The sequence below is a fragment of the Lissotriton helveticus genome, chromosome 1_1, assembly GCF_964261635.1.
Source record: "Lissotriton helveticus chromosome 1_1, aLisHel1.1, whole genome shotgun sequence".
In the NCBI taxonomy this organism is placed as follows: Eukaryota; Metazoa; Chordata; class Amphibia; order Caudata; family Salamandridae; genus Lissotriton; species Lissotriton helveticus.
Window position 1 is genome coordinate 72,092,166 of NC_136057.1, and position 144,179 is coordinate 72,236,344.

At 45.4% G+C, this 144,179-nt stretch overlaps 1 protein-coding gene across 1 annotated transcript; it reads right to left on the minus strand.

The window, feature by feature from the left end:
- Nucleotides 1-46,743: 46,743 nt before the first annotated feature.
- LOC144758522 (uncharacterized) lies at nucleotides 46,744-47,934 on the minus strand. Its single transcript, XM_078646431.1, has one exon. It carries the CDS (start codon nucleotides 47,932-47,934, stop codon nucleotides 46,744-46,746), a length of 1,191 nt encoding a protein of 396 aa, XP_078502557.1.
- Between the last annotated feature and the right edge of the window lie 96,245 nt (nucleotides 47,935-144,179).

Below are 144,179 nucleotides of genomic sequence, written 5' to 3' on the forward strand. Positions count from 1 at the left end.
GGCGCAGAAATAGACTAAACAGAATACTTCACAGCAAATGTTTTCTAATGCAATGTGCAGTTACGTTTTTAATCGTTTTGATAACGTTGGTGGGTGGAATCATCTTTGGTGTGCATTTGATTTTCATGCCGGTAACTACAGTACCTCCCCTTGATCCTACTACTTCTACGGTTTCTTCTATGCATTCTTTTCACTCATTTCCTGAACACGAACAAGCTCGACGCTCAGAATTTATTAACAATACATTTGTACAGCTCTTGCATCAACACCAACTGGTAGTTAATACTACAGACTGCTGGGTGTGTGGCTTGATACCTCACACTATGGATAAAGGCATTCCCTATCTAGTCTTGCCTTTTAGCTATAATGGATCATTTCAGGCCTTTCAGACCATTTTTTCCTATGCCCTTGAGACCTATCCTCCGCGTCCACCACGGTCCACTAAATACAACTCAGCCAACAAAGCTTTAGTCCAGGGAATTATTGACATGATTAAAGACGTCAATAATACTCCATCTTACCCTAGAGATGAATTACGGGTGTATTTGAGTTGGAACTCTACCGAGTATCGCCTTAGTTTGGGAGAAAGCAAGCGTAAAAGCTCCACTTCAGTTTGGGTCGTGCCTCACCGAGGTCAGGTCTGTTTACAAGGAAATGGGAGAAATCTGAGAGCTCAGCTAGGGAGGAGTGAATGCGTTGAGACTTACGTATTTCCGTCTAACTCCTCCCCTGCCTTCCTGACTGCTAGGGGTACCTACTTCATCTGTCAGGACAGAGCATATACATGGCTGCCTGCTGACTTTTCAGGTTCATGTTATATTGCTCGATTGTTACCTCCGACATACACTGCTTCTTCAGATTATCACAAGACCAGAGTAGCAAGAGGTGTCTTCAGCAAGGAAGATACCGCTGGTCAGGAAGCTGGAGACTTCTTCAAAGGTTTCCTTCCGTTTTGGGGGCCTATGGCCAATAGTAGAAATCTACGTCAACTAACACGGGTAGTTGAATCTACTATCACAGAAACGGCCGGTGCCCTTAGTAACTTAACAGCTGAGCTTCAGGCGGATCGTCTCATGACGTTGCAGAACCGAATGGTTCTAGACGTAATACTTGCAGATCGAGGTGGGGTATGCAGAATGATCCAATCGAGCTGCTGTGTCTTTATTCCAAATAATGCTCCAACAGTCTATGAAGCGATCTCTAAGCTACACAAGATTTCCGACTCTATACACGTAGATAAGGGAAACTGGTCCTTCATGGAGTGGTTTTGGACTCTGGTATCAGCGTGGGGATGGAAGGTTCTGATGGTCATTGGTGCCATCCTAGTATTTCTGTTCTCGTGCTGCCTTATTATCCAATGTGGTCCCGCTTTGTGTAGTCTCTGTGCTGCAACCTGTTTCAGAAAACCACCTGCATTTGGAGAAAAGGTACGAGACAAGATGATGGTGCAACAACATGTCACTGACCTAATGAGCATAGAATTAGACTCTGACTCTGACATAGACTGAGTAATTGCCTATGTAAGGGCAGAAGGAGGGTCTGAGGTTCCGTGACGATTTTACTCGTGTTTGTAACATTGTCGTAAATACATAATTTTGGTATCAGTGAACCGCAAATGATCCATTTAGTATATCCTGGTGTTTTCGCTATGCTACGAGCAAGAGCACTCCTGTTACAAACACATTTCTGTTCTACCCGTGGCATCCATCTTAGAACACGGAAGCCATTTTGTATTCCTTGCCCTCACATAGTCAATGGACACGCAATGACCTCTTTTTATTAAAGGACACGTAGGCTTTAACCGGCGATTCACCTTGCTAGTGACACGTGCACCTTAGGCCAGCAACGCTGTGGCAGCATGACTCGGCAAGAGCTGCCTCCCCAGCCGGAGGCCAGTCCTGCTATACTGGTTCTTGTGTTCGTTGGCCTGATCATGATTAGGCGGCCGAAGCTGGTAACCGTGCCCATTTACGACCCACAAACATCTCTTATCCTGTCTTTCTATCTTCTGCACCTGGCTCTGCTCCTTTCCTTCTGGGCCTTTATTAGGGGGAGGTAACGAAATTTACGATGAGGCGGTCCGGGTCTTGAATGAGAAATTGACATGGGATTATGATGGAATAGTGGGAACCCCTCATTCGTAATGTTTTGACATCAGATACTGTTGACGATTCCTGTGCAACGCCAAATATTTATTGTTTAAGACACGAATGTTTAGAACTGTGGTAACATGTAAAGAATTTGCCCCGAGCAGAATATTTAGTATATAAGGAACAACCCTCTTTGTACAAATTGAACAGGCTCCTAGACACTGCCCCTGTGCAGTTTCTGTGACTTCTGTGTCCCTGCAGTAATAAACCTTTGGTCTTTGACGCCACCATCGAGAAGCCCGTGTTTCTGTTTGTTTGTGCACCGAGACAGGTTGAACTCCGGGGTCTTCGGGTGTTGTCCCTGACACCTCTGGACGGAATCAAAAAGTCCAGAACTCCACTTACGGGTGTCAAGGAGCTGGGGGCTGTCATGGAAATTAAGTGAGCTATTGCCCAGAGTCACAGTGTGCTAAGCTGATCTGTCGCTGGAGCCGGGGATCAAACCGTGAGCCATGTGCTCCGAAGTCAGCTGCTCTAGCCGCTGCACCACACTGCTCCACCCAGGCAAACTATTTTTCTGAACGACATTGTCCGGCAAACAACTTTTCTGGGGTTGGCAAAAATTAAATACTTGAGTACTTCCAATATTAAATCACAAAACCTCTTCCTGATTGGCAGTCTTACACATATTATACTGAAGACCAATTAAATGGTATTATACAAAACAGTACCTTTAATTCTTCAATCATGTCTCAAGGTGAGTGGTTATTATGGCCGATAGACACAAATGTTTGTCATCTTGCTTTTTTAAACACAACATCTGAATTCAAATTAAATAGACCTTCACAAGCCTTACACTCTAACACTGTAACAGCATATTCTGTATGTAAATTGTAACAATGGGAGTTAAAACATTACACTTTATCTGCAGTGAAACGACATCTTTCACTCAAGTCCGAAGAATTGGATCTATCTGATTCCCTTTTGGGTCAAAATTACCACGTTCTAAATGATTGGTTTATGCTGCTTAAAATGAACTCTAGAAATTGTTGCAACTGCAGCCAGCAGTACGTTTACATCAAATTGACCAAGATAATTTAGATATTGCTGTGGTGGACAACATTAATACATTTTCACCTCATATTTATACTTTCGCTAATATTGTATCATCTGTAATTGATATTGTGCAAAAATGAATCATCTTAGATCAATTATGCAATTTACCTGGACGTTACAAACACTTAAGAAAGGTGGCGTTCCTTGGCAATATCTTAACAGTACCGCTTTGATCTTACCCTTTTATTGACAGAAACACAGCAAACAATGACAATGAAAGAGGCTAGTTACACTATGTTACACACAGAGAAGCTTGAACAACTCCCCTTCACTGTAGCGGCAACACCATTAGCAGTGTTGTTAATACATGGGGTTATCTCATTGCCCATCTCAACCTTTCAGTTCAGTGACTGCATGAAACACTTTCCCATTGGTAGATACAAACCCCTTGGGAGCAGCTATATACATGAGATATGGTCCTTGCCCTTTACCTGTTGTTGTCAACATTCTGAAAGAGACATTTTCTTACAGGACAGGAGTGTGACTCGCGTGTCGGTCATTCCCTTGGATGTCAACATGTTAAATTCACTCCGCCTCTAATGTTTCAAACCCCAATGTGGCTTGTTATTTAAAAGGAACTCCAGTTCCTGTAATAATTGCCACTATAACTTTGCTTTCGAGCGGAAGCTATTTAGTCCTTAATAATTAGGACTGCTGCGGAATGCAGTTGGGTATTCCGTATGTGGTGTCTATTTCTCAGATAGTCACTAGCTGAAACAATGTCCTGTTTATACCCCCAGATGGGAATGTTGATAGCTCTCTATGGCCTTCAATTCCAACTTTGAAAAACAGATTTCAATAAGCTAATCAAACTCAAAGCGATATTGTTTCAGTAAGAAGTGGGTCTCACTTCGGCTCGCGATACCTTCGATTGGCAGGTGGGAAGAACTTCCAGTGAAATACAGCCATTGTTAAATCCAAATCTCTCCAGCGAACTGATACACCAAATATTTAACGTTTCTGATACCACCGGCCTGGCACACTTTCTAAAACTTGAGGGCGCCAAAACTATTTTGGAGTAACCCCGCTTTTATACATTCTATTTTTCCAGCATGTTCAGTGAGTTACCACTGCTCCTCATTGTACTTTGCAACATTTTTGTCCTGTTCCTGTTATGCCTCAATGAATGCTTCATTTGTGGTCCTGTCAGCACAGGCCTCACTGCAGCTGTACTGTGATCAAATGCTGCAACCTTTTGCAATGGTGCCCTTAGCCGCTTTGGATGCCGAGTTCTGCTTAACCTTCTGCCACGCCTATTTCACCTGTGAACAGCCTGTGTTTCATTGTATCAGGTGCCCCTTTCAATGGGTCATGGATATCTGCCTGGCTATGCCACCACAAGCTGTTGATGGATTCCTTAGTGACCCATTACAGGACTATTCCTTCGGTATGCAACTGATTTATAGCCCTGCATTATGGCTGATGACCAGAGGTGCTACCTATGCAACAGCACATCGTCTTCTGGATCTCAGCATCATCAAAACTAACACAAGTTGTCCTGTATTGGTCCTTCCGACGTCTGGCACTGAAGAGCATGTGTGTTTTTTTGACCTGCTCAATTGGATGGCTGATGTCCCTAAATCGCTGTCTTTCCATTTGGCATCCCAGTGCCTGGGCCCCAATGACACGCTATAACTGGGAACTTTCTTTAAACTATTTTTTTGCCTGGCTGACATGACAACTAAATGAGAAATGTGTCAAACGCATGTATTCGAACACTTTGCTTTTGCTTAGATGCTGAGTTCTGTCATGATCTTGGGTGCTTCTATCCTGATCCAAGGTGAGGGTTTCATATGTCCCATGCAGGCCCATTGCTGTTTTCCCTAAGGTAGCCTAAGCAGGCTGCACTCTGTGTTGCACACATTACTATACAAACGCTCTTTGATTTGTTGCACCCTGTACTTTCACACGGAATCTACCATTGTTTTTGTGTTCTGTCCTTTCCTGGGAACTCGTCTGAACACAGTGAACAGGGTCAAACAACAATACCCCTTGTTATTGTTTTCTGGTCAGGCACTAGCACCAAGACAAAACATACAGATGCAGCTTTCTTTTGGGAACACGTACTCTTTGTCATATAGGTATGTACAAACATGTGAAAGACACACTTGGAGGGAGATTTTCAGAGACTACAACTGTGATGTAGAACTTTCATCTGTGCATGATAAGGTACGGGTCTGCTGCAAACACCCAGAGATCTTCTGATGCATAATCATTTTTGCTTCAGTGGGAGGGTGGGGGTTATTTTAACCTGTCGGATATCATGACAGCTTCTTTTATGATTTATGGATTACTTGCTATACTGACCATATTTGTGTTAGGCTTTTTTCCTTGCTTATTTTGGCACCTGTACTGCATACTAGAGCACGATAGATAAAGTAAACATTTTAAACTTGTCTCGTGTCTCTGTCAGAATTTACTGTGGACAAGTACATGTGTGAGAGCAAAAGGGTGTGTCTTGTCACCACGATTGCTGAGAGTCGGGAGTGTTATGTTCTGGGTTGTCTAATCACTTGGGGCCATATGTGTGAAACTTACGTTTTGCGGTTCTCAAATAGCAATTTTTAGAGAATCGCTATTTGAGAATTGCAAAATGCTATGTATGTAGGATTTGCAAATAATGTTGCGAATCCTACATATTCCTTAATTGCGAATTACAAATTGTAATTCGAAATTAAGGAATACCTCCTCATTCATTCCTATGGGCCTAGAGGCCCATAGGAATGAATAGGAAGACATTCTCAATTTGCGATTCTCAATTAGAGAATCGCAAATTGAGAATGCAATTTCAAGGGTGTCAGGGTGTCAAAAGGACACCCTGTTGCACCCCAGAAATGTGCATGTGGGCCCATGTGGCACACATACATGACCTAAGGGCATGTATGTGCGCCACATGGCGCTTTGAAAAATGCAAAAAAGTGCATTTTTCAAAGGAATCGCAAATTACCAGAATTGTCCTAAAGAGATATAAAAACTTCGGGAGTACCAGCATTTTAAGGACACTGCAACGACCATATAAGGAGAGGTGTAGGTGATCTAATCGTAGCCTGGTAAAGGCTGATAGGATTTGTTATAGGTTTTCTTTGGGGCTACCGCTATTCCCGTAGAGCTGCTAAGTGGATGTGCCTCCCCCGCGATCGTGGTGGTTGGGCTGTACCCAATTTATTAATATATTACTGGGCCGCATTGGTTCAGTCCCTGGGAGTGCCTCTTTTGGGTTCAAGCATCGAGGTCAACCCATGTAATAGACCCACTGTGTGAGAAGTTGGCCTGATAGGTGATGTTTCCAATTCTGGAACCACCTATTATCAGACCAAACAATCCCTTATGGTGTCTGGTTGTAAGTCAACCTTATTAGACAAGCTATCCTAGGGGTAGCATGGACTAAGCAGCCTAAAGGCTTAACTTAAGAGGTCGTGTTAAGCGAGCTGTTTTACCACATACAATCCTGTAATATCAAATGAAAGGACACCACACAAGTATATATTATAAAAATATATGTGTTTATTACTAAAAACAATCCCCAGTATTCTTTATGAATAAAGGGGCACAAGCGTTAAATCAAAAGCACTGTTTAAACATACAAGTTGCACAATTATGGATGAGGGCGGGTGGCCACTCAAACCATATACTAAACAAGTGGTATAAGAGACGCCACTCGAGCAGTGGTTAGGCCTAGGGCCTAGGGAATCGCTGGGAGCAGTCAGGACAAGCAATGCTGAAGTCGGGAATGGCCCTCGGGATTCGGGAGATGTGCGGAAAGCGCACGCATGCACCAATGTTAACCAATGGTGCGTAAAAGTCATAAAGTTAAAGTTTAAGGACACTTCCGCTGGACCTAGAGGAACAAAACTTAACACACAGACCCTAGAGATGTGCACCAGTGTGGGAACACCGGCGGAGCAAAGTTACCTCACCCACAGGCAGTGGGTGCACAGGGTCAAAGTGGCGTCGGGTTTTGACACGCAGGCTCTTGGTACTTGAAGATGAAGTGTCCGGTGGAGTCCAAGGGTGGACTCAAGTCGAAGGGTACCTGAAAGCAGAGGGGACAGAGTCTGGGTCACTCAGCAGTGACCAGGGTGGAACCAGGACGGAACCAGGCAATGTCGGGCGCAATCAGGTGGTCGTCGAGGAGCTTCTCTCCGCTGTCACGTGGGCTCTGGGGCATCTGCGACGTCCAGGAGCAGGTCACGATCTGTCCCACGCAGGCTCTCACCGTCGGTGCAGTCGGCTTCAAGTTTGGAGCAAACAACACTTGGCAAGAGCAATCCATGCGGGATCGGAAGATTGCTTCTCACTCGGACCAGGAAGGTCAGAGTCAGGGCTCCTTTTCAGGGGAGCTGGTGTGGATCTGGAGCAACCAGATTCACGAGTCTTCTTTGTAGTTTCGTCAGCACAGGGACCACTAGCCGGCTGGCAAGTGACCGGGCCAACGCGTTGAGCCAACTGGAGCAGAAGGGCCCCATGCAGCACTCGTCGAGTGTGGAGGGCTGAACTTCGGCTCAGGAGTAGCTCAGGGTGGGGGCTTCTCAAACCCCGGTGCACAGCTTCGAGGGTCACTCGTGGGCTGCACGGTCAGCGTCTCGTGGTCAATTCAAGATGGCGTGCCCCACGCTTCCGGTCGCCTCCACGGGTCTCAGCTCTGCAGGGACTGTGGATCGGGCTGTTGGAAGGCAGGCAAGCTTGATCTCGTCGATCTCAGTCGCTCGAGTTCCGGCGGGAACTGCAACTAAGTAGACGTCGAGGGCTGGATGGTGCCTGCTGCTGCAGGGTGGTCACTCCTTGACCACAAGGGAGATTCTTCGGGCTTCCACGTTGAGATGGAGGTCCAAGGGTCCAGAGTTTCGTTTCTAATGTTTCTTCCAGGAAATCTGATGTGCATTGGCACTGCTCCCACTCTTATTCCAATCTGGGGGGCGTGATTACCTGCTAGGTCCCCCCCTATGGGTGGGACCCAGGAAGGGGGTGGATACACCCCTTTCCTTTGATCCAGGCCGCCCTGGCACGAGGGCTGGAGTGCCCCAGAACCGGTTTGGCCGGATTATGCAAGGGGCAGCCTTGTGCGCCCCAGGCAGTGTCTGGTTTCTTTCAGACCTCCGTGCTACAATCCACTATCTCCTGTCTGGAGGGCGGTGACACCCTCCTGTGACAGGAAACCCTTTGTCCAGGACCCATTTGGCCGAGTTTCGGTCAGCTGCAGGGGTCCAGACATTTGTCTGTGGCAGAGGCATCCATTTTGTGGATCTAAGGTCTTTGGAGAAATTAACCGCATTACAGTAAAGGAACATGTCTTACCCCTCTAGAGGGGTGGAATGCTATCCCCGTCACCAGAACTGGCGAGGGGATAGTATTCCAAATCGTATGACACCTTACACGACATGTTTTGATAAAGCCAAACCAAAGTTGCTATTTAACCGCGAGGATTATAAGGCACTTAAGAGTATATGGTATGGCATTATCCTGAAACAGCTTAGGGAGTTGTTCCCGACAGCTGCAGACAGGCTCAGCTCATGCCAGAGCTCCATCTCACATTAAACCACGCACTCTGCCTCCAGGATTGATGAGGCCTTCCATAGGAGTGGCTCACAGGTTTATATGTGTCCAGATATAGGGTTAGATATAGGTATACTATACCTAAGTAAGGGGTGATTACACCACCTTACCCCAGCTGAGTGATCAGCCAGTTGTGTCAATTTAAGAACCAGCCAGGGGTGGCAAAAGATATGCTGCAGCCCCTGGTAGGCCTTGGTGGCCCCTATGCCCTGGGCACCTATAGTGCATTATACAGGGGCTGACAAGGAGTCCATTTCCAATTGTGGTATGTACCTAGGGTACATGGAATCCATTTTACAGAGAGAGCAGATGGCCTGGGGCCCTGATTAGCAGGGAACTAGGTCAACTAAGTCAAAAAAACAGCTAAACACAGGCAAAAAATCTGGGGTAACCATAGTCAGGTAGCCACCTTCCTACATAACCCCCCCCCAAACGAAAGGAGATAAGGCTATCCTTGGCCAGGTAAGCCTATATTGCCTGAGTGGCCATATAAGGAAGTACCTGCACTAGCATGGGTACCCCCTGTCTCATGGTCCACTAAGCAGTCCCTCACCCTTTGGGTATTAGAGGGTCTCCACCATAGGGAATCACTACCTTGGGTGTGTTTATGCAAAGTTAAAGGCTGGTTTGGATATGGAGTATTGAAGTGAGGCTCTACTAAGTTAGGGCTTGGCTTCCTCCAATTATCTTCCACCATGTGTGCCTTTCTTTCTTTAACTGAGTTGCACTGTGCTCTCAGGGTCAACCTCTGGCTACCTAAAGCTGGAGGCTGGGTCCCTCTGTTTGGCTTGCTGGAGGGACAGTTCAGGTTTGGGCCCTTTGGGTCCCAGGTTTGGCTGTGCCCAACAGAATCCATCTGTGGGAGGTCCCTAACTGTTTTTAAGGGGGCTCCCTCAGGAGTTTTTAAAGTTTTCTCCTCACTAGGGCTACTAGTTTTGGTGCACCTAATCTGTTGATGGGGGTGCTTTATTTGACAGGGGTCCCTCTGGGTCTCACTGTCCTTCTTGTCCTCTGCAGCCCTGGGCTGGCTGAGGCAAGGGAGAGAGGGGCAGGTTACCTGCTCCAGACTGGGTCCCACCTGAGAAGGGTCCACCGCCATCAGAGGCTCTGTCAGGCCAGGCCTAACAACCTCTGGGGCAGTTCCTTCATCAGGGGTAATATCAGTTCCCTGAGGAGGCTGATCCTGTCCTAAAGTCTGGTGAGGGGGAGATTTCTCTTCCTCCTCCATGCTCTCAGTTTGTGTGGAGTTATCCATCATTTCAGGCTTCACAACACACATATCAGTTTGAGTTTGGGCTGTGGCCATCACAGCCCCACCAACCTTTTCAGGAGGAGACTCAGTTTGGGTTTCTGCTGTTATCATAACAGCTTTGCTATTCTGTTCAGGAAGAGCTTTTGCTAAAGATGGGGCAGAGAGTTTCTCAGCCCTACCAACCTTTTCAGGAAGGACATCTTGAATTGGGGCTGTAGCCATTACAGCCCCACTAACCTTTCCATTGGAATTTACCATTCTAGAATGGATTTCCTGTTCAACCTCAGCCCAGGCTGAGATTTCCAAATCATTACCAAGTAGGCAGTCTACAGGCAAGTTTGATGACACTGCCACTCTCTTTGGGCCAATGACACCTCCCCAGCTGAGACTTACTACTGCCATGGGATGATTTGTTTTGATGCCATCAATGTTTGTCACCTGGTATGTGGCACCAGGTAAAAGTTGTTTAGAGGGGACTATACAGTCAGCCACCATGGTGATGCTAGCCCCTGTGTCTCTAAAAGCTTCAACTTTCAAACCATTGATGATGGGTTCTTGTCTATATTTGCTCAAAGTATTTGGGCAATCAGAGAAGTTGGCAAACCCCCTGCCAGTCTCATAAACAAGATCATTTGGGGAGGGGGACCTGGATAGGCCAGGGTCCTCCTGGGCTCCAAAAGTAAACCCACCCAGATTCCTGGGTGTGCTCCCACTTCCTGGGGGATTACTGCTGACAGTAACAGGAGGTGTTGGAGCTGGCTTTAGAGGTATATTCTCTTTATTGTTATTCTTGGGACAACAGTTGTCTGTTTTGTAATGCCCAACCTGTTTACAGGCATAACAATAAGGCTTTTTCTCAGTTGAAGAAGTGTCTTGGGACCCACCCCCATTCTTGGAGTTTTGGGGCCCTGGGGAAGTCTTTTCTTTATTTGTATCCCCACCCTTATCTTGAGGCTTGGTAGACTCCTTCTTCTGGTTACTGTCCTGATTCTTAGGCCTAATCCTGGTTCTGACCCACTTGTCTGCCTTCTTTCCCAATTCTTGGGGAGAGGTCAGATCAGAGTCCACCAGGTGCTGGTGTAAGAGCTGGTTCTGACAATTACTTAGGATCTGCTCCCTCATAATCAAATTATACAATCCTGTAAAGTCATGTACTTTGCTGCCATGTAGCCAACCCTCCAGAGCCTTAGTTGCACAATCAACAAAATCAGTCCAGTCCTGAGTCTGTGTCTTCTGGGTGTCTCTGAACTTCAACCTGTACTGTTCAGTGGTTACGCCAAACCCATCTATTAGGACACTCTTCAGGACTTTGTAATTGTTTGCATCCTCATGTCTGACAGTGAGGAGCTTATCTCTCCCTTTCTCTGAAAAGGAGTACCATAAGATTGCTGCCCACTGTTCCTCAGGAACCTGCTGTACCATGCAGGCTCTCTCAAGAGCAGTTATCCACTTGTGGATGTCATCCCCTTCCTTGTAGGGGGGCACAATCTTTGTCAGGTTTCTACTATCATAGGACCTGGCTTTTTCTCTAGGAATATTGCTGCCACCAGTGGCATCTAAGCCACACAATTTCTGCTCTCTTGCCAAGGCAAGTTTAGCTTGAGCTAAGGTAAGTCTAGCTTGACTCAGGGCTACCTCCTCTCTCTCTATTTGGAGTTTGACAGCCCTCATTCTAGCCCTATGCTCAGCTTTCTGAGAAGCAGTCATGCCTCTCTCTGATTCTCTGGAGGCACTAGAAATATGAGAGTCCCCTGAGGGAGATCTCACTCTTCTGTTGCCTGGGAGAATCCCATTGTGGGTTCTGGGGAGGTGCTGGCCCTCTCCATTCCCCAGTAGGTCCAAGTTGGCCTGGCTAAGCCTGGCAACTGGAACCTGGCTACCCCTCTGATCCTGATCTTCTAAGTCCTCAACTTCTGAGTCCTCTTCCTCCTCTTCTTCTTCTTCCTCATCTTCCTCCTGAGGGGGATCAGTTACAGGGGGGTTCCCTCCATTTCCTGTTTCTAGGGAAGCTACCTTTGCCCTTTCTAAGTCATCCTGCTCTAGGATTTCTACCAGGATTTGGCAGGTGGGGCTTCTGCCCCTTTTTAACCCTCTTGCTTTGCACAAGGCAATCAAGTCTCTTCGGGTTAGTTTGTCATATCCAAAAGTTGCCTGGGTAAGGTCAACTTTCACAGGAGTAGACCCTGAGGCTTTTCCTGTGTCAGACATGGCTGCTAGTGAGGTGTAAGTGGTGCACTTACCTACACTAAGTGTTTTCCTACTGTACCTTGCTAGTGAGTTGTAGTCAGGGTGTGCTAATCCCTTTAATCTACAACTACTAAGTTCAGTAGAACTTAATATGCTAAGCTTTTGATTTATATGTACCTAGAGGTACTTGATGTGATCTTTCAATTTGATACAAAGATTGCAATGGTAAAACAACAGCAAGCTCAAATCCGCACCGCTGCTCACCAATGTGAGAAGTTGGCCTGATAGGTGATGTTTCCAATTCTGGAACCACCTATTATCAGACCAAACAATCCCTTATGGTGTCTGGTTGTAAGTCAACCTTATTAGACAAGCTATCCTAGGGGTAGCATGGACTAAGCAGCCTAAAGGCTTAACTTAAGAGGTCGTGTTAAGCGAGCTGTTTTACCACATACAATCCTGTAATATCAAATGAAAGGACACCACACAAGTATATATTATAAAAATATATGTGTTTATTACTAAAAACAATCCCCAGTATTCTTTATGAATAAAGGGGCACAAGCGTTAAATCAAAAGCACTGTTTAAACATACAAGTTGCACAATTATGGATGAGGGCGGGTGGCCACTCAAACCATATACTAAACAAGTGGTATAAGAGACGCCACTCGAGCAGTGGTTAGGCCTAGGGCCTAGGGAATCGCTGGGAGCAGTCAGGACAAGCAATGCTGAAGTCGGGAATGGCCCTCGGGATTCGGGAGATGTGCGGAAAGCGCACGCATGCACCAATGTTAACCAATGGTGCGTAAAAGTCATAAAGTTAAAGTTTAAGGACACTTCCGCTGGACCTAGAGGAACAAAACTTAACACACAGACCCTAGAGATGTGCACCAGTGTGGGAACACCGGCGGAGCAAAGTTACCTCACCCACAGGCAGTGGGTGCACAGGGTCGAAGTGGCGTCGGGTTTTGACACGCAAGCTCTTGGTGCTTGAAGCTGAAAGGGCTGCAGGCGGGTTGAAGATGAAGTGTCCGGTGGAGTCCAAGGGTGGACTCAAGTCGAAGGGTACCTGAAAGCAGAGGGGACAGAGTCTGGGTCACTCAGCAGTGACCAGGGCGGAACCAGGACGGAACCAGGCAATGTCGGGCGCAATCAGGTGGTCATCGAGGAGCTTCTCTCCGCTGTCACGTGGGCTCTGGGGCATCTGTGACGTCCAGGAGCAGGTCACGATCTGTCCCACGCAGGCTCTCACCGTCGGTGCAGTCGGCTTCAAGTTTGGAGCAAACAACACTTGGCAAGAGCAATCCACGCGGGATCGGAAGATTGCTTCTCACTCGGACCAGGAAGGTCAGAGTCAGGGCTCCTTTTCAGGGGAGCTGGTGTGGATCTGGAGCAACCAGATTCACGAGTCTTCTTTGTAGTTTCGTCGGCACAGGGACCACTAGCCGGCTGGCAAGTGACCGGGCCAACGCGTTGAGCCAACTGGAGCAGAAGGGCCCCACGCAGCACTCGTCGAGTGTGGAGGGCTGAACTTCGGCTCAGGAGTAGCTCAGGGTGGGGGCTTCTCAAACCCCGGTGCACAGCTTCGAGGGTCACTCGTGGGCTGCACGGTCAGCGTCTCGTGGTCAATTCAAGATGGCGTGCCCCACGCTTCCGGTCGCCTCCACGGGTCTCAGCTCTGCAGGGACTGTGGATCGGGCTGTTGGAAGGCAGGCAAGCTTGATCTCGTCGATCTCAGTCGCTCGAGTTCCGGCGGGAACTGCAACTAAGTAGACGTCGAGGGCTGGATGGTGCCTGCTGCTGCAGGGTGGTCACTCCTTGACCACAAGGGAGATTCTTCGGGCTTCCACGTTGAGATGGAGGTCCAAGGGTCCAGAGTTTCGTTTCTAATGTTTCTTCCAGGAAATCTGATGTGCATTGGCACTGCTCCCACTCTTATTCCAATCTGGGGAGCGTGATTACCTGCTAGGTCCCCCCCTATGGGTGGGACCCAGGAAGGGGGTGGATACACCCCTTTCCTTTGATCCAGGCCGCCCTGGCACGAGGGCTGGAGTGCCCCAGAACCGGTTTGGCCGGATTATGCAAGGGGCAGCCTTGTGCGCCCCAGGCAGTGTCTGGTTTCTTTCAGACCTCCCTGCTACAATCCACTATCTCCTGTCTGGAGGGCGGTGACACCCTCCTGTGACAGGAAACCCTTTGTCCAGGACCCATTTGGCCGAGTTTCGGTCAGCTGCAGGGGTCCAGACATTTGTCTGTGGCAGAGGCATCCATTTTGTGGATCTAAGGTCTTTGGAGAAATTAACCGCATTACAGTAAAGGAACATGTCTTACCCCTCTAGAGGGGTGGAATGCTATCCCCGTCGCCAGAACTGGCGAGGGGATAGTATTCCAAATCGTATGACACCTTACACGACATGTTTTGATAAAGCCAAACCAAAGTTGCTATTTAACCGCGAGGATTATAAGGCACTTAAGAGTATATGGTATGGCATTATCCTGAAACAGCTTAGGGAGTTGTTCCCGACAGCTGCAGACAGGCTCAGCTCATGCCAGAGCTCCATCTCACATTAAACCACGCACTCTGCCTCCAGGATTGATGAGGCCTTCCATAGGAGTGGCTCACAGGTTTATATGTGTCCAGATATAGGGTTAGATATAGGTATACTATACCTAAGTAAGGGGTGATTACACCACCTTACCCCAGCTGAGTGATCAGCCAGTTGTGTCAATTTAAGAACCAGCCAGGGGTGGCAAAAGATATGCTGCAGCCCCTGGTAGGCCTTGGTGGCCCCTATGCCCTGGGCACCTATAGTGCATTATACAGGGGCTGACAAGGAGTCCATTTCCAATTGTGGTATGTACCTAGGGTACATGGAATCCATTTTACAGAGAGAGCAGATGGCCTGGGGCCCTGATTAGCAGGGAACCAGGTCAACTAAGTCAAAAAACCAGCTAAACACAGGCAAAAAATCTGGGGTAACCATAGTCAGGTAGTCAGCTTCCTACACACTGTTTTCGAGATTGGTCTTGGCACAGCCGCCACGGGTATTTTGACACAAGTTTTGGAGCCCAGCTATTTTAAGAAGACCAGGTTTAAGGTTATCAATGCTATGTTTCATATTTGGCAGAAAATACGGCGGAAATTGGGTTTTCCAAATGTTAATATTTATACTCCATTCAAAGGTGCTCGCCTCCTCTCTTCCCTTTTTCAGGATTATACTATTTTTAGATGGCAGGCCTCAGGTATTCAGACCATCGGGGATTTAGTGTGTGCTGGGCAAATACTTTCTTTTCGTTGCTTAAGGATAGGTTCAAGTTGAATACGCATGACTTTTTAAAATACTTACAGATCAGAAGCTTTATTCACAAACTGCTTAGTACAACCCCTTCAATGCTAGATACGGTCGATATATTTCAATTGATACAACAAAAAGCTAGAATAGGGACAGTATATCAACATTTACTGCTCAGTTTCCCGGACGATTTAGAGGTGCAAAACTTGAAGTGGGCGGCTAAACTTGGGAAGACTGGGATTGATCTGAGGCCTGCTTTGGAGCTAGCCCGTGAGGCCCTGGTCTCTGGTAGTCTACGGACTCAAAGTTACATGGCAGTTTTTGAACTCTATTATACGCCGGCAAAAATAGCAAAATGGGGTAGTAGGAAGGGGGATCATTGTGCTAAGTGTGGGTTGTATGCAGCTGACGCGATCCACATGTTCTATTCATGCCCGAGACTTCGTGATTTTATGCTTGACGTGGAGCGCTTTATCACTGTTACGCTCAATATCTCTTGCACTATGTCTCCAGAGATGGGTATAATGGACTTTGGAGGTTCATCATTGGCAATAAATTCTTAGTATGCCACTGCATTTTTGTTTATAGCTATGTCTATGATCCGGCTGTGTACTACTTCACAACGGTTATCTCCTGATCCACCTGTATTTATTAATTGGAGAGCAAGGTTGCTTGCTATCTATAACTTGGAGCTTTCCGTATTCACACTAAAGGGTGGGAGGAAGCAGAAGCAGGCCTGTAAGATCTGGGCCCTGGTGGACTAATGATTAAAATAGGTATTGTGGGCCTATTACATACTTATAAGTCTTTTATCGTTGAGTTGCTGATTTTCCATGAACTATCCTTTGCATCATAATTTCTTCTTTGTTTCTTTTTCTTTTTTTTTTCTCTGCCCTATTTCATTGATTAATCTACATGTATTAACTTTTTGTTAGCTCTTGCTGTTTACCAAATTTGACCTATGTATGTATCTGTTTTGTTTGCCACTACTGCATTGTCTGACGTCAAAAATAAAAAAATACATTTTAAAAAAAGGACACAGGAGGGAAACCAAAGTTACAACTGAAAGGAATGTTGGTGTCCGTATTATCAACAAGGTTCATGTTGAGGCACCAACTACAACAGCCAATATCTGTTCATAAAAACACAGCTCGACAAAATGTAACTTTACAAAACGCACCCATTAATGATGAATTAATTGTGACTCTATCCCTAAAAACAAGAGAACGACATTGCATTTTGCTTGTTTTACAACAGACCGCACTCTTTGCAGTCTTCAGTCTTGCAGGAGCACTTCTCCAGCCAGAAGTGCTCTCCATAATCCCTAATCCCTCTGGTGGAGACACCATCAAGTTCACACATTTAACTCTCCCTAAAGTGAGATTAGATTAAGGGGAAAAATTGATCTTTTTCCGAAAAGGTTTATTTTGAGAATTTTGTGGGTGCAAGTTTTTGAGAAGATATCAAGCAAGAATTACTGAAAGAATTCCGAGTCAACTTGGGGGTGGGGGGACTGGGGGGGGGGATGGGGGGGGTCATTTGAACAATGACCACCACAATAATTCCTAAGTGTAATTTGTCATTTTATTATTTTCTTTTGCTAAAACTTCCTCATCTAAATTCAACAGTAAGGGCGTCCTTAACAAAACCAAAAATAGGAGGCGCTCGGCTAGTGCGCTAACCTGAGGTCAATGTACTGCCTGAAGTAGCGTGAGCATAGAGCACCAGTGAGAGAATGACGGTGGTTACTCGTGCATCACGTCCCACAGACATCAAGAAAGAGGTCTCTGCAGACTCCAAGCCCACCACACATCACTCATCCTTACAAGGTTCAAAGCTACTCTCAACATGGCCCCATGTTCTGTGCCTGCCCCGATGACACACGCGCTCCCCGCCAGAAAGATAATCTACACTTACGAGTTGTATTCAGCACTGCATTCTTCTTTTCAGATGCTTACCTCTCCAGGATAGGGCTCACCTCCTCTACACTCCCTGAACAGGCCTCACCTCCTCTGCACCCCTGGACAGGCCTCTCCTCCTCTGCACCCCTGGACAGGCCTCTCCTCCTCTGCAGCCCTGGACAGGCCCCTCCTCCTCTGCCCCCTGGACAGCCTCACCTCCTCTGCACCCCTGGACAAGCCTCACCTCCTCTGCACCCCCTGGACAGACCTCACCTCCTCTGCACCCCTGGGCAGGCATCACCTCCTCTACATCCCTTGGACAGGCCTCACCTCTTCTGCACCCCATGAATAACACTCCTCTCCTCTGTAACCCCTGGATAACCCCCACCTGCTCTGCACCCCATTGGACAACCTTCACCTCTGCACGCTGGACAGGCCTCACCTCCTCTACAACCTCTCAGAGAGGTCTTATGTCCTCCGCACTCCCCAGACTGGCCACACCTCATTTGTAATTCCCCGGACAGGCCAAACCTCCTCCATAAGACCCTGGACAGGCCTCCCCACCCCTGCACCCTCCCCAGCCAGGCCTCAACTCTGCATCGCCATGGACAGGCCTCATCTCCTCTTCATACTCCTGCCCTCGGACAGGCCTCACCTCCTCTGCAACCCCATTGACAGGTCTTACCTCTTCTGCAGCCTCCCTGAACTGGCCTCACCTCCTTTGCACTCCCCTGGACAGGCCTCTCCTCATCTGCCCCTGGACAGGCCTTTCCTCCTCTGCACCCCAGGACAAGCCTCTCCTCCTCTGCACCCCAGGACAGGCCTCACCTCCTCTGCACCCCAGGAAAGGCCTCACCTCCTCTGCACCCCTGGACAGGCCTCACCTCCTCTGCACCCAAGGACAGGCCTCACCTCCTCTGCACCCAAGGACAGGCCTCACTGCTTCTGTACCTCCCTGAACAGGCTTATCCTGCTCTGAAGAGCAGGGATTTCACAGGAGGCCCTGGCTTGGTTAACATCATTCCTGGGAAACAGAAGACAATCAGTAACACTCGGCAACTCTACTTCAACAGAGAAGCAGCTGCGCTCAGGTGTGCCTCAGGGCTCAATTTTGAGCCCCACACTTTTTAATATATACATGGTGCCCCTGCTAGATCTAATATCCTCTTTTGACATTGAGACTGAGTCTTACGCTGATGATACACAGCTCATCCTTACCCTGGATAAAGAATCCACAGCAGCTGAAGAAAATTTCCAACAATGTCTCTTGGCTGTCTTCGAATGGATGACAACCAACCACCTTAAATGTAACAGCCAAAAGACGGAGATTCTGCTGCCGGGAAAATGTAATATCTATTCACCCAAAATGTGGTGGCCAACAGACGCAGCCCCAGCCTCCAATACTGTGGACACTGCAAAAAATCTAGGAGTCCGATTTGATACCTCCCTCTCTTTTCATCGTCAGGTCCTGTCGGTAGCAGGAACTTGTTTTCATTGGATAAAAACTCTGAAACAATTCTTTGACTTCCTCCCTGCCATAGCTCGCAAGTCCGTGGCAGTGGCTTTGATTCTATCACGACTAGATTACTGCAACAGTCTCTATGCAGGTATAAAGAAGAATACTCTTAAAAAGCTGCAGACCGTACAAAGCTGCATCTGAGGCTCTCCGAATCCTCCACTGGCTACCCATACACAAGAGAATTCTCTTTCAAATCCTTGTGATAACATTCAGAGCTGTAAACAAAGAGGTCACAAATACCTTAGGACCAGATTAAAAGGATCATTTGAAGTCCACTGGAGGAAAATCTATGGCTGTACAAGGGTGTAGTATGTAAACATAGTTGGTCTTGCTGCTCAGCCAGAGTAGAATGAGTGGAATGTTGGTGAGTGGTTAGAATGCTGTGTTTGAGTGTGTGAGCGTGAGCTTCAGTTGTGAGCGGGCTGAGCAGCAAGTGGGCTGCTCCTGGTGGGGTTCTCACTTATATACTTACCATCTACTTAATAAAGAGAACTTCAACCTCTATACCTCGTCTACTTCCAATTCATCATTAATCATAACATAACATTTGGCGACGATCCGAAAGAACCTGCCTTACTGCTGCCTTAAAAGATGGTCAAACGGAAAACAGAATTATTTAAGGTAAAGCTCCTTCATGAAACGTAATCGTCTTCAAGACCCTGACACCGAGACCCCACCAGTGACCTTCATCTGTCGCCCGCTGGAGTGTCAGGACTCGGGGCTTTCCATGTGACAGTTCGCTGTTTATTGATTTTTAAAAAGAAAAGACATTGGTATAATTTTCTTCAGTTGAAAGATTACCTGTCGAATTTCCTACAAAGACCTGAAAAGATCCTTTCTGATAAAAAGGTCCGGAGACCAACGGATTATTAACGAGAGTTTAAGTGACCGGTAAAGAAATCTGGCTCGATCGTGATCGATCTCAGCATTCAGGTCAGAATTGGATAAATTATTCGTAAAGTGGGAGTGAATAGAAGGTTGCTGCCACCTTCTGGATGAAAAAGGAACTTTTATTTGTGCTTTAAACTAATTCGAGCAGTTAGTCTACTCAATTTCTTTTGCTCGGAGAGTCTACACAATTTCGTTCCATTGGAGAGAAACTATTTTGCTGTGCAGCAACCGCCGATTTCTTCATGGAGGTACAATGGAGAGAGTACAATCTGCTGAATACGTTGGTCTTGTGAGGGAAACTAACCATACTCGACCAATTCCCTGTGTTTTAATCGATTTTGGCTCTCTGTGTACGCTTCGTACCGAAGGACTAATTCAAGTAAGACTTGTTTTAATTTTTCTCCAAAAATGTGGTTTTAACCTTCGAACCTGTTGCGCACATTTATTGTCAACTGCCAATTTTGGTTTTGAAAATACGCCACAAACTCAGGCACGCACTCACCTCTGTTCCGAGGATACGTTCTTCTTACTCCTTAGTGACGTTACAGATACTGCCAATAGGACGTTTTGCTGCTCTGGCGTACAGCGAGCCACCCGGCATGCCGTCAACAAGCGTACCACCATTTTGGATTTATTCTCGAGCCCTACACAGTACTTTACCGCTTCAAGTTACATTTTGCTGCCAACTTTCAAGTTTCCTGCTCGGTAGAAATAATCGTCCACAGACTCTGGTTTCTATTGACAGATTGAGTCCTCCAACTTTGGTTCGTGTCTTGATATGGACTAAAAGTACTCACAAGATTCATTTTGGAAATTCTCTAACTATGTTCGAGATCGGATGAGACACCGATCACCATGACAACATTACTTGGTTATGGTATTTTTGTTTCACACTACTTCGACATTTTACCATCTTTTTAATGTAGTTCTATGTTTCATTGGGAATCATATGACATTACTTTATCTGCATTACTGAGTTCAGTCAATTTAAGTTAGAGTACCTGACTGCTTTTACTGACAATTTTACAACTTTTATTCGATCTGTTTAGTATATTAACTAAATGTTATACATACTATTACATACTTACCTGGCGAAATTACTCATATTACAACCACATAACGAAAATTTTTATTTATTAGTTTAGATTCCCGTTACTGAGGGTTCGAGGCATTATTTGATCCATTTAGGGTATTTTTGTGTTGGAGCCGGTCTCTTCACATTCTGATAATCTACAGTGTGGGTAGTGCACACCCTATACACTGATTCTACCCTTCTTGGTTTATTTTGTGTCTTACAATAACATCTTAATATTATTTTGATTAACTATATGGAAGGTGGTTTGCTCGAAGTTTAATTTCACAATGTATAGTATTATATATGGATTTGACGCAATGACCTCATTTTAATAATTTAAGAGGCCTGTGTACCCATACTTAATAAGAAATGCTCAATAATATGTAGTCCATCTTTATTTTGAATTACAAATTGATTAATGCACAATAGACTGCATTTTAGCTTTAAGTGCAAAAGATTTAATGGACAATAGAGCGTTTTTACATATTTTAACAGGTCATGTGCAAAATAAAATGTATACTAATTTTATTGCACATAGGGCAATGTACCCACTTTAATTTTAGCGCATCGGGTTAAATACCCATCTTCTTGGGGACAGTTTACCCATATTTGTTTTTAAAAATGCGCAATGAGCTAAGTACCCTTCATTTTGGTCAGTGTATCCATATTTATTTTAAGAGATGCACAAGGGGCTGAGTAACCATCATAATAAAGTACCCATTTAGTATAAAATTCTTAGGTTCTACAACCTTCATATTTAAATACACTATTCACTCAATTCTTCTTCAGATTAGGACTGAAATAGGCTTCGGCTATGGGTCTTCCACCGACAAGTGGAATTCTCATCTATTGATGTGCATGGTTCATAGTTTTTCTTAAAAGGGGTTATTTTATTCATGATATGATGGTGTTCACATTTACGTGGACAGTTATAAGTCTTCTGGCTTCATGATATCCTCTAGGATGCACAGATATCACAATTTAGATGTCTACTTCTTCTGTTAATTTACGTTACTGGAATTTTATTCAGCGTGTTGAATCTGCAATCTGTTTATGAAATGTTGGAATTATTTTAAAGTTTAACAAGATACAATCTTCACCTATCTTAATCTATTTATTACACTCTATTCTCATTTCTTATGAGTGGTTTCTCCTGTTCTTCTCTTTTTCCATCTTTAACTTTTTCTCTTTCATTTGCTCGATTAATAAGGATCAAAATTGCCTTGCATTGTTTTCTATGAATTTTAACTTGTCTTTTCCCCTTTCAGATGCTTTTCACATTTCTTATGAATGATTTCTTCTGTTCTTCTCTTTTTTCCATCTTTTGCTTTCTCTCTTTCATTTGCTTGGTTAATGAGGATCAGAATTGCCTTACAATATTTTTATGAATTTTAACTTGGCTTTTCCCCTTCAGATGCAATGTTATCAATTTTCAGACTTACTATGTATTCGTATTATTATTGTACTTGAATCATTTTTTGTTTCCGTTCAAAAGGGGGAAGGTGATGTAGTATGTAAACATAGTTGGTCTTGCTGCTCAGCCAGAGTAGAATGAGTGGAATGTTGGTGAGTGGTTAGAATGCTGTGTTTGAGTGTGTGAGCGTGAGCTTCAGTTGTGAGCGGGCTGAGCATCAAGTGGGCTGCTCCTGGTGGGGTTCTCACTTATATACTTACCATCTACTTAATAAAGAGAACTTCAACCTCTATACCTCGTCTACTTCCAATTCATCATTAATCATAACATAACAAAGGGGCAAAAGCCTGGAACTTTTTGCCCACCCAGTTGAGAATTACGCAGAAGGAGTCCATCTTTAGGAAAAAATTGAAAACTTGGATTTTCACAGTTCCAGATAGTCTGGCCATATCTCTCATCTGACCACGGCGACATAAGAGACCACACTCCCTTGACACCGAGTCTACCCGCTCTCAGCGCCAAGTTGCTCCATTGGAGTGATAGCCAGCGTTTTATAAATGTCATCATTCATTCATTCTGTGCCCCACTTGACAGATCACACCTCCCCAGGTGCTCTTATAGACAGGCCTCCCATCCTCTGCACACCCTGGACTGGCCTCCCATCCTCTGCACACCCTGGACTGGCCTCACCTCCTTTGCACCCCTGGACAGGCCTCTCCTCCTCTGCACCCCCTGGACAGGCCTCACCTCCTCTACACCATACACAGGCCTCGCCTCCTCTGTACAGCCCTGGAAAGGCCTCACCTCCTCTGCCCCACCTAGGACAGGCCTCACCTCCTCTTTACCCAGATGGACAGGCCTCACCTCTTTTGCACCCCCTGAATAACCCCCACCTGCTCTGCACCCCATTGGACAACCTTCATCTCCTCTGAACGCTGGACAGGCCTCATCTCCTCCACAACCTCTCGGAGAGGTTTCATCTCCTCTACGCTTCCCAGACTGGCCACACCTCATTTGTAATTCCCCGGACAGGCCAAACCTCCTCCATCAGACCCTAGACAGGCCTCCCCTCCTCTGCACCCTCCTGCCCTCCGACAGGCCTCACCTCCTCTGCAACCCCATGGACAGGTCTTACCTCTTCGGCAGCCTCCCTGCACTGGCTTCACCTCCTCTGCACCCCTGGACAGGCCTTACCTCCTCTGCCCTCTGGACAGGCATCTTTGCCTCTTCATCCCCTGGACAGGGCTCAACTCCTCTGCACCCCCTGGACAGACCTCTCTTCCTCTGCCCCGCTAGACAGGCCTCCCCTCCTCTGCACAGACCTGGACATGGCTTACCTATTCTGCACCCCCATCTTTCACCCCCCTGGACAGGCCACACCTCTTCACCACCCCTGGACAGACCTCATCTCCTCTCCTCTGCACCCCTGGACAGGCCTCACCTCCTCCCGCCCCTGGACAGAACTCGCCTCCTCTGCCCCTTGGACAGGCCTCACCTCCTCCCGCCCCTGGACAGAACTCGCCTCCTCTGCCCCCTGGACAGGCCTCTTGGTGCTGCACCCCTGGACAGGCCTCACCTCCTCTGCACTCCTGAACATGCCTCTCTTCCTCTGCACCCCTGGACAGGCCTCACCTCCTCTGTACCCCAGGACAGGCCTCTCCTCCTATGCACCCCTGGACAGGCCTCTCCTCTTCTGCCCCCAGGACAGGCCTCTCCTCCTCTGCACCCCTGGACAGGCCTCACCTCCTCTGCACGCCTGGACAGGCTTCACCTCCTCTGCACGCCTGGACAGGCCTCACCTCCTCCGGCCCAGATGCGTCACGTTGTACATACACACATAAATAGATTGTTGTGACTTTGTCTAACCTGTCCTTACAGTGTCTCCACAGCATTTGGGGGGTCCACGTGTGGTGAGTTAGAGATTTAGGGCCTCATTTATGAAAAGTGACGCTTCACTGCGTGAAAGCAGCGATGCGTCACTTTTCACTGCGTCCTCCTTGCGACTTACCTGATGCGTCATATTTACAGTTTGACGCATCATGACGCAAGGAGTTACAGATACGTCAGTATTTCTGACGTATCTGTAGAGGCACAAATGACGCATTGCTGGAGTGTGTCACAAAAGTGACTCTACTCCAGCAATGGGTCATTTCACATGGGGCAAGCGCCATGTGAAAGGGCCTGCGTCAGTCTTACGCCTGCTGTGAGGCAGGCGTAAGATATTGCCGCATTTGCGTCCTAAAAGTGGCGATGTGAAATCTTATAGATTTCACTGCGTCACTTCTATGACCCTTTCTTGCATCAGAACGCTCCCCCTTGCATACATTATACCTGGCGTAGGTATAATGTGGCGCAGGGGTTTACAAAGTGACGCTTCTACCTAGATGCGTCACTTTGTAAATAGTGCGCAACAGGAGGCATGTTTTACGCAGTCGATGCATCACAAAAAGTGACGCAACGGAAGCGCAAAACTGACACAAGGGAAGGAGGGAGCGGTCAAGTCGTCAAGTTACAAGGGGGCATATTTACAAGCCCCTTGCGCCACTTTTGCGTCACTTTTAACATGGGAAAAGTGACGCAAAAGTGGCGCAAGGGGCTTGTAAATATGCCCCAAGGTGCGTTCGAGGCGGGTTTAAACAAACCCGCAGCAGCAGGCACTGCTGCACCTTGGGTTTAAAAAAGAATGTTCAACCCAGGGCACCGGAAGTCTGCCTGTAACACAGTGAAAGGGGCAGACAGACGTGGGAACAACTGATTAGATATCAAGTCAGGCCTTTTCAAAATCTTTGTAAAGTTCAAAATCTCGCTGAGGGCTGCTTACGAGCGGAATATCTTTCCATTGGCTTCAATCTCCAGTCTCCAGTTGCTCCAGAGGCCTCTAGCCTTTGCTCTGCTGGGTCATGTTGGCAGCGCCCTCGTGCAATGCTTGTTTGTTGTGAGGGACCCTCCTTCTTAGGGTGCAGGTATGACCTTTGCCCTCCAGAGAGGCTTGCAGCAGTCAGTGCCCGCACATGTGTCATGTCCCTCTGTCCTTTCTAAATAATTTACATGTTTGTTTTCAGACAATTCGTGAAGCTTTCCTCCCTCGGCTCTTAATCCGTCCAGATGTTCGGCTGAGGTTTGCTCACATCCTTTTGTGCAAACTTAGGAAACCACGAAGGTTCCCCCCCCCCCCCCCGCCCCCTTCTGAGGAAAGCGCTCCGGGCCCCCTAGGCTCTTAGGTTTTTTATGTTTTTTTATTGTTGTTTAATCTAAAGGTGGATAAAAAACAGAAGGGCTACTTGCTTTTGAAAAAGGAAATTGATTTTGTATTTGATTAATGTATATTTCAAACATCTTAATACTACTGCCCCACTATATGTACTGAAATGCAATAACATAAAATGTAAAATTCATTTCACTATACAGTTTTGCGAGTTTTCAGTTGGAATATCACCCTCATCATGTCTTCATTAAATGCGTTATTAAAAGTAGCCGGCATTGTTTTCACCCTCCCCCCTATACTTCTTAAAGCTTCGACGGTGCAGACATTCTCCCGTGAGTGTGATGGATATAAAGTCACACGTGCACAGTATGTGTCTTCTGTGTTCATGCTTTGCTATAACATGCAGCTGCCTGAACAGCTGTACTCCCCCCCCCTATCCCTGGCCAAAGGGAGCCTCGCCTGGCACCATCACACTCAGTACAATATACCCAGGGCATCCCAGGCCAGAGGGAGCCTCACCTGGCACCATCACACTCAGTACAATATACCCAAGGCATCCCGGGCCAGAGGGAGCCTCACCTGGCACCATCACACTCAGTACAATATACCCAGGGCATCCCAGGCCAGAGGGAGCCTCACCTGGCACCATCACACTCAGTACAATATACCCAAGGCATCCCGGGCCAGAGGGAGCCTCGCCTGGCACCATCACTCTCAGTACAATATACCCAGGGCATCCCGGGCCAGAGGGAGCCTCGCCTGGCACCATCACACTCAGTACAATATACCCAGGGCATCCCGGGCCAGAGGGAGCCTCGCCTGGCACCATCACACTCAGTACAATATACCCAGGGCATCCCAGGCCAGAGGGAGCCCCACCTGGCACCATCACTCTCAGTACAATATACCCAGGGCATCCCAGGCCAGAGGGAGCCTCGCCTGGCACCATCACACTCAGTACAATATACCCAGGGCATCCCAGGCCAGAGGGAGCCTCGCCTGGCACCACCACACTCAGTACAATATACCCAGGGCATCCCAGGCCAGAGGGAGCCTCGCCTGGCACCACCACACTCAGTACAATATACCCAGGGCATCCAAGGCCAGAGGGAGCCTCACCTGGCACCATCACTCTCAGTACAATATACCCAGGGCATCCCAGGCCAGAGGGAGCCTCACCTGGCACCATCACACTCAGTACAATATACCCAAGGCATCCCGGGCCAGAGGGAGCCTCGCCTGGCACCATCACTCTCAGTACAATATACCATACCCAGGGCATCCCGAGCCAGAGGGAGCCTCGCCTGGCACCATCACACTCAGTACAATATACCCAGGGCATCCCAGGCCAGAGGGAGCCTCGCCTGACACCACCACACTCAGTACAATATACCCAGGGCATCCCAGGCCAGAGGGAGCCTCGCCTGGCACCACCACACTCAGTACAATATACCCAGGGCATCCAAGGCCAGAGGGAGCCTCACCTGGCACCATCACACTCAGTACAATATACCCAGGGCTTCCCAGGCCAGAGGGAGCCTCGCCTGGCACCGGCACACTCAGTACAATATACCCAGGGCATCCTGGGCCAGAGGGAGCCTCGCCTGGCACCATCACACTCAGTACAATATACCCAGGGCACCCGGGCCCGAGGGAGCCTCGCCTGGCACCATCACACTCAGTACAATATACCCAGGGCACCCCGGGCCCGAGGGAGCCTCGCCTGGCACCATCACACTCAGTACAATATACCCAGGGCATGCCGGGCCAGAAAGAGCCTCGCCAGGCACCATCACACTCAGTACAATATACCCAACGCATCCCGGGCCAGAGGGAGCCTCGCCTGGCACCATCACACTCAGTACAATATACCCAGGGCATCCGGGGCCCGAGGGAGCCTGACCTGGCTCCATCACACTCAGTACAATATACCCAGGTCATCCCGGGCCAGAGGGAGCCTCGCCTGGCACCATCACACTCAGTATAATATACCCAGGGCATCCCAGGCCAGAGGGAGCCTCACCTGGCACCATCACACTCAGTAAAATATACCCAGGGCATCCCGGGCCAGAGGGAGCCTCGCCTGGCACCATCACACTCAGTAAAATATACCCAACGCATCCCGGGTCAGAGGGAGCCTCGCCTGGCACCATCACAGTCAGTACAATATACCCAGGGCACCCCGGGCCCGAGGGAGCCTCGCCTGGCACCATCACACTCAGTACAATATACCCAGGGCATGCCGGGCCAGAAGGAGCCTCGCCAGGCACCATCACACTCAGTACAATATACCCAACGCATCCCGGGCCAGAGGGAGCCTCGCCTGGCACCATCACACTCAGTACAATATACCCAGGGCATCCGGGGCCCGAGGGAGCCTGACCTGGCTCCATCACACTCAGTACAATATACCCAGGTCATCCCGGGCCAGAGGGAGCCTCGCCTGGCACCATCACACTCAGTACAATATACCCAGCGCATCCCTGCCCGAGGGAGCCTCGCCTGGCACCATCACACTCAGTACAATATACCCAGCGCATTCCAGGCCAGAGGGAGCCTCGCCTGGCACCATCACACTCAGTACAATATACCCAGGGCATCCCTGCCCGAGGGAGCCTCGCCTGGCACCATCAAACTCAGTACAATATACCCAGGGCATCGCAGGCCAGAGGGAGCCTCGCCTGGTACCATCACACTCAGTACAATATACCCAGCGCATCCCAGGCCAGAGGGAGCCTCGCCTGGCACCATCACACTCAGTACAATATACACAGGGCATCCCAGGCCAGAGAGAGCCTCACCTGGCACCATCAAACTCAGTACAATATGCCCAGGGCATCTCGAGGGAGCATCGCCTGGCACCATCACACTCAGTACAATATACCCAGGGCATCCCAGGCCAGAGGGAGCCTCGCCTGGCACCATCACACTCAGTACAATATACCCAGGGCATCCCAGGCCGGAGGGAGCCTTGCCTGGCACCATCACACTCAGTACAATATACCCAGGGCATCCCTGCCCGAGGGAGCCTCGCCTGGCACCATCACACTCAGTACAATATACCCAGGGCATCACAGGCAAGAGGCAGCCTTGCCTGGCACCATCACACTCAGTACAATATACCCAGGGCATCCCAGGCCAGAGGGAGCCTTGCCTGGCACCATCACACCCAGTACAATATACCCAGGGCAACCCAGGCCAGAGGGAGCCTCACCTGGCACCCTCACACTCAGTACAATATACCCAGGGCATCCCGGGCCAGAGGGAGCCTTGCCTGGCACCATCACACTCAGTACAATATACCCAGGGCATCCCAGGCCAGAGGGAGCATCGCCTGGCACCATCACACTCAGTACAATATACCCAGGGCATCCCAGGCCAGAGGGAGCCTCGCCTGGCACCATCACACTCAGTACAATATACCCAGGGCATCCCAGGCCAGAGGGAGCCTCGCCTGGCACCATCACACCCAGTACAATATATCCAGGGCAACTCAGGCCAGAGTGAGCCTCACCTGGCACCATCACACTCAGTACAATATACCCAGGGCATCCCGGGCCAGAGGGATCCTTGCCTGGCACCATCACACTCAGTACAATATACCCAGGGCATCCCCGGCCAGAGGGAGCCTTGCCTGGCACCATCACACTCAGTACAATATACTCAGGGAATCCCAGGCCAGAGGGAGCCTCGCCTGGCACCATCACACTCAGTACAATATACCCAGGGCATCCCGGGCCAGAGGGAGCCTCGCCTTGCACCATCACACTCACTACAATATACCCTGAGCATCCCAGGCCAGAGGGAGCCTTGCCTGGCACCATCACACTCATTACAATATACCCAGGGCATCCCAGGCCAGAGGGAGCCTCGCCTGGCACCATCACACTCAGTACAATATACCCAGGGCATCCCGGGCCAGAGGGAGCCTCGCCTGGCACCATCACACCCAGTACAATATACCCAGGGCACCCCGGGCCCGAGGGAGCCTCGCCTGGCACCATCACACTCAGTACAATATACCCAGGGCATCCCGGGCCAGAGGGAGCCTCACCTACCAGCATCACACTCAGTACAATATACCCAGGGCATCCCAGGCAAGAGGCAGCCTTGCCTGGCACCATCACACTCAGTACAATATACCCAGGGCATCCCGGGCCAGAGGGAGCCTTGCCTGGCACCATCACACTCAGTACAATATACCCAGGGCATCCCGGGCCAGAGGGATCCTTGCATGGCACCATCACACTCACTACAATATACCCTGAGCATCCCGGCCAGAGAGAGCCTCGCCTGGCACCATCACACTCAGTACAATATACCCAGAGCATCCCGGGTCAGAGGGAGCCTCGCCTGGCACCATGACACTCAGTACAATATACCCAGGGCATCCTGGGCCAGAGGGAGCTTTGCCTGCCACCATCACACTCAGTATAATATACCCAGGGCATCCCAGGCCAGAGGGAGCCTCACCTGGCACCATCACACTCAGTAAAATATACCCAGGGCATCCCGGGCCAGAGGGAGCCTCGCCTGGCACCATCACACTCAGTAAAATATACCCAACGCATCCCGGGTCAGAGGGAGCCTCGCCTGGCACCATCACAGTCAGTACAATATACCCAGGGCATTCCGAGCCCGAGGGAGCCTCGCCTGGCACCAACACACCCAGTACAATATACCCAGCGCATCCCAGGCCAGAGGGAGCCTCGCCTGGCACCATCACACTCAGTACAATATACCCAGGGCATCCCGGGCCAGAGGGAGCCTTGCCTGGCACCATCACACTCAGTACAATATACCCAGGGCATCCTGGGCCAGATGGAGCCTCGCCTGGCACCATCACACTCAGTACAATATACCCAGGGTATCCCGGGCCAGAGGGAGCCTCGCCTGGCACCATCACACTCAGTACAATATACCACGGCATCCCGGGCCAGAAGGAGCCTCGCCAGGCACCATCACACTCAGTACAATATACCCAACGCATCCCGGGTCAGAGGGAGCCTTGCCTGGCACCATCACACTCAGTACAATATACCCAACGCATCCCGGGTCAGAGGGAGCCTTGCCTGGCACCATCACACTCAGTACAATATACCCAACGCATCCCGGGTCAGAGGGAGCCTTGCCTGGCACCATCACACTCAGTACAATATACCCAACGCATCCCGGGTCAGAGGGAGCCTTGCCTGGCACCATCACACCCAGTACAATATACCCAGCGCATCCCAGGCCAGAGGGAGCCTCGCCTGGCATCATCACACTCAGTACAATATACCCAGGGCATCCCGGGCCAGAGGGAGCCTTGCCTGGCACCATCACACTCAGTACAATATACCCAGGGCATCCTGGGCCAGATGGAGCATCGCCTGGCACCATCACACTCAGTACAATATACCCAGGGCATCCCGGGCCAGAGGGAGCCTCGCCTGGCACCATCACACTCAGTACAATATACCCAGGCATCCCGGGCGAGAGGGAGCCTTGTCTGGCACCATCACACTCAGTACAATATACCCAGGGCATCCCTGCCCGAGGGAGTCTCGCCTGGCACCATCACACTCAGTACAATATACCCAGGGCATCCCGGGTCAGAGGGAGCCTCGCCTGGCACCATCACACTCAGTACAATATACCCAGGGCACCCCGGGCCCGAGGGAGCCTCGCCTGGCACCATCACACTCAGTACAATATACCCAGGGCATCCGTGGGCCAGAGAAAGCCTCGCCTAGCACCATCACACTCAGTACAATATACCCAGGGCATCCCAGGCCAGAGGGAGCCTCGCCTGGCACCATCACACTCAGTACAATATACCCAGGGCATCCCGGGCCAGAGGAAGCCTCGCCTGGCACCATCACACTCAGTACAATATACCCAGGGTACCCCGGGCCTGAGGGCGCCTCGCCTGGCACCATCACACTCAGTACAATATGCTCAGGGCATCACAGGCCAGAGGGAGCCTTGCCTGGCACATCACACTCAGTACAATATGCTCAGGGCATCCCAGGCCAGAGGGCGCCTCGCCTGGCACCATCACACTCAGTACAATATACCCAGGGCATCCCGGGGCAGAGGGAGCCTCACCTACCACCATCACACTCAGTACAATATACCCAGGGCATCCCGAGCCAGAGGGAGTCCGCTTGGCACCATCACACTCAGTACAGTATACCCAGGGCATCCCAGCCCAGAGAGAGCCTCGCCTGGCACCATCACACTCAGTACAATATACCCAGGGCATCTGTGGGCCAGAGGAAGCCTCGCCAGCACCATCACACTCAGTACAATATACCCAGGGCATCCCAGGCCAGAGGGAGCCTCGCCTGGCACCATCACACTCACTACAATATACCCTGGGCATCACAGGCCAGAAGGAGCCTCGCCTGGCACCATCACACTCAGTACAATATACCCAGGGCATCCCAGGCCAGAGGGAGCCTCGCCTGGCACCATCACACCCAGTACAATATACCCAGGGCTTTCCAGGCCAGAGGGAGCCTCACCTGGCAGCATCACACTCCATACAATACACCCAGGGCGTTCCGGGGCAGAGGGAGCGCCTGGCACCATTACACTCAGTACAATATACCCAGGGCATCCCAGGCCAGAGGGAGCCTCGCCTGGCACCACCACACTCAGTACAATATACCCAGGGCATCCCAGGCCAGAGGGAGCCTCGCCTGGCACCACCACACTCAGTACAATATACCCAGGGCATCCCAGGCCAGAGGGAGCCTCACCTGGCACCATCACACTCAGTACAATATACCCAGGGCATCCCAGGCCAGAGGGAGCCTCGCCTGGCACCATCACACCCAGTAAAATATGCTCAGGGCATCCAGGCCAGAGGGAGCCTTGCCTGGCACATCACACCCAGTACAATATACCCAGGGCAACCCAGGCCAGAGGGAGCCTCACCTGGCACCCTCACACTCAGTACAATATACCCAGGGCATCCCGGGCCAGAGGGAGCCTTGCCTGGCACCATCACACTCAGTACAATATAGCCAGGGCATCCCAGGCCAGAGGGAGCATCGCCTGGCACCATCACACTCAGTACAATATACCCAGGGCATCCCAGGCCAGAGGGAGCCTCGCCTGGCACCATCACACTCAGTACAATATACCCAGGGCATCCCAGGCCAGAGGGAGCCTCGCCTGGCACCATCACACCAGTACAATATATCCAGGGCAACTCAGGCCAGAGTGAGCCTCACCTGGCACCATCACACTCAGTACAATATACCCAGGGCATCCCGGGCCAGAGGGAGCCTCGCCTGGCACCATCACACTCAGTACAATATACCCAGGGCATCCCGGGCCAGAGGGAGCCTCGCCTGGCACCATCACACTCACTACAATATACCCTGAGCATCCCAGGCCAGAGGGAGCCTTGCCTGGCACCATCACACTCATTACAATATACCCAGGGCATCCCAGGCCAGAGGGAGCCTCGCCTGGCACCATCACACTCAGTACAATATACCCAGGGCATCCCGGGCCAGAGGGAGCCTTGCCTGGCACCATCACACTCAGTACAATATACTCAGGGCATCCCGGGCCAGAGGGAGCCTTGCCTGGCACATCACACCCAGTACAATATACCGAGGGCATCCCGGGCCAGAGGGAGCCTTGCCTGGCACCATCACACTCAGTACAATATACCCAGGGCATCCCGGGCCAGAGGGAGCCTTGCCTGGCACCATCACACTCAGTACAATATACCCAGGGCATCCCGGGCCAGAGGGAGCCTCGCCTGGCACCATCACACTCAGTACAATATACCCAGGGCACCCCGGGCCCGAGGGAGCCTCGCCTGGCACCATCACACTCAGTACAATATACCCAGGGCATCCCGGGCCAGAGGGAGCCTCACCTACCACCATCACACTCAGTACAATATACCCAGGGCATCCCTGCCCGAGGGAGCCTTGCCTGGCACCATCACACTCAGTACAATATACCCAGGGCATCCCGGGCCAGAGGGAGCCTCACCTACCACCATCACACTCAGTACAATATACCCAGGGCATCCCGAGCCAGAGGGAGCCTCGCCTGGCACCATCACACTCAGTACAATATACCCAGGGCATCCCTGGCCAGAGGGAGCCTCGCCTGGCACCATCACACTCAGTACAATATGCCCACGTCATTTCCGGGCCAGAGGGAGCCTCGCCTGGCACCATCACACTCACTACAATATACCCAGGGCATCCCGGGGCAGAGGGAGCCTCGCCTGGCACCATCACACTCAGTACAATATGCCCACGTCATTTCCGGGCCCTTCATTCTCAGACATCTGTTGTTCCTCATTTTACTCACATCAAGAGGCGGCTGTGATATCCTCAGCTCTGCTAAAGTTGTGGCTCTAACAACAGATCTCTCTTCTGCCCATCATTCCCTCCACGCTGCAGCGCCTCGAGGTCCATCAGCATCACCCCTCCTTGAGGATGAAAGGCAGAGACTTCTCTAAACACCACTTCCGGCGGCAGACCCACGTCACCGCAGCGGATTCTCCGCCCACCCTCCAAGGGAAGTGACACTTCTGCTTTTCTTCCTCTGCTTCAAACATTAAGAGCAGCTGCCTGACTCACTTAAAGTGTTTGTTAAAAAATAATGGAATGCCGAGAATGATCGATAATAACTTGAACCTCAAAGCATTTCTTACCGTCCCCGTGGCAGCAAGCAGTAAAGTAGATTTGGAAAACTTTCAAACAAGCTTTGTGATTCTTTATAGATTGGCGACTTTGGTCGGTGTGAAGGTTTGTGAGCAGTTGAATGTGCAGGTGAGTCGGTGATTGGATGAACAGATGTGTGAGTGAGAGGATAGACGAGTAATGAATGGGTGCATAACTGCATGTGTATATGGATGAATGAGTCATTGCATAGATGGGCGAGGGCATGGGTGGTTCGGTGAGTGGATGCATGGATGAATGAGTCAGTGCATATATGGGCGAGGGCATGGGTGGTTCGGTGAGTGCATGCATGGTTGAATGAGTCATGTAAGAGGATAGACGAGTAATGAATGGGTGCATAACTGCATGTGCATATGGATGAATGAGGCATTGCATGGATGGGCGACTGCATGGGGGGTGAGGTGAGTGGATGCATGGATGAATGAGTCATTGCATAGATGGGCGAGTGCATGGGGGTTAGGTGAGTGCATGCATGGTTGAATGAGCCATGTAAGAGGATAGACGAGTAATGAATGGGTGCATAACTGCATGTGCATATGGATGAATGAGGCATTGCATGGATGGGCGACTGCATGGGGGTGAGGTGAGTGGATGCATGGATGAATGAGTCATTGCATAGATGGGCGAGTGCATGGGGGTGAGGTGAGTGGATGCATGGATGAATGAGTCAGTGCATATATGGGCGAGGGCATGGGTGGTTCGGTGAGTGCATGCATGGTTGAATGAGTCATGTAAGAGGATAGACGAGTAATGAATGGGTGCATAACTGCATGTGCATATGGATGAATGAGGCATTGCATGGATGGGCGACTGCATGGGGGTGAGGTGAGTGGATGCATGGATGAATGAGTCATTGCATAGATGGGCGAGTGCATGGGGGTGAGGTGAGTGGATGCATGGATGAATGAGTCAGTGCATGGATGGGCGAGTGCATGGGTGCTGAGGTGAGTGGATGCATGGATGAATGAGTCATTGCATATATGGGCGAGGGCATGGGTGGTTCGGTGAGTGCATGCATGGTTGAATGAGTCATGTAAGAGGATAGACGAGTAATGAATGGGTGCATAACTGCATGTGCATATGGATGAATGAGTGATTGCATGGATGGGCGAGTGCATGGGGGGTGAGGTGAGTGGATGCATGGATGAATGAGTCATTGCATAGATGGGCGAGTGCATGGGGGTTAGGTGAGTGCATGCATGGTTGAATGAGTCATCTAAGAGGATAGACGAGTAATGAATGGGTGCATAACTGCATGTGCATATGGATGAATGAGTGATTGCATAGAGGGGCGAGTGCATGGGTGCTGAGGTGAGTGGATGCATGGATGAATGAGTCATTGCATATATTGGCGAGGGCATGGGTGGTTCAGTGAGTGGATGCATGGTTGAATGAGTCATTGCATGGATGGGCGAGTGCATGGGTGCTGAGGTGAGTGGATGCATGGATGAATGAGTCATTGCATATATGGGCGAGGGCATGGGTGGTTCGGTGAGTGCATGCATGGTTGAATGAGTCATGTAAGAGGATAGACGAGTAATGAATGGGTGCATAACTGCATGTGCATATGGATGAATGAGTGATTGCATGGATGGGCAAATGCATGGGGGTGAGGTGAGTGGATGCATGGATGAATTAGTCATTGCATAGATGGGCGTGTGCATGGGGGTTAGGTGAGTGCATGCATGGTTGAATGAGCCATGTAAGAGGATAGACGAGTAATGAATGGGTGCATAACTGCATGTGCATATGGATGAATGAGTCATTGCATAGAGGGGCGAGTGCATGGGTGCTGAGGTGAGTGGATGCATGGATGAATGAGTCATTGCATAGATGGGCGAGTGCATGGGGGTTAGGTGAGTGCATGCATGGTTGAATGAGTCATGTAAGAGGATAGACGAGTAATGAATGGCTGCATAACTGCATGTGCATATGGATGAATGAGTGATTGCATGGATGGGTGAGTGCATGGGGGGTGAGGTGAGTGGATGCATGGATGAATGAGTCATTGCATAGATGGGCGAGTGCATGGGGGTTAGGTGAGTGCATGCATGGTTGAATGAGTCATGTAAGAGGATAGACGAGTAATGAATGGGTGCATAACTGCATGTGCATATGGATGAATGAGTGATTGCATGGATGGGCGAGTGCATGGGGGGTGAGGTGAGTGGATGCATGGATGAATGAGTCATTGCATAGATGGGCAAGGGCATGGGTGTTTCGGTGAGTGGATGCATGGATGAATGAGTCATTGCATACATGGGCGAGGGCATGGGTGTTTCGGTGAGTGGATGCATGGTTGAATGAGTCATTGCATAGATGGGCGAGTGCATGGGTGGTTAGGTGAGTGGATGCATGGTTGAATGAGTCATTGCATAGATGAGCGAGTGCATGGGGGGTGAGGTGAGTGGATGCATGGTTGAATGAGTCATTGCATAGATGAGCGAGTGCATGGGTGGTGAGGTGAGTGGATGCATGGTTGAATGAGTAATTGCATAGAGGGACGAGTGCATGGGTGCTGAGGTGAGTGGATGCATGGTTGAATGAGTCATTGCATAGATGGGCGAGGGCATGGGGTGAGGTGAGTGGATGCATGGTTGAATGAGTCGTTGCATAGATGGGCGAGTGCATGGGGGGTGAGGTGAGTGGATGCATGGATGAATGAGTCATTGCATAGATGGGCGAGTGCATGGGGGTGAGGTGAGTGGATGCATGGATGAATGAGTAGTTGCATAGATGGGCTAGTGCATGGGGGGTTAGATGAGTGCATGCATGGTTGAATGAGTCATGTAAGAGGATAGACGAGTAATGAATGGCTGCATAACTGCATGTGCATATGGATGTATGAGTCATTGCATTGCATAGATGGGCGAGTGCATGGGTGCTGAGGTGAGTGGATGCATGGTTGAATGAGTCATGTAGACCATGCATTGATGGCTGAATGGGAGAGTGCATGAATACTTGAATAGCAAGTGAGTACAAGGAGGTCTGGGGGAAGGGGTTAACCATATACCCACACCTACCATTCATCACCCAGTTGATCTAATCATCCACTTACACTCATCCTTTCATCTACCCATACATTCTTCTATTCATCCGTTTGTCCCACTGTACATTCATTTAAGCATCCATGTATCCACCTGCAGCTACATTCATCCAGCCATCCTTGCATTTATGCACTCATTGGTCATTCACCCAATCATGCCTTACCTGCCTTCCTGTGTGAGCAAGTAGCCCCTGTACACTCTGTATATGTGTCTGCAAGTGTGTGTTCTGTTTGCATGGGTGTCTGTATGTCTATTAGTAGTAGTGTACTTGACACTTGTTGCAGGGTAACCTGACAAGCATTGGCATAGCCAATAGGTCTTGCCTTTGGGAACTTTTTTCTGTTTATTTATCCAGAGCAATATCCTTGGTGCAACAACATCCACTGTTGCATGGCTTAACACTTATAAGGTCCCAAAGGCGATGCTTATTAGCTATGCCAATGCTTTTTCTTTTTTAAATGCATTCCATTTTCTTTTAAGTAAAACGGGCTGCATTGAAAAAAACAGCTTTATTTAAAAAGCAGTCCCAGACGTGGAGGTCTGTTAAGCCCAGCGGGCCACTATACTTGGGAGTGCCGGCCATTCCCAATGGGGTCGCAAATCGCGCTCGCCTCATAAATATCAATGAGGTATGCAATTTGCGACCCTATTGGGAGTCTGAGACACTGTTGTACATTGCATTTTACGAGTTGCAAATTGCAAGTCGCAAAGTGATGCAATTTGTGAGTCGAAAATGCAAGCTTTGTACATCTGGCCCTTCGTCTTATATTTTGTATCAACTCGCTGTCATGTTTCATTTGAAACTTTCAGCTAATAGTCTTAATTCCATCCTCCCGCTATCTTGGATATACCACTGACCTTAGCATAGGAGCGACTCTCATTTGTTAAAGACATCTTTAGTCAAATCAAATCCTCAAACTAATGCAGATCTAATCACAGCTACCAGTAATTACCATCCTTGGATTGACTCCAACCGTAAACCGTCTTGCCCCGCTTAAAGTATATACAAATCATAGAGCCTTGCCCTAAGAACCTTGGTTCAATGAAAACTTAGAATATAAGGACAAAGCTGCCAAAGGCTAGATAGGAAATGGCGCATCAACTAGACCCCATAGAGAAAGAATTCTACAGACGGGCCATTTCAGTGGAAGAGGTGTGGCGCAGCGGCCAGGGAGCCTGACTCCGGACCACTGGGTTCACGGTTCGATCCCTGGCAGCAATTTAGCCCAGCACCCAGCTGGGCTAACCTGCCGCCGGGGATTGAACCACGAACCCAGTGGTCCGGAGTCAGGCTCCTTGGCCCAGCTTAATCTTACCAACGGCCCCCATTGCCAGGACACCTCTCCGGAGGTAGCTGTGCGCTTCACAACTGATGGTATTTCATTTCAATTCAGCCTATAAAGTAACAATCTTAGAAGCAAAATCTGACAACCTTTTCTCCTTTAACTACAGATTTTGATCAAACTCTACTTAGGCAAATCTAAATCAGGTTCTCATGTGCACCCCTGCACCCTTAGATGGGAAACATCCTATACCACGCAACCATTACAACACGCTATGGTTACATCGTGGTTTTCACAGCGCAAGTCGTTACATTGACTTGCACTGGAGGGCGCTCTAGACTAAGGAATAGTCTGGCACATGCATCAACGCCCAGACACTCTTGCTTGGTTTCTCTCAGAAAATACACAGGATGGCGATTACAGCTTTTCAATAAGAATTTATTGGTCCAGTGTCGGCCTTGCTTAACACATATGTGCTGCAACAATCAGGAGACAGGAGCATACGAAAGAGATTGCTAGTACCAATATAGTAAATTGTAGCTACATTTCCACCATAGTGCTAATGAGATGAACATAAGCACTTCAGATAAAAATAGTAGCACTCGCATATTCCTAAAATGTGCACCTTAAGTAGTTTGCCTAAGTGTACCTAGCCTAGCCTGGATGTGTAGGTGTTTATGTATATGCGTATCTCTAAATATATCTGTAGCCAAGAAACCTATAGGGATGAATCTGCGCCCTCACCTGATGGGTGTGAATGAAGGACCCCGTCTCGCAAGGGCTGTCAGACCGATGAGGGTCGAAGATTTATCATGCAGGATCCCATGCCAGCTTGAAAAAAAATGTCCTCTGATTTGTTGGGGGGAGTGAGGGTCTTTTATACAAAAGTGGTCACTCCAGGTTTTTTTCTACAATCAATAGGTTTGTAAAACAATCATAAATGTTTTGAAAACAATCACCATTGCTTTTCTAAAAAAGTGCAATCATGCACGGCTGGCTGTTGGCCAAGGATGAAAAAAAAGTAGTGACCCTTATACAGAATAAATGTGCCTTGCCTGGGGACATGTTTATGTACGTCGGGGACATGTTTATGCATGTCAGGTACAGGTATTCTGATAGAAGACTAAGATCCTGGTAAAGAGACAAGAACGAGCTATTAGCTAAAAGGTCACCTGTTTAGAATCGCTATAGTCATGTGGATGGGATAATGTCTGTAACATGGGGTATACACAATTGGACTACCCTAAAAGACACGACACATGGATCGACTAATCCATCTGGAAAGAGTAGCAGAGGATAAAGGACAATAAAACGTTTCCTAAAGTAAATAAGGATTTGAGGATCAAGCGTTCTGAGTCCGATGTTCAAGCTTACTATTCTGTGAACAAGTGGTTTGCAATCAAAAGTTTTGAAAGTGGAACCTGAAACCAATTAGCAGCTCTCAGAATGTTCTGGTATTAGAAACGTATAGGAAGCCATGGCAGGCCTTGAGGAATGACCCCATGAAAAAGGTTCTATCCATTCTAGATTGTTTCATGGACCCCGTAACCCATTTGGAAAGAGTAGCGGAGGATACAGGACAATGAAGTTTCCTAAAGTACATAAGGATTTGAGAATCAGGCGTTCTGATACCTGATGTTCAAGCTTCCTACTCTTTAAGACATCTAGCTACACAGAGATTTGGCCGCTCAGGAAAGGCAGGATAATCTACTGGTGTTGAAAATGTTTTGTAGAGCTGGAAATTGAGAATAGAATTTCAGGAGAACACTGCCTAGCCGAAACATCCATAGGATTTCTGTCTGAAAGCAAAATTATGGTCAATTTTGCTGATAGACCTATCAGAGAGAGATCGGGATTCTCAGGCAAGGTAGTTAACACAATAAAGACTACGTTAACATATCAGAACATTTGATATTTCGGCAAAGGAGGTTTACTTATCCTTCTTCCATTTTTAATAGTCAAATTACGGGATACTCCCCACAGGTTTCCCATCAACAAAGTGTGGTGTATACAATGGTCAATCTACGTGTGTTCACCATTCTGTAAGCCTTACACGAAGACGCTAGGTAGTTTAATATATTTGCTACAATAGTGACAGCAGCCAGCAGATAATAGATAGGATCCAAGGTGGCTCTGCAGTCGGCAATAAACAGACAGGATCCCAGGTATGTCACCTAATTGGTTCCCCTCCAGACCGGAGGGGAACCAACTAGGTGACATACAGTGAGGAGAACTCTCGCCAAACTTAAGAATACGAGAACCCTCATCCCCCCAAGACCATGGGGCACTGTTGGACCTGGCCACATGGCGTGGTTCCCCCCGTTCCTCAGCACCCCGTTAGCCTAGCCCTGCACCCAGAAACCCCGGGTCGTCCCGTCCCCTGTCCGCCCCACGCCCTACATGGCCCTACCAACAGATGACAATCCCCGTATTCCACCATCCCTCTTCCCGGGACCGGGCACCCCGAACCTGCATCACCCAACGGGGCCCCCGGCCGCCATTACCCTTCCCGAGGTCCCTGACTCCCTAGGCCTTGCCTGACCCCGGCCCTAGCGAAACTTAGGCTTCAGACGCGCCATGCTCGGCTGGGGGGTAGAGGACTTCCTGAGTGAGATAAGAGCCAGGAGTTTCGATTGCACCTCCGGCCTCCCCTGAGGGACTGGTTTCTCTCACACCTCTGGCAATCCCCTGTGGGCCGGTTTCGATCACACCTTTGGCCTCCCCGAGAGCTGGCTCCAGACCCTGCTGGGCCTCTGGGAATTCCCGGACGCATCTTCTAAAGGATCAAAGGGCCAGCCAACGGAACACTCCAACTACCAGCCCCGAGGCATGAGATCTCCGCCTGCGAGGGTCCGGACATCAAAGGGCATCTGCGCTATATCAAGGCCCACCCGAGAACTAGTGGGCAGTTGAATCCTGGACAAGAGAGCCCTGCTGATCTGATTGCGGCTCAACCCTTGGGGAGAAGACTGAAACTTGGAACTTATCGAGCCCTGCTAACGCTGTCGCGGCTCACCCTCGTGAAGAAGGAACTGGAACCTCAGAGCCCTACTGACCGCGTCGCGGCTCATCCTTGAACTCTAAGGACATTCGTTGAACACCCTGAGCCCTGCTGACGTGGTCGCGGCTCCTCAAGAACTGACAGACACTCCGTTCACTCCGGATCGAGCCCTGATGACCTCGTCGTGGCTCGAGGAGTACCCTGGTCTGGCTGGACCATCGACGCTACCAACACGCCCTGGTTCGAGAAGAAGTGAGTGGAGCAGCCAGTACGATCGCCATCTTCCGTATCCCCCGGCTCGAGGATTGAGAGCTGTGCGCAGGGTACGCCCCGTACTGGCCTACCACTGAGACTGTCCCGCTTCCCTCCTCCTTACCACTGAAACTTTAGGATCCCTCAATCGCTTGTAAATACGTGTTAATTTCGCCCACATCTTTACTGTGTGATAAAGAACTTGCTTACTGAAATCCATGGTGTGGTGTCCGTTCATAAGTGTGGTGTGAGCTCAGTGTGTACGATCTTAGACTTGAAGTCCTCCCCGGCGAGGACCTCACGTTAAGTCTCGGCCTTATTTGTGGGAGAGGTGGGTCACGGAGTGGTCGGGAGAGCATATCCTGTCCCTCTGGGATCGCCCCTTCTAACAGGCACAATTTTGCTACCTTATAAATACTACTTGACAATGCTTGATCGTATGTATTAACGTATGCTTATTAGTTGCAGCGCACTTTCATTTTTCATTTCCTTTGATTTCCTGAACGTCAAGTCATTTAGGAGTGGCGTACACAGGGCTGGTCCCTCTTTAGTCCTGACGAAGAGCTCTGGGTAATGCTCGAAACATGTTGACGTATACTAGAGATTTCTAACCATTATAGCTAAGTTTTTCCCATATCTTACCCTGTTTTTAGACATACCAACTAGGAGCAAGAATAAAATACTTGGGTAATTTTAACTCGCCTCTGTCCACTCCACTACACTTTTGCACCATACATATTCTTCAGTAAAGTGCTCCTACTTAATTCACAAAAACACGCTTCAGTTCGTAGAGGACTGAGATGGCCCCTATGATGAGGCATGCCACCAAGGAGAAACCCTGGTGAGTGAGGGGACTCAAGAAAGAAAGCTTTCTTTCCTGCTGATTTTCTGACTCACGTTGAGTGAGAATCTCTTCCACCATTGGCTAGGTTCTTCACCCGGTATCTCGGGTTTTCAGGTTTACCATTGCATTAGGAGGGTGGACCTAGCATATACCTCTACATCTCCCTTATTTTTCTGATTCAAAGAAGAGAGGAGCCTGCCGTGGGTGTAAAACTGTCAGTAGACTGCAGTGATAGGGGAATGGAGGCTGTTGCACAAAGAAAACGAGACAGCAACAAAAGAAAAAGTGCCAGGAAAGTAGCAGTGAAACAGGGGAAACAAGAACTGAGATAGCTGTAATTATGGGACACAGTTGTGCAAAGAAGTAAACGCTGCTCAGAGTTGGTGACCAGGGAAGACAGCAGTTGACAGAAAAATAACTGGATTGAAACAGTATTTATTGAGAGAGACTGCTGTACAGACAAATAAAAGTATCTTCCCAGCTCAGCAGTTTAAGAATTTCCCCACAACAGTTGTAATGCCTTTGTGATTACAATTCATGCACTGCTTGAAAGATTGCTTGAATTAATTCAAAGAGAGCAGGCTAGGCATTGAGCCTCCGTTCATCTTTGTGGTCATAGCACCTTACTACACTTTGCAATGAAATATTTACAACAATAAAATGTAAGTCAATCAACTGGACTGCCTGCTCATTTTATTAACACTGGTGTTCCTTATCTTTTTCTTTTTTTAATGTAAATTGTACTGTAAAGAAATAGGTGCTTTGAATTACTAATGTGGCTCCTCGGAGTTGTGTTGCAGAATTGGCTATCATTTGTTTTGGTATAAAGCAATTTAGGACTCCTCGTTCTAGGACCTCCTTTCTGGCAACCCTCTGAATTTTCCAAGGTGAAGCTAGCCCATCCTCTTCTCATTTTTTGACTTTTGATATAATTGGAATTCTATCCCCTTACATCATGACTTATGCACATCGTCACTTTAGTACAGTGCAGAATCCCATTCCTAGACAAACTTAGCTCTGCAACCCAGACGGCCTAAACTATAATGTGGTGCTGTCTGCATCAAGCATGGTATCCTCCGTTAAGTGGGAGAAGCAAAGAAATGAGCAGGAAGAAGGAATGGGCAGAATGCAGATTCAAAGCATATCAGTTTGTATGTCAATGTTGGCAGAAAACGTGTATCAGATCAGGAATCATACATGTATTTGTGAAATACACACTCATCCAATGTTTTTTTGGCACTGTATTACAAATGCTTAGTAGCCAACTCAGTGGTACACATACTCTGGTCACTTTATTTTCCTTAGGGGTCTTATTTTTAATAACAGCTTAGATTTACTTCTGCTCCCATTCAGAAATCCTGGTATTGCTAACTGTCTTTTGAGAATTCGGTTTATGTGATTGGAGTTTACGAAGTGCTGATAGTAACTACTGCTGCATGCCTGCCGGATAGGAACTGTAAATATTAAGAGCAATTTGGAGAAATCACATATGTGTGTGAAAGAACAGGATAGCATATTTCAAAGGTGCACACAAAGAAGAATGTAATATCTTACATTGTTTGACAAAGTTGGTTCATTCAATTTACTTTAACAATGAAGTTAGGAAATGTCCCTCCTAAAGGTGGAGAACAGCATGTCTGAGATGAAGATTATTTTATGGCAGCCAATTTGAACCGCGTTTATTTTTTTCCAGCTTGGTATTTCTCTACCTCCCTGATTAAATTAAGTTGAACATCCCACTATTATAAGCCGGGGCTTTTGCAGTAGCAACATCTTTTAAATACAAGCATGTAAACAAAACAGCTTGTGCTTTTAATATAAAAGTTGTGGTACCCGCACAAACATGTCACTTATTTTCACACAGGCAGAGTGTGTAAATCTTGATTCTGCTAACGAAGTATCAAAAACAGTTTGTTACTATTTTTTCTTCTGCGAATGGTGATAGTGGGGCTGGCGAGTCACACCTTTTCAAGGCTTGTTCAAATCAAGAGTCAGGAAGAAAAATATCGCCCTTAGTCTACATTCATTAGCAAGCCATCAAGAGCGCTTCTCCTGTCAGCAGGAAATAAAGACAACTTCACTTGGTATGTCAGTAACTTTCAACAGTTTTACAAATTTGGAGAAACTGTTTCGAATAACGCTCTTTAATGAAACAACAGGAATCGTTGAAGGATACATTGGTGGAAAAGGTTACCCCAGAAGGACTAAAGCAGGCGAAGAAGAGGCCAAGAATCATAAAGACAACCTCCTGTAGCCTTATGCATGAGTAAGAGAAGAAAGCATGGCCGTGGTTCTCATGTAAAATCCATTAGCAAATTGTATTAAAAGGATTATAAAAATAAATTGGAGAATTTTGGAGGTTGGTGAGAAGAAGCTATCACTGTACCCCTCTGTTTGAACAGAGGTCAGAACCTCAGGAACCCTCACAACAATGACCGACATACATGGGGCTGTTGGTGTAAGTACATCAGACCGTCCGCCCTACTTATGGTAGGCATTCTGACTTACTTGTTTCTCTTCAGGAACACAATAACAAAAGACTGTTTGTCTCAAACAGAAAAAATCTATGAAAAATGACCTAGACTCCCTTGTAGAAAGCTCTCAGGGTATCAAGTACATGATTTATTGGATTTACAAAAAGCAGACTCTCACTTAAGGAGTAAAACCAAAAAGTCTGTTGTGCAACCGTGTGAAAAATGGCAGCAACTCAGCAAACTTTAGGTGCTTTTAGAGGAGCTCCTGTTGCTCCTTGAAGACACAGGGATAGCCAGGTTGGTGGAGATGGCTAAATATGGTGGACGGTAGTCTAACGGGGTAGTGGAGGTTGTTACGCCTGTTACTCTGGCAGACCATGGACCCCTGTCAAACTATAAATGAGCAGGACAGTCTTCAAATGTAATTCAAAATAGAAAAATCACTAAAGAAAGGCAGGTTGGATTTAGGGCACTCTATCAAAAATGCAACAAAGCGTTACACCAGCCAAACCAACGGCCCACCCACCATCCTTGTTTAGAGTTGGACAGATTGTCAGCCTTTCATCGGAAATCCCAATGAGTCTGTCGATGGAAAACTTCTCGAAGGGCTCGAAGAAAACCCATCAGACATTATTAGATGAAGCAGTGCTACATAAGAACCTTTAAAAAAAAAAAATTGTATTTGCCAAATTCATGTTTTAATCCCTGTGGTATTTTTATGGATTATTAACAAGAGGACTGCCAAGATACAGACATATTTTAGCTTTCCTAAATCAATCAGGTATTGATTGGGTAAAAAAGACTGAATTAAGTTCCCAAAACAGCCGTGAATCCCAGAACTCAGTATTACTGGCAACACTTCTCTCTTCATTAACACAGAAGGAGAGGTAGTACCATCAAGCAAAGAACAGCCTCTCACCCTGAGAGAAGGCACACTGGGGAGAATGGTCCCCTCTGATACCACCTGCACCAGACTCTCAGCTGAAAGCAGTCATGCTATCGAGATTTGACCCCTCTATTACCAAATAAACAAGGCTTCTCGCTGACATCACAAATTATCTTTATAGTTTAGAGAATAAATCACATCTAAGATCGTCTTATATACACTCGGCAGTCAAATACCATGAATTCAAATACATTTGTTGATTTATTACGTCTAAAATCATAAATTTCTTATTAACATGTAACATCTAGTCATCATTGCGTACATTTCAGAGCATCATGATTGTTCTTGCTGTATCATAATTTTGTTCATGTTAATGTTAAAGTAAATCCTGGTACACACCTCTGTAGTGTGGTTTTTAAAGGCTCTTGGATGTCCATACATGGCTGGTGTTTGGTTATGTATCATTAATACAGATCTATAAAGTATTGGGTTTCAAATGTATTTTGCCACTAATGGAAGTATAAACCCCTTGTTCCTAAATATAGATTCTCCAGTTTAGAACTTGTTACTGTTAACGTGAAAGTAAAGTGAGTTTGACCCTGGAGCAAACCCCTGGAGTGTGTTATATATAAGGATGGGTGTGCTGAAGGGCATTCTTGTTGATGTTCCTTACTGGCTGGGTGGTGTGATTTTTTCCCCCGTGTGTGTTTACTGGTGGCTCCAGAGGGTTGCCAACCAACGGAAACTCTTCACACATTCAGTGCAATGGTATGGTTTTTCCCGTGTGTGTTTGCTGGTGGTTCCGGAGGGTTGATAACTGACTGAATTTCTTCATACATTCACTGCACTGGAATGGTTTTTCCCCAGTATGTGCTCGCTGATGACTCCTGAGAGTTGAGGAATGACTAAAACTACTTCCACATTCATTGCAATGGTATGGTTTTTCCCCAGTATGTGTTCGCTGATGTGATTGGAGATGTGATAACAGACTGAAGCTCTTTACACATTCACTGCACTGCAATGGTTTTTCCCCTATGTGTGTTCGCTGATGACTCCTGAGATTTGAGGAATCACTAAAACGTCTTCCACATTCATTGCACTGGAATGGTTTTTCCCCTGTGTGTGCTCGCTGGTGTGATTGGAGAGTTGATAACTGACTAAAGCTCTTCATACATTCAATGCACTGAAATGGTTTTTCCCCAGTGTGTGTTCGATTATGTTTTTGTGGGCCATCAGACCTACTAAAGCTCTTTACACATTCATTGCACTGGAATGGCTTTTCCCCTGTGTGTGTTCGTTGATGACTCCTGAGATTTGAGGATTGACTAAAACTACTTCCACATTCATTGCAATGGTATGGTTTTTCCCCAGTATGTGTTCGCTGATGTCTTTGGAAATGTGATAACAGACTGAAGCTCTTTACACATTCACTGCACTGGAATGGGTTTTCCCCTGTGTGTGTTCGCAGATGACTCCTGAGAGTTGAGGATTGACTAAAACTACTTCCACATTCATTGCAATGGTATGGTTTTTCCCCAGTGTGTGTTCGCTGATGTGATTGGAGATGTGATAACAGACTGAAGCTCTTTACACATTCACTGCACTGGAATGGCTTTTCCCCTGTGTGTGTTCGCTGATGACTCTTGAGTGTTGAGGAATCACTAAAACTACCTCCACATTCACTGCACTTGAATGGTTTTTCCCCTGTGTGTGTGCGTTTATGTACTTGGAGGTCTAATAACTGACTGAATTTCTTCACACATTCATTGCAATGGTATGGTTTTTCTCCAGTGTGTGTTCGCTGATGTCTTTGGAGTTGTGATAACTGACTGAAGTTCTTCACAACTTCATTGCAATGGTATGATTTTTCCCCTGTGTGTGTTCGCTGATTATCTTTTAGGTGTGTTAACTGACAAAAGTTCTTCATACATTCATTGCAATTGCACATTGCTTCTCCTTTGTGTGTTTGCTGATGGTTCTTTAGTAGCGATGACAAACTAAAGCTCTTGCTGCATGGGTATGATTTTTCTTTCTTGGTTAGTGTCTGTGGGTCGGGTTTATAATTGTCTGCATCCCATGACTGCGTTTCCTGAGGAGCTAACATGGTTGATAAAGCACTTGTGTTATTCTCACATTCCCGGTGTGTGTGTGGTATTTTGGGATGGTTGATTTCAGATTTCACAATGAAATACAAGATTCGCCAGCTACATATATTATTATTTTGGCAAGTAAAGCTTCTTTGTAGGTGGGTATGTCTTTAGATTGCATAATAGTTTTGTGTGTTACGGGTAAAGATTAGTCTTCCTTCTGGTCGATGCAAATTAGCACAGTCTGTTGTAGATCAAAGACCCTCTCTTTCTATTACCCTTCAGTTGTCTGGCTCCACTCCCTTGTGTTTTTCTCGTGCTCATGTGGTTTGGCCAGAAAGAGTTTATAATACACCTAGCACGCTGAATGGTGGTCTGTCATCATTACAGGAAGCAGAGCAATGCTGTATCTACCTCATACCAAACACATGATCAAAGCTGGTGGTGGAGGCCTGTTTCTACAGGAGGTGGTTTGTCAGTGTTGTTGCCTTAATTTTCTAGAGGTCATTTCTTAGTCCTGTTGCGTTCATCCACTGATATGCTCTTGACTGCTTCTTCCAGGATCTATCAGTTTATGTTCAGGGTCCTCAGTCTCTGACAGTGCAGATCTTTTCCTGAATATTGGAGCTCATTTTTTCTGACCACTTTTTTTCAGAATTGCACGATTACTGTCATTCTTCGCGATCCTTTGTGCATTCAAGGCAGGTTTCCTATTGGATGTAAAGAGATTTAAAATCACTAAATGGAAATGTAAGAGAATGTGAATACACAATATTTAACTAGTTGTAAAAGATATCTCTTCTTTACCATTTATGAAAGTTACCGAGGGCTATTTCACCATACACAGATATTTAACTAAATCTTTCATTGAACATGTCACTCTTACTTACTTCAGAAAAGGAGATGATTTTCCAGTGTTCACAGAGTAACTTAGTACAGAAAGAGTACACATGGAGTGCCCACTCGCTAGAGGTACCGCTTTAGGAAGATGCAACATGGCCAAGATTTTATTTAAACATGGGATTGTGGAAAAAGAGATGGATCAGGATGTGCTGCTGTCACTTCAGTTTCAGGAAGTGTATAACAACAGTAACCGTTTCAAGAACCATATCACAAACAAAACTCTTCAGGAAGTATATAATAAAGGTAACGCTCCAGGAAGTATATAAGAAATGAAGCTCCATTCACTCTCTTCTTGACAATACTTTTCTGATCACACTCGAGCAGCTGAAGTTCCAACTCCTGTCTTTACTTTTCTGTTTGTTAAGTTATCTTTGCCACTTTCCGGGGGTTGGTTCAAGTATTTGTGGGAAGATTACAGCATTGATTATAGAGATTCCATCACAACCTGTAATATGCCTTCGATATCTCTGCTGTCAATACATATCTGCTTTTTGTCTTTTTCTACCTTACCATGGCATCTGACTTAATGTTTTCCGTTTGGTGCCAGCATGCTACTCTGTGGGTGGATGGAGCGTTGGCAGAGTGGGACAAGATGTCTGTTGCTTGAGGGTGAGTGTAGCATTTACACCTTTGGGCATTTCTTGAAATCAGCTTCACCTTACTCCCTGTTCATCGCCTTCCACACTCCCTTACGTCTGTGTACTCGCTCAGCAGGGTTCACTCACAACTAAAGCAGAGGAGTGACTCGATGCACACAGCAGACATCAGGTAATGATCTGATAGACAAACGGCCATGCTTGGCAGTACCAGGATCCCAAGCGTCATTAAAGAGGCTCGCCCTCGACATACAAACAGAGGAAGTGCGCAGGTAGCTACTAATGAGGTACAAACAGAGGAGGTGAACATGTAGGTACATGCTCCTTTTTCGGTCTGTTTCAGGCCTTTACTGGGCTGGGTATTGGTGTGCACTATATCTTATTCCTGCGGCTGATAGAGGCACTTGCTGCAGGGTTGTTACCAATTTGACCCTTTACAAGAAGAGAGAAGAGCCTTAGATGGCACAACACCTGGAGACTGCCTGCCTTGAGGGGAAGGTGAGGGTCCGGGTGTGAGACAATATCAGCAAGGGACATAAATGGATCCTATGAAACACAGCGGCAGAGAGGCAAAATAGTCAGCCTAGATGGAGAAATGGGTCAATAGTTTTCTGGAGCTGTGGCATTTAATTATGGATCACCTTGGCGAGTTTCCATATTGATACTTCTTCTGTGATCAGCGTGAGTTTGGCTAATTCTAGAAATATGGGTGTGACGCTCTCCTGAAATGTCAAAATATTATCAGGTTTAAATGGGTCATCTGGAGATCGAGATTTCACTTGACACATTAAGGTGGAAATAGAATCTGCGTCATGTAGAGCCAATTGGTCCAAGGAAGCCCATTGCGAGTGGTAGGCCCCTGTGTCAAGAGAGAAAGGTTTGACTGTTTCCTCACCCCTGTTAAAGTAAAGATAAAGATCATTGACCAAGCTTGCTGCAGTGGCTGTTAGAAGCTTCCGCTAATCTGGGAGTGGAGGTAGGTTTAATCAGGTTGTTCACAATAGAGCGGATTTCCATGCTTTGGTGGAAGTCTCCGCTCGGCCGACATTGAAGTCTAATAGAGGCACACTCCTTTCGATAAACCTTGAAAAGGCAGATGGGTCTAGTTTATGCCACAACTTTCTCATTGTGGGGTTACCGGTAATGTTTTTTCAATGCTAGGTTTATCAATAGTCATAGGCACCAAATAATGGTTTGACCAGGTCACTTGAATAGGGGGAGCAGTTTGAAGGGTGGACAGGTTGGAAAAAACAGGGTCCAGCTGATGGCCGGCCTCACAGTTGAATGTTTTACTAACTGAGCTAATTAGAAAGTGGCCAGGTCATTAGTAAAGTCCTGGATTTCTTTATTGTTGATTAGATCAAGATGAAGATTCAGTTCTCCAAATATGCTCAAGTTGGACAATTGAAGTGAGTGCACTCTATTAGAGATTCCCTGGGGACGCATTGGAGCAGGGCCGTGGCACTGAATACAGTCCCCAGGCTCCACCACATGCCGTATCACTCTTCCTGTGCCCGGAGGCGCTTACAGTGATGAAGCGAGATAGAGAATAACATTTTATTCAAACTTGTGAAGTCACACTTCCATAATAAAATTAATCTTATTAATGATTTGTGATGTGTGATGCTAACTCAACCTAGATTAAACTTTACACACGGGGACATTAACATGTGTGCTCATAAATGTGCATTATTGTTGCATCTTTTTGTTCGTGCAAAACTAATAAAATAATTTTGTCACTTTCTCATGTCATTACTAACTGCAGCTGATTTTAAAAAGTGGCATGTGCTTATTTTGCTTTCCTTGTCTATGTGATGTCATTTCTACTATTATAGGTGCATAAAAGACTTCATGGATTCTTGAAGACTGGTAGATATAAAATGCTGCTTTATTTGTTTGCTTTTTGCTAGGTAACATTAGACTAATGGGTGGGTTAATCAATTAGTAGACAAGGGTGGAAACAGAATAAAATAATATTTCTTTCATTAATATTTTTCTTGTGTTTGTTTTATATTAGAAAAATAAGTTGCCTGCTTTGAGACTAGTTTGCTCGAGTTTACTGAATGATGAATTTAATTTCTGCATGAAGCACGAGATGCCCATTTCAAAGTTTTCCACGAAAGTTACATTCACATAACAATGAAGAAGCGCTGTTATTATTCTTGTCGGACGTGGCCAAGGCCAGGAACCGGCAGAAGAAACATTTGATAACTTGGCATCCGAGGAAGTGAAATGAAACCAGTGAGAATCTTTTTCAAAATTGTTGCAATCTAAGGAAGCTTTGGAACACGTACAATAAAGACAATGGTCTCAAAGAATATGACGGAATTGAAGTTCTTGAAATATGGGGTGACATGTCACTTGTCACACACGGACCAATGGGACATCGACTTTTGCAGAAAGTTTTACTTTTACTTAGATTAGCTAGCGTAGAAAGGTATAAAAAACCCATGCCCTGTGGATGGGTCTCGCGGCTGCTTTCCAACTTTCGGATGAGGGTGTCGTGCTGTCGGACTTTGCTTGGAGCACGTAAGAGCCCTTAGAGACTTTACTTTATTTCCATTTATTTAGCTTAGTTAGGGACTTAGGATTTTGAAAATGCTAAACTTATAATTTCTTACTTTAATCTAAATTTTCTTATGATGTTTTCAATTATGCTTACCATGATTCTAATAAAATTGCATTAATAAAATTATATTCTCAAACATTCTATGAAATAGCTAATAAAATCTTACTTTTGAAACGAGCTGGTCTTGGTTATTCAGGAGTGTAGGTTACTATTAGCTAGATGCCATCGCCATGGTGGTCAATTAAATAGTTAGGATTTGTTCAAATGATGTCATCTTTTACCGCGGTTGTATATAAATGTATATAAGTTGTATATAAGTTGTATATAAGTTTAATTAGGCCACCTGATTCAGTAGGTCAGATATGTCATATTTGATTAATGGGTCCATGAGTTTGAATAATGTTTTATGAAGTAGGTTGTGAAATTATGTAGCGTAGTTTATGACATATTTTCTATAGGCCGCTGGATCAATTCTTCTGGTAGCAGAAATTGATGGCTGCTAAAGTAACCAAAATGTTATGGTATGGATATAGGATCGACGTTTAACACATGTTGAGTTCGTTTTCGTGTTATATGTGAGTTGTACCGGTACAAATAGTGTGATGAGAAGGTAGTCACACAGTACATTTGATCTGTTTCAGAGTAGTGATATCGCCGTGTATCACAAGTGTTGTGGCCGTGCAACACATGTTAGGGCTAGGTGTGAATGTTGTATAGTGAGGATTATCTAAGAAATTTGAACAGCATGAGTATAGGGACTGAGAGCCTGTTATAAAACTCACTGTGATAAAAGTATTAGTATATATTCGAGCTTGCATGAAGGGTAGGATAACGTCGGTGCATGATTACCTATAAACAGGTGAGAGTCCTGTAGGGGTACATGTTTTATATCTATAAACAGGTGAGAGTCCTGTACGGATAACGTCGTTTATTTTACTAACGGTGCATGGTTTCTATAAACAGGTGAGAGTCCTGTACGGATTTCATGTGTGTTTGAATTTAGGGACTTTTTCCGTTTAAAAGTGCGTGATTGTTTTGTAAATTATGTCCAAGTGGAACTTTCGAACAGTCACTTAGTTGTGCGTTCTGAGGGAAATTAGTTCATAATTACTTGTTTGAAGGGTAGAGTAAAAAGATTACTTTACTGGCAAATGCATATTCTGTGAGAATAGCGTCGTCTATTCCACGCAAAGAATTCTTGTGTTATTGAAATACTGTCACTTATTAGAGAAACAGACAGGTGAGTCTTTCTTGTCGTTGTTAAAATAAATTAATTTTCACTGAAAAAGTGCTTTCAAAATGGCGCTGTGAAAAGATTTTGTAAAGGAGGGGTGAGCGCTAAGAGTGAGACGCGAGAAACCGCAGCTGCTGTGTACGTCACAGAGCCGCGCTGGGATTGGGTGATATACGTCACAAACTGTACTCTGATTGGTTCTTGAATCTCTGACGAACTGTAAGCTGATTAGTTCTTCAGGAAAACTCCATTACTATTGGTTAAACACAGTGGTGACGTAGTTCAACTCTGATTGGTTTGTTGGTGTGTTTCGCGCACGGATTGGCTAGTTTTGCGGAACATCTCGGAAATATTTTACGAACAAATTTATTAATTGAATTTGACTTTTAAAAATGAGTTATCATTTTAAACATGTTGAGAAAAAGCCTACGATGCTTCAGAAATTAATTTTTTTTATTTCACCTGACAAGAAAATTGAAACGCGAGGTGGTAAATTACTCCATAAATACAAAACACCTGCAGCGTATATGGAAGGTGAATATGGTTATCATACTGTTTTGTGGTTTGATATTTGGAAACACTACACAAAAGATGATGGTGTTTTAGCTTGGCCTGACGATGGTTCATTTAATGTAAAGGTTTTGAGAAATTTAAGAGAGAAAATGAGTGCCCTTGTTCCAAAGCCGAGACCTACTCAATTTGAAGCTTTAGTTGAATGGGAGGATGAAATGTTTCAGTTACAAAGAGAAGCAAGCGGTATTAAAAGACCTCCTAAAATACCAAGCTATAGAAGAGAGACTCATGAAGACAGAATGCGAATGTGGAGACAGGGAAGCATGAGTGATGGACTCTATTTAATTAGAGAAATGGTTTTAGGTTCTCCAAGTGAAAAAAGAACTGAAAAGAAAAATAATGCCCTTGTAGAGAGTGAAACTGAAGATGCAGTTTTAGAAGAAATTTATACTTCTAATAAAAGAAATGAACATTTGAGACCTCCTAGATCATGGTCTACTCCGATGGTTTCTACAGAAATCACACCGAGTGCACCTCCGATTAATGAAACCTCTAAAATTTACCCAAATAATTCTGAATCTTTTGAAACTCCAAGAAAATTGGAAACTGAGACAAATGCTGATGTATGTATTGGAGGTAAACATTTTTCGTTAATTCCAAGAGAGAGGGAAGCTCCAAAAAATGATGTGAGAGAAGTCAGAGATGCGGAGGTTGGAAATTCCTCTGATTATTTACGAACAAAGGAGGAATTAATACGACAAATAACAAAAAGCATGGAAGCTGTGACAGTTCCAGTAACGATTGGTCCTGTTCAGCCTGTTTTTGAGCAAAAAGAAGTTAACAAGCCAGGTTTAATTATTCCCATTAATGCAGAAATTCAAAAGGTTGCTGAAAAATTTTACTCAGAAATATCTGAAATTAATTCTTCGAAAACAAGAATGCCTGATTTGACTTTTAATGAGGATTCATTTCCAAAATCACCGATGGGTGCAGAATCTGATGCTGAGTTTTCTGAAGTCAGAGGGTCAAAACCTAAACTTGATGTTGCAAAATTAAAAGCAAATCTGGAGGAGTTAATAATTGGTACGATTGGTCCTGACAGTTTAAAATTTTACCGTGATGATGAACTTCTGTTCATTTGCAAGAGTATTCAGTGGAAAACAAAAAACAAATATGATCAGTTAGATGAATTAGCAGCAGAACTTGAAATTGATTTGAGCAGACAAAAGAATTTTGCTAAGCATTACAGATTAGAATTTTCAGAAAAAGACATTGAGAACTTGAACTCAATGGGAAGAATAATGCACATAAAAGATTTAATTGTTTACATCAAAAGATTGGGAGAGTTAAGTAAATGGAGAGTGAAATGGACAAAAAAGAAGGAAGATGAAAAATTGGAAAAATTGTCAAAACAATTGCCAATGAGAGAGATTGCAGGGGGAGGATATGTTCATGTCCCTTGGTCAAGACAGGACATTTTACTCTTTACAAATGACTTTCCAAGACTGAGAGAGAAGCCTGTTGAATGGTATAGACAGGTAGACAGGTTCATCAAGGTGTCGAAGGTTCTGTGGATTGATCTGGATGGATTTTTCGACATTGTTGTCCCATCAGATCTCTGGACAGAATGCAAAATAGCCATAAGTTGGCCAAAAGAAGAACCAGAGCGAATCAAAGAAACAGGTGCTCCAGCTCCTATTGTAATGGATTTTTACGAAAAGGTGATTTACTGGTTAAAAGACAAAATTCCCCCAAACGAGGTTGATTGGGTTAAAATAGAAAGAACAAACCAAGAACCAAAAGAATCAGTTCATTAATTTTACGAAAGGTTACTGTTGATTATTAAACAATGCAGTGGCTATGAAAAACTAGACGAAAAAGATATGAGTCATTTCGTCTACAGATTTGTTTATGGTCTCAAACCAGAAATTGCAGATATGATCAGGAATAGTATTGTCGGATGGCAAGCACTTTCAGTCGATGACATTTTGAGAAAAGCAAAATACTGCAGTGATGAGTTGGTAGTGAGACAGAAAAGGCTCAAGGAAAAAGCAATGTGGGCTCAAGTAAAAGTGGCTGAGCAACAGATTGCTAATCTGGGAAATAAAAACACAAATTTTGTTCAAACTTCAAATTCAAATCAGGGTCAAGGAAAATTTAAAGGTAATATTATCAGAAAATTTAATCCCAAAATTGAAGAGTTAAAACAGAAATTATCTTGTTTTAATTGTGGCGAGATTGGACACTGGAGAGACGAATGTAAGAAACCACCCAGAAATTTAAAAAGTCCATTGTTAAATCCACAGATGCAGAATGATGTTGATCTGCAGCGACAGCTACAGTTGCAACAGAATTTAAACTAATTAAGTCTTCAGCGACAGCTGCAGCATCAGGTGAATCACCATCAGAATCAATTACCACAGCCTCCTTTTCCTAACTGTGGGGGAACTCAAAAATATAATCCTAGTGTGGGATTTCAAGGAGATGATCAGGTAATAAAATCCCAAAGGCAAATTGTGCAAAATGCTTCACAACAGTTCTTGTTAACAGAGCAGCAGGGGAGTGACTCTGATGATTACTTCTGACGGTGCCCGAGAGAGGGGGAAGAGTGTGTTATTGGAGCCACTCTTGAGGTTGACCAGTCTGGTCCATTTGTAAACGGGAAAGTTAATGATGTAGACATCACTTTTCTAGTGGACACTGGTGCTACCCGTTCTACTGTTAGATCAGTGGAAATTGAAAACCTACCTCTCTCTGGGGAAACCATCCAAGTTGTCGGAGTAAGCAATCAACAGATCAAGACAGATTTGACTGAACCAGTACCAGTCGAGATTGGAAATTTTAAAGACAAGCACAGATTTGTGGTTTGTAACAGCAGTCCAGTGAATCTATTGGGCAGAGATATATTGTGCAAAATGAATTGCAGAATATATTGTTCTCCTGAAGGAGTTGAATTACAAACAATGGAGGAAGATGGGTTGTACAGGATGACAATGATGCTAATGGAAATAGAGGAAACAAAATTGTTTCCTGCATTTGAAAAAGAAAACTTACCAGAAGAGCTCAAAGAAACAGTAAAATCTGAAATATGGGATTTGACTGGAAATGAGATGGGTCTGATGAAACATGTCGATCCAGTCAAAATTACACTGAAGCAGGGAATAGAATTTCCAAACATTCCTTAGTACAAGATGAAAGCAGAGATAATTGAGGGAGTTATACCTGTGATTGAAAAATTCATTAAACAAGGTGTTCTAAAAGAAATTGAGAGTAGTCCTTGTAATTCACCAATTATGGGAATCAAGAAATCAAATGTCCAGGATTTGAGAAAAATCAATCAGATTGTTGTCCCATGTTGTCCTGTGGTTCCAAACCCAGCAGTCATTTTGTACCAGATTCCACATGATGCAGAATGGTACACTGTCATTGATCTTTGCAATGCATTCTTTACTGTCCCTTTGCATCCAGAGAGTCAGGAAATTTTTGCTTTCAGATTCCAGAGTAGGACCCTCGCATGGTAGTGAATCCCTCAAGGGTATACAGAGAGTCCTTCAATCTTTAATGAACTGTTGAAAAAATCTTTGGAAGATCTAGATTTACCTGGCAGATCAACGTTGGTGCAGTACATCGACGACTTGTTAATTGCTGCTAAAACGAGAGAAAATTGTGTGACAGACACAATAATACTTCTGAACCATCTTGCAGATGAGGGACATAAAGTGTCTCCAGCAAAATTGCAGTTTTGTAAACAAGAAGTGAAATATCTTGGACATAGAATTGCAAAAGGGAAAAGACAGGTGACAGTTGAGAGAATTAAAATGATTCAAGCAATGCAACCCCCAAGAACACAAAGACAGGTCAGGATGTTTCTAGGAATGGTTGGCTACTGTCGACAATGGATAAGTGGATTTTCAGTAATTGCAAAACCACTACAGAGATTGACAAAATCAGATGTAAAAGATCCAATTGTTCTTAATGAAGCTGAGTTGGAGTCTTTTGAAAATCTAAAAAGGAGTTTATGTGAAGCTCCCGCTCTAGGCATGCCAAATTATGAGAAAGACTTTGAACTGTATTGCAGTGAAAGAGAAGGTTGTGCATTGTCTGTGTTAATTCACAGACATGGGAATCTGAAGAAACCCATTGCATACTTCTCTGCAGTTCTTGATCCTGTTGCAAAAGCCTTACCAGGTTGTTTAAAAGCAGTTGCAGCAACAAGTGTCAGTCTTGAACAAAGCGAAGGAATTATAATGGGATTTCCTGTGAAAGTTTTTGTGCCTCATTCAGTTGAAATATTACTGACGAGATGTAAAACTCAACATTTAACCAGCAGTAGGTTAACGAAGTACGAGAAAATCATTCTGGGAGCAGACAATGTTTCTATTTCAAGATGTTTGAATCTGAATCCTTCCACATTACTACCTGATTCTGAAATTGTTGATGAAAATGAAGTAGAACACGAATGTTTGGATGTCATGGAATATTGCACCAAACCAAGACAGGACATTAAAGATGTACCTTTGCCTGAATCAGATTTTGTTTACTTTGTGGATGGCTCCTGTCTGAGAACAGAGGGAGGTGTTTTGAAAGCAGCATACTCAGTATGTACAGTGGCAGATGTCGAAGACGCATCATGTCTTGAAGGAATTCGTTCAGCACAAGTGGCTGAATTGATTGCTTTAATTCGTGCTTGTGAAATATCCAAAGATTCGAGAGTTACCATAATTACTGATAGTCAGTATGGGTATGGAGTTGTGCATGATTATGGACAGCTCTGGTCTCAGAGAGGCTATTTAACTTCAGCAGGATCACCAATTAAAAATGCAGTTTTTATTAAAAGACTAATTGATGCTATACAATTACCAAAAGAAATTGCTATAGTAAAATGTGCAGCACATACAAAGGGAGTGGATTATATCTCAAAAGGCAATGCTTATGCAGACGAAACAGCAAAATACTGTGCGAAAAATTGTCGCGCATACAATCGGGGAAAAAAGCAAAGAATGTGATTCAAATTCATTGATGTTAACAACAGCAGTAGAAACATGGCAGGAAATCAGGGACTTGCAAAATGAAGCAGATGATGAGGAAAAAGATTTATGGTTAAGAGCAGAATGTAGACACGTGATGAGGATGGAGTGTGGACTTACAAGGATGGCAGAATAGTTTTACCAAATAGTTTGATTGCGGACATGGCCAGATTGTATCATGGTCCAGCTCATCTTGGAAGAGATTCCATGATCAGACTCTTCCGAGAGACATGGTTTAATACAAAATTTAGAACGATTGCAGAGTCTCTCTGTCAGAGGTGTCTGACTTGCCAACAAATGAACCCCAACAGAAAATCAGTGGTGGGTACAGGAATAATAGGTCGAGAAGGTGGTCCCTTTACCAGGTTACAAATGGATTTCATCGAAATGCCCTTACACAATTGTTTGAAATATGTTCTTGTGATCGTTTGTTTATTTTCAAGATGGGTGGAAGCATTTCCTACACGACATTGTGATTCAGTTACAGTAGCAAAACTGCTACTTAGAGAAATTATCCCAAGGTACGGTTTTCCAGTCACTATTGAGAGTGATGGAGGAAGCCATTTTGATAACAAACTTATGAAACTGATTTGTGAAGCAATGAACATTGAGCAGAAAATACACTGTGCATACAGACCAGAGGCATCTGGGGTGGTTGAACAGATTAATGGGACGATAAAAAACAGGATTGGAAAAATGTGTCTAGAAACAGGTGTAAAGTGGACTGATGCTCTTCCACTTGTTTTAATGTCATTGAGAAGTACACCTGATAAAAAGACAGGTTTGAGTCCTCACGAAATACTTATGGGGAGAGTCATGAGACAAGCTTTTGTACCTGTAGGCAAATTGTTAAGCATTAATGACAGTGCTATTTTGGAATACTGTAAGAAGTTATCTGATATAGTAACTTCTGTGTCTAATCAGGTGGGAACTGAAGCACAATCAGATGAAAAAGTTCAGACACATGATTTGAGACCTGGAGATTGGGTCAGAACAAAAGTACATCGAAGAAGAAATTGTCTGGTTCCTAGGTGGCAAAAACCTAGACAAATAATTCTAGTCACTACAAATGCAGTGAAATGCAGAGGATTGAAAAGGTGGATTCATCCTAGTCATACCATTCCAGTACCTACTCCTGAAACTTCTGATGATGAGAGTGATTCAACTGAAGATTCTGATTCAGAAGTAGAAAGTGAGAGGAATCCAGATTCCGAAGATCGACAGAGAGGTCGACATCTGGAACCTGTACCTGTGAATGAAGATCTGGCAAGAAAAGATTTGGAAATTATTGAAATAGATTCTGAAGATGAAGAAAATGTGCTAGAAAGAAAAACAACTGAAGAATCAGTTAAGAAAACAAGTGGAGTGAACTCTATTGAAAATTTTGAAGACAGAGAAGCTGAACCAATTGAAATTTTTGACCAGGAGAGTATCGAAAAGCAGAAAACAAGCTCTGAAAGAAGGAACGGAAAACCTGAAACTGGGAAGTTGGAGGTAATTGAAGAAGAAGAAGAGGAAGACGAATTGCCAAGTACCAGTGACGGAAGACAAAGTATAGTTCCTAACGGAGTGAAACTGCCGATTAGAAAAATTCCTGAGTCAAATATTGAAGTTTCAGACTACGATTCAGGAGAAAGTGACGTGGATGGTGAAAGTGGAAGTGCAAAGAAAAGATCCTGGATGTCAGAGACTCAAGAACTCCATGTACCAGAGTCCCTAGGGGCGATCCGGAGGAGGGGCTAGCGGTGTGCGGTCCATTGCGATTGTTTCTACAAATTGGCTCCCTTGAGCTGTGAGTCGACGGGCTCCTGGACGACGCACCTGCGTGCCGGTTAGGGCATCGAGGCCATTGACGGTTGCTTGGCGGCCTTCTCTTCCACCCCTAACTATTTTCTCTACTGATGAGGGAAGTTATCCCGAAACCCGAGCCATGTCTCGGGCGACATCCAAAAACCCGGGACATGTATCGTGTCTAGAGATCATCAGTTCAACAAGTACCTACTTGCACCCACTGGGGTGAACCACTCAAGAACTCCATGTACCAGAGTCCCTAGGGGCGATCCGGAGGAGGGGCTAGCGGTGTGCGGTCCATTGCGATTGTTTCTACCAATGTTTCTGAACCTAAAAGAAAATTCTTGAGAAAAGCAGATTTTTGGCCAGGTGGAAGATTGGGAGTCAGGTTAATCAAAAAACCAAAGGAGCAGGTGGAAGAAATCAGTAGTCAAAAAGATTCTGAAAAGAAAGCTGAAATTGGAAGAAAAATTGAAGTGGTGACTAGAAAAACAAGAAGAATTGTAAAGCCAAATCAAAAATACAAATCTCCAGAGTGGACTTATTTAATAATTCCACCTGTTATTGATATCTACAGTAGCAGCCAAGAGGAAGAAGAAATTGAAGAGATTAGTGACAATGATTGAAGTATTTGAATTTTAGATGAGGTTTTTGATTTTCAATTTTGGCAAAAGGCCGAAGAAATCTTGTTAGGTGACACAAGGTCGAAGAAAATTTGTTTAGTTGAGTAATAAATATTTGTGACATAAGGTCGAAGAAACACTGTTAGGGTTTTGAAAAAAAAAAAAATTCTTTTAAAAAGGGGGGTGTTAATAATTAATTCATTTTAAAATAATTTTTGTTTTCTTTTGAGGCAAAGCTAATAAAAGATGCCTTACGTCATGGAACAGAGTACTTCAAAATGTTCCATTTGCAAGAGATGCTGTAAGATGACTCTGGTGTGTGTGCTCATTTTAATTCTGCTCTGGTTAGCTTTAGCTGTTATTATTCCTTTTGAAATTGACAAAGATCTACACAAAGCCAACATGACAAGCAAAGCTTCAGTTAGTGAAAACAAACATAGTGCAAGAGGCAAAGTTATTGATCACAGACCTGATATTCACCAGGACAAATCTATTAGTGATTTTTCAAGCAATACATTTACAAGGCTTTTGAGTGAATATGTCAAGGTAATGGATGCTAAAGATTGCTACGTTTGCGTTAAATTACCTGCTTCTGTTTCTGAGGGAGTGACATACAATATGCTTCCTCTTACATATGGTGTGACATGCAGTGTGTTAGCTATCTTGTTCTATCAAACTGGACGTTTAGAATATTATTATTCAAATTTTGACGAAATTTTTGGAAACCTAAAAATTGAGGGTGCTTTGAATAAGCATAAAAAAGCTAAACAGATTAGGGAATTTTTCCTTGTCACTAACGAACTTACTTATGAGTATGCTTACAAGAATAATCTAACCTGCAAATTAAGTGCTGAAGGGAAGACATTTTTGAACCTAGTTGAAGAAAGGAGAGCAATTTACAAGAGAAATGAAATAGTCAAGCAGACTAAGTCTAGGTTCTGGCAAAAAGAGGACGAGAAGCTTAATGGCAAAACATTTGATAATGTTGCAATTCACATAGACAAACCAATTAGTGGTAAGCTTTGCATTAGAAGAGACAATACACTTTTTGATAATTATTTTGTGGGTGCAAGCAATTGTGAAGATACATATCAGATCATGGGAGGTTGGGGATTCAAAGGTGGAAAAGATCCAATTTTCCCTGGGATTTATTTTGTTTGTGGTGACAAGGCTTACTATAATCTCCCTGACCACTGGTATGGGACATGTTTTGTTGGGATTGTTTTCCCTAAAATCTTTCATGCTGACAGAAATACAGAAGGATTGTTCAAAATTAATAATTATGTAAATAGAGCTAAAAGAGAAACTTTCACAGAAATTTTGGGAGATATTTTTGAAGCAGTGATACCTTTAGTAGGTATAACCCTGAATGCAGGAAGAATCAGAAAATTGTCCACAATTGTTGATAGACTGTCAACTGAGACAGCAGATGGTTTCCAATTACTGAATGTTGAAGTCATTGCAATCAGATCGATGGTGATACAAGATCGCCTTGCTTTAGACATACTCCTAGCAAAAGAGGGAGGAGTCTGTGGCATTTTGCATGCAACATTGTTGCACCTATATACCCGATGAAAGCAAGAACATTGAGATGTACATTAAGAACATCACAGAGATGCATTCAGAGATAATTCCATTAGAACAGGAAGATTTTTCAGAAAGACTTTCAAAAAGATTCCAGACTATTAAAAATTGGTTTCAAGAAATTGGTGGTTCAGTTCTTGGCAAGATTTTGGCACCTCTGATTGTGATAATATTCATAATTGTACTGACAAAAATTGGCTGTTTATTGCATAAGAGAAAGAAACAAATGAAGGAGAAGAGAAGAATTTATAAAATCAAAAAGGAACAAGAAAGGGAGATTGAGTTACAGGAATTACACAGAGGCCAATATGACACTTGCAAGGATTTTGCAGAAACAAATTTCTAGAATTACTAACTCAGATGAATTTGAATCATTTTCAAGGAAGACTAAATTTTTTCAAATTTTTGGGTGTGGTGTGGTGATTTGTTAATCACCAGATGAGGGAGTTGATGAAGCGAGATAGAGAATAAAATGTTATTCAAACTCGTGAAGTCACACTTCCATAATAAAATTAATCTTATTAATGATTTGTGATGTGTGAAGCTAACTCAACCTAGATTAAACTTTACACACGGGGACATTAACATGTGTGCTCATAAATGTGCATTATTGTTGCATCTTTTTGTTCGTGCAAAACTAATAAAATAATTTTGTCACTTTCTCATGTCATTACTAACTGCAGCTGATTTTAAAAAGTGGCATGTGCTTATTTTGCTTTCCTTGTCTATGTGATGTCATTTCTACTATTATAGGTGCATAAAAGACTTCATGGATTCTTGAAGACTGGTAGATATAAAATGCTGCTTTATTTGTTTGCTTTTTGCTAGGTAACATTAGACTAATGGGTGGGTTAATCAATTAGTAGACAAGGGTGGAAACAGAATAAAATAATATTTCTTTCATTAATATTTTTCTTGTGTTTGTTTTATATTAGAAAAATAAGTTGCCTGCTTTGGGCCTAGTTTGCTCGAGTTTACTGAATGATGAATTTAATTTCTGCATGAAGCACAAGATGCCCATTTCAAAGTTTTCCACGAAAGTTACATTCACATAACAATGAAGAAGCGCTGTTATTATTCTTGTCGGACGTGGCCAAGGCCAGGAACCGGCAGAAGGAACATTTGATAACTTGGCATCCGAGGAAGTGAAATGAAACCAGTGAGAATCTTTTTCAAAATTGTTGCAATCTAAGGAAGCTTTGGAACACGTACAATAAAGACAATGGTCTCAAAGAATATGACGGAATTGAAGTTCTGAAATATGGGGTGACATGTCACTTGTCACTCACGGACCAATGGGACATCGACTTTTGCAGAAAGTTTTACTTTTACTTAGATTAGCTAGCGTAGAAAGGTATAAAAAACCCATGCCCTGTGGATGGGTCTCGCGGCTGCTTTCCAACTTTCGGATGAGGGTGTCGTGCTGTCGGACTTTGCTTGGAGCACGTAAGAGCCCTTAGAGACTTTACTTTATTTCCATTTATTTAGCTTAGTTAGGGACTTAGGATTTTGAAAATGCTAAACTCATAATTTCTTACTTTAATCTAAATTTTCTTATGATGTTTTCAATTATGCTTATCATGATTCTAATAAAATTGCATTAATAAAATTATATTCTCAAACATTCTATGAAATAGCTAATAAAATCTTACTTTTGAAACGCGCTGGTCTTGGTTATTCAGGAGTGTAGGTTACTATTAGCTAGATGCCATCGCCATGGTGGTCAATTAAATAGTTAGGATTTGTTCAAATGATGTCATCTTTTACCGCGGTTGTATATAAATGTATATAAGTTGTATATAAGTTTAATTAGGCCACCTGATTCAGTAGGTCAGATATGTCATATTTGATTAATGGGTCCATGAGTTTGAATAATGTTTTATGAAGTAGGTTGTGAAATTAGGTAGCGTAGTTTATGACATATTTTCTATAGGCCGCTGGATCAACAGGCAGCAGTGAGGTCCCACTGTGGGGGACACATCAGAGCAGAGCCATGGCACTGACTAGAGCCCTAAGGCTCCACCACACGATGCAGCACTCTTCCCGCGCCCAGAGGCGCTTAAAGGCAGCAGCGAGGTCCCGCTGTGGGGGCCGCATCGGAGCAGAGCCGGGGCACGGACTACAGCTGCTTAAAGGCAGCAGCGTGGTACCTCTGCATGGGCCAAGGGCAGACCCATCCATGCCCGTCAGAGCCCAGAAGAGTCTGGGCCCCCCCCTCTAACTTCTACACTCCCCCGTTACAGGCCCACCATGGGCAAGAAAAAGCTGAGAGCAACAGAGGAGGTAACTGTTACATCTTTAAATACCTTTCTTGCCAAGGCAACATCCGCATTAGAAAAATAAATCACACTCACAGAAATGAGAATTTTGTTAGGGACCGGGCAGTCATCTAGTCTAGTTGTTTTTCTTCCAGAATTACCGGCAGTCCCTGTACCAACCTCCGAACATTCCTAGCCTGCCTCTACATTTAGTGGGAAACCAACTGACGCTACCTCCGTAAATGGTAAATGAAAAAGAGGTTATGCGACACGGCCCTCCAAGTGTCCTGCCAAAAAAGATCAGAAAGGTTTCTCTGCCAGTGAGTTCCACATGTATAAATAGCCAGCAACTTTCAGAGACTACATTTTCCTCATATTGGTGTGATCTTCTTGGTAACTTCAAACAACTTTTGCAACCAATCTATTCCCGTTTAGATTCTACAGATAGCACCTACGGTCATCCCCTCTGATGTCTGTAAAACTCTTAAAAATTATAATTGTGAAACTCATAATTTGCGTTTTAATTGTGAAAACATGATCCTTGGTCGTGAGTTGGCTAAATCGCCCTCTACTTCTATTGGTCATCCTTGTGTTGAAAATCAGTTGGCCCCCAGCAGGGATCCTACACGACCAGACTATGTAGATGTGGTCCCCAGGTGTTGCCCACCACAGGTGACCATACAAGACTCTATGGGTAAGGGGCAATCACACAACTTATCAAGACCACAGGTTAAGGTTAATCCCCCGTCTACTCATGCCAATAGCAGACCAAATCAGCAATACATGGACTTCCCTCCTGCAGCTTGTCATTATGTTCAAGTTTTAGTCAACATGCCTTTACTGCGTCCCAATCTTAGAAAATCTTCACTTCAGCTGATGGCCAAAGCTCGACACTGGATGACTCAAAACTCTAATCAAGGTAATCTCATCCAAAATCATTTGATAATGGCCAAAAGAACGCAGTGAAGTGGGTCTGGTGTAAAACCAACCAATATGACTGGTTATTTTAAACTTTGATAATGAATGGCTAGTGAGAGACCTATTAGGGAGTTTACTGGTTGTCCCTTCACTCCATTCTCAGATTTATGCAGTCTTGTTGGGATTTTTTTATAGGTCGCACCAGTACATAGTACCGTATTCATTCAGGGCCCTTCTTTAGTGAGAAATGGCCATAAGCCTACGCAGGTGGCTTTTGATGCCCTTGTTCTATCAAATAGGTACTCATTGTTGGAAGATATGGAGGCATGTGATTGACTGATCTTTCCTCTAAATCATTTGCCTCCTCAGTTTGTTCTTTATAACGATTATCAAACGGTTTCTGGTTTGGTACCCGTGGAGAGGGTTCAGTTGGTCGTCTTAGGTTCACTAAGCAGTATTACATCCTTACCAATTGACCCTACATCATCCTTCTCACCAGTACAGACAGCGATTTGGTCGCAGGAGTCCCTAAGTGATATAAAGATTCTCTCTAGGAATTTAGCGGGCTATGAAAACAAAAAGGATAATCAAAAGTGTTTACGAATTCTGATATCTGCTTACAGGAAAATTGGGCAGAGCAGTCTGTCTATGTAAATGGCTTCAGCTCCTTTGTTATGCCAGCAGTTCCATCAGCAGCAGGTAGATCTAAGGGGGGCTTACTCAGAATTGTAGCAATCACGATCATCCTATCTAAGGTGACCTTTATCAATGACTCACCCCATTTTCATGTTATCGTCGATGAAGGTTCTGGGAAAATTGATTTGTTACGCATTCATTTTTATAATAATAATTTTAAGAATTCTACACAGGTGACAGATTAGTTGGCGGGAATATTGGAATCTATGTTAACATACCAAACATGTTCAATTTTTTTTATTTGAGCTCGGGATTTTCATGTGTACTGTAGCCCCAATTCGGACTAATGTATTTGTGGGGTAACTGACACTAATGATTCATTGCTAGTCCATTTTATGCATCATAACTACGGAAGCATTTCAAACATTTTTTCATTAACTTGGGACCTAGTTATAATAAACCCGTATCAACCCATGACTGGTCAACCCCTCCTCGCCTTTCATCGTACAGGAATTACCTCGACATCTGATTTTACAAATATTCAGACTAATTTTAAGAGATGTATTAAGTAATCCATAGCCGAGTTGACAGAGTTCAGTGATCATGCTTTCCTTCTTTTTTTGTTCTGTTTGGCCTCTTTCTGCTAAGTCAAGCTCTATATTTACCCCAGAACCGATTCTGAACAGGAAAAATGGATCTACTCTTAAATGGGAGAAAATTAACCCTATTTCCTTCCTCCCAAAGGTTGTAAAGGAGGTGTTACCTGACGTTGGGCCAGATTCACAGAATGAACTTAAGACTCAATTCTAAACTTACTACTATTTTGGTACTCACAGAATGCACTTACTACTTTTGGTATTCACAGAAGTTAGGATTTTGTCTTAAGCTTGTCTTAAGACAAACTTAAGACAGACTTAAGACAGACTTAAGACAAAATCCTAACTTCTGTGAATGCCAAAAGTAGTAAGTTCATTCTGTGAATGCCAAAAGTAGTAAGTGCATTCTGTGAATATCAAAATAGTAGTAAGTTTAGGATTGAGTCTTAAGTTCATTCTGTGAATCGGGCCCTACGTATCCTGCTTAGACACCAACACTGATAGTCATCAAGTAGTAATACATTTAGTAAAATTTTAATATCTATAAATTCTACTCTTTTACATCCAGCTACTAGAAACACTCCATCGACGATAAGGGGGTTTGAGACAAATTGCTCAAAGGCCTCCAAAGATCTTCGCACTGCTCTTAAAACAAGTCCCAGAAACAAAGATATGATAAGGAAGCTATGAGCTGACTGTAAGACAGCTAGGGTGGTGAGAAAAAAGGAGATACAGGATGAAGCATGAGTAAATTTGTGTGAGGCTTCGAGGAGTAAAGATATCAAGGCATTTTGGAGGGTGGTAAATGCCCCTTTTCTGCATGATCAGGGCGGCCCCTCTCTTTATATTCATATAGATCAATCGACCTGGGTGTCTCTCTTCCAGGGCATTTTTAATTTAGAGATGGATTTGCGCTACAAAAAAACCTTAAGACTTGATGACTGACAATCTGGGGATGGAATTCTCATTAGAGGAAATTGAGCTTGCATTTTCTCAATCGCCTGCCCTAAAGGCAGCAGGGTCAGATGGGGTTCCTCTGGATATTTTCTTTGTACATAAAAATGTATGGGCTCCACCCTTGACCCAAGTTTTTAATACAGTTTCCAAAGTGCGACCCCGGTATCTTGGAACAAATCCGTGATTATCCCCATATATAAGAAGGGGAATTCCTCGAATCCTGCAAATTACCGCACAATCTCCCTGCTGGATATCGCTGCCAAACTAATGGGGAGATTGCTCCTAAATAGACTGGAGGATTGGGCATTTGTTATATAATGCTTTAGCTGAGACACAATACGGGTTTAGAAAGGGGAGGGGTACAATCTACCACGGACAAAATTCACCCTTACTCGCAGCAAAATATGTTTGTGCAAAAAAGGGCCAGTTTTAAATGGCTTTTGTGACTTGTCCGCGGCCTTCGACTGCCTAAACCACTCAAAATTGTGGGTTCTTTTGGAGTTGTTGGGAGTGAACAATTCCATCATTCTTTTTATTAGGGAGACGTATACAGAGGCAGGGACAGTAGTCAGATTTGGTAAACAGGATGAATGTTCGGAAATTTAAGGTGGTACGATGGGGGGTGTCCTTTTTTTCCTTGAACACCAATAAATGTAATGAGGTTTTGACCGCGCAGGGCAGAGATGTTCCCTCAGCAGGAGGCTTATGGCTGTCTGCTCTCTTCTATGCAGCTAATGCAGTTTTGATGTCCAGGACACCTCTGGCCCTACAGCGCTTGATTGGCTCTAATTCAACTTTCAAGGCCGAACTGGGCCTGCTTGTTAATGAATCAAAAACCTTTATTATGATAGTGGGACTGGGAAGGAAAAAGTATTTATCATTCCATCTAGATGGGCGTTCTCTGGAACGGGTAGAGTCCTTTATTAGGTTGAGCCTGAGCCAGCGTGCAGGCGCTGCTCTGCGGAGATCTGTGGTTCCGTACGGTTCAAAGAGAAGCTTCGCTCATGTTGCCATTTGTATCCTCCCATAGCTACTAGCACCTTTACTTGGTTGTTACATGGTGCGTGCTCTATTTTCTGTTATCAGTTTTTCCTGCTGCAGGCAGAACAACGTGCCCCACTGGGACAATGGTGCCGCCGATTTTCTAAGCGCCGCACTTTAATGCTATTTTCAGCTTCAAAGCTGCATCTGCTACCCCTCTAACCCAACCCACGTCTTCATTAGCCGCAAAAGCTTCTTCTGGCCATAGTGGTCAGCCGCTGAGCTGGTGTCGCGGTCCTAAGCCAGAGAGAGGGTTATGGGATGTCTGCTCCCTCCTGGCGTGGTAAAATACACACATCCTGTCCCAGAGCAGTGAGGGCTCCACCTCCAATGATACAGGGAAGACAGAACTATAAGGCCCAGAAGTCCATGGGGCAACGATCCGAGCACCAGGGCAGGAGCAGCCTATAAAGCCCTGTTCCCGTGGGGCACAGGGTCAAGACTTATTTGCATATGGCTGGGTTCAAACTGGAATGGCATGGTGAACAAAAAACGATGGATTTAGGCCCAGATCTCTCTATTGGGGTGAATGTATGACATTGTTCTGCATTCTGTCCATCAACTGTTGTTTTTGCATTTGTCACCCTGAGTGGGGCGGGTATGCTCAGATGTGAGTCCTATGCTCTCCATGCTACTGGAATCAAGCTATCATGGCTGATGCTGGCTGTTGTTCTGCATACTGTCCATCAACTGTTGTTTTTGCATTTGTCACCCTGAGTGGGGCGGGTATGCTCAGACGTGAGTCCCGTGCTCTCCATGCTACTGGAATCAAGCTATCATGGCTGATGCTGGCTGTTGTTCTGCATACTGTCCATCAACTGTTGTTTTTGCATTTCCCCTTTCAGGTATTTAGGCACTCTTCTTGACTTTGGCGTGTTAGTACACCCTACCCCAGTACTATGTGAAAACATTTGACAGCGACCGTCTCCGGGACTCTGGGGGCGGCTTAGCTTTTGAGCTGTTCCTTTGGTTTCTTCTCAGTGCGCTGTGATATTGAACAGTGTGTGAGGTACCAGAAGGGATTGATAGTGGATTTGTAACCGCCCTTTGTTTCTGAAGCCTGCTGTCGTCACTTGCTGTGTTATTAACAGGGTGTGAGGCTGTAAAGAAGGATTGCAGGCAGATTCCTTCATAGCACATAGTTTCCTGAGCCTGCCGTCTTCATATGCTGAATGGTTAACAGCTTTCATCTTCTTTGATTGGTATTGGGATACAAGTGTCCTCCCCTCCGGATACTTGTGCAGGTCATGCTGGGAACCCGAAGGTAATGGCTGCCTCCTATTGCTCCAACACATAACTGCAACATCTCTGGACCCCGGGGCTCGGAGATTCTGGAAAACCAGCCGCTCTGCAATCTGGCCTCCCTCTCTCCCGTGCTGTTCCGAAAAGCAGTCACCATGATCGATAGCTGCAAAACAACAGCAGCAGCACCAGCAGCAGGCTTTCCAGGACATCTTACCTGCTGAGGATTTCGAAGCAATCATGAAAGACCAGTAATGCCTTGATCTGAACAGCCAGAAAAGTCTGAAGGAGGGTCAGTGAGTCTGTGGATGGAAGGGGGCGCGAGCGCAAGCCATGCAGACATGACTTCAGCCAGGGATGAAAATCCTCTGCATTAAACTGTGTCTGTCTGCCCCTGCTGCACATCCCTGCCCCACAGTGCACACACCCCACCCCTGCCTAGACCTATGCAGATCAACCAGCCACACCTGGATCCAATGTCAGCAGCCGGGGGCGCGTAAATGTTTTCTGTAAAACCACACAACAAACATGCCCTTCTCAAACCATTTAACAATATAGTTGCTTTTCTACACACACACACACACACACACAGCACCATATGACTGCCCTTGCAATTTAAATTGGGTGGTTGCTTTATTCTTTCAGAAACTTGTTGTGTTTTACATATAATGCTAAGGTGGCATAATTTGTCTTTCAGTTTCCACCACGTCTAACTAAATGGCTCCTTCATCTGAAGTGATTATTGTTTTGTGATTCTGTACCAGCAGCTGTGATTAAAAGTCTGTCCCAACCAAGCTCAGTCTAATGTGCGCGAGTCAATAAATCAGTATTATATTCTGATTTCTTCTGGTGCATATTATTTTGCTAAATTGTAATATCGGTTACTTGGTTTTTGCAGGAAGTGTTATGCTGTGTCTCGGTGCCGCCTTGCAGCACTCCAGTTTCTGTCAGCTCTCTGCTGACGAAGAGCTTGTAAACACACAAAAAACTGTAAGATGTGGTTAAGCATTACATGGGATATTCAGTGAATTATGTTACACTGGATATCCACTCCCCAACTGATTTAATCGAACAAAGGAACATTCTGGGATGCCTATTGATAAAGATAGAGAATTGGGCAAAGTGAACCTTTTTTATCTCTACACTGGGTGGCCTCTTTAAATACCTTCAGAGTGAAGGCTCAAAGCTGAGTTCGAGTCTCAGCAGGGGTGCTCAACATCTTGTGATTCCGGGCCATTCCCTTAATCTCCCCTTGCATAACAAAAAAAATGAATGTGTCTGTCTGTAAGCAACTGGTGCTCATGTAAAGGGCTCTGATACCTTCAGGTCTAGTTCGAGCTATATTAAGCTCCTCAAAAAAAGTCATCAGGCATATTTTTGAGAACCCGCAACTACCTGTTCTAGAAATTGGATATTTTAGGTGACCTACAGACTTGCAAAAACAACGTTCTTCTTGAAAAATTAGCATTTAAGAAGCAAACACTCTTAATCCTTTTCAATCTTGTTGGCGTGTTATATAAAACTGAAAATAATATCATTACACCCCACTCTAGGCTCTATGTCTGAATATCGTAATCACACATTATGTCTGACAAACATTTTATGCTAAATATAGTTAACAAAAATATCGTCCCATAGGGGTAGATTTCATGTTATTACTCCAGCGGAGCAATGGTTTTGAATCAACAGGGCACAATATTTACGTCCGACAATATTACGACCCCAGTATTCTCGCAACATACCCACTCTGGAAGGATAAAGGAATTCACAAATAGGCTTCTTTGTTAATTTAATTTTTTGAGAGTTTGTTAGCCTTCCTGCACCTTGTATTGCTGTTGGATTTTGTTTTCTGTTTCCTAAAAATGTCCATTCTATTTTAAGAATAACAGTCGGTTTTAAAATGCTTAGCAAACACCCGTGGCTTGCCTTGTGGAATAGGCTGATTTAATTTCCCATTGATGTGTAAGTGGTTGCTACCCAATGACCCTGCATTTAATGACTGTATACGTTTGAAGTATGAATCTGCTTTTTGCTTTAGAAAAATGTTGAAAACAAGTAAGCAATTCAGAAACAACAGTTATGTGTGGATGAAGACAATGAAAAATTAGTAAAGTGCAGTGTATATACTTTTTCTTATTGCTGGTGATATGCTGACATCTTTATTAATGTCTTTACTTTGTTTAAGAAAATGATCTGATAAAAAGAATTATGATTAAATTTGCATTCAGTTGAGAAATTTGATAACTGTCAGCGTGATTGGTTTGGATGTAAACTGAGTACTGGGATTGGACATGCATTGAGCCCATATATAAGCATATACTACTAATCTCCTGCATTTGGTTCAACTTTAGGATAGAATTGTGCTATTGTCCTAAAATAATGTGGAGTCAGCAGTGCCTTTGCCAGTAAGTCCAAGAGGTGTTCCTTTAATGTAACAATATACTTTTTCTGTTTCTTAACCTTGAAAAAATGCTCCACCCTCCATACTGAGTGCGAGAAGCTGACAAAAGCACATCTGTGTTACATGGCATCTATATTAAAGCCACCTGACCGATTGTTTTCAAAAGCCTGTTTTATTAACAATACCACCAGTACCAATAATACCACCACCAATAATACCATCACCACCACCAGTACCAATACCACCACTTCAGCGCCTCTCGCTCACCAGTAATAGCAGGGGCTCTGTAAGAGGCCGGAGCTGCAGCCGAGACCAACCCTCCATGCCTGCCAAAAAGCACAGCCCGCCCTGAACCAGGAGGTGAAGCCAGGGCCCTACGACAGCTGGAGTGTTTTTTATTAGGCCAAAGATAGCAATGACAATACGAGATACCACACTCAAATTACAGAGAAGGCAGGAAATAGCCCACCCTCTGCTCCTCCTTCTGAGCCACGACAGTGTAATCACAGAGCGAAAGGTGTTAGAGCGCCTTGTTAGTGTTTATAGCTCAGATCATATGTAACTCTCACTTCACACTTTGTGTCTGTGTAATTTACAACACTTACACATCTTCTTCACTGCACTATTTATCACTATTTTTGAAGACGTCACAGGTCGGTCCCATCCTCCGATATTTATAATCTAACAAGCGGTCGAAAAGGCCCTTTATTGCAATGCAATAGGTCTTGCATTTGCTAGAGCTCTAGCTATTAGTTTTTTGTTAATGACAATGCCTTTTATTTAGGTTACAAAATCCAAAACATAAATAAAAGACATTGTTATTTACAGTGCCAATAGCTCAAACTCGCGTAGAATCATTGCCTGTTTCCAGACTCTAAAAACCGTGACTGTTCCTAGAGTTGATTCAAGAATCTTATTGAGTAATGGATTAATGATGTCAGCCCCTGCAGCTAGTAGTTTAAGGGGGCATGGGTCAATCGGGGAGCCTGACTTTAAAGTTGTAAGAGCCGTAAGAGATGCCTCCAAAGAGAAGGCTTTGAAGCAGCTCAGTTTTGGGTTGCGTACAGATAACTTCATATTTGGAGTTTCTGCATCAGTAACCGGCATTCTGCCTTCTCCTAGGCTTGCCTGAATACTTTGGATTTTGGATGCGAAAAAACCTGCCCATTTTTCTCACCATTTACCCGAGGCCTCTTTGGAGTGAGTGCACGCAGCTGGGGTCATAAAAGTCTTAACCATCTGGTATCCTAGTAAGCTTAGGGGGTTCAGATGGGGCACTGTGAGCTAGTTAGGAACCAGGCCCAAAATGCCTGATGATTCCTGTGAACCGAATTACCATATTCTGACATTTATGTTGCCCAGAATACACAGTCCTACTATATTCGTATGAACAGTATAACATTCCCAGGGGTGTGACACAGTCAAAGAAGGAATTGGATTTCAAGTCAGTACAAAAATGAAAGAACATTCTTTCAAGCTAAAAGGGATAACTTGCTACAGGGGTTACACTGAGGGGGCATTCAGTAAAGAACTATCAGGTGACAGACGTGTCTCGGCAGTACCCATTATACTGATTGTGTTGACTTGGGTAATGGCCCCCTGTTGGACTCAATCTAGCAGCAATCACCATTTTTTAAGGGGACACAGACATTCGTATGTGCATCCGTTCCAATATCATTGGGTCTCTGTTCTTAGCTACCCTCCAAGGTAGGAAGGTCATTACCCTGACACAGGTGCTGACAGGACTATAGTAGGGAGGAAGTGTCCCGAGCATGAGGAGATTCTCTCTAGTGCCGGTTGGCACAGGCTGGCTTTCCAGTAGGGAAGATATGAAGTGCCAGATTGCCCGAGATGAGGTAGAAATGAATGGCACGTCTACAACGGCCAATGGAGGGTTGGGCGTGAAACAAGGTGAAATGATGTGATTGACCCTGGTTAAGTACCAAGACCAGAAACCTTCTCATGGATACATCTACGGTTGCTTGGACAGACAGATCAATCTTACTGTTTTTCTAATTAAATTAGACTGAGATTGTCTTTGTGACAGAATCTCTGCAAATGTCTAAAATCTTGAAGTACCAGTCCTGCAGCCACACCTTGTTAAGATATTTCACAAGTGCAATATAGGGACTTGCGAGATAGACCACATCAATAGGGATAATATTTTCACGGATTAGAGTTCTCTCAAGAAGATCAACATCACTTAAGACTTTGTGGTACCCATTTCACAGCGATAGCTATAAAAGTCAAGTGTGTACGCTTAGATATGACTTTACAATATGAAGTTTGGCAGATTTCAATTCTAGTAGTAAATCCTGCTGACACCGTATCCTTTTCTAGAGTTTGAATAATGTCCCTGCAGTGACTTCGGGTCAAGAGCTGGTGTAAATAATCGCAGCAATGAAATATTTCCATTGTTGTGTCATTTGAGGTGTAGAGACATTTGGTGAGAGTTGAAATACTGAGACTTCTGGAAATGATCAAAAAACCTGTGTGTGTGGAAAACAGTCGAACTCTGGACACCAATGGCCGCATGAAAAGTATAACAGAGTCAGTGAGCCTGGGGGGCTTGAAAAGTTACAAACTACAAAAAAGCTCTGGTAAGGACAGTAGAAGAAGGGCGAAGAGACAAGAGGTTACAGCATGGCAAGAAAGGCCGGTCCTGCGACCTGCTGGGATCAGAGAGGTCATCTTTGTGAAAAAAAACCTGCAGAGGAACCAGGTGCAGTGTCATGAACTGGAGCAGGAAGAAGTCCTGAGCAGGAAGATGTCCTGACCAGAACAGCTGAACACACCCAGCAGAACACTCCACCTGGGTACTCTCAGGCAGGAGCTGCAGGTGCAGGAGCTGGATAAGCATTTTCTTGCGGTCTCGTGATCAGTCTGTGGTGACGTGGCAGTATTACAGGCAAGCACTGTGCTTTAAAGGACACCAATGCTACAGCACTTCAACTAAATAACCAGGTTAATTTCATTGAGTAAATTAATCTCGAAGTAGTAAGGTCAAGCAGTCAAGGAATGCTCTGGCACAGGTTAGTAATCATACACAGCACAACATAGTAAACCACACACAATAAGGCCAATGTCCAACCACAGCTACAACATGAAAGAAGAATTTGACTGTCACCAAGAGGTACAAAAAAAGAGCAGCAAAAAATATACAGAAGGTGCCGGGACCCTCTTGGGGAGATACAAAGTCAAAAACATTTACTGTGTGTAGGAGCACGAATTGGGGACTCAAATAAAATTGAGTCCCATGTCAATGTTGATCTTGGGGATAGCGCTTGGATGTTCGCAATAGTCTTTAGGACTCAGTGGCTCTTCCTCCATTTTTAAACAAAACTAGTCAATAGAAAATTGGTGCCAATCAATCATGTAAATCGGTGTCTTTGTTTGCCATAAGTTGCCAGGGTATACTCAGACGTGAGTCCCTTGCTCACTTTGCCACTGGATGCAAGCAAGACTGGCTGAAGACAGCTGGAATGCCAGAAACAGGTCCTAGGAAGCTTGATTCCGGTCCAGGGAAGGCATGGCTTGGCAGTTCGGGCTAAACTGTTCCAATGAGGCACAGGGTCAGACTGATTTACATATGGCCAAGTCTGAACTGGGGTGGCAGAGTGGGCTAAAGAACGGTGATGGATTAAACCCAGATCTGTTGACTGGGTGGGAGTGTTTGATTGGTTCAGATGTTCCGTCCATCACCACCCCCTTTTGTATCGCTTTGTTCGCCATAAGTTGGCAGGGTATGCTCAGACGTGTCCCTTGCTCACTTTGCCACTGGATTCAAGCAAGCCTGGCTGAAGTCAGCTGGAATGCCAGAAAACGGTCCTAGGAAGCTTGATTCCGGTCCAGGGAAGGCATGGCTTGGCAGTTCGGGCTAGACTGTTCCCATGAGGCACAGGTTCAGACCGATTTGCATATGGCCATGTCTGAACTGGGGTGGCAGAGTGGGCTAAAGAACGGTGAAGGATTAAACCCAGATCTGTTGACTGGGTGTGAGTGTTTGATTGGTTCAGATGTTCCGTCCATCACCACCTCCTTTTGTACCGCTTAGTTCCCCATAAGTTGGCAGGGTATGCTCAGACGTGAGTCCCTTGCTCACTTTGTCACTGGATTCAAGCAAGCCTGGCTGAAGATGGCTGGAATGCCACAAACCGGTCCTAGGAAGCTTGATTCCGGTCCAGGGAAGGCATGGCTTGGCAGTTCGGGCTGGACTGTTTCCATGAGGCACAGGGAAAGACTGATTTGCATATGGCCATGTCTGAACTGGGGTGGCAGAGTGGGCTAAAGAACGGTGATGGATTAAACCCAGATCTGTTGACTGGGAGTGAGTGGTTGATTGGTTCAGATGTTCCGTCCATCACCACCTCCTTTTGTACCGCTTTGTTCGCCATAAGTTGGCAGGGTATGCTCAGACGTGAGTCCCTTGCTCACTTTGCCACTGGATTCAAGCAAGCCTGGCTGAAGACGGCTGTAATGCCAGAAACCGGTCCTAGGAAGCTTGATTCCGGTCCAAGGAAGGCATGGTTTGGCAGTTCGGGCTGGACTGGTCTCATGAGGCACAGGAACAGACTAATTTACATATGGCCATGTCTGAACTGGGGTGGCAGAGTGGGCTAAAGAACGGTGATGTATTAAACCCAGACCTGTTGACTGGGTGTGAGTGTTTGATTGGTTAAGATGTTCCGTCCATCACCACCCCCTTTTGTACCAAAGTAATAACTAGAGCAGAATGACTTCAAGCATCTCTGGGAATCCTTCATGTAGGCTTCATATCCTAGCACAATCCTCATCAACACACTGTTGATGAGAGAGTGAAGCAACCCCTTGTAGCATTGTCATACAAGCAGCCCTGGGTGCTTGTGGGCAGTCACATATTTGAAAGTCGGGCTGAAGTCTCAGTCAAAGCTGCCTAATACTTCCAAACTATGGGGAAGAACTAGAACTTCACATGTGACTTCGCTCAGACGTCTGCTTTGTGCCGAGTAGTACCTGACTATTCTGCACAGAGCAGACCCTCTTACAGCAAGTGATCATAAAGATTTCGGTACAGACAGGAGAGGCCAAGAAGAGTGACTGACAGCCCCGCCAACATCTGCTAAGACAGACACACTTGAAAAAGACACACTGTAGACGCGCCTCATACACACACACAGAGCCTGCAAAGACAACTCTGCCCTGTTCAGATGCACACACATCCAACCTGCAGAGGTACATCAAAAACACAGACATGTACGTTCCACTGCTTGAAAGGCCTCCTACCTGGCAGACCCAAGGTCAGTGCAGACACACACAATCCCTGCAGCAGACACACAACCTCTACAGCAGATAATGCTATAAGCCAATCTATGCCGCTTGACGTTCAGCTGCCTGGTGGACATGCTTCTAACACAGGGGGCAAGTCAACAAACTAACACCGAGAGCCGAGCAAAGAGTGTGCACAGATTTCTCATAGAGCGCTCAGATGCAGTGCAATGTGAACACATTTTTCACAGTGCAGTAAGATGCAGTGCAGTGGCACAAATTCCTCAGTATAGTAAGATGCATTGTAGTGATACAGATTCCTTATAGTGCTGTAAAGTGCAGTGTGCACACATCTGTCACAGTGCATTAAGATGCAGTGCAGCGTGCACAGATTCCTCATAGTGCAGTAAGATGCAGCGCACTGATTCCTCACAGTGCAGTAAGATGCAGTGCAGCGGGCACAGATTTCTCATAGTGCAGGGAAATGCAGTGCAGTGTGCACATATTTCTCACAGTGCATTAAGATGCAGTGCAGTCCTGTCAAGTATCACGTATCAGACGGTGGCAGGCGCGCGGTTCCCATGCAAGCTTGAGTCTTGCAGTTAAGGCTGCTGGCTCACTGTCTGATGTGCAACAATCTTTCATTGTCAATATTTCTCGTGGCGCGGTTCTTACAGCCTGACGTCACAATAATGCCCAGTGTAATTAGACGGCCTTGCGCCGTGGGGGTAGCGGGGTGGCGTCACGTCCTGTCACTTAAGGCGGGGAGTTTTTTTTTCAGAGGAGGTGGGTCGCGGCTTGGGCTGGATTGGCGGGCGCCACTGCAAATATGGAGCTTGAAGCGCTGCCTGCTGCTCACACCTGCCTGGGCCCGACCGCCGAAGTGTGCTGACCCCAACTTCCCAATGTGCCTGCCCGCAGATGAATGAATGAATGAAGTGGGATTTACACATGCGCGACTTAGCCCCATGGGCGTCAAGGCAGATAGGTGGGTAAATGTCGATTTTAATTGCTAAGTATTTTTGAGACAGTTGCATAGGTGTAAATGTTGGGCTTGCACATTTGCAAAATTAACTAGAGGTGTAAATGTTACAGTTCGGTTTGCACCTTTGCAAAATTAACTAGAGGTTGCTAGTTTTGAAAGTTATCATATTTTTGATAAAAATATGGGCATTGTGTCAAAGCGAGATAAAGATCTGACGTGCCCATGGTTCCACAATTAGGTATAATGGTGACCCCTCACCTCCACCCTCATTTCTTTGGCTGGATACTGTTCTGATTTCAAAACAACCCGCAGAAAATTCCAGCCATTGCCTGACAACTTAGAGGTGCATTCTTTCCACGTCCCCATGCAATGCTTGGCCTCTCTGCTGAGAGTGTCAGTGAGAGGCATGGGGCCGTTGCTGATGATGTGTAGCTGGACATAGTGAAGCGGGACCAGGCGTCTGGCACGCTGCTTGTTGTCATAGATTTTATTATACAAACTCGATAACAGTGGTGAAAAGCTGGTTGTGCGCAGCAGCCGTAAGAACTCCTGAAGGCCCACAGTAACCAACCACTTCTGGTGATTGCCCACTCTCTTTGCTGCCTAGTCCTGGAGGTTACATAGTTTAATGAATAATTTCATTGCCAGATGCTGTCAAGAGGCTCAGACAAGTGCAAGTTTGCTGCTGGGGTGAGTGTACCATCTGCGGACTACGGGTGTAAACTTCGGTAGGGCCACTCAGCCTTTCATCCTTCCAAGGTTAATCCATTAAGTAGAAGAAAACAGTTTAGAAATGAAAATGTGTGGTATTTCAGCACTACATAAAATGCTGTTATTATGACCATTTTCTGGTTACAACTAATTGCCAAGTGCTCGACTTTATCCTGGTGGCCGGTATCATATCAGGTAAGATTAGATTTATATGAAAATTAGCTATTGTTGCTCCAAACTAAAACTGATAACGAAATTAGTTTTACGAAATTCAACTACTGCTGTCAGAACACTTTATGGGGCGGTCACTACCAGCATGGCTGGTTAAAATGCGGCACCACTAATTCGGTCTCTCTCCAAGAACTCATTCACTCTGTTTTAAACCCATTAATGGGGGGTGCAAGGGCACACCCACAGTGAGCTCACTTCCTTTCGTAACTTGCTCACTCAAAATCAGGCCTGCCTGTCGATATGTTCTGGTAAGGCGTGCCTGTCCTGTGACTACACTGCACGATTATTTAGGGTTGCCACGAGGCAGACATTCCAGCCCCTCACCAAAAGCCCACTAGCTTTGCAGCAGGCAGCAGCAGTGAATGTACTCGATGTGCTCGAGCCTGCCATGGTCAGGTCAAGAGAGCAGTCGGTCTGCTGCATCCTAGCGCCAGATATCAGAGTGACAACTTGGATAACTTCATGTCTGCAGCCAGCAGACTCTCATGCAGGTGGACTTACAGCAGCCCTGAGCCGGGCCCTCAGCACAAGCACCACTGCAACGTCACAAGTGAAGCGCTCCGATGGGCAGACACACTCCACAGGCACTTGTGAACTGGCAGCCTGGGGAGTCGCGCACTAAGTCTCTGACTCTGTACTGAAGTTCACTCTGACTGCTGCTGGCATGTGTTTAAAAAGTAGAAGGCCGCAATTCTAATTAGTTTACAGCAAAATGAGTCGGAGGCATAGTTTTCCTAGATTATATTTCACTCATTTGAAACGCACAAAAAAGTAATGCGTGCAGCGGTGTAGGTTAACTTGTTACATCCACAAAGAGTGAATGAATGTATGAAATAATTTGAGATGAATGTTGTGTCTTCAATGAATTCTTAGAGTTTCTTGCTGCTAAAATGGATGTAATTTCTATAATTTATATGTTTTCCTATATGTTTAATTTGATCATGAGAAAGTGTTACTCATAGTCATTGAAATGTCACTCATAATTACACTGCGATTATGAAAATGTCACACATAGTCATCTGAATCCTTGGCAGCTATGGCAGTGCAGTGCACAGATCCTTTCTTTAAAACAAATGATGACCACAAACACCCCCAGGGCCGGACGGAAGGGCCCCAGAGGTCCCTGGAGAGAAGAGCCCGGCTCCTGAAGGAGAGTTCTTTCAGGATCATTCAGTCCTCTGCTGGCCACTTAAAGAACCATCACACCCAGTCTCGAGTGAATTTACACAAACAAGCATTTTGTGGCAGGAGATATCTGGGTTTTTAGAAGTCACAGAAATGAATGTTTTTAAGATACACACAGTCCTCGTACAGGGTCTCACCCTTGGTTGCTGCTGTAAAAAAGTATTTACAGCTTGTCTTCATATGACCATCTACAAAACACTGATGCAGAGGACTAAAGACTATTTACAGAAATTGTCAAGTGGAAGTGACAGTTTATATTTCATTGAATATATGAGAATACGTGTTAGTGATGCTTTTAAACTGGTCAGCTTATTAAGTTTTACTTTTTATTTTTTGAAACTCATTATTTATCTGTTTTTTTCAAATGCACAGCATGGTACATAGCAAAGTAAATAGAGAAAAATACCAAGCAATTTCATACACCAGACCAAATATAGTGCGGCATAAGTCATATGTCAAAGCGAAATTTTAAATAACAGATTTTTTTCTAATCTTTCTGTGTTTTTGGGTTATTTCGTATCATAGCTGCCAAGTTTTCAGATTGCTATGAGTCACATTTCAATGACTATGAGTGACACTTTCTGGCCAGCATAATTAAGCGAAGAAGAATAGGCCCAAATTTGCAGCTGGACATGCATGTCAACAAGACCATCTCTTCGTGCATGATGCTGCTACGCATGTTGCGTAAAGTACTGCCCCTTCTCCCTGCACAGGCCAGGCCGGAAGTAGTTCGCGGGACCATACTGAGTCGCTTAGACTATTGTAATGCGCTACTTCTGGAGGCACCAAAAAATCTGCTGGGGAAGTTACAACGGGTGCAGAACATGGCTGGCTCTCTCTCGTCCTAACCTCAGCTCCTCCACCCTAGCATTAAGGGATCTACACTGGCTGCCGGTGCACCTGCGCATAGTGTACAAAGCGGCATGCCTAGTATTTAAGGCGGTACATCGACAGGGCCCAGTGCCATTGCAAAATATGTTTGCCTGGTATTCTGCCCTGCGGCCCCTTTGCTCCTCTTCGGCTCAACTGTTGGTGGTTCCGAGGTTCCAGAGAGTAAGGATGGGTGGCCGCTCGTTTAGTGTCGCAGCGGCCAAACTCTGGAACTCCCTGCCACTTCCTTTAAGAAGTTTTAGGGACTACCTTCCATTCAGGAAAGCCCTAAAAACCCATCTTTTCCCTAGTATTGGCTGAGCAGTGGAAGTGCTGTTGACCTGATCTCAAGCGCCAGGATGCCCTTGGGGTGACAGGACTGCGCTATATAAGTACACAAAATGAAATGAAATGAAATGAAAGCATATAAATATCAGAAATTACACCAATCTGAACAACAAGAAATTGAAACGTTAAGTGCTGCAAAGCACCAGATATGGAAGGGCACCAACCTAGTGCCCTCGTAAAGTCAGAGGCACAACACTACTGTTAACTGCTGCAACCAGTTAAAATATTTAAAACACTCCTAAAACCATTTATAAGCAATAGTTGTTTTTTCCTTTTTTTACGGAGTTTTATATAGCGCAAACTTGACCTGGTATTGGGTATCAGAGCGCTTTACATAGCACCAGTTGCGTTACATGAGGACACATTCATCATTTTGTTAGGCACGGGAAGATTAAGTGATTTGCCCAGAATCACAGGACTTTCAGTGTCATTGCCGAGACCAGAACTCGGTTCCCCAGATTTGAGGTTGACCGCCCTAGCCGTTAGGCCAACTATGGTTTCACCATTAATTTTCACCATGCATGCCATGATGTAAAGCTATTTCTGTAATATCGACTGATGGAGCTAAATGTGTTTGTCTATTTCTGTATTACACAAGCAGCACAAATGGTGTAATTCATAAGGATATATGCGGAATGCTGTGATTTATGTCTCGAATCAGGAGGCACACTGGACGAGAGAGGAGCTCTCTGAACTGGTAGATGTCACCAGCTTCAAAGTACTAGTGTTGCCAGGCGATAGCCATCCCAAAACACAGGCTTTCTGCCTATGTACGATACATGTATGGGCTCATAAAGAGTCACGGCTTGAGGAATCAGTCAAAAGGCCACCCAACCAATAAGCAACATAATATTAAACAAACATAATTAGAAAAATAGTTTCATTTTTATTGTATATATATATATGTGACCAAGAGCCCGTGAGCTCGAAACGCGTCTGTTTATGCCCTGAAATAAACAATCTTTCCGGTACCTGGTGGTGTGGCTTGTCATCCTTTTTCCTGAGTTGAAGAGGAATCCGTGGATATATATATATATATATATATATATATATATATATATATATATATATATATATAGTTCTTTAGGAATCAATCAATAGAAAAATCGCAAACAGACACATCTTATGGACTAACATAATAAATAAGCCACTCATTCAAAACTGGTCCCACACAGCCCTTCAAACATTCACATCCGCACATCCATACGTCACGATCGTTCATACATATATCCAACAGCCTGAAGACAGTTTGCCAGCTGATGTTGATGGCTTGGGTCCCACAGGGTTTCATACACAGTAGAGACCAAAGGTAGCAAAGGTGGGACAATCTTCAAGCGCCAACGCGCGTTTCGGTGTTAGGCCAATGTTAAAGCCACACCTTCATCAGGGCACACTATGGGTAAGGTATCACGTGAATCCTGACATAAGTGTGCAGATCGAACTCGACGGGAGAAAACAAGGACGAACCCTTCCTGGGATAATGGAGGGAGCGATACCTTGTTTTAGTGGCAGAAAGCGGCGGTTTCTAGAATCACACAGCCAAGTCCCTGAAGTGGAGGCTAAATATGCCAGAACAGGCTAGGTAGCTTTCCCGCTGGTTTAGGGAGACTCCCACGATCGAAGAGTTAGTACTCTTTAAGGATACTTATTTTCGTGAGTAAACAAAAACTTTATCCAGCTGCCTCCCTCTGCGTAGAAGATAAATACATGTTCCAGGCTGAAAGATGGCTGTTCCGGATGACCAGAGGGGCGGGGGAGAAGAAACGGAATGACAGCTATACCGCGGTCCATCGGGATTGCACACGAACGCGGGAAGGCGGGAGCCAGGCAACAGCAACAATTCCAGGGGCTCGGGCAGGCAGGAAATTGAACTAGGGACATGTTGCCACAGCTTCAGATACCTGTTGGGAGGACGGGCCGGTGTTCTACGGGCACAAAAAGACAGGGAGCTCAGAACAATGTTACACCCGCAGTGTCGTGTTTTGGCAGCTCCTGAGTTAGCGTTTAGCACAGCTACACGGTCTTTTCTGTTAACTTGACCAAAACGAACGGGGGCCATTTTGAATCCCTCTGACTTCTGTTTTCTATGAACACGCTGCCTCGTGGTCAGTGTGCCCTTTTGTCCTTTCTTGATACCCATGGTCCCTTATTCTGCTCGGCAACAGGCTATTTTTAGTACTGGTCAAACGCACCTGCGCACTATGCATCAACTGGTCACTCTTTAGGAATGTTAGCACTAACTGACCAGTGCTGTTGAACTCCTCCCACATGCTGGCTGTGTTCCAAAAAATGACCTTATATGTACCTAAAATGTGTAACTTGTAACCGCCTATCTTTTTATTGCTATTAAACTGTATAAAAGAGGTCGCGCACCGATGTTCGGTGTGCTACTTCTTACATTGCCGAAGGGTGCTGTAGGAATGTATCACCACCCCATGGGGTCTTAATAAACTTGTCTTTACCTTTTCCAGTGTCCGTGCCAACTTCTATACTAAGGTGTTCGAGAGTTTAGCAGAGTGTGTAGGCCTGATTTGAACCCAACACCACAATTGGCGACCACGAAGGGACTCATCGGCGACTCGGATGCCCGAAGGAGAGGTCGTGACGAAGGTCAGGAAACTCGCCATGGACGCGTACGCTGCCACTGAGTGACCCGAGTCTTGGCACCCACGGTGTGTTTTCCTTCCTTCCGATCTGACCTTCCAGGTGGCGCCGGTCTTCGACTGAGATTCTGATCCTGGATTGTCGTGATGTGCCGTTTTGGCTGATTTGACCACAGAACTTGGCAGTTGGACTTTGGACGTTTGAAAATATTTGGTAAGCTTTTGATTGGTGAGGTAGTCTACTGACACTTACTGTGGCTTTTTGAATTTTGAATTTGAATTTGAATTTGTTTGAAGTTAGCTAACGTTTGAATCTTTGAATTTGAATTTGAATATGTGAAGTGCACCTCACATAGGCAGGCATGTAGGGATATTTCTCTGATTTAGTTGATTTGAACGATACACCGTGTTAGGTGCCATTTTGTGTAGTATCGCGTTTTCGTGGTACTTTTTGAACATGCCTGTTTTTAGCACACTCCGAAGGATGTGCTGTTCTGAAAATGGTACCAATTATCGATTAAGCAAAAAACAGCCGGCTCCCCCAGAGGGGACTCCAAATCGTGAAATGTATGTCAAATACGGTATTCCACCAATAATGTATAGTACATTATGGCATAAGTATACTAAGACTGATCGTGAATTACAGTGGCCACTATATGGGTCGTTTGACCTTCGAAAGGTTCAATATGTAGAGCAGTGTTTGTTTCAGCGAAGGTCTAGACAAGATATGTTTGATTGTGTGCGTATGTGGGAGAAAGAGGTGCGTGAACGAGCGAAGCGTGAGGAAGCCTTGGCGGAGAAAGTGCAGCGGAAGGCTGCACATGACAAAGCTTTACAGCTACAGGAGAAGGAATTACAGGAAAAGAAAGAGAGGGAGAGACGAGAACGCAATTTACAGGTTAATGGTCAATTCCCTATCAGGCGTCCTCTTTATCCAGTCCTTACTAATGAAACAGATGATTTTTCATTACTAGATCGTTGTCCGCCTCCGTACGTCGCACCTACGGCCCCGAACGAGGAATCAGACGAGGATAGTGATCGAACACAGCGCACCAGGTTACATGCAGAACGAACTGCGGAATTGCGTTCGTTTGCACGAAAGCTAAATATTAATACTGTTACTGTTTCTGACATTACTGCGAAAATGGAACAGTGGTCTGATCAGGAGCGACTGTATTTTTTAGATCATTTTGGAGATGAAGTTGTTGAGCGGTACAGAAAATATTCTCTCGAGTTAGATATCCGAGGGTCGTGAGAATTTTCGTAAAGGTCTTTTTGTTCTTTCAGATGCGGACGACTTCTTCAAGCGTTTGATTCAACTGCGAAATGAGGCGACACAACTACGGGAGTTGACAAAGTCGAAGAATTCGTCTGCGTCCGGAGCGACGGGGATATCCAAAGAATGCCCTATCTTTGAAACAGATAAGATCGCTGCGATTAATGTTAGACCTATGCGAGAAGCTGCGCCTTTATATGTCCCTCATAAAGGGGATGGCACAGATGATGATAAAAGATCCAAAGACGCGAAAGGGTATTTTGTATATAACTGGGTTTATACGCCTTGGAATAGAGCAGATGTTATGGCACTTAAGAATGCTTTACCTGATCCCCGTAAAAATCCTGCGGCTTTTTATGAAAATGTTGAAAGCGCGATCTCTTCGTGTATTATGACGTTAGTTGATATTGACCTGTTTTTCGGGTTGATATTGCCTCCTGATATGTGGAGAGCGATTCGTAAGTTTGATGACCTCACGACTCTCGGGGCCACTTGGAAAGATCTTGTTCAGGCTGATTTAGATAGAGAACCAGCATGTAAGCCGTGTCAATTAATATTAGACCTTCCACAGGCCATACTAACAAAATTAAAGACTCTTGCTCCCGCTAAAAAGATTGATTGGACTATGTTAGCTTCTTGTACACAAAAAATGGATGAATCGGTTTCTGATTTTTTCTCTCGCTTCGAGGAAGCGTTCCATGATTACAGTGGTCAATCATTGACAGAAGATACAGGCAGGCATTTATTCGTTGATAAGTATGTGGCTAATCTCCTACCGGAGATTGCGAAACGATTAAAAGCGAGTGAAAGTTCATGGACCACAGCAACCCCTGCTTCTTTATTGACTATGGCTCAATATTATGAACGACAGGAATTGGAGGCAAAAGAAAGTAGTGAAAAGAAGGCGAAGGATTTGAAGACGAAGGTAATGTTGGCTCAGGTTCAGGCTACGAGAGGAAGCAATAGAGGAGGGCGAGGATCATACAGTACTGCTCCTCCCCCTCGTTCTGACATTTCTGTGAATCAAAGTGCATACAGGGAAAGACTGATTTGCATATGGCCATGTCTGAACTGGGGTGGCAGAGTGGGCTAAAGAACGGTGATGGATTAAACCCAGATCTGTTGACTGGGAGTGAGTGGTTGATTGGTTCAGATGTTCCGTCCATCACCACCTCCTTTTGTACCGCTTTGTTCGCCATAAGTTGGCAGGGTATGCTCAGACGTGAGTCCCTTGCTCACTTTGCCACTGGATTCAAGCAAGCCTGGCTGAAGACGGCTGTAATGCCAGAAACCGGTCCTAGGAAGCTTGATTCCGGTCCAAGGAAGGCATGGTTTGGCAGTTCGGGCTGGACTGGTCTCATGAGGCACAGGAACAGACTGATTTACATATGGCCATGTCTGAACTGGGGTGGCAGAGTGGGCTAAAGAACGGTGATGTATTAAACCCAGACCTGTTGACTGGGTGTGAGTGTTTGATTGGTTAAGATGTTCCGTCCATCACCACCCCCTTTTGTACCAAAGTAATAACTAGAGCAGAATGACTTCAAGCATCTCTGGGAATCCTTCATGTAGGCTTCATATCCTAGCACAATCCTCATCAACACACTGTTGATGAGAGAGTGAAGCAACCCCTTGTAGCATTGTCATACAAGCAGCCCTGGGTGCTTGTGGGCAGTCACATATTTGAAAGTCGGGCTGAAGTCTCAGTCAAAGCTGCCTAATACTTCCAAACTATGGGGAAGAACTAGAACTTCACATGTGACTTCGCTCAGACGTCTGCTTTGTGCCGAGTAGTACCTGACTATTCTGCACAGAGCAGACCCTCTTACAGCAAGTGATCATAAAGATTTCGGTACAGACAGGAGAGGCCAAGAAGAGTGACTGACAGCCCCGCCAACATCTGCTAAGACAGACACACTTGAAAAAGACACACTGTAGACGCGCCTCATACACACACACAGAGCCTGCAAAGACAACTCTGCCCTGTTCAGATGCACACACATCCAACCTGCAGAGGTACATCAAAAACACAGACATGTACGTTCCACTGCTTGAAAGGCCTCCTACCTTGCAGACCCAAGGTCAGTGCAGACACACACAATCCCTGCAGCAGACACACAACCTCTACAGCAGATAATGCTATAAGCCAATCTATGCCGCTTGACGTTCAGCTGCCTGGTGGACATGCTTCTAACACAGGGGGCAAGTCAACAAACTAACACCGAGAGCCGAGCAAAGAGTGTGCACAGATTTCTCATAGAGCGCTCAGATGCAGTGCAATGTGAACACATTTTTCACAGTGCAGTAAGATGCAGTGCAGTGGCACAAATTCCTCAGTATAGTAAGATGCATTGTAGTGATACAGATTCCTTATAGTGCTGTAAAGTGCAGTGTGCACACATCTGTCACAGTGCATTAAGATGCAGTGCAGCGTGCACAGATTCCTCATAGTGCAGTAAGATGCAGCGCACTGATTCCTCACAGTGCAGTAAGATGCAGTGCAGCGGGCACAGATTTCTCATAGTGCAGGGAAATGCAGTGCAGTGTGCACATATTCTCACAGTGCATTAAGATGCAGTGCAGTCCTGTCAAGTATCACGTATCAGACGGTGGCAGGCGCGCGGTTCCCATGCAAGCTTGAGTCTTGCAGTTAAGGCTGCTGGCTCACTGTCTGATGTGCAACAATCTTTCATTGTCAATATTTCTCGTGGCGCGGTTCTTACAGCCTGACGTCACAATAATGCCCAGTGTAATTAGACGGCCTTGCGCCGTGGGGGTAGCGGGGTGGCGTCACGTCCTGTCACTTAAGGCGGGGAGTTTTTTTTTCAGAGGAGGTGGGTCGCGGCTTGGGCTGGATTGGCGGGCGCCACTGCAATTATGGAGCTTGAAGCGCTGCCTGCTGCTCACACCTGCCTGGGCCCGACCGCCGAAGTGTGCTGACCCCAACTTCCCAATGTGCCTGCCCGCAGATGAATGAATGAATGAAGTGGGATTTACACATGCGCGACTTAGCCCCATGGGCGTCAAGGCAGATAGGTGGGTAAATGTCGATTTTAATTGCTAAGTATTTTTGAGACAGTTGCATAGGTGTAAATGTTGGGCTTGCACATTTGCAAAATTAACTAGAGGTGTAAATGTTACAGTTCGGTTTGCACCTTTGCAAAATTAACTAGAGGTTGCTAGTTTTGAAAGTTATCATATTTTTGATAAAAATATGGGCATTGTGTCAAAGCGAGATAAAGATCTGACGTGCCCATGGTTCCACAATTAGGTATAATGGTGACCCCTCACCTCCACCCTCATTTCTTTGGCTGGATACTGTTCTGATTTCAAAACAACCCGCAGAAAATTCCAGCCATTGCCTGACAACTTAGAGGTGCATTCTTTCCACGTCCCCATGCAATGCTTGGCCTCTCTGCTGAGAGTGTCAGTGAGAGGCATGGGGCCGTTGCTGATGATGTGTAGCTGGACATAGTGAAGCGGGACCAGGCGTCTGGCACGCTGCTTGTTGTCATAGATTTTATTATACAAACTCGATAACAGTGGTGAAAAGCTGGTTGTGCGCAGCAGCCGTAAGAACTCCTGAAGGCCCACAGTAACCAACCACTTCTGGTGATTGCCCACTCTCTTTGCTGCCTAGTCCTGGAGGTTACATAGTTTAATGAATAATTTCATTGCCAGATGCTGTCAAGAGGCTCAGACAAGTGCAAGTTTGCTGCTGGGGTGAGTGTACCATCTGCGGACTACGGGTGTAAACTTCGGTAGGGCCACTCAGCCTTTCATCCTTCCAAGGTTAAGCCATTAAGTAGAAGAAAACAGTTTAGAAATGAAAATGTGTGGTATTTCAGCACTACATAAAATGCTGTTATTATGACCATTTTCTGGTTACAACTAATTGCCAAGTGCTCGACTTTATCCTGGTGGCCGGTATCATATCAGGTAAGATTAGATTTATATGAAAATTAGCTATTGTTGCTCCAAACTAAAACTGATAACGAAATTAGTTTTACGCAATTCAACTACTGCTGTCAGAACACTTTATGGGGCGGTCACTACCAGCATGGCTGGTTAAAATGCGGCACCACTAATTCGGTCTCTCTCCAAGAACTCATTCACTCTGTTTTAAACCCATTAATGGGGGGTGCAAGGGCACACCCACAGTGAGCTCACTTCCTTTCGTAACTTGCTCACTCAAAATCAGGCCTGCCTGTCGATATGTTCTGGTAAGGCGTGCCTGTCCTGTGACTACACTGCACGATTATTTAGGGTTGCCACGAGGCAGACATTCCAGCCCCTCACCAAAAGCCCACTAGCTTTGCAGCAGGCAGCAGCAGTGAATGTACTCTTTACTGATGTGCTCGAGCCTGCCATGGTCAGGTCAAGAGAGCAGTCGGTCTGCTGCATCCTAGCGCCAGATATCAGAGTGACAACTTGGACAACTTCATGTCTGCAGCCAGCAGACTCTCATGCAGGTGGACTTACAGCAGCCCTGAGCCGGGCCCTCAGCACAAGCACCACTGCAACGTCACAAGTGAAGCGCTCCGATGGGCAGACACACTCCACAGGCACTTGTGAACTGGCAGCCTGGGGAGTCGCGCACTAAGTCTCTGACTCTGTACTGAAGTTCACTCTGACTGCTGCTGGCATGTGTTTAAAAAGTAGAAGGCCGCAATTCTAATTAGTTTACAGCAAAATGAGTCGGAGGCATAGTTTTCCTAGATTATATTTCACTCATTTGAAACGCACAAAAAAGTAATGCGTGCAGCGGTGTAGGTTAACTTGTTACATCCACAAAGAGTGAATGAATGTATGAAATAATTTGAGATGAATGTTGTGTCTTCAATGAATTCTTAGAGTTTCTTGCTGCTAAAATGGATGTAATTTCTATAATTTATATGTTTTCCTATATGTTTAATTTGATCATGAGAAAGTGTTACTCATAGTCATTGAAATGTCACTCATAATTACACTGCGATTATGAAAATGTCACACATAGTCATCTGAATCCTTGGCAGCTATGGCAGTGCAGTGCACAGATCCTTTCTTTAAAACAAATGATGACCACAAACACCCCCAGGGCCGGACGGAAGGGCCCCAGAGGTCCCTGGAGAGAAGAGCCCGGCTCCTGAAGGAGAGTTCTTTCAGGATCATTCAGTCCTCTGCTGGCCACTTAAAGAACCATCACACCCAGTCTCGAGTGAATTTACACAAACAAGCATTTTGTGGCAGGAGATATCTGGGTTTTTAGAAGTCACAGAAATGAATGTTTTTAAGATACACACAGTCCTCGTACAGGGTCTCACCCTTGGTTGCTGCTGTAAAAAAGTATTTACAGCTTGTCTTCATATGACCATCTACAAAACACTGATGCAGAGGACTAAAGACTATTTACAGAAATTGTCAAGTGGAAGTGACAGTTTATATTTCATTGAATATATGAGAATACGTGTTAGTGATGCTTTTAAACTGGTCAGCTTATTAAGTTTTACTTTTTATTTTTTGAAACTCATTATTTATCTGTTTTTTTCAAATGCACAGCATGGTACATAGCAAAGTAAATAGAGAAAAATACCAAGCAATTTCATACACCAGACCAAATATAGTGCGGCATAAGTCATATGTCAAAGCGAAATTTTAAATAACAGATTTTTTTCTAATCTTTCTGTGTTTTTGGGTTATTTCGTATCATAGCTGCCAAGTTTTCAGATTGCTATGAGTCACATTTCAATGACTATGAGTGACACTTTCTGGCCAGCATAATTAAGCGAAGAAGAATAGGCCCAAATTTGCAGCTGGACATGCATGTCAACAAGACCATCTCTTCGTGCATGATGCTGCTACGCATGTTGCGTAAAGTACTGCCCCTTCTCCCTGCACAGGCCAGGCCGGAAGTAGTTCGCGGGACCATACTGAGTCGCTTAGACTATTGTAATGCGCTACTTCTGGAGGCACCAAAAAATCTGCTGGGGAAGTTACAACGGGTGCAGAACATGGCTGGCTCTCTCTCGTCCTAACCTCAGCTCCTCCACCCTAGCATTAAGGGATCTACTCTGGCTGCCGGTGCACCTGCGCATAGTGTACAAAGCGGCATGCCTAGTATTTAAGGCGGTACATCGACAGGGCCCAGTGCCATTGCAAAATATGTTTGCCTGGTATTCTGCCCCGCGGCCCCTTTGCTCCTCTTCGGCTCAACTGTTGTTGGTTCCGAGGTTCCAGAGAGTAAGGATGGGTGGCCGCTCGTTTAGTGTCGCAGCGGCCAAACTCTGGAACTCCCTGCCACTTCCTTTAAGAAGTTTTAGGGACTACCTTCCATTCAGGAAAGCCCTAAAAACCCATCTTTTCCCTAGTATTGGCTGAGCAGTGGAAGTGCTGTTGACCTGATCTCAAGCGCCAGGATGCCCTTGGGGCGACAGGACTGCGCTATATAAGTACACAAAATGAAATGAAATGAAATGAAAGCATATAAATATCAGAAATTACACCAATCTGAACAACAAGAAATTGAAACGTTAAGTGCTGCAAAGCACCAGATATGGAAGGGCACCAACCTAGTGCCCTCGTAAAGTCAGAGGCACAACACTACTGTTAACTGCTGCAACCAGTTAAAATATTTAAAACACTCCTAAAACCATTTATAAGCAATAGTTGTTTTTTCCTTTTTTTACGGAGTTTTATATAGCGCAAACTTGACCTGGTATTGGGTATCAGAGCGCTTTACATAGCACCAGTTGCGTTACATGAGGACACATTCATCATTTTGTTAGGCACGGGAAGATTAAGTGATTTGCCCAGAATCACAGGACTTTCAGTGTCATTGCCGAGACCAGAACTCGGTTCCCCAGATTTGAGGTTGACCGCCCTAGCCGTTAGGCCAACTATGGTTTCACCATTAATTTTCACCATGCATGCCATGATGTAAAGCTATTTCTGTAATATCGACTGATGGAGCTAAATGTGTTTGTCTATTTCTGTATTACACAAGCAGCACAAATGGTGTAATTCATAAGGATATATGCGGAATGCTGTGATTTATGTCTCGAATCAGGAGGCACACTGGACGAGAGAGGAGCTCTCTGAACTGGTAGATGTCACCAGCTTCAAAGTACTAGTGTTGCCAGGCGATAGCCATCCCAAAACACAGGCTTTCTGCCTATGTACGATACATGTATGGGCTCATAAAGAGTCACGGCTTGAGGAATCAGTCAAAAGGCCACCCAACCAATAAGCAACATAATATTAAACAAACATAATTAGAAAAATAGTTTCATTTTTATTGTATATATATATATGTGACCAAGAGCCCGTGAGCTCGAAACGCGTCTGTTTATGCCCTGAAATAAACAATCTTTCCGGTACCTGGTGGTGTGGCTTGTCATCCTTTTTCCTGAGTTGAAGAGGAATCCGTGGATATATATATATATATATATATATATATATATATATATATATATATATATATATATAGTTCTTTAGGAATCAATCAATAGAAAAATCGCAAACAGACACATCTTATGGACTAACATAATAAATAAGCCACTCATTCAAAACTGGTCCCACACAGCCCTTCAAACATTCACATCCGCACATCCATACGTCACGATCGTTCATACATATATCCAACAGCCTGAAGACAGTTTGCCAGCTGATGTTGATGGCTTGGGTCCCACAGGGTTTCATACACAGTAGAGACCAAAGGTAGCAAAGGTGGGACATTCTTCAAGCGCTAACGCGCTTTTCGGTGTTAGTCCAATGTTAAAGCCACACCTTCATCAGGGCACACTATGGGTAAGGTATCACGTGAATCCTGACATAAGTGTGCAGATCGAACTCGACGGGAGAAAACAAGGACGAACCCTTCCTGGGATAATGGAGGGAGCGATACCTTGTTTTAGTGGCAGAAAGCGGCGGTTTCTAGAATCACACAGCCAAGTCCCTGAAGTGGAGGCTAAATATGCCAGAACAGGCTAGGTAGCTTTCCCGCTGGTTTAGGGAGACTCCCACGATCGAAGAGTTAGTACTCTTTAAGGATACTTATTTTCGTGAGTAAACAAAAACTTTATCCAGCTGCCTCCCTCTGCGTAGAAGATAAATACATGTTCCAGGCTGAAAGATGGCTGTTCCGGATGACCAGAGGGGCGGGGGAGAAGAAACGGAATGACAGCTATACCGCGGTCCATCGGGATTGCACACGAACGCGGGAAGGCGGGAGCCAGGCAACAGCAACAATTCCAGGGGCTCGGGCAGGCAGGAAATTGAACTAGGGACATGTTGCCACAGCTTCAGATACCTGTTGGGAGGACGGGCCGGTGTTCTACGGGCACAAAAAGACAGGGAGCTCAGAACAATGTTACACCCGCAGTGTCGTGTTTTGGCAGCTCCTGAGTTAGCGTTTAGCACAGCTACACGGTCTTTTCTGTTAACTTGACCAAAACGAACGGGGGCCATTTTGAATCCCTCTGACTTCCGTTTTCTATGAACACGCTGCCTCGTGGTCAGTGTGCCCTTTTGTCCTTTCTTGATACCCATGGTCCCTTATTCTGCTCGGCAACAGGCTATTTTTAGTACTGGTCAAACGCACCTGCGCACTATGCATCAACTGGTCACTCTTTAGGAATGTTAGCACTAACTGACCAGTGCTGTTGAACTCCTCCCACATGCTGGCTGTGTTCCAAAAAATGACCTTATATGTACCTAAAATGTGTAACTTGTAACCGCCTATCTTTTTATTGCTATTAAACTGTATAAAAGAGGTCGCGCACTGATGTTCGGTGTGCTACTTCTTACATTGCCGAAGGGTGCTGTAGGAATGTATCACCACCCCATGGGGTCTTAATAAACTTGTCTTTACCTTTTCCAGTGTCCGTGCCAACTTCTATACTAAGGTGTTCGAGAGTTTAGCAGAGTGTGTAGGCCTGATTTGAACCCAACACCACAATTGGCGACCACGAAGGGACTCATCGGCGACTCGGATGCCCGAAGGAGAGGTCGTGACGAAGGTCAGGAAACTCGCCATGGACGCGTACGCTGCCACTGAGTGACCCGAGTCTTGGCACCCACGGTGTGTTTTCCTTCCTTCCGATCTGACCTTCCAGGTGGCGCCGGTCTTCGACTGAGATTCTGATCCTGGATTGTCGTGATGTGCCGTTTTGGCTGATTTGACCACAGAACTTGGCAGTTGGACTTTGGACGTTTGAAAATATTTGGTAAGCTTTTGATTGGTGAGGTAGTCTACTGACACTTACTGTGGCTTTTTGAATTTTGAATTTGAATTTGAATTTGTTTGAAGTTAGCTAACGTTTGAATCTTTGAATTTGAATTTGAATATGTGAAGTGCACCTCACATAGGCAGGCATGTAGGGATATTTCTCTGATTTAGTTGATTTGAACGATACACCGTGTTAGGTGCCATTTTGTGTAGTATCGCGTTTTCGTGGTACTTTTTGAACATGCCTGTTTTTAGCACACTCCGAAGGATGTGCTGTTCTGAAAATGGTACCAATTATCGATTAAGCAAAAAACAGCCGGCTCCCCCAGAGGGGACTCCAAATCGTGAAATGTATGTCAAATACGGTATTCCACCAATAATGTATAGTACATTATGGCATAAGTATACTAAGACTGATCGTGAATTACAGTGGCCACTATATGGGTCGTTTGACCTTCGAAAGGTTCAATATGTAGAGCAGTGTTTGTTTCAGCGAAGGTCTAGACAAGATATGTTTGATTGTGTGCGTATGTGGGAGAAAGAGGTGCGTGAACGAGCGAAGCGTGAGGAAGCCTTGGCGGAGAAAGTGCAGCGGAAGGCTGCACATGACAAAGCTTTACAGCTACAGGAGAAGGAATTACAGGAAAAGAAAGAGAGGGAGAGACGAGAACGCAATTTACAGGTTAATGGTCAATTCCCTATCAGGCGTCCTCTTTATCCAGTCCTTACTAATGAAACAGATGATTTTTCATTACTAGATCGTTGTCCGCCTCCGTACGTCGCACCTACGGCCCCGAACGAGGAATCAGACGAGGATAGTGATCGAACACAGCGCACCAGGTTACATGCAGAACGAACTGCGGAATTGCGTTCGTTTGCACGAAAGCTAAATATTAATACTGTTACTGTTTCTGACATTACTGCGAAAATGGAACAGTGGTCTGATCAGGAGCGACTGTATTTTTTAGATCATTTTGGAGATGAAGTTGTTGAGCGGTACAGAAAATATTCTCTCGAGTTAGATATCCGAGGGTCGTGAGAATTTTCGTAAAGGTCTTTTTGTTCTTTCAGATGCGGACGACTTCTTCAAGCGTTTGATTCAACTGCGAAATGAGGCGACACAACTACGGGAGTTGACAAAGTCGAAGAATTCGTCTGCGTCCGGAGCGACGGGGATATCCAAAGAATGCCCTATCTTTGAAACAGATAAGATCGCTGCGATTAATGTTAGACCTATGCGAGAAGCTGCGCCTTTATATGTCCCTCATAAAGGGGATGGCACAGATGATGATAAAAGATCCAAAGACGCGAAAGGGTATTTTGTATATAACTGGGTTTATACGCCTTGGAATAGAGCAGATGTTATGGCACTTAAGAATGCTTTACCTGATCCCCGTAAAAATCCTGCGGCTTTTTATGAAAATGTTGAAAGCGCGATCTCTTCGTGTATTATGACGTTAGTTGATATTGACCTGTTTTTCGGGTTGATATTGCCTCCTGATATGTGGAGAGCGATTCGTAAGTTTGATGACCTCACGACTCTCGGGGCCACTTGGAAAGATCTTGTTCAGGCTGATTTAGATAGAGAACCAGCATGTAAGCCGTGTCAATTAATATTAGACCTTCCACAGGCCATACTAACAAAATTAAAGACTCTTGCTCCCGCTAAAAAGATTGATTGGACTATGTTAGCTTCTTGTACACAAAAAATGGATGAATCGGTTTCTGGTTTTTTCTCTCGCTTCGAGGAAGCGTTCCATGATTACAGTGGTCAATCATTGACAGAAGATACAGGCAGGCATTTATTCGTTGATAAGTATGTGGCTAATCTCCTACCGGAGATTGCGAAACGATTAAAAGCGAGTGAAAGTTCATGGACCACAGCAACCCCTGCTTCTTTATTGACTATGGCTCAATATTATGAACGACAGGAATTGGAGGCAAAAGAAAGTAGTGAAAAGAAGGCGAAGGATTTGAAGACGAAGGTAATGTTGGCTCAGGTTCAGGCTACGAGAGGAAGCAATAGAGGAGGGCGAGGATCATACAGTACTGCTCCTCCCCCTCGTTCTGACATTTCTGTGAATCAATGTGCATACTGCAAACAGTTTGGGCATTGGATTGCAGACGGTCCGGTGTTTCGAGAGCAGCGTAATTTGAGGGGACGAGGAAGTGGGAGGTCTAGAAATAATTATGGGGGGTCAAGAGGAGGTTATGGCACGAATGATCGCGGAGGATATGGAGCAAGGGGTCGTGGTCAGACAGATTATAATGCATTTGATAATCGTAATCAATATCAGATAAATGAGGGTGGTTCTGCTGAACCACGGGATGAGCACTATGCATAGGATTGCGTAGGATGGGGTGTGGAATCGGTTGAGGTACCAGTTGATCAAAGGGGTCCATATATAGAAGCACATGTTCTGGGTTCTACTGATCAATTTCTGGTCGATACAGGAGCTACTCGTAGCGCTTTGTCCAAATACTTGGTTCCAAGGGCTCCCCTGTCTGGCAAGGTAATTACAGCTATAGGGTTCGATGGAACACCTACTTCTAGCCCACTGTCTCAACCAGTTGCATTTCATGTTGATACATTTGCTGCCCTTTGTCCCTTTTTGTTGTCTCCAAATACACCAGATAATATTATGGGACTCGATATGTTAAAACACTTTCGAGCTACTATTCGCTGTGCCCCAGAAGGAGTGCGAGTTGTGTTGAATGAGAATTACCCAGAATTTGAGCGAGTGTGTTTTCTCCATGAATCTGAAGTATTGGCCTCCTTACCAAAAACGTTGTGGGCCACTTCAGACACGGATGTAGGGCAGATGATAATTCCTCCAGTACGTATTACTGTGAAGGAGGGAGTATCTCTACCACGTGTCCCACAATATAAGATTTCCAGAGAAGGTGAACTTGCTTTGATACACATTGTGAACGATTTGATTTTGGCAGGAGTAGTTGAGGAAGTCCCCTACAATGTTTGCAATAGCCCAATTTTACCGATCCTTAAAAGAGATACAGATGCTAAGGTCTACCGTTTCATTATTGATTTGAGGGAAATAAACAAGATAGTAGTACCTCAGTACCCGGTGGTGTCTGACATCACCACGTTGCTTACGTTGGTTCCATCGACGGCAACTACTTTTACAGTCATCGATTTGAAGAATGCCTTCTTTTCGATCCCTGTATATCCTGACAGTCGATATCTATTCGGCTTTACATTAAACAATAAATCGTACAGATTCTGTCGAGTTCCTCAAGGCTATACTGAAAGTCCTAGCATTTATAGTCAGGCATTAAAAAGACAGCTTGATTCCTTTGAATTACAAGATGGAGTGGCTCTTATTCAATATGTGGATGATATCTTACTTGCTGCAGACACGCCAGAACAATGTAAGAAGAGTACCTTTTCCTTGCTTTCCTTCCTGGCCAAACATAATCATAAAGTTTCGAAGAAAAAGCTGCAATATTGTAGACCAAAGGTGACCTACCTCGGTCATCTTTTGTCTAAGGAGGGCCGTGCATTGACACCAGATCGAATTCAAGCAATCCTAGATACTCCAGTTCCTCGCACTCAGAAGGATGTTCGTGCCTTTATAGGTTTGACGTCTTTTTGTAGGCAATGGATATTGGGCTTTTCACATATCGTTAAACCATTGTTGTCTAAAGATACACCGATCCCCATTGAATGGACGGATGAATGTCAAAATGCTTTTGAACAATTGAGACAAGCTCTTTGTTCTGCACCAGTGTTAGGTACACCTGATTACACGAAGATTTTCACATTGTATGTACACGAGAAGGATGGGTGCGCATTGTCAGTGTTAGTGCAGACACACGGAGACAAACAGAGGCCTTGTGCATACTTCTCGGCGGTACTCGACCCTGTGGCTCGAGGATTGCCTGGATGTTTTCGAGCAGTTGCAGCAACAGCAGTTGCGATACGACAAAGTGAGGGAATAGTTTTGTCACACAAATTGTTGGTGTTAGTTCCCCATGCGGTAGATGCGTTACTGAATCAAACGAAAACACAGCATCTAACCAGCGCCCGTTTGACAGGATATGAGCTAACATTGTTGGCGCCGCACATCACACTAAAACGATGTACGACACTGAATCCTGCTACTTTACTGCCGGATCCTGTTGCTGAGACTCAGAAGGAAGAACAACATGATTGTGTTTTTCTGACTGAGGAACAGACAAAGGGTCGTATCGATTTACAGGATACACCGTTCCCAGATGTAGATGGAGAACTGTGGGTTGATGGATCGTGTGTGAGGTTACCAGATGGTACGACTTCTGCAGCCTACGCGATCACGACACTTAAGACAGTTGTAGAAGCAGCACGAATACCCCAGAAATCGGCTCAAGCAGCTGAACTGATAGCCTTAACGAAAGCATGTGAGTTAAGTGCTGGACTATGTGTGAACATTTACACGGATAGTCGTTACGCTTTTGGAGTAGTGCATGATTTTGGCCTACTCTGGAAGGAACGAGGATTTTTGACTTCACACGGAGTACACATCATGCATGGAGAATTGGTACGCGATCTCCTGAATGCACTGTTATGCCCAAAGAAAATTGCAATAGTCAAGTGCAGTGCACACAAAAAGGTGACGGACAAAATAGGGCAAGGCAATGCTTTCGCAGATCGCATTGCGAGAGAGACCGCTATGCTGCAAAATAATTTCCCCATGTATGTGGTGAAGTCACAAGCCGAGCGGTGGCATGATGCTAGAGAAGAAATACTAGATATACAGAAGTCAGCATCTGAGGCAGAACTTATGAAATGGGCCACTGAAGGAGTATTGGATGATGAGGGTTGCTGGCGTAGTAAAGATATGGAGAGATGGAAACTACCCATGGCCTATTTACAAACAATGGTGCAAATGACACACGGGCTGGCACACATTGGAGCTCTTGCAATTACTAAATTGCTTACACGAGTTTGGGAAAATACTGACATCGCTAGCACGGCTAAGAGAGTAGTGCAGACCTGTCTGATATGTTTACAGCACAATCCTGGACAAGGGACTCATACTCCTAAAGGAGGGTTTGTTCCACCTACTGCACCATTCGAAGTACTACAAATGGATTACATCCAGCTGGAGCGCTGTAATAATCTCAGGTATGTCCTAGTGGTGGTGTGTGCCTTCAGCAAATGGATTGAGGCTTACCCTACGAAAGACAATACAGCATTGACAACAGCTAAGGTGTTACTCAAAGAGTACTTCCCGCGCTATCGTGTTTGTAAACTTATGTGGAGTGATAATGGTCCTCATTTCATTGGGAAAGTAGTGGAGTACGTCCTGAAAGGATTGGGAATCAAGCAACGATTCCACGCTGTTTTTCATCCGCAATCAGCAGGTTTGGTAGAAAGATACAATGCAACTCTGAAGCTGAAGCTAGCAAAGATAGTGGCATCCACATCTCTGAAATGGCCGGATGCTTTGCCTCTGGCATTGCTGTCCATTCGATCAGTCCCACATTCTCGATCTGGCCTCACACCCTATGAAGTGGTGTTTGGAAGGCCGATGAATATTTGGGGAGTTCCAAAACCTCGTTTAATACATGATATGCCTTGTATAATGATGAACGATTATTTGGCACGATTAACAAATGATTTGCTTTCTATTCATCAACAGGTTCGAGAGGCGCTCCCTGATAACTCCACTGGTGAGGCTCACGATCTCCGCCCTGGGGACCACGTGATGGTCAAAGTCTTTGAGCGATCCAGCAGTTTGGAACCGAGATGGCATGGCCCTGAACAAGTGCTGCTGGCTACGCGAACTGCTGTGAGAGTCACCAACAAGAAGCGGTGGATACATTCAACGCACTGCCGACGTGTCTCTCCGGATCTGGTGAGCCCTGTGGTGCTATCCGACTACAGAAAGATTTTGGATACGGAAAAGAGCCCAGCTGTCACGCCTGATGAATTGGAGGGAGCCTTCCCGGACCACGTTGTTTCTGATAAAGTGAAGTACAATCTACGTCCCAGGAAATAAGATTCCCTTTTGTGTTTTTGAAACTGGTTGGTAACCGCTCTGAGGTTTGTGAAACGGAAGCCGGGAATATCAAGGGGGGGGGGGATCAGTTCTACCCAGTGTAGCGACACCCGTCTTGAATCCCGGAGAACAAATCAACGGCAGCCTCGGTCCAGAACCATCGTTTTTATTTTTTCGCTTAGTGTTGCTTTTGAAGAGTATTGTTTTGTGAACTATGGCATCTCCTTCGACACGAAAAGGGAGAATTCTTGGTGCTGTTTTGTTTGTATTGACCGTAGTGGTGATCGCAGTATTGGCTTGGACTATAGAACAATTGTTTCCTGTACGAGAACATTTGCTGCCCACCACTCCGAGTCCATTTGAACATTTTCATTTTACTTTGCCTTTTCACGAGGAAAGACATAGGCAGACTTATTTGAATAACAGCTTTATTCAGATTTTGCATCATACTCACAACATGACCAATATGTCTAATTGTTGGGTATGTGGAATGTTGCCCGGACATCAGAAGAAGGGAGGAACACCACTCATTCCTCTCCCGTTTTCTCATAATGGTTCTTGTCATGCTTGGTACACTCTTCTCTTCACCTTGAGATGGCTAACGAAAGGTGGACTACTTTTTCGATTGAATAAAATATGCTATAATGACAAAGATGGTTATCCACACGCTGAAGGAACTAAATTTGAATGGGAAGAGTATCGTCCGGACAATGTCTCTACACCTCGTGTATATACGAATCAAAGACTTATAAATGTGACGAGCTTGCATATGATAACAGTCATTGATACAAAAGCAGATGTGTGTATTAGAAATAAAGGTACAATCCCTGTAGGCCGCAGTGAATGTAATATTACACTTACCTTTGATACACCGATTGGAATTGCATTTGTAGCTTCACGTAACACATATTTCATTTGTGGAAATAAGGGATACCATCGTCTACCATTGGGATGGTTAGGAACATGTTATATAGCTTTTGTATTACCACCTGTGTTTATTGCTCCTCCCATGTATCACAATGATTACGTTCTGTACCATGATTTCGTGCTGAATAGAGTTAAACGAACATTAGATCTTGATGAAATTGATCAGACTGATACCACTTTACAACAATATGTAGATTTTAACTTGGGGTTATTTTCATTTGTAGGAGCTGCACTGAATAGCAGGAAGATAAGGCGGCTTACACGTGTGGTGGAAGCTGTCGCTAATGAAACTGCCTCTGCTTTAGGGAATATTACTGAGGAATTGCAAATTACCAGAATTGTAGCGCTCCAGAATCGGATGGTTTTAGATGTGATACTAGCTGATAGGGGTGGAGCATGCCGCGTCATCGGAAGTAGTTGTTGCGTGTACGTACCAGATAACTCACCTTCCGTGTATGATTCGATTACAAAATTACATAAGATAGCTGCTGAGATCCACCCAGAAAATGGAACATGGACCTTTTCTGGTTGGTTCTGGACCCTGCTTAGTACTTGGGGTTGAAAATTATTAACGATTTTCTGTGTTTTTATTGGAGTACTATTTACCCTTTGTCTATGTATTCAATGCGGCCCTGCATTATGTTCTGTATGTATCACAGCCTGTATTCCGTCCAAACGAGCTATTGTTAAGCAAGAGAAACTGGTCAATGATGAAGTATTGAAAATAATGGCTATTAACATTGATGATGAACATTCTGATTATGTTCAGTATGAGGTAGCTTTTGCTAAACGCTAAAAGGGCCGTCTGTCGTGTTTTGGCAGCTCCTGAGTTAGCGTTTAGCACAGCTACACGGTCTTTTTTGTTAACTTGACCAAAACGAACGGGGGCCATTTTGAATCCCTCTGACTTCCGTTTTCTATGAACACGCTGCCTCGTGGTCAGTGTGCCCTTTTGTCCTTTCTTGATACCCATGGTCCCTTATTCTGCTCGGCAACAGGCTATTTTTAGTACTGGTCAAACGCACCTGCGCACTATGCATCAACTGGTCACTCTTTAGGAATGTTAGCACTAACTGACCAGTGCTGTTGAACTCCTCCCACATGCTGGCTGTGTTCCAAAAAATGACCTCATATGTACCTAAAATGTGTAACTTGTAACCGCCTATCTTTTTATTGCTATTAAACTGTATAAAAGAGGTCGCGCACCGATGTTCGGTGTGCTACTTCTTACATTGCCGAAGGGTGCTGTAGGAATGTATCACCACCCCATGGGGTCTTAATAAACTTGTCTTTACCTTTTCCAGTGTCCGTGCCAACTTCTATACTAAGGTGTTCGAGAGTTTAGCAGAGTGTGTAGGCCTGATTTGAACCCAACACCACAATAGAAAAGCAATTAGTAATTCCAGCTTTCACCAGCCTTAGTACACCCACTGGGCCCTAGGCTTTTTGCTGGCAATCAATCGAGGCAAAGGAGGCAAAGGAGGAACATCACTGGCCAGGCGGATTTCTCTGTCTCACGCTGGACCCGGATCCAGTCTTGTAGAATGTGAGCGGCCCGACACAGATTCCGCTGCCTCACCCATCATAATCATAGTCAGCTAACAGAGTCTAGGTCAAAGCCTGGCAGGCGGCTGTATTTCAAAACACACTCACTAGCAAAATAAAAATATCTTTCACTACAGCTGTGATTCTGACTGCCACATGAGCCGGTGCACCACGGGACACGACCTCAGTTTAGTTGGATGAGTATGGCCAGCCCTGCCGCATACCAAGCATCAGGCGTTAGACTAACGCATTTCAGTGTGTTGGTCCGCATCACCGCACTGAAATGTGAATTCACTCATTATAGCGCCTCCTCAGCTGCTATAATGCACCATGGCAGAGTGGCAATGTATGTTGGGCGCTGTTCCCGTTAGGTTTCAGGGGTGTGCTCATGATCTGCTCCTCGCAGCTCTCTACTATGTATTGGGACTGGACACACCACAGGCCAATACGATGCCCCATCACTTGGCTACTTAGATACCTAAAATATCATTGAGAAGCCTTGAGACATTTTAAAAAGTGGGTGGCGGGGGTGAGTCACGGGATCAGTCCTGCAGTGCTGCCATCCCCCACTACCCGCAGTGGTGCAAGTGCGTGGCATTTCAGGAATTGTTCACTGACACTTGTCAGTGTGTTGGGCAAATTAATGTTAGCGCAGGTCCTCTTTGCCGCTCACACCACAGCATTGTGGATGAGGATCGATTACCGGAAACAGAGTTGGCCACGCCTGACTTTCCATTTTGGTGAAGCTGGTCAGAAATGCCATATGCTCACCAGTCCAGCGGTATGGATTCCGTGAGTTACCATGTCACACACAGGCTGAGCCCACCAGCGCCAGCCGAAAAGCTGATGCCAGTCCGAGTCAGCAGCCTGCCCCCTGCCAGAGTGAATACTGTCACAAACACACAAAGGAGTAGTAAAGTGGATAATAAAAGTTGGCACGCGCTCAGTGAGAAAAAAGTGCCCTCACTCACAAAACTGTGACATGCTTCATCATTGGGCTTGCTTACTAACAACCTTGTGTTCCATGATGCCCCCTTGCCCCATGAGCATCTATCTGGAAATAAAACTAAATAAAATATGAGAAATACAAACAACTGAACATGCTGTGTGGTTAAAGAAAAAACTTGATGAATGAAACCGTAGGAGACACACGAGTTAATGCGAACCTTAGGTGTAAGAACACAGAAGTACATTAGATGCCAGAAATCCAATACAAACATTACTGCACACTACCTAGAGGAACACCACACAGTAAATGACCTATCCTGGATGGTGCTGGACTAGCCCAGAATCAGACCATGTACAAGAGATAAAAAGAGATTACTCCTAACAAGGGAACAGAAGGGGGTGTACAGACTAAAAAGCCATGTGTTGGGATTGACTGATGATATTCCTTGGAACACCCTGAATATATAAAGTTGACCTCTATATAGACTCCAGTTTTGATTAGTGGGCCCCTTGCCCCATGAGCATCTGTGAATAAAACTAAATAAAATATGAGAAATACAAACAACTGAACATGCTAGGCGGCAATAGAAAAAACTTGATGAAGGAAAACATAGAAGATATACAAGTTAATGAGAACCTTAGCTGTAAAAAGGTTCCCTACATTTAACATTATCTGTGTATTGTATCGGTTTCAACATGTATAGGAATTAACCTGTTGTCAGTTCAACTAATAAACTCAATTACACATCAGGTACTGTTCTTATAATTTACAACATTACGATGGGTGACCCCAAGCCAGAAACAACATTCCTTCCGAAGGGAATCTGTATATTACATTTACGCTTCCAGACGATCATAATTCATCGGCAACAAGCTGAGGGGCATATATGTTTATACAACCATTTAACCATGAGGAACGGACAAGCTTTCAATAAAGTTATCTTCCCAATAACCTGTCAAAAAATAACAGTACAGATCTGAAGATCGGACGCATGACGCCGTACACGTCAAGATCATGTGACTCCTACCTTCCCCACATTGCCGGAACTTTTCCCGTCTTAGGGTAGGAGGAGGACAGCAACTTGCCGCCTACATGGCAAGAGTTGGAGAATGTCCAGGAAGTGTACTCACCTTGACGAAGTAAGGAGCTATGGGTGGGTTCCGTGGGACGGAACATCTACAAGATGTGGACATAGATTATGGTACTGGGTGTGCAGTTAAATGTAAAATGTAAATGTAAATGTGTTGGACTTGTAAAGCGCACAGCTGCCCGTAAGCGTCCCGGCGCTTGCTTAGGGAACCCGTCCTGGTATTCCCCTGTGAGAAACCCCGGCAGGGTGTCCACAAGGTGAAAGCCAGGCATCCCGCCGCGAGGGGCCGTAGTGGAGATTAAGCAAGCTATTGCCCAGAGTCGCAGAGTGTGACCCCGTGAGTTGAGTAGGCACCAGAGCGAGAATTGTCGAGTCTGTGGAATTTTGAGCCCGAGACCCGCCGAGGCGGGGAATCGAACCCTGGTCCACGGTCGATCTCAGCTTCCGGGTCTGCTGCCTCTAACCACTGAGACACGCTTCTCCACCAACAACCAACCAACAAAGTAAATTCTTGATCGCTTACTTTAATTATGACTATGTGTGGTGGTATACACATGTATATCATGAACTGGAACATTTCCACTGTAATCCAGGCATTCTTTCAGTGGTCATGACTCTTACAACTGTGTGAAATGACACTTTGAGTTGCATCCGAATTGATTGATTTTCCCGATTTATACTGGGTGGGCAGTTACACTGACAAAGTGATTGCTTACTTTAATTTTGACTATGTATGGTGGTATACGCATTTATATTGTGAACTGGAGCCTTTCCACTCGATTCCAGGTATTTGTTTAGCGTCATGACACATCGACTGTGTGCAATGGCACTATGAGTTGCTTCCAGATTTATTGATTTTCCCCAATTATACATATCAAATAAGCATGCCTATTTATTAACCCTGGGCGTAGTTCGTGAATGTAGCGCTACACGAAGTGCACTTTGCACTGCGCGAGCTGCGTAGTACCCTGTTCACACTGTGCAAGATGCCATTTTCAATGATTGCACAGTACGGACAAGCATCCGGCACTGTGTAATAATTGAAAACGGCATCTTGCACAGAGCAAGCTGTCGTTTTCTGCCGCTCGAGCTGCAGCTTTCTCAACGCGGACTGGTAGTTTCTCATCGCGAACGGTCAGGAGCATACACGACCACTCACAATGAGAAACATGACTTCCCCGCGTTGAGAATCTCGCCAAGAGGTTTATTTTCCACGCTTGCGATCGGCAACTTGATGTTGCTGATGGCGAACGAGGAAAAAGTCTCGCCAGGATGTCATTTTGCTGCTCGCGATCGCCAACTTGATGTTGAGGACCGCAAGCAAGCAAAAAATGACCACTAAGCTACGCGTTTTTGCACTGTGCTATGTGGTGCAAAAAGGGAAGAAGCACCCAGAGGTTTGGATTTTCCACACCCTGATACTTTGTGGAGGATCAAATGGCAATCTAGCAATAATTTTCTCCCCTCCGTGTGCTTTTCCCAACAGATTTTGAAGTTTGCGTGAAATGGGGAACCCCATGTTGGAAGGAATGCATTCCATAGATACCTGAGGCAGGATCAGAGGGTACTACGTCTCGGGATCCGGAGGGTTCTGATTAATTCCGAAGTGACCCAACACTGTGGGCACGATTTAAACGGCAGAAACATGTTGACGCCTTGGCAGTAAGGAGGAGTGAAGGAATCTTAATCTTCTCCTGTCACCATCATCCTTCACATATTCAAAACTAGCCAGATGACCAAGGAATAAAGTTTTGAGTCGGTATACATCCAAGCTAGTTTTAACTTTCACTAGCTGCACCTTTCTTCGGTGATTCCAAATTGTCATTGTTTGTATTGTTTTCCAATCCCCTTTACTCTACCCGAGGCGTTGGTCTGCGCATGGGGTGTTAGTAAGCAAGCCCAATGATGAAGCAAGTCACAATTTTGCGAATGAGGGCAGTTTTTCATGTGCCACCTTTTATTCTCCACTTTCCCACTCCTTTGTGTGTGTTGCAGTTATAAATTGGGGAGGTGTCTCGACCTTTCTGAAAGAACATCAGTTGCTACAAACATGACAAGCAGGCTTCAGGGCCCACAACAGCACTGAGCTGGTGATGCTCTCAGTGCATGATGAATTGAGGCAAGCGGCTGACAAGAAGATTCCCTCAGCACTGATCCTACTATACCTCTCGCCGCGTTTGACACGGTGGACCATGCACAGCTGCTGGCCTGTGTCCGGCGGCTTGGAGTCGGTGGGAGGGTGCTTCAATGGATTACTTTCTTTATGGAAAACCGGTCTCCAAGAACCCAACTTGGGGACTGTAGGTCTAGGCAGGGTGTCCTACCCTAGGGGGTCCCACAAGGCTTCACGCTATCCCCGCTGCTATTTAATATTTATCCTCTGCCGCTGGTCGAATCACTGGCAAAACCAGACTGCCAGGTGTTCACCTATGCTGATGACACCCAGCTAATAGATCGTGTCAATAACTGTCCCCAAGCTTAGCTCAATGTCCAGAACATACTACGGTTCACCATGAATTGGATGACCTCAAACTCACTAAAAGTGAATCCTGATAAGATAGAGGTGTTGGCCACAGAGGCCTCACCCTGGTCAATATTTTCTGGCCCCAAGAGCTCAGTACCACTCCAACACCAGTCCCAGTTGTAAAGAGTCTTGGCATCAAATTAGATACCAAACTTACCCTAAACAATCAGGTGTCGGTGGTAGTGGGGAGCTGCACAAGTCTCCTGTGGCAACTCCGAACGTTTGGTACCCTGCAGGCATTTTCTACCATGCCTACCGTTGTGACAGCCCTAATACTGTCACGCTTGGACTATGGTAACGCATTATACATAGGGAACCCTGAAAATCTCCTGGGGAAACTCCAGGTGGTTTTAAATGATACAGCAAGGCTGATTTTTAATTCTCCAAGAAGAACACATGCCACCCCTGTGGTTCCTTGAATTCTGAACCTGTGTTTTGAATATCATGATTCTGTTATGAATTTGGTAACAGCAGACCGTAAACAGTGAGTTCAGCAAGTGCAAGTGTTTTCGTCATGTTACACCAATGGATTCACTGTGTATTTGAAGGTTTTGTTCTGAACCCTCGGGTTCCATCTTGTGCATAGCAGCCATTTTGTGGATTGCCCTTACAGTAGGCCCTCACTGTGGCAGAACAAGTATTTAAGGACATAACCTTAGCATGGGTTTGTGCTGACTCCTGCATGACCTGGCGAAAGCAGACCCTGTTGCTTGAGGCTAACCTTGCTAAGCCAGTTCCTGCCCTTTAGCTGATCTAGATTATAGATCAGAGCAGAGGACATTGTAAAGATTTACTACACACAAACGTGCCTATCTTACTTCCATCTGTTCCTGTTCCTGCCTCCACGAGCTATTTATGACATGGGCTGTGATCTTACTGTTTTGGGTTTATCCGGCCTTGTCAGCTAGAGAATGTACGCATTATGTGGACATTGTTTATGGCCTGGACTTATCTTGTAAGTGGGTTTGTCATCATACAGTGCTTTGTGTGCACGTCCTGGGAGTGACCAACAATAATGTACTTCAAAGAGAAAATGTGTGCCTAGGGCATAATAAATGGTATAAAAGGTCTGTGCTGAGACCATTCAGCAGGCTGCCTCATTCAGTTGCTTTAGGGGTGACTGGGCGACGTAGCCTCACAATTAATTGTAATAAAGATGTCTTTTCATATTTCAGATTCTCTGTTGATTTCTTTGCTGCTTTTGAATGGACTACTTATTGGTAAGACCCCTGAGAAGGAGTTTGAGGATTTCTTGTACACCACCCCCCTGCTGAAACAGTTGCACTGGCTCCCTATTGGGCAGAGGATCAGGGTCAAGAGTCTGTGCATTGTGCACAAAGCCAAATATGGAATGGCACTGAAATATATCACAGACTGCCTGAAGACCTATGTGCCTATTAGGCACCTCCGGTCATCGGAGGCCAGCTTGCGGGCCTGTCCGCGCTTTAATAAAACCACCATGGGAGGACGGGCTTTCTCGTATTTCCCAAGGTCTGGAATAAACCTCCGGATAATATATGAATGGAAATTGTGCTACTGCCATTTAGGTAAAAACTTAAAACCATCCTGTTTACTGAGGCCTTCGGCTAAATCCATTTAGTGCGCTGATTACACTTGGAACCAATGGACCTCGGTCCACGCTACCAGCGCTTCGAGACTTATGGTGATTGGCGCTCGACAAATATAAACTAACAATAAAAATAACAGTATGTCACCTCTCCCCCTTCAGGTTGTGTTAAAGTGAGTATTGTCACAATCAGTATGTGTACAGTGGCACATGACCATAATTCCTGCAGGGGTGGTGTTGGTTGCACCACCAGGCCTGGGAGTCCACGACGAGTTGTTGTGTTGTATATTGTTTTAGATTCCGAATGGATTTTCCCAACTCATGCCCTTATATAGGTACAATCCACATTGCCCTTATATAGGAATAGCTATCAAGCATTTATTTAGGCATAGCCCATGCTACCCAAATACAGGCATGGCTACTTCCATCCGTTCACCCAACGTCAACGATTTCTTGGAAAACCAGCTTAAGCCGTTAGGGACTTCCCCTTGCTTAAATGTTGATTACTCCAAGAACTCCGTTAGTTTTACAATGAACAACTATTCCCCAGGGGTTCATTTATGATGTTCATATACCCGACTTTACGTCAATGATGGCATTCCTAAACACCTTCAAGGTATAAATATACCTTCACTTGTTATAGTAAAGTACGGTGGTTCGGAGCAGTTTGATTACCTACTTGCCCGACGCAGCTCACTACAGCAAGTGCCAAAGGAAGCCGACTCTACAGCTGACGCACTGATCAGGAAGCTGCCTTCCTCTGCTGAAAAATCCAGCTCGAGTGTTTCTGACTCCCCTTGCGGGGTGTTGGGAAATCGAGTCCCGGAACAGAGATACCAGACCATCTTCATTCAAAGGTATGGAGCTGATTAGAACCTAGAGAAACCTTTGCTAGATTCTTGGCAAAAACTAAACCTATGCAGAAGACCAAACTTACTTCCTCCCTCGTACTAACTTAGGTTAGGTGCATTGGGGTAGGCGTATTTTAGAAGCAGCAGTTGAGTAATTTAGCCTGTGTATTTATGTATGTATTTTTATATGGCTTAGAAAACATACAATGCTCTTACAGTATTATTTCATATTACTGTTTACGCTGTGACCATTATACTTTGCAGTCTGCCTAACTATTGTAGAAGTTCACCTCTCTTGCATGAGAAAGAAGACTGTTCAAGAAACCTTTTATTGAAAACGCCCGTCTCACTATTTCTCAGCAACTCTGTAGAAACTAAACATGGACAATGGACTGAGTGAAATACTTATCTGCTGTTTCCACAGCTCTGAAGATATGTGTTCCAGTCCTAGAGAAACAAAGTTGTCATGTTTATGCGGTTGTCAGAAACGAATCCCTTCTTGTGAATTTGAGAAAGTTTCTAGTGACCTCTGAGCTAGCTGGCACTCACTATTAAGTTTAGTATATTTGATAGAGACTTACTGACCTAAGCCCTACGTCATATCTATAGGATATACTATTCCAATGGGCAGAGCCCATTGGGAATATAGGAACTACACTACAGTTGCAGGCTGGCCATGCAGGGCGTCCGCCCGTTGCAGCAGCGCTAGTGTTCCTATGTAGAAGTAAGTACCTGAGAGCAAGCCGGCTTTCTTCCGTCTTCATGTAAACCTGTGCCATATCTGTTTTTTGCTTTTAAAAGACTATCGATACACAGCTACAAAGGTTTCAGGTTACTATGTGTGGCATTTTCATATTTTCAGTGTAATTATAGGTGACACTATCTCTGTCACCACTGACCAGAGTCACCCGATGTCACCGGCATGGCCAAAGACACTTCTGATGCAGACACATAAAAAAAATTAGCATTTGCACGTGGCATTTCTTGAGACCAGTTGTGAGTAGCTGTTAGATCTGGGAGTCTCTAGTTGGCAATGGTATTCACCTTTGTCCAAATAGGGATCCTTACTTCTAAGTCAGGATAAGGGGATTACACTCCTCAATAACCCCGGCTCACACCCTTGGTAGCTTGGCACAAGCATACAGGCTTATCTCAGGGGCAGTGTGTTAAGCATTTGTGAATATACACAGTAATACAGTGAAAACACTACAGATTGACACAACACAGGTTTTATATAGACTTAAACACTTAACCACAAATGACAAAAATCCACAATACTACACTTAAGATTACTTTCAGGATGATTCAAGTTGCTTAGTTCAAGTTGCTGGTAAATGCGACAAAGTTCTCAACAAAGTACCTGGATGCGTAACGCAAAGTAAACAAAAGGCTTGCAAAAGGGGAGATGCGTTGGTTCCGTGATCTGGGGGAGATGATGCGTTGTGCCTCAATGCTTGCGCAGAGTAGGGGATGGGTCGTGCTTCTTACCGGTGCGGATGTGATGCGTAGATTCTCGGGCCTGCGGGCCCGTTGCGGTGCACAAGATGGCGCCTTGATGCGATGCGATGATCCGGTTGCGATGCGGGAAGATGGTGGCCTTGATGCGGCAATGCGATGACGATGCGATGATGCCCTGGCAGCCTTGGGACAACTCTTTACTTTGGAGCCGCAACAGGCCCTGCGACACGCTTCTCCGGTGATGCGATGGCGACTCTCACGATGGAGTCACGCTTCTCCGGTGATGCGACAGCAGGCAGCTTTGAAGAACACACGCTTCCAGGTAGAAGCGGTCAAGGCTCACTTCTCCGGCGTTGCGATGATTTCAGCTGCGGCGGCAACACGCTTCTTCTCAATGCGTCGCGCTTCCAGCTCTCAGCGGCATGCAAGTGACTGTAGTCAGAATTCCCAGCAAGGAAATTCAGGCAGGAGCTGGAGGTGAAGTCTTTTGTCCCTGAGACTTTAGCAGGGGGCAAGCACAGTTCAAGCCCTTGAAGAATATTCTGTATATGAAAGTCCTTACAAAGTTCCTTCTCCTTTCCCTTTGGCAATGAAGCAACCAAAGCAGGCCAACCCAGCAAACAGCACACTGGCAGAGGGGCAAGTCCAAACTCCTGCAGCTTCCTTGGCTCTTCTCCTTGGCAGAAAGGTTTCTTGTCCAGAAGTGATCTAATTTCTTGGGATCAGGGTCCCAATATTTATACCCCAAAATCCTTTGTTCTAGTTCAAACCAGTTCCTGAACACTTTGTTTACATGACTCTCTTCTTCCTTTCACTGTGCAGGGCAGAGACATCAGCCGCCCCACAGGAGATGAAGCCAGCACAGGGGAGGGAATATATAGCTCTGGAGCACTCTGTTAACATGATTCTTCCTCTCCTTTCACAGTGCAGGGCAGATACATTAGACAAACCACAGGAGGTGGAGCCAGCATTGTAGAGGGAAGGCCCAGCCCTATTCAGGCCCCAGGTGCAACTCCTCCCTCCCATCTAGATGCAGAACTCTCTATTCATCACTGGGCTGCACCAGCCCTGTCACACACAAACCCAGACAAGGAATACACAACTCAGCCGAGGCAGGCTCAAATGGTTAGGCAAGCAAATACCTACTTTCTAAAAGTGGTATTTGCAAACACAGAATACTAAAATAAACTTTACTAAAAGATGTACTTTATTATTCTGAGGTCAGGAATACTAAATTCGAATTTCCACCGTGTTCCCTGAGTCAGATAGGATTATAAGAATGTAATAATCTAACTCCCCATTCTGGCCTATGAGAACAGGTAGACCTCAATAGAGAAAAACAAAAATGGCTGTAATTCATTATTAGAATATGCTACACACATCAGAGCATGTCCTACCTTATACTTACAATGCACCCTCTCCTTGAGTCTACCATAGGGGTGTCTAATATGAAGCAAAGGGAAGGTTTAGAGACTGGTAAGTGGGTGCACTTGGCCAAGTCGCCATGGCAGTGCTAGACTGCACACAGTCCTTGCAATGGCAGGCCTGAGACACACTTTACAAGCTGCTTCTGTGGGTGGCACAACCAGTGCTGCTAGCCCACCAGCAGCATTTGATTTACAAGCCCTGGGCACACATGGTGCACTGTACTAGGGGCTGACAGATAAATCAAATAACCCAATCATGGAATAACCAATTAGTACATTAATTTAACATAGGGAGCACTTGCACTGTGGCACTGATTAGCAGTGGCACAGTGCCCAAAGCATAAATCCAGCAAAAACATATCAAAACAGAGGAGGCAAGCTGTCAAAAATGGAAGGGAGACTCACGCCAATGATGCCAGGTCTAACAGTAGCCCCGTAGCTTGTCCCATTTCTCCTCAGTGAATTGTTTGCTCTATGTTTCCTCCCATTTTCTGCATTTGAATCACCTAGTATAATTTAGTCACAGCCTTATATCCAGTGACGAACCTACAGGTGGACTTACTGGTGGGCTTTTAGTAGGGTATTTGTGACACATAAAATAAAGGCATTTTTTGCTTAAAAAATCATGGGTATCCCACCAGAATCAGGTCTGTCGATCGGTATGTTTCTGTTCATTGGTCAGCGCATTCTCCCATGTCATCCTTCGTTAATTTCAACCTTCCCTGAAGCATGCCATGGTACTTGTGTATCCTTCCACTGTTTGGGTTGTGGGATCTACTTTTCCCTGCTCCCTTGATGTCTACTTACAAACGTATTTTGTTACCAGAGGCTTTTTTTCTCTTTTTAAAACTTCATTCAATAGCTTTCTTTTAATGATATTCACGTATATATTTTAAACTTGCCTAGTAACTATGCCCTTAGCAGATGCACATCCAGACTGCATACTTTAAATACTTTTCTCAACATGCTTTGTTTATTTCTTGATTTCAATCGCATGTACACTTTAAACTCTCCCTGTGACTGTAGGTCACTGACAGATGCACATCCTAGACACATACATTTCTTTCAACCATTTAAAACAAATTTCCATATTATATATTTTTACAGACTTGAATTACAACAGATTTTTACTTTTAAATATATATACTTACACAGCTAACTAGACTTATAATGCTACATCTTACCCCAACACCCATACTACCAATCTGCCGTAAGAAAATAAAGAGCTATGACGCATCCAGTGATTGCCACGTCAGAGCGCTTTTTTCCTAACTATACTATTTGGATGAATTTTTTGTGAAATCCGTTGATGTTTGCACACATTGGAGACAACAGTGTTGCGTAATAAAAGTGGGTTTCATGAACTGATATATGGTTTCTTTGGCTGCTATACGATAACTTACGTTTGTTTGACGGACTCAATATATTTTCAAAAGCTCACAAAGTATTGCAATCTGTTCTTTCACAATCTTTTAATTTCATTATTTTAACTGACCTTACTGCTGCAAAGAACCTGAAACATAAATAAGGGCACTCGTGAGAGGCCCTACAGTGAGCGAGCCTGAGACAGCTTTATGAAACTGAACAGAACATAACTTGTTGTGCAGACAGTCAGTGACTGCAGAGCTCCGGGTTGTGTCAGTTTCATAATTGCTTTAGGGGATCACAGCTGTAAAGTTGCTTTGTGCAGCTGCCTGCATACAAGGAAATGCAGAGCAGCCTCTCAGCCAAACTAACAGTTTCAGGCAGAATGAAGACGTGTGTTTGGCATACTGTGCTGCGTGAGATAGCACGGGCTACGTAGCACATTGAAGATGCAGTCCCTCCTCCTGCCCCAGCAGACAACAGGTCTCCTGGGATTTGTAGTCCCTTTACCAAGCAGCTGCAGTGGTGTGCCACCCAGCACTGCATTTGAGAGTCTGGCACTATATAGCGAGTGGAAGTTGTGTTCCCTCCTCCTCCACCTGCAGACAAACAGGTCTCCTGGGACTTACAGTCCCTTTAGCAGGCAGTACAGTTCAGTTCAATAAAACTTTATTCGGCCACGTTCTGGCCATAAAAGTAAATTTCACTGAACAGGCCACAAACAGATAACATTTATAACTGTGCTACGAACGTGGTTAAGAGCACAAATAATATGCATCCATAAAATGAAAACATTTCCAAATAGAGCCAAGTCATTGCTATTGTCAACCCATGTTTTTTCTTTTACGTATAGCCCCTGATAAAAAACTTGTGACCTCATAAGAAATAAGTTGGGAGTAGAACATTTGCAGGTAAATCAGTGCTAGTCTTACTTGTGAAAAATAGCAATTTCTTCAAAGTGGTAGAATATATTTTGCTCGTAGCTCAGTATAAAAGCAACAGAAGAACATAAAGTGCAACAGATCTTGGTCAGAAAAAGTGTCACATGCACATGGCTGTAAGGTTCCTGGCTTTGAGAAACCTTTAGGTACAGTAAGGAACCGATGGATACAATTAAATCTAAATCTAGATAAAAGAAAACGATGATGCAAATTATTAACAAAAGACCAAAGAGGTTCATCTAAAATCTCAGGACTCATAATCATTAAAAATCTGCATGTAGGTTTCTTAAGTTCATTTGCTTCCCTATCCAGATTTCTCCTAGTTAAGAATTGAGTTTTTATAACTTTCACCTCCATGAGGTGCAGCTTTCTTGGTTGATTAAATAGCTCTGGTTGTCCTAGTGCTGAAAGCTGCAGAGAAACATAGCTTAACCAGGGAATATCTGCGGCTCTATCTAGCTTCATGCAGTCATCTAGAAGGGGGCGTGGCTAAGCAAGCCACGATGGCGGACACGGTCTGCTGAGGCTCCGCAGCCGGGCGGCCCAGAAGATCCTCAAAACTCATTGACCGGGGGAAACAAATGCCCCCCTGGACAGCGGAATCCCAGCGACACAAGGGAGTGCCCGAAAATAGTTGCGTTAACTGCAGCAACATCCAATGCAGCCGATGACTCCTGTCCCCGGGCCAGAATCCAACATGGCGGCCACCCGTCCCTAGCCCGGACTGACCTGTAGAACGCAGCCGAGCCGAACGATCCTCGGTGGCAAGGGCACAAAAGGAGAGCTTGGGGCATGAGCTAAGCCTGGTGTGGCCCCCGCGACTCTGACCGCCTCGGATTGTCCTCAGCCCTGGGTGAGCAGAGAGCTGTGCAGGGTCGGAGGCCAGCGGCGAAGATCGGACGGCGGTGACGACACCGAACAGCAGTGCACCTTTGACGGATAGGTCGGGGACCTCATCCGGCGGCGTGCGGGTGACAGACCCTGGGGCTGACTACCTAGAGACCCCGCTCTGACAGGCCTTCCTCACAGCTCGTACTTTCGCGCCAGAGACTGCCTGACCCTATCATGGCTCCCGCGGGAAAGCAAGGCCCGTAGTCGACTACCCACACTCCTTGAAGCCTGGGATTGCGGCGCATACAGAGGTGAGCAGGCGCGCGACGTTACCCCCGTGGCGTCCACAGTTCCACTCCCACCTCGACCGGAGGACCGGACTGCGACCCGCCATTGCCTGACCTCAACATGGCGGCCAGGACGCGGTGAATAAACTGGCCCTGAGCAACTCCAAGCCCTCCGATGCAGTGTGTGGGTCCCATCTCAGACAAGACCAGTACCATTAGACCGTGACTGTGCCCCGCTGCTGCCTTGCCCAACGAGTGCCATATTAAATATAACTGTGTGTTCTGAGGCGCCCCCCAACGTGCTTGGTAGGGAGCGGGCACCCCCCCCCCCCTCCCCGAGGGGGTCCTGGGTCTACCGGAGGGCATGGAGGGGACTCATCCCATTGAGTACGTGGAGGCCTGGGTCAAATTCTTTACTCCAACTAAAGACCACACAGCGTTTTTCTCGATAGAACGAGCCCACCGAGTCCCAGCTCGTAGACAAACACCCGGTAACGCACCTCGCCCACTGCTTGCGAAATTTCTGCATTTTCAAGATCGGGATGCTGTATTGCGAGCCGCCAGACGTGCAGGTCCACTACAAGTCAAAAACCAACAAGTCATGGTCTTTCCTGACTACGCCAAAGCGGTGCAGAAGCTCAGAGCGTCCTTCCTGGAGGTGAAGCGGCACCTGCGGGCAAATGACATACAGTACTCTCTGCTGTTCCCGGCCAGCCTGAAAGTCCTTCACGCCGGCACCACACACTTCTTCTCCACTGCAGCAGATGCCTGCGAATGGGCAGACCGCCACTGTATAAAAGGACCGATCGCGGTCATACTGCCAAAACCTAGCCAAAGAGCACCGCACAAAAGGACACTCACTTCACAACCAACGCAAACACAGGGGCAACAGAACTGGAGAGAACTTACGAGAAGACATGAGATCGACTCACCGGACCTAGAGCAGATCATGCGGGAGCGTCGCGAAGCCCTCCATGCTGTCACGGACCTATGGGCTCCCCCCTCCGAGGAAGACCTCAAGGGGATTTCCCACCTCTTCTCCTCGAGCAGTGAGGGGGACAGCAACGGGGCCCATTCCACAGGGGACTCTGTTACACTGCCCCCGGCACCCCACTGCTTGACGATGCCCTGCACTGAACATACCGGAAGATGTCATCCAGTAGTATGCCACCACCAACAGTCTCTTGTGAAGCAGAAATCCCGGAAGGGAGGTTACCCGCATAATGTCTTACTACACAATCGTGACATTACACTCTTCAACAACGAGCATTACTCCTTCCAATGCCCTAGCGGGATCCCACCTCGCAGCCGCGACCTGCCACCCCAACGTATTGACAGTTTGCTCTTTGTTTCATGAGCATGAGTTTGGACGTATCGAGCTTGCCGATATGCCCCAAGTATTGGGACTGTTTTCCCACCAAGTTCTAGGTTTTATTCCCCCTGTTATCTGGTCCCTTTCACCCCACAGGAGACATGAGCACCTGGGTCACCAGCACGTCGGGAGGGGGGGCTTGTGAGGGCTATTCGTGACGACAGCGCGTCCAGTTCACTCCCCTTGTCCACACACCCAGCGGTTCGGATCGCGCAACCGAGGTGCCGGGTTTTTAGGAACCCGGTGGTGCCAGGGGGTAGCACCCGAGGACCTCTGAGTTCTCCCTTGTTCCGGACCACAGAAACACTGAGTCTTCTAGTTACCGTCAAAGATCAAGTTTTATTGGTAGCTACCAAGTAACACGTGTCCCAGAAGTACACCGCACGGAGAGTAGGTTCTCGGGAGACTGTTCGTTTTTACAGAACCAGCCGTCTCCTTATATACAAAAATAATAGCTGCAAGCAAGAATTCCTGAGTTTATGATATGGCTATACACATATTTCTACAATAATACAAAGAGCGGAGTCATGTAAGCAAGCCCATATTTTAGATGTCCAGTTTGTTGATAGATTACCCAGTTAGGCATGGAACTCCCATCAGATATCGATGAAACCTTAATAAAGAAAGGCACAACCCAGTCAAAAACTGGCCATAAACAAGGAATGTGGACAGGTGCATGTTTGCAGAAAGCATGGTCTGTATGTCGTGAATGGTTTGTGGAATGTTATGTATTGATGCTATCGTATTCGGCCACTGGGCGAGGAGCTGCCCAAACAGGTTTGGCCTAAGGCCATGGAGTCAGTTGGGACAGGTCAGGGGGAAGTCACGAAAAGGTGGACGTGTCCCTTTTGATCAAGCTCGACCTTTAATTGACTTAACATGAGGGCAAGATGCAAGATGGATGCCGTTCACAAAATGGAGTTTAAGGGATGGGGACGGAAACTACGATTTTGGGGTGTTGGCAACCCTCGTTTGTGACTCAAATACATAGGAATGATGTCCTAATTATTATCGGTTCATAGATACCAAAATCATCTTGGTGCGTTGAGGGTTTGTGACACGGGTATTGGACCTCGATATCGGGAAAACACCAGGGTCCGGATTTTTGAGAACCACAGACCCTCCTTTTGCCCTCATATAAGGCAATAACTCATGCTAATCTGAGTCCAAATCGGTATGAAGAAATTCGTGGAGATGTTGCTGTAGCATCATTCTGTTACTCAGCTCGTCCCGTGACACAGGCTTCCGTACACACGAGGTAGCACAGAGGCCACATAGTGCAGGAGCACACTGTATACATAGGCAAAACATGAACAGAAGTGCCAAGGTCATCCCAATGAAGATCAACATTTTCCATCCCCAGGCAGTGATCAGCTCCCATAACCACCCCAGCAGGGACCAATCCCCTTTCTCAACGTGAAGGGAACCAGATATTTCGTGTAGTTTGGAGATGGCCTGGTATACTGTCGGTGCGTTATCAGGGATGAATATGCAACAACTGGATTGGATGACTCTACACACACCACCACGATCGGCGAGTATGATGTCTAAGGCAATTCGGTTCTGAAGGGTCATAAGTCGATCCGACTGAAGCTCGGTTGTCAGATTGCCAAGTGCTCCGGCCGTCGTAGTCACGGCGGATTCAACTATCCTCGATAACTGGCGAATATTTCTGCTGTTCACCATAGGCCCCCAAAATGGCAGAAAAACCCTTTGCGAAGTCAGCGAATTCCTGACCCGCGGTGTCGTCTTTACTCACGACACCCCTAGCTGTCCTTGTCCGATGGTAATCTGCTCTGGCCGTGTAGGTGGGAGGCAGCAGAAATGAGATAAAACATGTACCTGAGAAATCAGGGGGCAACCACGTGTAGGCTTGGTCATGGCAAACGAAATACGTGCCTTTGGCTGCCAAAAGTATAGGGGAAGTTCGGGAAGTAAATACGTATGTTTCCGTGCAAATGCTCTTTCCTAACTGTGCTGTGGGGTCCCTACCAATACCCTGTAAGCATAAGTGACCTCGGTGGGGCACTATCCAAACTGGGCGGGATTTCTTTGCTGCCTGGCTCTTGACCAGGTAAACCCCATGTTTAGTCACGTTCCAACGGGTGTAGGGACTGAGTTCATCTTTGGGCATTGTCAGATATGTGTCGATATCCCTACTCATATTTCTTATCCCTGCAATTAGTGCCTTGTTATTGGAATCGCTCGCAGTGGAACGGGTCGGGTATGGTTCTAGGGCGAATAGGAACATGGTCTGGAAAGCCCACAGAGAACCATAGTAGCTGAATGGCAAAATGAAGTATGGGATCCCCTTATCGGTTGTGTGTGGCATAAGTCCGCATATCCAACAGTTTGATGCGTTCATTACGGACTGGTGTTGGTGTAGGAGCTGAATGAAAGAATTGTTTACAAATTCGAGTCTTCGGGCAGACTCGTGTTCAGGTAGAGGGTGAAAGTAGTGTGGAGAAATAGTGGGAGGAGAAGGTGGCTGGGTGTCATTCGAAAAGGTAACTTTAAATACGAATAGAGTATAACCAGTAAAAAACACAAGTATGCTACATAACATTAAAACACATAGTATCAGGAATCTTCTTTTGGACAGTATTGCGCATAACTGTTTTCCGAAGTTCGTGAGTCTGATAGGTCTCTCTACCCTTGGAAACTCCATCCTCTAGTTGCTGCCCGCGGTGGTTGATTGATTCTCCCAGGGAGCGCGCTCTGCTCAGTCCGGGGTAACTCCCGTGGACCAATCAGAACCGTGGACCTAGAACTTCCCAGTTGCACTCCCCAGACTTCAACCGCGACCCTAGCAGCAGAACCGGATGGCGGTTCGAAAAATCAAAAATGAGCTAGTTCCCCTGGGACGAGAGAGCTGAAAAATCAAAAAATTGTTCTTAGGGGAAAAGGGAAATCACATTAGGTCAATTGTTTATTAGTCTCTTTGTTTAGACCGCAGGTCGTACCGTCGTTTCCCAGGTATGGTGTGGTCTTCAAACAGCGTCTCAGGTTCGGTAGTGTCCAATTGCATAGATGGCGACACAAGTCCTTGTAAAATATGATCATTCTCCTTTTCAGTACTAGTTTCTTTCAAACGTGCATCGCTGAAAGGGATGAAGCGAGGTACGGATTCGGTCTCGGAGTCGGCAAGTCCTTTGTTGACCCACCGGTCGTATGGAAAGGGTAGAGGGACCCGTTTGCAGTGGGTCCCATGTACCCAGTTCTTCTTGCCTTCCACCCGAACAGCAGATCTCGTTGAAAGCAGCACTAGGTGCGGTCCGGTCCACCTCGGCTGTCCGTTGTTGGTGCGCTGGAAATTTCGCACCAAAATCCACGAGCCGGGCTCGATGAGGTGACCTGGATCGTCAGAGGCTGGTGGAGAGGAACTGTGAACCTGTTGGTGTAAAACACGCAATTCAGTTGTCAATTCGCACAAATAGTCAAGTAGTACGGGGTGTTCTATCTCACTTAGTTTCTTGGGTCTTGGCACGCCCCAGACGTTGGCTGGGCGGCCAAACACGATCTCATGGGGGCTAAGTCCTAATCTGGAGTGGACAGTCATTCTTGTTGACAAAAGCGCTAGAGGCAGGGCGTCAGGCCATTTAAGACCTGTACTGGCTTGGATCTTGGCTAGTTTGAGTTTTAGAGTGCCATTGTAGCACTCTACTAATCCAGCTGATTGGGGGTGATTTGCAGCGTGGAATTTTTGGTGGATGCCTAAACACTCACACACTCTCTTCATCACGCATCCTACGAATTCACTTCCATTATCACTCCAGACAATTCTAGGCATACCGAACCTCGGAAAGAACTCTTTGACGAGTGCTTTGGCAGTTGATAAAGCGGTATTGTCCTTAAGGGGGTACGCTTCCACCCACCTTGAAAAGGCGCAGACAACAACGAGCACATACTTTAGGTTGTTGCACCTCTCCATGTGGATGAAGTCGAGCTGTAAAACCTCGAACGGGTACGTTGGAGGCGCAAAATGACCAGCTGGAGTTGGGGTTCCCCTACCGGGATTGTACTTCAAACACACCATACACTTTTTAACCACATTCTTTGCATATTTTGGGATATTGCTATTCTGCCATACTGGGGCCAATAGTTTACATATTCCTTTCGAACTGATGTGCGCAATTCCGTGAGCCATCGTTACTACTGCAAGTACGTATGCATTAGGTAATAGCCATCGCTGGTGTTCTGATAGTTCGACCCAACAACCATTCGCATCCAATCTACCTGTGCTTTCTCTCCATTCATTCACCTCGTTCTCAGTGGCCTCGGCTTGTATCGATTTTACGCTTTCAATGGTGTCCTCGCACATTCCCACATCAGCAGTCCATCTAGCGGGACCCATAACATACATCCGACTCATTGTGTTCCTTGCAGTTTCTTTCGCAACCTCATCTGCCAATGCATTTCCGCGGCCAACATCATCCTGAATCTTTTTGTGTGCACTGCATTTTATAATGGCGACTTGTAGGGGCAAGGTGAGTGACTCAAGGAGCTCATTAACTAGCTGGCCATGTTGTATCTTTGCAGCATGGGACGTAAGGAACCCACGTTCACGCCACAATCTCCCAAAACTGTGAGCCACACCAAAGGCATATTGGCTGTCAGTGTACACATTCACTCGCTTTCCTTTCGCCAACACACATGCTCTAGTAAGCGCAATCAGCTCTGCAGCTTGTGCAGAATTGCGGGAAATGCGTGCAGTCTCTACAATGGTGTATAATGTCGTTACGGCGTATGCTGTGGTCGTATCACCATTCGGCAACTTGAAACATGAACCATCAACCCACAAAGTATCATTGCATTCGGGAAGGGGAGTGTCCTGTAAGTCTACTCTCCCTTTTGTCTCTTCTTCTGTCCTGAAACAGCAGTCATGTTTGTCAATCTTGTCTGTCTCTGTCGGGATGGGTAATAACGTAGCGGGTTGAGTGTATCACACCTTTTTATGTGGATGTGACTTGCTAGCAGGGTAAGTTCGTAACTGGATAGTCGAGCGCTAGTAAGATGTTGTGTCTTGGTCCTATTTAGCAAAATGTCAACTGCATGCGGAACCATAACGATCAGAGTGTTATTCATGACTAATCCAGCAGACTGTCGAATGCAGACAGCTGCTGCGGCGGTTGCTCTTAGACAACTTGGCAGTGCCTTAGCCACTGGATCCAGAGTTGCCGAAAAATACGCGCATGGGCGCTGTTTGTCCCCAAAGTGTTGCGTTAAGACTGATAATGCACAACCTTCCTTTTCGTGGACATACAATGTAAAAGGTTTACTGTAGTTGGGGTTTCCCAACACAGGGGCCGAACACAATGCATCACGCAACTCGTGGAAACTCGTCTGATAATCTTTAGACCAAGGCATAGGATTAGGCGTGTCTTTGCGGAGTAGTGCCAGCAAGGGCTTGTCTAGTAGTGAGAAATTCGGTATCCATTGTCTACAGTACGATGTAATGCCCAAGAAGGCTCGAACCTCTCTCTGTGTCCTTGGGGCACTTAGTTCTGTAATTGCCTGTATTCTTTCTGGTGTCAGTCTCCTTCCCTCCTTCGATAAGATGTGACCTAGGTAGGTTACTTCTTGTCGGCAAAATTGCAGCTTTGAAAGGGAGACTTTGTGCTTCTTGTCACATAAGTGACGCAATAATAACAACGTGGCTTGTTTGCAAATCTCCTCAGTGTCTGCGGCGATCAGTAGATCGTCTACGTACTGGATCAAAGTTGACCCATCTGGCATCACAATTGTGTCTAGTTGTGTTTTCAGTGCCTGACTGAATATAGATGGGCTTTCGCAGTAGCCTTGAGGAGCGCATTTGAAGCGGAAGCTTCGTCCTCCTAAATTGAAGCCGAAAAGGTCTCTACTCTCTTCGGCGATCGGGATGCTGAAGAAAGCGTTCTTCAGGTCAATCACCGAGAACCAGTCTGCTGAAGCTGGAACCATTGTCAATAAAGCAGTAATGTCGGGGACAACTGGAAACTGTGGGATAACTACCTTATTTACCTCTCTGAGGTCAATCACAAACCTATACACAGGGGGCTGTGAAGGATCAGTACGTTTTAAGACCGGTAAAACTGGACTGTTACAAACGTTCCCTGTTGTTTCTTCAATAACATCTTTATCGATCAAATCATAAATGATCATTAACAACGCCTTCTCGCATTCGTTAGATATTTTGTATTGAGGAATACGTGGCAATCCGACGTTGGCTTTCAAAGTTATGACATACGGTGCTATCTCCAAACGACCTACGTCATTGGAACCATTAGCCCACAGTATATCAGGAAGTGATGACAATTCGGTTGGAATACCTTCTTTCGACAAATACATTGGAGAAATGACTTTTTTCCCTAAGGTAAGTTGTACTCCCGAGGGAGAACAGTACAAAGTCGCATACAACCTTTTTAGCAAATCCAATCCTAACAAATTTTCACCGCAACCTGTTGTAAGAATGAGGGGTGCTTCCAATTCATAGGGGCCAACAGAAAGGGATATAGGACTAGAGATCGGGTTTCTAACAGGGGCGCCAGAGAAGCCTACTGAGACATTCATTTCGCCAGACAAAGGTGCGCCAGGAAGTTTTGAGTGCATGATAGAACTTTTTGTGCACCAGTATCCAGCAGAAATGGCTCTGACACTCCTTGAGGTAATTACCTCGACATAAGGTCCATCTTGGTCTACTGGAACTGAAACAACTCCCTCTCTTTGTCCATGGCTGTCCTAGCAATCGTTACCCTCATTGTCGTGTTCGGTGTAATAGTCGTCAGCATAGTACTGAGCTGACCTAGACGATGCGTTATTCTGTTGGTCAAAGCTATTCATGGAATTCTGAGGCGGAAAAGAAACTGTGTTCTGGGAGAAATTTCCATGGCCCCTACCTCTGGGGGCATGTTGAACACCTCTCCCTCTTACACCTGAAACACCGTTTAAGCGTCGCGCAAGAGCCGGACAATTACTCCTAAAATGACCCTCTTCCTTGCAATACGCACATTGATTCGGGCCATACGGAACACGCTGGTGGGAAGACTCGTTTCCTTGCGCGTCTCTAGAATACTGCTTATTCTGTTGATAATTGGGCTGGCTAGCCATACGAGGCGGATAGGCCTGTTGGAGAAGAACTTTATTTTTTAAATCTTTCGTCTTTTTGTCTGCCTTGTCTAGCTCGTCTTTGCGCCTGTTTTCGTAGTACTGAGCTGTTGCTAGAATCTGCGCTGACGTAGAGACAGCCCAAGCACTCTCTGAATCTTTTAGTTTAGCACACAGTTCGGGAAGCAGATTGTGTACAAATTTGTCAACAAACAATCTTTGGCCACCCTCGGTAGCCATATCCTGACCACTATGGTCAGTGAAAGTTTCCTCAAATCTCGTGAAAAAGTCAGACACATTCTCGTCTTTCTTCTGCTTGCACGCGGATAGCTTGTCCCAGTTTACGCGTACTTCAGGCATAATTGTCTTCATGTACGCAATAATTCTACCGGGAAGTTCAGCTATTAACGGCTCAGGCTTGAAACCACCGACTTGTCTAGCATCTATAGTCGCAATGTTTGCCCACGAGTCACCTAATTCTTGGTCATGATCTGTATGACGTATCTTACTCCATAAAGGATGTGGAACAACGTTCCCAAACAACATGTCTATATCCGCTAAATTCATTATACATGAGCTGGCAGTTTGGGACAACTCCTTATAATACCCAGTCGGGTTTTTACGGGGATCGGGTAGTGTCCTTGAGTGCTAAAACTTCGGATCTTTTCCAGGGGACATGTACCCATACACGCTGGAAATGAGGCAGAACCGGTGGAACTGCAGTTGCGTCACCTTCCCTCCAGACCGGAGGAACCTCTCTCATGGGGTACTGTCTCGCTCTTTTCCTGCTGGATGTACCACTGTCAGAGGATGACCCAGAATTACCACCCGTACTTCTATGTGATAATAATATCTCAACTGCTTTTTCAACGTCGGGACCTACAATCATACCCTCCCCAAATTTAAATCGTACACTACACAACTCTTGCTCGTTGGTCTTCTGACCATTATCTACCAAATCCTCACACAGAAAAACACACATCTGCTCAAAGACGTATCTTTGCGTTGGTTCATCCCATTGACGGAAAACGTTCATGACAGACTCTACATCATATCTTGCTGTGTCCATAGCCCAATTTCGTGCTAACTTATTCAAACATTCCCTTTCCTGATAATCGGGCATTTGGCTTCGTAATTGTCTTCGTTCCGTGTTAGGGGTCGTTTTAGGCGACCGAAAAAGTGGTGAAGGAAAGTTAGTAACAATGCTGGCCATTTTATGCCAGACGGAAGGTGAAAGTGGGGGAATAACTGGTGGTAGAACAGAGTCACGCAAAGTAGAAACAGAAATGTTCGTAGAACGAGTATCAGAGAGACTAGAAAGTGTGCTAGGCGAAATTTTAGAAGGAACAGTAGGAGAAGTAGATGTGATCGGTGAGCCTTGAGGAGGCTGCGCCAGAGAAACAGGAGCCAGCTGAAGAGTAGCCGGTGAGTGCGGTAAAGGAGCCTGTATAACAGCTACCAGAGGTGCAACTAAAGGTTGCGGAGGTGCTGTGGCATTTTGTGCATAGGGTGGTGGCGACCTTAGCAAATGAGCCATTAATGGATCTTTTTCACGCTCTTTTACTGTCTCTCGCTGAAGAGTTGGCAAAACGGGGTAGCATTTATCTATTGCCATTTTACGTTGCCTGTGCAACTGCTCACTTATTCGATCCTCTTCGTTGTCTTTAAACTTTATCGCGGCTTGCATTACTGAAATACCTCTTTCCCTCTTATTCTTCTTTTCTAATTTAATTTCCTTCTGTTTGGCCTCTTTACGCCATAAGCGGAAAGAGTCAAACATCGCCGGTCGGGCTTTCTTCTTGAATAGTTTGACTTCTAGGTTATCTAAAACTTCTGAGTCGAAACTACCATATTGGGGCCATTTTAAAACACCATCCTTGCGGGTGTATTTTATCCATACTTCGTTATATGTTATAGGACCTACGCCGTGCTTTACATAGAGCTCATACGTTGGAGTTCCAATTGGAGGAACCGGACAAGATTCCTCTAATCGCGAGTCCTTACTACAACCAAGACAAAACAAGTTTCCAAGTCTGCTAAAACCAGGCATCTTCGCTCACTAGTCTAGCTTCAAACTTCAAAGGATTATCTGTTACGATATTTCTCGTGAAAACACGAGTCCTTCGGCTTTGGGGCTTGCAAGTACCAAATCAAAGCGTATCTCAAGGATACCAAAAACTAAGGACAAACTAAGGACTGGGAGACGCTCCACTTATACTTAACTGAAGTATTTGAAGATCTGTGACGTCGCTAGAAGACTCGTCTATCGTTTCGCTCTACCAAAGATCACTGGGTCCAAAACAAGGCGATAGTCAGGGCAGCAGTCCTTCGTAGCCGTCGGGACGCGGGGAACCTCGCAGCAAAGACCTTCGGAACCACGTCGACATACAGGGGTCGCTGAAGTGGCTGGCCGTCCTCCGGAATTTTCACACGAAGCTCCTCACGAACATCTGGCTTGGACCGTCACCGCTTGATATCGCCCCGAGTTGGGCGCCAACTGAGGTGCCGGGTTTTTAGGAACCCGGTGGTGCCAGGGGGTAGCACCCGAGGACCTCTGAGTTCTCCCTTGTTCCGGACCACAGAAACACTGAGTCTTCTAGTTACCGTCAAAGATCAAGTTTTATTGGTAGCTACCAAGTAACACGTGTCCCAGAAGTACACCGCACGGAGAGTAGGTTCTCGGGAGACTGTTCGTTTTTACAGAACCAGCCGTCTCCTTATATACAAAAATAATAGCTGCAAGCAAGAATTCCTGAGTTTATGATATGGCTATACACATATTTCTACAATAATACAAAGAGCGGAGTCATGTAAGCAAGCCCATATTTTAGATGTCCAGTTTGTTGATAGATTACCCAGTTAGGCCTGGAACTCCCATCAGATATCGATGAAACCTTAATAAAGAAAGGCACAACCGAGTCATAAAACTGGCCATAAACAAGGAATGTGGACAGGTGCATGTTTGCAGAAAGCATGGTCTGTATGTCGTGAATGGTTTGTGGAATGTTATGTATTGATGCTATCGTATTCGGCCACTGGGCGAGGAGCTGCCCAAACAGGTTTGGCCTAAGGCCATGGAGTCAGTTGGGACAGGTCAGGGGGAAGTCACGAAAAGGTGGACGTGTCCCTTTTGATCAAGCTCGACCTTTAATTGACTTAACATGAGGGCAAGATGCAAGATGGATGCCGTTCACAAAATGGAGTTTAAGGGATGGGGACGGAAACTACGATTTTGGGGTGTTGGCAACCCTCGATTGTGACGCAAATACATAGGAATGATGTCCTAATTATCATTGTTTCATAGATACCAAAATCGTCTTGGTGCGTTGAGGGTTTGTGACACGGGTATTGGACCTCGATATCGGGAAAACACCAGGTCCGGATTTTTGAGAACCACACAACACGGCGCAGGTAGAGTTTGTCCGGCTCCCCAATGCAGTGCGCAGATATCAGTATTCTCGCCCTGAACACACGGGGTCTCCACACACCGCGCAAGAGATAGGCAACGTACACTTACGTTAAGCGTCAGCGTGCGCACATTGAATTCCTTCAAGAAACGCATCTCACAGCGCCGGATACAGACAAGGTACGGTCTCGATGGAGGGGCACATTATGCGCCACGTCATACTCGGCATTCGCGCGAATCGCACTAGTCTGTATCCGCCCGGGCGCTCCCTTCAAGGAAACACGTAGAGTGGTGGACAAGTAGAGTAGATATGCCTTACTAGAAGGAATACTTGACAGACAACCAGTTTTACTAGGCAGCATCTACGCACCCAACAATGAACAGGATAGTTTTTGGGACTCCCTTACGGGCGTGTTGGCCCAATTTACATCTCTCCTATGGATTTTAGGGGGCGACTTTAATTGTGAACTCGATGTTACACTCGACAGATCTCACCCACCACCGCCACACTTCTCTGCCCTAGCACGGTCAGCACGCTTCCACCGTTGGGTCAATCACTGGGCGCTAGTGGACGCATGGAGAGCTCACCATCCCCACACAAAGCTCTACTCATTTCATTCCATTCCTCACAACTTGCGGACTCTTGTGCACCCCATCCTTAATCCCTAAGGTCCAACATACTGATTATCTGGGCCGGGTAGTCTCAGACCACGATGCACACATATTACGCATCCAATGGTGCCCCCCACCTGCCCCCCGGTGCCCACCTGGCGCCTCCCATGGGACTGTCTCACTGACCAAGTATTCCGGCACGAGCACGCGCAGAGTATCCAGAACTATTTCACATGCAATGCAGGGTCCGCCACCTCCAGACTAGTAGAATGGGATGCATTCATAGTAGTGACCCGGGGGACTTGCATCAAGCAGGTGGTAGGGGCTCACTGCACACTAGAGCAAAGACTAGTAGACACAGAACGTAAACTGGCGTCACTTACCAAGGAGGAGGATGCCGGGGCCGCGACGGTAGCCCGGGTGGCGGAGGCCAAAGTGCACTACACAACCGCCCTAGCGGACCTCCGCAAATATAACTTTCGAGCTTACGCTGCCTGGGTCCACAAGGAGCGGGACAAACACGCACGCTTCTGGCGTGGTTGGCTAAGCAAGACGTGGATACCAAGCCAATCGCCGAGATTTTAACCCCCGCGGGCATCTTAGTGCGCTCCCAGTTAGAAATTTTAGATGTGTTCCAGCGGCATTACGCCACAGTATACAGCACCCCGACAAATTCTCGGCAGGAAGCGATAGGCCATTTCCTTGACCCGCTACCGATCCCACATACCACAGACGCAATTAAGGCCGCGCTGGATATTAATATATCAGCGACGGACATCTCCTGCGCGATACGCGCGCTAGCACGGAATAAGGCACCGGGCCTTGATGGACTGCCTCTGGAGTACTATGGTACCTTTTCGGCCCTCCTAGTCCCCCGGCTAACCGCCATGTTCGCGGACGCGTTCGAAAGGAGAGAACTTCCGGGTTCACTCCGGGAATCGTTGATAGTGACCTTTCTAAAACCGCACCTGGACCCCCAAAAATTGCCCTCCTACCGCCCCATTACGCTGCTATCCGCCGACTGCAAGGTCTTGGGAAAAATACTAGCGACCCGATACGATCAAATATTGCGCCCGTTGGTTCATCCGGACCAATGTGGTTTTATCCCCGGTAGGAGCACGTCCCAGAACACCAGGCTGTTGTTCCATGTCCAAGACCAGATAGGAGACATCGTTCCCCGTGCGGCCTGCATCATCCTCGACCTTGAAAAGGCCTTTGACAGTGTGACATGGCCTTACCTATTCGCAGTCCTACAGCGGACGGGAGTGGGCCCTACCCTGCTGCGGTACACTCGGCTGCTCTACACTAATCTCACCTCAAGGGTCAGGCTCGGTTGGTCCATCTCATCGCCGTTGCGGGTTGAACAGGGCACTAGACATGGTTGCCCCCTGTCACCCCTGATCTTTGCCCTGATGGTTGAACCCCTAGCATTCCGCCTACGGGCGGAGGGACCACCTGGGGCATCCCCATAGCGGACACGGTCCACTGCGTCTCCATGTATGCGGATGACCTCCTGCTATATATCCGAGATATAACTGAGGACCTGACTCCCATATGGACAGTCTTGTTGGAGTTTGCGGAGGCGTCGGGTCTTCAGGTGAACTGGGACAAAGGGTTCTTCCGCAAATTGGATAGGCTCCTCCGTGCACTCGTGTGGGGGTCTGGTCGCCACCGCATAGCCCTCAACAAACTGCAGCTACCCACCACTCAGGGGGGTTTGGGCGCCCCCGCCTTCGAGTCGTATTTCTTGGCGTCGCAGCTTCAGTGGCTGTCGTATTGGACGGCGGGCAGGAATACTGGGGAGACCTGCACACCGTAAGGCCCCGTCCCCGTCCCAGAACTCCGACGCCTACTGCTCCCCGGCACCAAACCCTGCCGGACATACCCGTTACAGGTGTAGGTCGTTCGTAGGTGCATGCAACGGATCCACCGCATCACGGCGGGGACGCCTTGCTATTTCCCACGACTGCCGCTAGTTGCCTTGCCAAAAGGGGACTCTTATTTTACACAGGACATGGTACGGATTTGGGCAGAGTCTGAGATTACGGAAGCTGAGGGGTTGTTCGCGGAGGGGCAACTTCGTCCGTACGCACAACTCATGGAGGATTAAGACCTCCCCCGGGACAGTTTTTAATACACCGACAGCTCGTGGACAGTTTCCGCCCACATTGCGATCTTACAGTCGCTGAGCCAGTAACGCACCCAGTAATTCACACCATACTATATATGGAAATAGGCCGACACCTCATTACATGGCTGTATAAATCAATACGAGAGCTTGCACACAAGCCACTGCATACTCTGAGGGCCACGTGGGAGGACGAGATCGGGCGGCAATTACATGATAAGGAATGGGATAGAGCGCTGGAATTTCCTAAGAAAGTGTCCAGGAACGCGAGGTTCAAAAATATACAGTACTACATCCTACATAGAGCGTACCAAACACCGGCACGCCTCCAACGATTCTAACCCGATACACAGTTCCTATGTCCCAGATGTCACTCCCCAGACGCGCACTTCCAACACATGTTCTGGAGCTGCCCGGCTCTACAGTCATATTGGTCTGCCATACTCGACTCTATCAGCACACTCACGGGGCTCACAGGACTAGACACCTGAGAAGCAATAGCATTAGGAATATTCCGTAGGCCAAAAACACACAAAGTGCAGGTCCGGTTTGCGGCTCTGTCCCAGCTCTTAGCCAAGAGAAGCATCGCCATGCACTGGCGAGCAACCTCGGGACCCCCCATAGAGGCATAGGTGGGTGTGACACAGAAGTGGGCAGCGGCGGAAGAGGAAACCCTGAGGGAGGAAGAGGCAAAAGGTCACTCCAAACACCCCATATCCCTAGAGTGGGCCATTTTGTCACATCAGTTAAAAACAAGCGCATACACGCGCTACCCCCAGCGCCTCGCAGAGTGACCCTACAGTCCCAACCGCACCACCACCATGATCCCCCCCAAGCCTTCAACAACAGTAGTAAGGACGCGCCTGACCCACACCAGACAACACTCCCCGACGACTAATCGTTGTGGGCACTGTAGACCCCCCTCTCCCCCCTGAATAGCCCATAGCTGCTGCACCCTATATATCCTTCATGATCCTTCTACCCAGACTCTGTCTCCGTTTCCCTCCCCCTTGCATGTTTTAATTTCCTATTGTTCCCCCTCTCCTCCCACACGAGGTTTCTCCGTGTGCTTCCCTCACTTTCCCCTTGCACTCACAGTGCGTCAAAGACTGATGGACTGAAGTCCCCAATGTCATTATTCTGTGTAAACAAATTATTTTCCGATTGCACATGTATACCACTGTAACGCAACCGGCTACATTATGATGTACTGTGAGAATTTCTTTAGAAAAAAAAAAAGGTTAATAAAAAATATTTTAAAATAAATGCAGTCATTTAGAATAATTTGGTTTAGGTTTGGCTCAGTTCTAGATCATAGTTTTAACCACCATTTCAAGGCAGTCTGTTGACAGTGTGCATGGCACTTTGTTGATAATTAAAGCCTGGCACAATGGAGTGCTCTCCAGATCAGGCCGAAAAGGGCTTTTTGGGTGGTCAGTCATAGCTCCGATCCTGTGCTTTCCTTTCTCCTCTGATTCCATACTCTTGCATGGACACATACTGACTGTGTTGTTACTGCTTTGGCCTTTTACAATAGGAGAGCAGAGCAACAGAAAGCACAGTCGCTAGAGACTGCCTATCCCTAGGGGGGATAGCCAGGCTAAGGTGTCAAGCACAGGAAATACATGCCTATAAGAAACACTTTGCTTCGGGGGGCGTTACCACAATGGGTCCAAGAGTTCATTTGGTGTCAGTCCACTCTCTCAAACTCAGATACCTTTTTTCAGCACCTTTAGTACTACAGCTGCCTCCAGGCCTCCTTCCTGTCATGCTGTTTCTCTCTCTTCCCACAATGTAGGATACAGACTTGGTATACATAATAACCTACCAAGTGTCTTTTCAGACACTGAAAGCCTCAATCGTATGAAAGACAGCCTTATTCCTCCACTACTGTGACTTATAGTCTGTAAACCATATAGATAGTGACTCTGAAGTAGAAACACAATCTTGTCTTTCAGATGAAGACCAATCGATATCCGATCACGCCTCCTGGGCTGAACACTTTAGGGCAAAACCTCAGCCAAAACGGGGAAGGTTAAGATCAGGGGCAAGGAAAAAGAGGGCAAATACTCCAAAGGTTAATTTAAAGGATCATGTAGAGCGAAGGGCAACGTTTAATGTTGATGATGACTTGTTCCTTAAAATTGCTGAACTAATAGAAAGTAAAATTAAAGCCATTGTTAAACCTCTAATTGCTAAAATAGACAAATTACAAACTGAGGTTAAAAAGCTAGGTGGCCAGCAGAACAAGCTAGTGGAGGGAGTTGAGAATGTTTCCACCTTGGTCGTTAACATGGGTAATAACTATGGAGAGCATGCTATCCCCGAGGGTGACGCTACAGATGAACTATCCTCTAATAACTTCCCAACGCAAGTATTGGCTTTAGAAACTAATGATACAGCTGGGAAAGGGGCTGCTCCCCTAACAGTTGAAATTCCCCCAGTACAGCCCCAGTTAACAGACCCTTTACAATTTATAGTGGAAGCTTCCCCTGTTGTCTTAGTACTAGCTAATGTTCCTCCTCTAGAAGCTGGCATTGTGGAAACTCCAACCACTTTATCTACTAAGGCTCTGCAATGGCTTACACATAACATGAGACTAGCCCCAGGGGGGGGCTCAGCAATTGGCTCAAGAGATTAAAAATGCAAAAAGGGTCTCCTGGCTAGGAAACCGTCCCAAAAAATTTAAAGGGGATTGTGTGGCAGTTAGTTTCTCACATATAGGTGTGTTGCCAAACATCCTCACTAACTTACTACCGCCCCAACGTAGGAATGGCACTGTTGTCCCTTTAACTTTAAAATTCTTTTATGGAGAACAACAGAATGTCACCTACCCCAGGACCCCAGCCTTTGGGAGGGATAACAACTGGGATTCAAACAATAGATGGGGTGGAGAACAACATCGGAATACCCTAAATCATCCAGCTCTTCCCGTTTATCAAAATCCTTTTGTACAGCCCCTTTTGTTGTCCAATCGATATGCACCTCTATCCTCCTTGGATCAAAATTATTGACTCTTGTCTGATCACACAAGTTGTGAAGAGAATTATGCATCAGTACTTAGTATACTTACCTGGATTATTGCAGGAATTAAGGCTAAAGTAGGCAATGTGGCATGGTTAGATTTTATGAATAAGTCCGACATTATTGCATTGCAGGAAACATGGGACAAAAACATTAGCTTGTCTTTAGACGGCTATAGCCTTTTTTTGTATACCTGCAGTGTCTAGTACTGCTGGAAGAGCTAAGGGAGGTTTGTTAACCCTCTTTAAATTGAATATTAATGGAAGCCTAAAGAAATGTGACTCGGGATCCGAGCATTGTTTAATTGTTGAACTTTCTTCTCCTGAATTCCCTAACATTTTATTTATAAATTTTTATAATTCCAATGCATCTGATGGTACTTTACATAGCCTAGATAGATTGGATTTGTTTTTGTCAGTCTATAGTGAAAACGTTAATTCTTTTGGAATTGTGTTTTTGGGTGATTTTAATATACACCCGTGTTCACTAATGTGTGTTTGCGATGATGTAGATTCCCCCCCAAACGCCTATTCACCTTGAACATAATAAACAGGGGGAATGTTTAGAGAACTTTTTAGCAAGATGGAACTTATATGAGTCTGGCTGCGGAGAGGGGGGGGAGAGGGCCCCTACATTTAAGGGAATTGACAATGGCTCTATTATTGATTACATATTTATCTCAGCATGTTTTTTAGCTAAGGTTTTAATGTATAAAACTGTGGTTTCCGTTTTTAGTGACCATAATCCTGTCTCCTTGGATATTGTGGCCACAGACTTTATAGGGCAAAATAATGGCCCTTGTAGTTTCAAACATGTACTTAAGGCTAAAGACCAAGGACGCAGATTGAAATGGGACAGTATAACTCCGGAATCTTTCATACAAGAGGTACTCTTTGAGGCTGAGGGTGAAGTTGGAGTGTGCCTATCTAGTGAATCTGAAGATAGGGAAGTAACATCTGCGTTCGCTAGTATATGCAGTAAGATTAATTCTAGGTTATCTGTCGCCTCTATACCTAGGAAAATGCCCATCAAAAGATGGTTTGATCGCAGTTGTTCTAAAGCACATTCTGCACTGTTAAACGCCTTAAAAGTTGTCCCGAAAGATCATGAACTCATTATTACTTGTAGAGCCCAGTATAAAAAGGCCATAGCAGTTAGGAAAAAACAGATTAAGGATGAGGCCTGGATGCAGCTTTCAGACCCAGCAGTACTGAAAAATAGCGGAGAATTTTGGAAGATTGTCAATCAGCCTCTATTTACAGGGGAGGAAAACTCGCCCCTCGAATCTAATATTCCTGATGAAGGTTGGGTTAAACACTTTAGTGATATCTATTCCGACCATACCAGTGGAGATCTTGGGGCTCAGGTGGTTGACAATAATGCCATTGGGAACTACTTGCACTTTGAAGTATCGGAAGTTCTACATGCCATTGATTGTACCCTGAAGAAAAAGGCGCCAGGACCCGACGGTGTCCCTGCAGATGCTTTTAAATGCTTTCCTAATTTTTGGTCAAGACTACTTTGCAGGGTATTTAATGTATTAAACCATGATAACATTCCTTTGTCATGGAAATCATCTATAATTATTCCTGTGTTTAAAAAGGGAAACAGGCAGGACCCTGCATGTTATAGACCAATTTCACTGATTGATTCATCAGTTAAGATCTTAGGAAGAGTCATACTAGCAAAATTAAATGATTGGGTTAACGAGAATGGCATTTTGACAAATGTGCAATATGGTTTTAGACCTAAAAGAAGCACCCTCGACCAATGCCTTAATCTCCACCTGCTGATTGAGAAATATACCAGGGCTAAGGAGGGGTCCATGTACCTCGGTTTCATGGACCTCTCCTCAGCCTTTGATCTGGTCAATAGATCTAAACTTTGGTCAAAATTACTGGAAATGGGCTTGGATAGGTCAATAGTCAATTTATTGGCTGATTTACATTCTGGCCTTACTGCAAAAATCAGAGTTTCCTCTAAAGGAAGGTGTACCGATGTCTTCGCCTCAGAGAAAGGAGTTAGACAGGGGTGCATTATGGCGCCTCTGTTGTTCACATTATATGTGAACGCCTTGGAGCCCGCCCTTAGGGACGTAACCCTCGACATTCCGCGTGCGGGGGAGCAGGGGATTCCTGTCCTCCTTTACGCGGATGACGCGGTTCTTCTCGCACGTACCGGGGTGGGACTCCAACGACTCCTGGATGCCTTTGAATCGTTTATGTGCTCTCTTGATTTGAAAGTAAACGCGAAAAAATCTCAAATTATGCTTATGGGCAGGGTAACTAGGAAAAATTATCATAAAATTTTTCACTGTGGACAAGAAAAACTTGCTCGTGTAACCTCCTTTCCCTATTTAGGGATTACCTTTGATGAGAAGGGCAACTGGGGACCCCAGGTAAAGAATAGAGCAACCTCGTTAGCTAGAACATCTGCAGCCCTTCAAGGGTTTTCTAAGAAACTCGGGGCTAGGCCAATCGCAGCCATATTGAAAATTTATAAAGCCAAATGTATTTCAGTGGCATCTTATGGTGGCTCAATCTGGGGATATAAGGGTCTGGTTCCCTTACAGACGATGGAAAATACATTTTTCAGATCTGTCCTCGGAGTCCCACAGTCAACCCCGTCCTACACTGTCCATATGGAATTAGGGGAAGGCTACATTACAGACCTAATAAAAATAGCACCGTTAGTTGCTTGGCTGAGGCTGTGGCTTAATAAGGAAATCCCCTTAAACCATATTATTATGAGAGATTGTTTGTGTTTGGACAAAGTTAACAATATTAGTTGGTTGACATACATTAAGGAAAATTTCATAAGGCTGGGGAGGCCTGAGCTTTATTTCGATACAGACTCTATAATACCTAAAGATATAGAGTCCACAAAACTTGCAATGAAAGAGCTCCTATCTTTGGAAAGAGAAGAACGAGAGTTGAAAAACCCCAGTGTTAGGGTTAGTTTATTATTGTCTATACCCGACGGCCCAGAGAATTATTTGAATACAGTGACCCATCCTTACCACAGGTTTATTTTAACTCGTTTTCATTTTAATTTGATACATTTTAATCTTGGTTTTTATTCTGTATGGAGTACCCTTGATAAGGCGTTACCATGTTCTTGTGATCATTTCTCCGAACAAAATACTATGCACTTTGTGATGTTTTGTAGTCACTACATTGATGCTAGGAGAAAGTTTCTGGCGCCTATTCTTAAGGAAGCTGGATTTATCCAGGTTAAACCTGCTCTTATTTATTTACAGCTTCTACAGACTCCCAAGATTATGTTTTGCGTAGCTAGTTTCTTGGTTAGAGCTATTAGGAGTAGGAATGATAGATTAAAAAACGCGGTTATTTTTCCTACATAGGTACCTTTTATGTATTTACATGTATCTATATGTGTCTATATTAGGACTTGTAATTATATATGATTTTTTCTCAGGGACTTCCGTGTTTGTAATGCCTATTCTCAGGGGATTTCCCCTTTTTAGTTTTTTAGCTTTTTGCACTTTAGGACCTTTTCGTACTCTAGCACTTTGCACTTTGTATCATCACATCATTATGAATTGTAAATTGATGTATGATTTTTATAGTATTGTATCTTAAATGTTTTTAGAAGAATGTATTCGTTGTATTTGTTCTATGTGTATGTTTGTATTGCCATTGTCTTTATATGATATTAGGTTATCGCAATAAAGTAATTTGACTGACTGACTGACTGACTTATAGTCATAATGCGGTTCTTGTTGTTCAGAAATAAAGGCTTGATAATAATTCTGTGTTCGTCTGAAGACTGAGGACGTTATCCTGATAATAAATGCGTACATTAAATAAAGGTATACTTATCTATACTAATGGTAGGCTGAGACATAATGTAATGATTAATGATACACAATATAAGTTTAAGACTCTTTCATTGATTCAGCACAAGTATTGTCAATTAAATTAATCTATAAGATATTTGGGGGATAGTGCAAAATATATTATTTTTTAAGTCAATTGCTTTAAGGAAAAATATTAAATATGAATGGCAATATATGGCACAAATCCTGTGACATAACTTTCAGTGCCATACTAAGAAAATAATTAACCAGTTCAGTGCTGAGGACGGCCCTCTAGCTGGAAGAAAAATCCACATTTTATTGTTCGCAGAGGACATGCTGATAATCTCCAAAACACCGGGTGGATTGCAGCATGCCCTCAAGCGTTTTGAAGAGTTTTGCCATCTGAGGGGTCTTAAAATCATTACTGCAAAGACAAAGTTTATGGCATTTAACCAGCACTGATTATTTAGGGGGAAAATGATGATGGCTGGACTACCCCTGGAGCAGGATGATGCTTTTGTCTATCTGGGCATCAAACTGCAAAAGGATATGAGGTGGAAGCCACACATTGAGGTTGTGGCGCTAAAGCATCGGCAATTAGCAGATTTTGTTAGGAAAGAATAAAAAACTTCCCTGACAAAGCCCTTATGTCAGGTACTTCAAATCTATAACACCAAAGTACTGAGCCCAGTCCTATACGGGGCTGAGCTGTGGGGCCTAGATAACTTGAACACGCTATCAACAGCCGAGAATGCATTCCTACATGCAATCATTATTCTGCCTCAGAGTACACCCACCCTCCCTCTAAGGAAGGAACTAGGTAGGAATGCCCTGGCGGATTTAGCCAGATTACAGCCAATTTTATTCTGGCGCAGAATATGGTGCACACAGGAATTGGCAGTGTACGCAAAGGGCCTAAGGGACATACTGAACTTGGATCGCTTTCACAAAGTTGGATGGTTACATGATTTGAGAAGCCTGCTCAACATAATGGGCCTATTACACCTGTGGGACTCACCTTCCATGAAATGTTTCCGACAAAAAGTAGTTTCAAATAAATGTATTGGGACAAGGTTGCACAAGATGAGTTTAGGTGCTCTGACCCAACTTCTCTCTCTGGGCCTTTCCTTCAGATTAAACAATTTCCAATACTTGAACCATACTGGGATACTATTAAAACATTTGGATCAAAAACTTTACTTCCAATTTAGATCAGGCAATCTCCCCCTGAAGTTTTTTTACATCCAAATGGTCTCTCACTGGAGACAACAAATGTTTTTCTTGCCCCAAACATGCAGAGTCATACATGCGTGTGCTTTTTGCCTGTCCTGCCTATGCCGGAGCGTGTAAAGCTTGGCTGACCCAGCTTTGTAATAACATGGGTATAAGGCAGTCCTGTGAATCTTCTGCACTGATCCATCTCCCAGGTATGCAATTTCGGAGGCCAAATACCTCAGGTGGATGTGGCACATACGTTCCAAACAAATCAAAGCTGCATAATGTAACCTCCACTGTGCAGGTGTGTGACTGCGCAAAGCAGCTCTTGGGGGGTATACCACGCTCATCAAGTTGTTTTAGATTGCCTTTTGATTGTTGTTTTTTAATATTGTCTCTTTAAACTCTGTTTACACTATGTGTAACATAACAATGGTTTTGATTGCACTTTTGTATTAATGTCTTAACCTATTTTAACTTTTGTAAAATAGTTTTTTAAAATGTTTAATCTGTAATGCTTTTATGACAAGCGCAGCCGAATAAAGCTTCTTTGAATTGATATTGACCCATCCTTGCAATTTGCTGGTTGGATATGCCAAATTCCAATCTTATTTGTGCAGGTGATGCATTGGTGGAGAGCTGAAACAAAAAATTTCAAACTTTGGTAATAGCATTATCTAAAAGTCTAGGGTCCTTGCCGCAGAGTGCTTCGCTGCAGTAGGGGAGACTGGGCTATATTTTTGCATTTATTAATTTTAACAGTGGGCAATAACAAGACCCCACCAAGGGACTCTGCAATGTACGAAACGCCATTATTAGGGAGTTAATTCTCTTTTCAACTCTGCTTTATGTAGACAAAATGAGCCCTTATCTTCAAACAAGAACCCAGGTATTTATAGGTTTTCATTTGTTCTAATTGTCAATTTTGTAAATACCATTTATATTTATTGCATTTCAATGCCTTGTTAATAACTTCCGTTACTTTCCTTTTAACTTCATGTATTACAATCCTGTTCTCCATCGAGTATTTTGATATTTTGTTATTTTGTTTATTAGACGTTGTGATCCAATTTTTGTTTGACTTAATAAAATAAAGTCATCGGCATATAATATATTTGAAATTTGTCTATCTGGCAATTTAGGTGGATGAGCAATCTTGTTATCTAACACTTCTGTTGAATGAGATAAAAATAAATTAGATAGGGTGCAAGTACGCACCCTTGTTTTAAACCCTGAGATGTATCAATTTTTCTAGATAATTATGTGCCTTTAACTAATCAAACCCTAGTCCAGGTCTCATTATATAGTAATTGAATTGCTTTTAAGAGGCCAGGGCCAATACCTTGTTTTAAAAAAAAATTCCAGAGAATTAGCCGATTTACACAGTCAAAATCTGATTTAAAATCCCCGAAACATAAGTATAGCGGTTGTTTCCTGAGTTGGTATTTTTCAATTAGGATTGCAAGTATTAAAATATTGGTTGTCGTACCTTGTCCTTACATGAACCCCGGTTGATTTGGTGGAATTATCTGCATTTTCGTTGCCCATTCTGTTAAGTCTGACAGGAGGATCCCTGCAAAGAATTTGGCTTCCGTATCTTGCAACGTTATTAATCGATAGTTTGTTGGTTGTTTCCACTCTCCACTTTAATAGATAGGTGATTCCGGAATGATCGACGTTTGCAATGCTTGGTTACAAACACTTCTTGGATAAGCTTACATACTTGGTCTTCAGTTGTATGCAATTCATTTTCCTTATTATACATCACTCATATTGTTTTAGCTGGACCTGGGTTGAACTCCATATCTGGATTGTAATTCAAATGAAGTTGTAAAAGCTTAACCCAACCAGATTCAGTTAATATAGAGGATGTTGTTGTCCTACGAACTCTAGTCAAGTTGTTAATCAATTTCCAAAATTCTCTTCTATTGATCTTTTCGCTAGTATATAGGGCTTTTACCCAAAGGGCCTCATTTACTTGTGATTTCTTTTCACAAATTAGTTTTCTCACATCTGTATTACATTTTCTTTAATTAACCACCATAATCTTGATTGTCTGGCCACTTCTTTACCATTCTCGATATTCTATTATGCTAACTTTTTAGTAGACGGCCTTCAAAGGAAAGTTTTACCTGCAACTTTTTATCTTGTGGATACTTGTTGCTTTCTTTTTGAGTGTGGTTTGTCATTAACAATGTTCAACCATCTCTTATAGTTTATTGTACTTATGTCACCTCGAAGCACCACATAATTTTCATGTCATACACAGTTTAGTTTTAGCTCAATTATATGATGACTATAATCACTCCCATTTGCTTCTGCAATACAGTAAGATGACATCTTCTACAATAGATTGAGGGATACTACTGAATAATCGATCCAGGATTTATTACCGAATGAATGGTAAATCCATGCAGGGGGTGAGTCTTGAGGGAATCGTCCATTTAGAATCTTTCGACCCAATAATTACAGATCTTTTAATAAGTTCTTTCCAATTACCCCTTTTGGTCCCTTAGAGTCTTGAATTGGTGGATGGTTAGGGATCACCCATAGATAATCCTGTTGTTGTATTAATTTATTTCTAACATATGACCACAGCACATTCATATTGTAGTCACCTGAAATAATAATCTCAGGTTGCAGATCTTTATTCAAGCGCTGTTGTAATATAGTCATTAAATTACTAGCCATTGTTTTCCTCAAATTAGGATCATGGTGAATATATATGTTTATTAATAAAAGCGATTTTGTCCTGTTTTTAACTTTATAACGTAACTTGACTATTAGACAGTTACAAATATTTGAACTACTAACCCAATTTCAACTTTTAATTCTACTGAAATAAAGGTTGCCATACCCCGCAAGCTCTACCATATTTATTTACTTTCTTAGTATGTTTGTAATATCCCATAAAGCCTTCTAATTTAAAAGGATTGGAGGCCCAGGTCTCCTGGAGTAGAATACTTTGAAAATTGCCCGATGTTGTAGTCAGATGCTCATTTTGAGACTTTGATTGTCAATCAATCAATCAATCATTTGTAAAGCGCACTACATACCCACAAGGGTCTCAAGGTGCTAGGGGTGGGGGGGCGCTACTGATCGAACAGCCAGGTCTTGAGTATCCTCCTGAAGGTCAGCAGGTCTCGGGTCTGTCGTAGGCTCAGTGGGAGGGTGTTCCATGTCTTGGCGGCGATGTGAGAGAAGGATCTCCCACCAGTGGTTGTTCTTCGGATCCGCAGGACGGTGGCGAGCGAGAGGTCGGCAGAGCGTAGCTGGCGGTTGGGGATGTAGAAGGAGAGACATCTGTTGAGGTAGGCTGGGCCAGTCTTGTGGAGTGCCTTGTGTGCGTGGGTGAGGAGCTTGAAGGATATCCTCTTGTTGACGGGGAGCCAGTGCAGGTTTCTCAGGTGGGGGGTGATGTGGCCGTGGCATGGTACGTCGAGGATCAGTCGTGCCGAGGCGTTTTGGAATCGTTGTAGTCGTTTGATGAGCTTTGTCGTGGCTCCCGCGTAGAGGGCGTTTCCGTAGTCGAGTCTGCTGCTGACGAGGGCCTGGGTGACTGTCTTTCGTGTATCTGTCGGGATCCATCGGTAGTTCTTGCGGAGCATGCGGAGGGTGTTGAAGCAGGGAGAGGAGACAGAGTTGACTTGCTTGGTCATTGAGAGCGTTGAGTCAAGGATGATTCCCAGGTTGTGTGCGTGGTCGGTGGGTGTCGGGGCTGCCCCCAATGCCATCGGCCACCAGGAGTCGTCCCAGGCTGAAGGGTTGGAGACGAGGATGAGGACCTCCGTCTTGTCCAAGTTCAGCTTCAGACGGCTGGTCTTCATCCAGTCGGCGACGGCCTTCATTCCTTCGTGGATGTTGGCTTTGTTGGTGATGGGGTCCTTGGTGAGGGAGAGGATCAGCTGAGTGTCGTCGGCGTAGGAGAATATGTTGAAGTTGTGCTGGAAGGAGGTGGTTCAATCCAGAGCCTGGTCTCGGATCCCTGTGGCGTGGAGGCGTATGCAGTGGCAGATGGTGTTGAAGCGATAGAGAGGTCTAGGAGGATGAGTGCTGCGGTCTTGCCGTTGTCCAGCAGGGTTTCTTATGTCGTCGGTGGCAGCGGTGCGGACAGTCTTGGTGCGGTGGTTGCTGC

Bases quoted from the DNA above. Each gene is read 5' to 3' on its own strand.
- LOC144758522 (XM_078646431.1), bottom strand. From the start codon at position 47,934: ATGTGCAATTGCAATGAATGTATGAAGAACTTTTGTCAGTTAACACAC.